The sequence below is a fragment of the Dendropsophus ebraccatus genome, chromosome 8 (assembly GCF_027789765.1).
Source record: "Dendropsophus ebraccatus isolate aDenEbr1 chromosome 8, aDenEbr1.pat, whole genome shotgun sequence".
NCBI lineage: Eukaryota > Metazoa > Chordata > Amphibia > Anura > Hylidae > Dendropsophus > Dendropsophus ebraccatus.
In genome coordinates, this window is record NC_091461.1 from 100,442,350 (window position 1) to 100,572,060 (window position 129,711).

Consider the following 129,711-nt stretch of genomic DNA (forward strand, 5'->3'; position numbering starts at 1 on the left):
CTGGTGCACGAGCCTAAGTTGAAGGTGGATCTGACCAAGTATCTGGAGAACCAGGCGTTCCGCTTCGATTACACATTTGATGAGAGCGCGTCTAATGACATGGTGTACAGGTGAGGTGGAGAAGAGAGGAGATTTTCAATGAGTTACATGTGCGATACGAGAAGTCATGTGAAGCTTTGTGTGACCTCCAGGTTTACAGCCAGACCTCTGGTCCAGTCTATATTCGAAGGAGGGAAAGCCACATGTTTTGCTTATGGACAAACTGGGAGCGGTAAGACGCATGTAAGTATTGACCGCATTGACTCTACAAAGAGATCAATTGTGAAGAGCACCATAAAATTTACACAGCTTAGGTGAGATGTAGGTATTGCTGTGATTGAATTCGCACATAGTATCTGTGATGTCATCTCCCCCTGGTTTCTCACCAGTGCAGTGATATCCTCAGGTCTCTGTAGTGCAGCCTCACACTATGGGCCTATAACAGTTTTCAGCACAGGAGGAGGAGATAAAACAGATTATATGTAGTGTTTGTAGGAGTTTGCTTTTTAAGTTTCACTCTTTTCTCCATAGACAATGGGAGGCGACTTCTTAGGGAAAAGTCAGAATGTTACTAAGGGTATCTACGCATTTGCATGTAAGTGATTCAGTCTTTTTAAACACATAGAAGCTTTACCTTTTCCAGCTTGTTTACAAATGATGGTTGCATTCTGGTTCTAGTAGAAGGTGAAGCATGCTGGGTTTTGTAGTCCTGTTTTAGTAGAGGGTGGTGCATACTGGCTACTGTAGTCCCATGTCAGGTAGATGTAAGATCTGTCACCTGATTTGTATTGTGTGCCCATCTCCACAGCACGAGATGTCTTCGTCCTTCTCTCTCAGCCGCGATACCAGGATTTGGACCTGGAGGTGTATGTGACTTTCTTTGAGATCTACAATGGAAAGGTGAGTGTCTGGAGAGTCTTGTCATTCATTGTCGTCCCTTTACTTGGCTAACCAGAGACTTCCTCTTGTTTTAGGTATTTGATCTTTTGAATAAGAAAGCGAAGCTCCGAGTCTTGGAAGATGCTAAGCAGGAGGTGCAGGTGGTGGGGCTGGTGGAAAAGGAGGTCACCTGTGCAGAAGATGTCTTTAAAATGATAGAAATTGGCAGTGCCTGCAGGTTAGTGCTGTGTGGGGATGGAGTGACCTATATTAGGGAATTACATTATGTTTCCCTGAATGTCTTGGTTTCAGAGCCTGTTCTCATATGAGTCGATGACACAGGGCTCTAGCCAGCATATTATAGACGACTGTTCGCAATGGTCACACTATGCAGGCTGATGTAAGTGATGGATTGTGGTGCTGTCAGGTGCTCACAATGCAGAGATGCCAGCAGTGATGGATCCTGATGCTTATTCTGATTTTCCCCAGAACTTCAGGTCAGACCTTTGCAAACAGCAGCTCCTCCCGCTCCCACGCCTGTCTACAGATCATCCTGCGTCGGAGGGGAAGGCTGCATGGCAAGTTCTCCCTGGTGGATCTGGCTGGGAATGAACGAGGCGTTGACACAGCCAGTGCTGACCGCACCACCCGCATGGAAGGAGCAGAGATCAACCGCAGCCTACTGGCCTTAAAGGTAATGGTGTGCAGAGGAGAAAGGAAGCAGGTGACTTTCTGATGTCTGCTATTGTGCATCACTTGTACGGAGCCTGTGCATCACTTGTACGGAGCCTGCATTACTGCTGCTTGTTCTTTACATTGATGCTTATGCAGGTCAAGTGCTTGGCTTACTTACTGACTACTTCTGTAACTCCGCACTTGTTGTGCCATAGGAATGTATCCGAGCTTTGGGACAGAATAAAGCTCACACCCCGTTCCGAGAGAGTAAACTCACCCAGATCCTGCGAGATTCCTTTATAGGGGAGAATTCTCGAACCTGCATGGTAAGACTCCGCTGTCATATGCTGTGCATCACAGATCTTGTTACAAGTTTCTAGGATGTATCTCCAGATATTAGAAAACCATATATCTGAAATTCACTACTGGATTTGTCACAGGACCTTCTCTTTTGTTTGGCGCTGTACACACACCAAGACATATTTCATAAGTTGGGAATAAAGCTGCAAAAATAGTAACCTGTAGCCTGTACTGACAGTGATGTCCCTCTCCTCTTTGGTTTGCAGATTGCAATGCTTTCCCCTGGGTTTAACTCCTGCGAGTACACCCTGAACACTCTACGATACGCAGACAGGTACGGCGGGGGGCGTAGAGCAGATATTGATACTGCATCTTTGTATTGATCCAGGATTGTCTAAGCAGCGTTCAAGTGTCACCGCTTCTGGTTGTGCAGAATTCAGTGATTTTTAATTCTTGCTCTCAGTAAGTGGAGCTCCGACTTGCCCAGCAATTGCTTTATTTATGCATAGAGTTCCCCCTAGTGCCAGCTGGAAGGAACTATGACTCTGAGGTACTGGAAGCATTGTGCAGTAGCTCGGTCACTCTTTATAGTAGGTGTAACGCTGCACTAATCACTAATAGCATTTTCTCCATCCAGAGTAAAAGAGCTGAGTCCTCACGCTGCAGAAGGTTCTGATAACCAGCGGATGGAAACAGAGAATGGGGACGAGACTCAGTCCAGTCTGGAGGAGTCAGAGTGCCAGGATGATGTGAGTGACTGTAGCCAGTGACCATGATGAGGATAGAAAATCTCAAGAAGTTGTGTATTCCTCAGCTATATGCCCAAATGCTTCTAGGGGAGCAGGGTGTCAACCAACTTCTCTGGAGTCCTGAATGGCCCCTCTAGCTGGTGGGAATGTGGGACCTCTACTCTGCTGAATTGTTTCTTTGCTGATGTCCCCTCTCCTACTCCCCTCTATTTTTAGATGATGCTGAAGGATGAAGAACTTTCTTCCCACATGAACAGTTTCCAGGCTGCAATGAGTCGTATTGGAGAACTGGAAGAGAAGGCGGTGGAGGAGCTTAGGGACCTAGTACAGGTATGTTCACCACTGCTGGTCTGAGATGGACTTCTTTGAAGAAGGAACTGGTGAATCTCTAACCAAGAAGTGTGATAATGGCAGCTACCCGTGATTAATTTCCCACAGATTCCTAGACTTCTGCAGCTTTTAAGCTGGAAGCTGACATTACGTCAGTCATCCGAATCTGTGTATTTGTCGGACGAGGGATGGGTTAAGGACCATCTTGTATATATGGTCAGCTTAAAGGGAAGCTACCAGCAAGTTCGGGTTCATAGCTGCCTACCAACCCTGACATTGCGCCTATCTTGGCATGCCGTGCCATATTTGAGATATTCTGTCCGACAAAAATTTTGGTGCACTGGGTGTGTCCTTGGCCCCCAAGTTAACTGTTCCGCTTGCTGTCTCTAAAGCTCATGCCATATTCAAGAGTGTGGGTAGTCCGGTCTTCCTTTTTAAAGTGTGCATGTGCAGAAACAGCCCATCCCCATACAGGTGCTGTTACTGCACATGTGCAAGGAAAACCAGCCTGCTTATGCATTTTAGAATATGCATATGTAGATGGGAGCATGGGAGATAGTGGGCAGAACAGTTCACTGAGGGGCAGAGGAACATGCCCAGTGCACTAAAGGAGCGAATTTACATCTTTTTTTTTTGTTGGACACAATTTTTCAAACGGCAGGGGATACCAAATAGCAGCACCGGAACGAGGAGGCTGGCAGCTACTGGAAAATATCAGCAAGTTTGTATGTACATGCCTACTGATAGCTTTCCTGATTTCTTATCGGGAAACCTGATAAATTTCCAGATCAATAGGGTTTTATTGGGCACGAATATCCTTAAGATTTTTTCTGAAGGGTGTCTCTGCCTGGAAAATATCTCTATAGGAATTCTGGCATGGATGCCACATAGAACCCTTTAAGGGCATCCAGAATTCCAGACTGCTCCAGATGCATTGCATGGCTGGCCCTGCCCCTTTAACATGCTCCTAATCGGAGAACATACAGTTAAACGTGACTCTGTGAGCCATTGGTCCCTGACTGTCCTCTACTCTTAGATGTGTTGCAGCCCACAAGTGACATAACTTGTGGGCACACAGTGCCAGAGGAGGGCACCTCTCCAGCAGATGAGTGCCCTCCATGCTAACACTTGGCTGCTGCTTTCCATTGCAGAAAGGCCTAGAGTGGTCCAACCTGCTGGAGATGACTGAGCAGCCGGATTATGACATGGAGAGTTTTGTGTCACAAGTGAAGCTTCTCGTCCAGGAAAGCTCCAAACATCTTATTGCTCTTAGTGGTAAGTGAGAAAGCTGGAGGACCAAAGATTTCTCTTGTTTATTGCAATACTAGATCCTTTTGCTGAGTGTTACATCACCTGTTGGTTAGCTTACGTTGCAGGAGAGCTCTGCATCAAAATAGTCATTTTTAAGCCACACAACTTTTGCACCAAGCCACAATCTTACCAGATGAGTCACAAACCGGGCAGAATAAGGCTGGTCAGTAAGTCTCCTGCCCTGTGTGCATAATATATTTACTGCAGCAAAACTATAAATCCCACCTTGCCCTGACAACATCCAGTGCATCTCATCAGTGTATGCTATTCCCCTTGCTGAAATATCCTCTCCCAGCATGCTGGCAGCTGCTCTTGCAATCACAGGAAAGCCCCATACTGGGGATAACTTCTCTTCTACTATAATACATGAATGTTAACATGCCTGCCCTTTGTCGTCCCCAGAGAGTGCGTCATCCCTGCACTTAGCGATGCAGATGGAGGAGCAGGCCAGCAAGCAGATCTGTAAAAAGAGGAAACCTAATAAATGAATGAAGTGACCGCCAAGATGTCCACCTCCCTATAAATAGCCTGTGTCTTATTTTAATGTTTTTGTTCTCTAATGAATGTGGGTGAATTGTCCTGCCCTGACTGCAGGTCCCTACCACAATGCACTTCCCCTGCTGTCACCTGTTGTATGAGATGATAATGTTGGGGGCTCTGATATAGGAGACAATGTGAGTCGTCTGACAGCAGGGAGCAGGATGGCCCCGGGGACCCCAGGGTTCACCATTGTTTGGACTATGTTAATGTACAGTTGTGTTTTTTAATAGTTTCTATCCTGTCCTGGACAGCAACCAGTAAATCTTATTAATGAGCAATAAAAAGCCTTGAATATTCATCAGTGGTGGTGTGTCTTATGGGGAAAATGTGTGCTGTCAGTCTGATAGGTCCTTCTTACACAATGTATTATCATTAGAGATGAGGGAACCTCGACATTTGATTAGCGGTGGCTTCTGAAGTTGGATAAAGCCCTAAGGCTATGTAGAAAACATTGAATATAGTCATTGGCTGTATTCATGTTTTTCAGACAACCTTAGAGCTTTATCCAGCTACAGCAGCCATTGCTAATCAAATGTCGAGCGATCGGGGTTCAGATGGACTCGAGCATGCGGGAGGTTCGCTCATCTCTCATTATTATCTAACCCCAGGAGCTCACAATTAGACATGAGCGAACCTCAAGCATGCTCGAGTCCATCCGAGCCAGATTGTTCGGCATTTGATTAGCGGTGTGGCTGAAGTTGGATAAAGCCCTCAGGTTGTCTGGAAAACATGGATACAGCCAATGACTATATATTCATGTTTTCTACATAGCCTTAGGGCTTTATCCAACTTCAGCAGTCACCGCTAATCAAATGCTGAACGATTGGGTTCGGATGGACTCGAGCATGCTCAAGGTTCGCTCATCTCTACTCACAATGTATAATTCCCATCATCCCTCAGGAGCTCACAAACTCTAATACACCGGAATATGTGGCGCCTGGGTCCCGGGGTGGTATTCCCCCTCCTCACCCATGAACTTGCATTGTGTGTTCATAAAGTTATGGACTGATATGTTGAACAGAACATGGAAAATAAATCATCAGCTGCTCTAACCAAAAAAAAAAAAAAAAACAGGGATTTGTTCTGCTGCTGGTTTCCCCCTCCATGTAAGGGCTCGTGACAGTGTTTCAGTGCAGGAAAACTACTAGGTTGGGTTTCTTTTAGCCATAACCATGGCTGAAAGAGTTGAAGAGCTGCAGGCTTTGGCAGCTGGGAAACCATATTCTACCTTCTCCACAGAAAAGGTCATGTTGCGCTACTTTATAACTTTTTTGGGTATGTGCACACTAAGGAATCCCGGCGGATCGTCCGTGCGCATCACCGCCCGTGCCATAGACTCCATTCTATGTACAGGTGGATTCCGCAGTCCGCCTAAAGAATTAACCTGTCTGGATTCCTTAGTGTGCACATACCGGAACATAACCTTAAACCCATCCATCTTTCTCTGGATATGAAAATGTATTAGTACGTGCTATCTCACTGCAGGCAAGCAAACTCCAGGCTTCACCAAGGCTCATTTGACCAGGGCCGCCTCGACTTCCTGGGTGGAGAGATGTAGGGATTGTCCGAACCTGCTGAGGTTCGGGTTCGTACAAACCCGGACTCTCGGCAATGATTCCAGGACCGCCTGGAAAACCGGGATACAGCCATAGGCCTCGGCAGGTTCGGATCATCCCTAGAGAGATGTTCCGATTCTTTGGAGCAGATCTGTAATGTGACTACGTGGTCTCCACTCACCTTAGACACTATAGGATTGATTCCATAATCTCTAGGCAAACAGTGTTTGCTAGAACGGTCTTAAACTGTTTTGGCAGAAGGCCCTACTTAGGGGTTTTCCTTGCTAGATACCCATAGGTTGTGCCTCTAATAGGGACAACATTTTGTATGTTAATGTGTTTTTTCCCTGAGTCCCATTAGCAGCACAAAGATCCCACCCTATTACAGTACACTTTATAACATCCTTGAGGAGACTCAAGTTGGGCTAGTTATAACAGAGGGGGTGGAGTTTTGTGTTTGAGTCATTCAAATATTCCCTTGTCCTGTGGGTGTCACAGGGGTGGAGACACCCAGAGCCATATTGACACTTACTGCTGCCCTAGGCACTAAACCTGAAGACTCCCCATCTTCACGCACCGATTGGCCATACCAGGCCTGACCAATACCACCATACCCCCCCACCCCCCTGGAAAATACACTAGATTTACTGGCAAGTTTGAACACGAGGTGAGAGACAGAAAAAAAAATTATTTTTTATTTTTTTTTTTTTATTCCCCCTGCTCCCTGGTGCTGCCCCCCTGCATGGTGCTGCCCTAGGCACCGGACCACAGGTGCCTAGTGGTAAATACGGCCCTGGAGACACCCCCATAGATTGTGCTGCTAAAGAGAAACCACATTAACATCCAAAATGATAACTTTGTTCGGTATTTTCAGCTCCCCAATTCTATTTTACAGGCAAATCTGAAACCTTAAGATTTTTTTCTGCCAATTTGAACATATTTTCCCTTTCAGACTTCTTATACAATTTCTTTCCCCTCAAATCAGAAGTGTGACTCAAATGGCAAAAAATAAATCCTTTGCACAACTTAATTTTACAATAATTGTGGACAAAACACAACTGAATGGGAACAGACATTACAGAAATTACTGTGTAGCACCTAATGTAAGAAGACTTAATCATACTAAAACCCATCCTCAACCCCTGACGCAACCCCTGTCTCACCTAAAAATGACACGTAGGCCCCAGGGCCGTTTTAATACATTGGTGGGCCCAGTGCACAGCCCTCAAGCGTGGGCCCCCCCCCCCTTCCCTTTCGGCACATTGTATAATGTACTGAATTTGCCCCTACACTGTATCAAGAGCCCCAATACATACAGTAGTTACCTTTATAACACTATTTCCACCATACAGTGATTACATAAAAACTTCACTAAACAAAACAAAGATATCACCAATGATACCATTACATAATACCGCCACATCATGACCCCTAACAGTACAACCCTATAACAGAGTGCAGTTACATCCAGTGACTCACCGGGGGCGTCTTCTCCGATCAGAGTCTGTCACCTTTTCTTTTTCTCTCCATCCAGCCTGGGCCACCTTGAAGTCTTCTCCTGGCTGTGAATCTTCTCTCCAGAATCTGCCAGACGAATATTTTAGGCTCCAACAAATACAGTAGTTAGGTCCCTTGTACCCCTATACAGTAGTTACACCCCTCTGTACCCCTACATAGTTACACCCATCTGTGCCTCCATAGTTTTAAGGTGTCCCTGTAGTATATAGACCCTCATGTGCTCCTCCAGTTATATACAGCCCTCCTGTGCGCTCCCCCATTAGTATATAGCCCCCCCCCTGCACTCTCCCCAGTAGTATATAGCCCCCCCTGTGCTCTCCCCCAATAGTATATAGCCCCCTGTGCTCTCCCCCAATAGTATATAGCCCCCCTTGTGCTCTCCCACAATAGTATATAGCCCCCCTGTGCTCTCCCCCCAATAGTATATAGCCCCCCTGTGCTTTCCCCCCCAATAGTATATAGCCCCCCTGTGCTCTCCCCCCAATAGTATATAGCCCCCCTGTGCTCTCCCCAATAGTATATAGCCCCCCTGTGCTCTCCCCCATAGTATATAGCCCCCCTGTGCTCCCCAATAGTATATAGACCCCTGTACTCCCCAATAGTATATAGCTCCCCTGTGCTCCAAAATAGTATATAGACTCCTGTGCTCCCCAATAGTATATAGCTCCCCTGTGCTCCCCAATAGTATATAGCTCCCCTGTGCTCCCCAATAGTATATAGCTCCCCTGTGCTCCCCAATAGTATATAGCCCCCTGTGCTCCCCCATAGTATATAGCCCCCTGTGCTGGCCAGTAGTATATAGCTCCCCTGTGCTTCCCCATAGTATATAGATCCCCCATAGTATATAGCCCCCTGTGCTCCCCCATAGTATATAGCCCCCTGTGCTCCCCCATAGTATATAGCCCCCTGTGCTCCCCCATAGTATATAGCCCCCTGTGCTCCCAATAGTATATGGCCACCTGTGCTCCCCAGTAGTATATAGCTCCCCTGTGCTCCCCAGTAGTATATAGCTCCCCTGTGCTCCCCCATAGTATATAGCCCCCTGTGCTCCCCCATAGTATATAGCCCCCTGTGCTCCCCCATAGTATATAGCTCCCCTGTGCTTCCCCATAGTATATAGCCCCCCTGTGCTCCCCCATAGTATATAGCCCCCCCCCTGTGCTCCCCCATAGTATATAGCCCCCTGTGCTCCCCCATAGTATATAGCCCCCCTGTGCTCCCCCATAGTATATAGCTCCCCTGTGCTCCCCCATAGTATATAGCCCCCTGTGCTCCCCAATAGTATATGCGCTCCCCCTCCCATATAACATAAAAAAAACAAAAAAAAACACTTTTACTCACCTAAGTCCACGCGTTCCTCTTCTCTTCCCTCTTGTGGCCGCACTGCTTATATTACCAACCTGCAGATACCTCTGACGTGGTGGTTACCATCCGCTTATATCACTGACCTGCAGATACCTCTGATATGGTGGTTACCATCCGCTTATATTACTGACCTGCAGATACCTCTGATGTGGTTACCATCTGCTTATAATACTGACCTGCAGCCGCCTCTAACGTGGTGGTTACCATCTGCCTATATTACTGACCTGCAGATACCTCTGATGTGGTGGTTACCATCCGCTTATATTACTGACCTGCAGATACCTCTGACATGGTGGTTACCATCTGCCTATATTACTGACCTGCAGCCGCCTATAACGTGGTGGTTACCATCCGCTTATATTACTGACCTGCAGCCGTCTCTGATATGGTGGTTACCATCCGCTTATATTACTGACCTGCAGCCGCCTATGACGTGGTGGTTACCATCCGCTTATATTACTGACCTGCAGATACTTCTGACGTGGTGGTTACCATCCGCTTATATTACTGACCTGCAGATACCTCTGACGTGGTGGTTACCATCCGCTTATTTTACTGACCTGCAGCCGCCTCTGACATGGTGGTTACCATCCACTTATATTACTGACCTGCAGATACCTCTGACGTGGTGGTTACCATCCGCTTATATAACTGACCTGCAGCCTCCTCTGACATGGTGGTTACCATCCGCTTATATTACTGACCTGCAGATACCTCTGACATGGTGGTTACCATCCGCTTATATTACGGGCCTGCAGATACCTCTGACCTGGTGGTTACCATGCGCTTTTATTACTGACCTGCAGATACCTCTGACGTGGTGGTTACCATCCGCTTATATTACTGACATGCAGCCACCTCTGACATGGTTGTTACCATCCGCTTATATTACTGACCTGCAGCCACCTCTGACATGGTGGTTACCATCTGCTTATATTACTGACCTGCAGTCGCCTCTGACATGGTGGTTACCATCCGCTTATATTACTGACCTGCAGCCGCCTCTGACATGGTGGTTACTATCTGCCTATGCAGTGTCCCAGAACAGGCCCTCTTATCCTCACACTTTTAATATAACCAGTTCAGTTCTGGAAAGCTATGGTTCACTGCAAACTGCGTGTATTGTGTCACCCTTCTCAGTGTTCAGGTCTGCTATTCCATTCATTTCTTGTATGTGTATTCAGTTATCAGTGCCTAAAGGTATTATGTCGCCCCCAGTGTTCAAGTATGGTTCTTCTCATATATATTTCTCTGTATATGCCTAATGGTGTGATGATGCGATGGCTGGATGTCACGTGACTGCCCCTGCTTCCATTGTAACTCCAATGGCCATCAAGCTTTGGCTGGGGTTACCATGTGACTTCCTGTTCTACCTCAGTCTTGACCTCCACCATCAGGAGGACAGGTTGAGCGTGGGTGTCCTCTCTCCCCTGTCAGGAGAGAGATACATGTGCTCTGCTGCTCCAGTTCCACAAGAAGTATTTCTGGCTGTGTGCTATTCTCAAGTCCTCAAGATTCTCATCTATTCTCCAGATCTGGGTGCCGTTCTTCAGTCATTCCTCTCATCATCTTCTCTAATCATCAACAGCAAGTATTTCATTCAAGTCTTATTCCACCCAGCATCTCAACTTCAGCTTCACTACTACTCCCATCATTCAACACGCTACTCTCACAGCCTGTTGCAGCATCACCCATTACTCTGCTTTATTCAAGTTTGCCTTATACCCGGTTGCATCCGGAGAGACTGTTGCTACTAGTTACCACCGTTACAATAAATATACAACTACCGCTGTTTCTGAACCTTGGAATTGGTGTGATAATTGGTGCCCTGACTAAGGACAACGAAGAATTGCATGCCCAGTATCCCCGCATGGTGAGGAGCCCAGTTTCCAGCTGTATCACCCTCGTGCATTCACCGTGACAACCTATGCCCTACAGCTGCCCCGATTCCTGCCTGTTAGCACCATTTACACTGCGGAGTGGCCCCTAGGGGCCAGGGGCATCGCATTTTTGGCGTCACGAACAGGATTGCACCACACGGTGCCAACTATCCTGTTAACCTCAAAGATAATCTACAAACCCCCCCCCCCCCCCAGAGACTTTGCATTTGCCGCGCTGCGGCCTACGGAGGGGTTAAACAAGTGGGCTGACGTATCTCTCCCGCGCGTGCGCGCCGTTCAAGCTCCGCCTCCCGGCCCTGCGGTGCTCAGGCCTGAATTGCAAGGGGGAAGAAGATTGTGACCGGGCCGCCGGAAGCTCTGGACCCGACTTCCGCCCTGTCTTGTTGGGTGATATACCTTATGTGCATTGTTATCCTAAAATTATTTTGGATAAAGAAACTGAAAAGAATTTTATGGTGTGTATCTTCTGTTTTCTTGGATTCCGCCCTATCTCCCCAACCCCGGGCGTACTGCACTGCGGTGTCTGCTGGTCCTGCTGCTCCAAGCCTGTCATCGCTGCCCGCCGCTGGCTCGCCGGCAGCCTCCTACACGCTCTGCACACTCTCCTCTTCCGGACTGTCTCCCCAGCGCCACAGCACAGCCCCTCTCTCTTAAAGGCACAGCACCCCGGATCCCACCATCATGTCTACCGGCCACGAAAGTGACTCTGATGGATTAGGCAGTCCGTCTGCATCATTTGCTGCTCTCCCTGCTCCAGCCGCAAGGGCCTTGGCTGCTGGTCCTGCCGCTATAGTTACGGCTGCAGTGCCGTTTTTCATCGGGCCCTCCAATCTCCCAAGCTATAGAGGGGAACCCCACACTCTCGCTGCTTTCAAGGAAAAAATCTCCCGCATGCTTGAACTTGTCTCACTCTCTCCCACTCAGCAGGTGCAGTTGCTGCTGGGACAACTCGAGGGCCCCGCTGCTGAGGAGGTGCGGTCATGGCCAGCCACTGAGAAAGCCGACGTCCCACAGATTCTGGCCCGGCTGAGCAAAGAATTCGAGGTACAGTCACCCACGGAGGTCCGCCTTAAGTTCTACGACCATCGTCAGAGGCCCGGTGAGACCCTAAGAGACTATGCACTAGCCCTCCAATCTGCCTACCGGGCCCTAAGACAAGTTGACACTATAGATCCCTCGGCCGTTGAAAGCATGATCACTGACCGCTTTATAGAGGGAGTGGACTCCAGGCTCATCCAGAGCCAATTAAGTATGCTAGCTGCCCAGAACCCCACCTTGCCTTTCCTGGACTTCAAGACTCTGGCTCTAAGGGTGGTTGGAATTGACACTCCCTGTGCTGGCTGCATCCCAGTTCCAGCTTCCCTAGACCAGGCGGGAGCCACATCCACACCTCCAGTCTCACCTATAGCCCCACCTGTCCCCGCTATTCAAGCCGCACAGCAGCCTACATTCGCTAACCCTCCGGTTGCCCCTGACCTCACTCAAGTGGTTGACTCTTTCTGCCAAGCCATAAGGGGGCTGCAAGGGGCCTCTTCTACATCTTCGCCCCAGGACTCTTGCCCTGAATACCCGAGCCCTGATAGGCCTCTGCCCCAAGACTCAGGACCCCTGAACGACCCTATTGCGGCCATTGTAGGCGACATGGATACTACCGGTCCCAATGCTTTCAGTTAAACGGGCTACCCCTGGGTCCGAGGGCCAACACCCAGGCGGTCGAACCCCAGGCCCGCAAGAAGCACAGTGGTTCTCCAAGTTCCTTTCGCAATGCCCGCATGTGACTCTCTGGATAGACAATGTACCCTTGGAAGCCCTTGTAGATACAGGTTCCCAGGTTACCACTATACCCCGGCACATTTTTGAGGAACATTGGAACCTGAAAGTCTTAGGCCCAGTTGAGGAGTCCCGTCTAAAACTGATTGCTAGCAATGGCCGGCCTATTGTGCAACTGGGCTACTGGGAGCCTACTATCTGTATTAGCAACCGGGAGTTACCTCGTCAGGGTGTCGTTGTTACAGAGGCTCAAGGAGATGGTGGTACTGTTGTTCTAGGCATGAATGTTATTCGCCATGTGTTTACTGAAGTATTAGATGCTCTGCATGCTTTGTTGTCTCATGCCTCTCCCCAGTACAGGCAAGCCATCCAGAAGACCATCAAGGCACTCACCGCTCAGCGGAAGTTTGTCAATCATCGAGGAGAAATCTGCCGTGTCTGCACTAGGGACGCTCGCCCAATTATCATCCCGGCTAACAGTGAGGTCCTCATCTGGTGCAGAGTTTGCCCAGGCCTCGACAATGCCGATTATTAAGCTCTCCTCGATGCCATCGGGATTGAAGGGCAACCCCTTGTGAGAGCTGCTAGGCGCCTGGTGACTGTCTCCAATGGTCAAGATCCTGTACGCCTGGTAAATCTTGGGGACTCCCCAGCTGACCTGTACAAATTCACCAAGGTAGCTATGCTGCATCAACTTGACCCTGAGGACGTTGTCTGCGAGGAGACCATTGCCTACCAGAGGTCTATCCATGGTAACCAGAGGGATTCTAACCGGGTCCCTGCCCCTTGGTGGGACGAACTCCACATTGGCGACACCAATACCCCTATTGAATACCTCCACGGCATTCTCAAAGTTGCCAAGTGGCACCACGAAGCCTTCAGTAAACACTCTCTCGATTTCAGAAAGACTAGTCTAGTCCAGCATCGAATCAACACAGGAGACCACCCGCCTATTAAGGAGAAGCATCGGCCAATCCCCCCTGCCAGCTATCAGCAGGTCAAGAAGCTCCTCAAGGAGATGAAAGACTCCAATGTCATACAGGAAAGCCAGAGTCCGTGGGCCGCCCCCAATGTCTTTGTAAAGAAAAAAGACGTCAACATCCGGTTCTGTGTGGATTATAGGAAGTTGAACACCATCACCCACAAAAATGCATATCCCTTGCCCCGAATTGAGGAGTCTATTGCTGCTCTGGGCTCGGCTGCCTACTTCTCCACCTTGGATCTCACCAGCGGGTATTGGCAGGTACCCATGGCGCCTGAAGACCAGGAGAAGACGGCCTTCACCACCCCCATGGGGCTCTTTGAGTTCACCAGTATGCCCTTCGGCCTGTGCAACGCCCCCGCTACCTTTCAGCGGTTGATGGAAAGATGTCTCGGCCATGTTAACTTCCAGAGTGTCCTGTTGTACCTTGATGATGTGATCGTATATTCCCGTACCTACGAGGACCACATCCGTCATCTGGCTGAGGTGTTCCAGGTCCTAATTGACCATGGCCTGAAGATCAAGCCTTCCAAGTGCCACCTTCTCAAACCCAAAGTGAACTACTTGGGGCACGTTGTGAGTGCCGAAGGGATACAACCTAATCCGGAGAAGATCTCGGCTGTGGAACACTGGGACACCCCTAAAACCGTGAAGGAGGTGAGAAGTTTCCTTGGATTTGCTGGCTACTACCGCCACTTCATTCCCCACTTGGCACAAGTGGCCGAGCCTCTCAATGAGTTGCTCCGGGGTTGTCCTCGAGAGAGTTACAACCGACGACTCCCCGCTGAGTGGTCCGAGCGACAGGAGACGGCCTTCCAAACCTTGAAACGCCTGTTGACCACGCCCCCCATCCTGGCCTATCCGGAATGCCAGGTTTCAAGGCCTCGGAGCCGTGTTGTCCCAGGTCCAAGATGGTCAAGAGAGAGTTGTGGCCCATGCCAGCCGAAGCCTTCGGGGTGCTGAGAAGACTGACAGCAATTATAGCTCCTTCAAGCTGGAGTTGCTAGCCCTAGTGTGGGCCGTCACCGAGAAATTTAAGGACTACCTCGCGGCCACACCTGTCACCATCTATACAGACAACAACCCCTTGGCTCATCTCAATACGGCTCGGCTAGGCGCCCTGAAACAACAGTGGGCCTCCCGATTGGCCAATTTCAGGTTTGAAATCAAGTACCGCAGCGGCAAGGCTAACGTCAACGCGGATCTCTTATCTCGACTATCTAAAGGCGAAGAGCCCCCTGAAGACAGTGACTGGGAGGACGTGGAGATGCCTCCCTTCTATCAGAGGTTCGCCACCCAAAGTTTCATAGACACTGCCAGACCAGAGGCGTCCCCTTCTCCCCCAAGGACTCATCAAGATCTGGCCAGGTGGCAGACTGTCCAAGAGGAGTCCAGGGTCCTGGGGGAGATCTTTCCACCGGTCGGGTCCCTACGCGGATAAAAAGGCCTTATCCCGATATTGAATTGAGGCGACTTTGGAGACAGCGGAAGAGGCTCTTCCTGCAGAAGGGTCTAATCCTGAGGAATTCACTAGACCCTGTCTCCGGGGAACGGTGCCACCAGATCCTAATCCCCCGCCGAGACGCTAAGATGGTGCTAGACGCCTACCATGACCGGTCCGGTCATTTCGGGGTCCATAAAACGGAGGTGACTATCCGGCAGCGGTTCTACTGGATCGGGATGAGGGCTGATATTGAAAACTGGTGTGCTGAGTGCCCTGCCTGTAATATCTCTAAGGCTGGGGGAAGAGAAGCCAGAGCTCCCTTGCATCCCATTGTGTCCCACAGGCCGAACCAACTCGTTGCCCTAGACCACGTGAACCATGGTCGATCACTACTCCAAGTGGGTAGTTGTGGTACCTGTCAGGGACCTGACCGACAAGACCACCGCCATCACCTTCTACAGGGAGTACATGAAACACTATGGCTGTCCAGAATCGCTGCTGACGGACCGGGGTCCCGCCTTCGAGTCACAACTCTTCAAAGAATTGCGCGCCTATCACGAGTGTAAGAAGCTCCGTACCACGGCTTATTACCCTCAAGGGAATGGCCTGTGTGAGAAGGTCAACCAGGTCTTTATTAATATGCTGAGGACGGCTTCAGTGACAAAAAGAGTGGAATGGCCTCATCTGTTGGACGAGCTGGTGGAGATCTATAACAATACCACCCATTGTTCCACTGGCTACTCCCCGTTTTACTTGATGTTTGGGCGCTAGGGTCAACTTCCTCAAGACCGCGCCTTCGGGGTCCAAGCTCCTGACACTCTGAACCCCCTGCCTGAGACTGACTGGGTCCAGGAGCATCAGAGAAGAATTTAAGACGCTCGAGAAATCGTGGATCAGAAAATGGGAGAAGCTCACCAGCGCCAGGAGGGTGCCTACAACCGAGGGGCAACTGCCGCACCACTACAAGTGGTGAATAAAGTCTGGCTAAAAAGGTACCACCCCTCCCACAAATTCGAAAGCCTTTGGGAACCTGAACCCTATGTTATCTCCTCGATCCCTTACCCGGAGACTGACGTGTACGAGGTCAAAAAGTCTGGCCTAGCCCCTCAAACTGTGCAGCGGAATAGGATAAAGCGTTGCACTAAGGAGGATCTCCAGGGCCTTATGGCACCGCACTCGGTACCTGCTCCGGCGCCTCTACCTACTCCGACAGCCCCGGCTAGGCCTCTCTCTCTAGAAGACATGTTCCAATCTGAACCGTTCCTCATGCCCATAGGCTACTCAGGGGTTCCTGTGAGCATCCCAGTTACCCCTCATCTTCCAATCCCGCAGCCCACAGCTCCACCTCCTGCAATCCTACCTTCTACCACTCCACCTCTGCAGTCAACTACTGAGGATGATCATCAACCTGCCCCCAAACCAATCACTGATGAAGGTGTCCTTACGCTGAGACGGTCTGAGCGCTCAACTAGAGGAATCCCACCGGTTCGCTACAGAGACCATAGTCCCTGAACTGTGTTTTTTTTCTGATTTGTTCACTGTGTGATTTAAAAAGTTTTGCAACGTTTAAGAAATGTACCTGGTCCTCCTGACCAAGCTCCTTACCTTATCCAGCTATGTGCTGATGGACACTCACTGACCAAAAAGTTCTCTAGTGCCTGTCCCAGAGCCTTTACATGGACAATGGTCTATATTGCCTAAAGAGACTCTACCTAACAGAGACACTTTCCCAGTTCTTCCTAAAGCACTTTCATGATTATATGATTGTCAGAGGTTTATTATTGCACTTCAGTATTCAAAAGTATATTTTCATGTCAGAGTCAGATATTTTTCCTCCTCCTCTGAGTAAAGAAGTCAGTCTACATATCTATATGTATAGCCTCAGAGAAAGTGTACTTTCTAAAGGAGTATTTTCTACAGAGTGTATTTTTCAGAAGGATCTTCTATTTTCTCTATGCATAGTATTATTGTGTCTATTGTATCTACAACTGGAAAGAGTAATTGAGCCAATTCTCCTCAAGACCTCGCACTTTTTGTTGTCTTTTGTATTTCCCTTCCTTTTGTCTCCAGTGTTTGTTCACCTCTGTCTTGTCCCAACATAGTAGTTGCTACACATAGTCCTACTCAACACTTACATTTGTCCATACATTCATTGGAAACCTACTGTCTAACTGGCTGGAATATTGAGGGTCGCCCGCCAGCAGTTAAGTAGTCCTGACTTCCATGTCAGATGGGTCACACACTAACTACTTGTAACCAGAGTATGTTAGGCACCTCTAGGTGAAGTCCTGCCACCAGGGTTTTCTCTCTCGTCACTTTATCACCTGTGCCTTGAGCGTGGGAAACACACATTTACCTACTCACTCACACTAACATTCCTTCCTCTTGCCTTGTTGTCCTGGTCCTCTATGTTCATTTGGCCACATCTACCTCAACTTGGGGTTCGCCGAGGTCGGCTCATTTCTAGTAGGGAGGTATGCAGTGTCCCAGAACAGGCGCTCTTATCCTCACACTATAAATATAACCAGTTCTGTTCTGGAAAGCTATGGTTCACTGCAAACTGCGTGTATTGTGTCAGTGTTCAGGTCTGCTATTCCATTCATTTCTTGTATGTGTATTCAGTTATCAGTGCCTAAAGGTATTATGTCGCCCCCAGTGTTCAAGTATGGTACTTCTCATGTATATTTCTCTGTATATGCCTAATGGTGTGATGATGCAATGGCTGGATGTCACGTGACTGCCCCTGCTTCCATGGTAACTCCAATGGCCATCAAGCTTTGGCTGGGGTTACCATGTGACTTCCTGTTCTAACTCAGTCTTGACCTCCACCATCAGGAGGACAGGTTGAGCGTGGGTGTCCTCTCTCTCCTGTCAGGAGAGAGATACATGTGCTCTGCTGCTCCAGTTCCACAAGAAGTATTTCTGGCTGTGTGCTATTCTCAAGTCCTCAAGATTCTCATCTATTCTCCAGATCTGGGTGCCGTTCTTCAGTCATTCCTCTCATCATCTTCTCTAATCATCAACAGCAAGTATTTCATTCAAGTCTTATTCCACCCAGCATCTCAACTTCAGCTTCACTACTACTCCCATCATTCAGCACGCTACTCTCACAGCCTATTGCAGCATCACCCATTACTCTGTCTTTTTCAAGTTTGTCTTATACCCGGTTGCATCCGGAGAGACTGTTGCTACTAGTTACCACTGTTACAATATACAACTACCGTTGTTTCTGGACCTTGGCATTGGTGTGATAATTGGTGCCCTGACTAAGGACAACGAAGAATCGCATGCCCAGTATTCCCGCATGGTCAGGAGCCCGGTTTCCAGCTGTATCACCCTCGTGCCTTCACTGTGACAACCCTATGCCCTACAGCTGCCCCGATTCCTGCCTCTTAGCACCATCTACACTGCGGAGTGGCCCCTAGGGGCCAGGGGCATCGCACCTATATTACTGACCTGCAGCCGCCAGTAACATGGTGGTTACCATCTGCCTACATTACTGACCTTCAGCCGCCACTAACATGGTGGTTACCATCCGCTTATATTACTGACCTGCAGATACCTCTGACGTATTGGTTACCATCCGCTTATATCACTGACCTGCAGATACCTCTGACGTGGTGGTTACCATCCGCTTATAATACTGACCTGCAGCTGCCACTAACATGGTGGTTACCATCTGCCTATATTACTGAACTGCAGATACCTCTGACATGGTGGTTACCATCCGCTTATATTACTGAACGGCAGCCGCCTCTGACCTAGTGGTTACCATGCGCTTATATTACTGACCTGCAGATACCTCTGAGGTGGTGGTTACCATCCGCTTATATTACTGACCTTTAGATACCTCTGACCTGGTGGTTACCATCCGCTTATATTAATGACCTGCAGCCGCCTCTGACATGGTGGTTACCATCCGCTTATATTACTGACCTGCAGATACCTCTGACATGGTGGTTACCATCCGCTTATATTACTGACCTGCAGATACCTCTGACATGGTGGTTACCATCCGCTTATATTACTGACCTGCAGATACCTCTGACATGGTGGTTACCATCCGCTTATATTACTGACCTGCAGATACCTCTGACATGGTGGTTACCATCCGCTTATATTACTGACCTTTAGATACCTCTGACCTGGTGGTTACCATCCGCTTATATTAATGACCTGCAGCCGCCTCTGACATGGTGGTTACCATCCGCTTATATTACTGACCTGCAGATACCTCTGACGTGGTGGTTACCATCCGCTTATATCACTGACCTGCAGATACCTCTGATGTGGTGGTTACCATCCGCTTATATCACTGACCTGCAGCTGCCACTAACATGATGGTTACCATCCGCTTATATTACTGACCTGCAGCCGCCACTAACATGGTGGTTACCATCTGCTTATATTACTGACCTGCAGCCGCCTCTGACATGGTGGTTACCATCCGCTTATATTACTGACCTGCAGCCGCCTCTGACATGGTGGTTACCATCCGCTTATATTACTGACCTGCAGCTGCCACTAACATGGTGGTTACCATCCGCTTATATTACTGACCTGCAGCTGCCACTAACATGGTGGTTACCATCCGCTTATATTACTGACCTGCAGATACTTCTGACATTGTGGTTACCATCCCCTTATATTACTGACCTGCAGCTGCCACTAACATGGTGGTTACCATCCGCTTATATTACTGACCTGCAGCCGCCACTAACATGGTGGTTACCATCCGCTTATATTACTGACCTGCAGCCGCCTCTGACATGGTGGTTACCATCCGCTTATATTACTGACCTGCAGCTGCCACTAACATGGTGGTTACCATCCGCTTATATTACTGACCTGCAGCTGCCACTAACATGGTGGTTACCATCCGCTTATATTACTGACCTGCAGATACTTCTGACATTGTGGTTACCATCCCCTTATATTACTGACCTGCAGCTGCCACTAACATGGTGGTTACCATCCGCTTATATTACTGACCTGCAGCCGCCACTAACATGGTGGTTACCATCCGCTTATATTACTGACCTGCAGCCGCCTCTGACATGGTGGTTACCATCTGCCTATATTACTGACCTGCAGCCGCCACTAACATGGTGGTTACCATCCGCTTATATTACTGACCTGCAGATACCTCTGACGTGGTGGTTACCATCCGGTTATATTACTGACCTGCAGCTGCCACTAACATGGTGGTTACCATCCACCTATATTACTGACCTGCAGCCGCCACTAACATGGTGGTTACCATCCGCTTATATTACTGACCTGCAGCCGCCACTAACATGGTGGTTACCATCCGCTTATATTACTGACCTGCAGCCGCCTCTGACATGGTGGTTACCATCCGCTTATATTACTGACCTGCAGATACCTCTGACATGGTGGTTACCATCCCCTAATATTACTGACCTGCAGCTGCCACTAACATGGTGGTTACCATCCGCTTATATTACTGACCTGCAGATACCTCTGACGTGGTGGTTACCATCCGCTTATATCACTGACCTGCAGATACCTCTGATGTGGTGGTTACCATCCGCTTATAATACTGACCTGCAGCTGCCACTAACATGGTGGTTACCATCTGCCTATATTACTGACCTGCAGCCGCCACTAACATGGTGGTTACCATCCGCTTATATTACTGACCTGCAGCCGCCTCTGACATGGTGGTTACCATCTGCCTATATTACTGACCTGCAGCTGCCACCAACATGGTGGTTACCATACACTTATATTACTGACCTGCAGATACCTCTGACGTGGTGGTTACCATCCGCTTATATTACTGACCTGCAGATACCTCTGACGTGGTGGTTACCATCCGCTTATATCACTGACCTGCAGATACCTCTGATGTGGTGGTTACCATCCGCTTATAATACTGACCTGCAGCTGCCTCTGATGTGGTGGTTACCATCTGCCTATATTACTGACCTGCAGATACCTCTGACGTGGTGGTTACCATCCGCTTATATCACTGACTTGCAGATACCTCTGATGTGGTGGTTACCATCTGCCTATATTACTGACCTGCAGCCGCCACTAACATGGTGGTTACCATCCGCTTATATTACTGACCTGAAGATACCTCTGACGTGGTGGTTACCATCCGCTTATATTACTGACCTGCAGATACCTCTGACGTGGTGTTACCATCCGCTTATATTACTGACCTGCAGCTGCCACTAACATGGTGGTTACCATCCGCTTATATTACTGACCTGCAGATACCTCTGATGTGGTGGTTACCATCCGCTTATAATAATGACCTGCAGCTGCCACTAACATGGTGGTTACCATCTGCCTATATTACTGACCTGCAGATACCTCTGATGTGGTGGTTACCATCCGCTTATATTACTGACCTGCAGATACCTCTGACGTGGTGGTTACCATCCGCTTATATTACTGACCTGCAGATACCTCTGACGTGGTGGTTACCATCCGCTTATATTACTGACCTGCAGATACCTCTGACATGGTGGTTACCATCCGCTTATATTACTGACCTTTAGATACCTCTGACCTGGTGGTTACCATCCGCTTATATTAATGACCTGCAGCCGCCTCTGACATGGTGGTTACCATCCGCTTATATTACTGACCTGCAGATACCTCTGACGTGGTGGTTACCATCCGCTTATATCACTGACCTGCAGATACCTCTGACATGGTGGTTACCATCCGCTTATATTACTGACCTGCAGCCGCCACTAACATGGTGGTTACCATCTGCTTATATTACTGACCTGCAGCCGCCTCTGACATGGTGGTTACCATCCGCTTATATTACTGACCTGCAGCTGCCACTAACATGGTGGTTACCATCCGCTTATATTACTGACCTGCAGCTGCCACTAACATGGTGGTTACCATCCGCTTATATTACTGACCTGCAGATACTTCTGACATTGTGGTTACCATCCCCTTATATTACTGACCTGCAGCTGCCACTAACATGGTGGTTACCATCCGCTTATATTACTGACCTGCAGCCGCCACTAACATGGTGGTTACCATCCGCTTATATTACTGACCTGCAGCCGCCTCTGACATGGTGGTTACCATCCGCTTATATTACTGACCTGCAGCTGCCACTAACATGGTGGTTACCATCCGCTTATATTACTGACCTGCAGCTGCCACTAACATGGTGGTTACCATCCGCTTATATTACTGACCTGCAGATACTTCTGACATTGTGGTTACCATCCGCTTATATTACTGACCTGCAGCTGCCACTAACATGGTGGTTACCATCCGCTTATATTACTGACCTGCAGCCACCACTAACATGGTGGTTACCATCCGCTTATATTACTGACCTGCAGCCGCCTCTGACATGGTGGTTACCATCTGCCTATATTACTGACCTGCAGCCGCCACTAACATGGTGGTTACCATCCGCTTATATTACTGACCTGCAGATACCTCTGACGTGGTGGTTACCATCCGGTTATATTACTGACCTGCAGCTGCCACTAACATGGTGGTTACCATCCACCTATATTACTGACCTGCAGCCGCCACTAACATGGTGGTTACCATCCGCTTATATTACTGACCTGCAGCCGCCACTAACATGGTGGTTACCATCCGCTTATATTACTGACCTGCAGCCGCCTCTGACATGGTGGTTACCATCCGCTTATATTACTGACCTGCAGATACCTCTGACATGGTGGTTACCATCCCCTAATATTACTGACCTGCAGCTGCCACTAACATGGTGGTTACCATCCGCTTATATTACTGACCTGCAGATACCTCTGACGTGGTGGTTACCATCCGCTTATATCACTGACCTGCAGATACCTCTGATGTGGTGGTTACCATCCGCTTATAATACTGACCTGCAGCTGCCACTAACATGGTGGTTACCATCTGCCTATATTACTGACCTGCAGCCGCCACTAACATGGTGGTTACCATCCGCTTATATTGCTGACCTGCAGCCGCCTCTGACATGGTGGTTACCATCTGCCTATATTACTGACCTGCAGCTGCCACCAACATGGTGGTTACCATACACTTATATTACTGACCTGCAGATACCTCTGACGTGGTGGTTACCATCCGCTTATATTACTGACCTGCAGATACCTCTGACGTGGTGGTTACCATCCGCTTATATCACTGACCTGCAGATACCTCTGATGTGGTGGTTACCATCCGCTTATATTACTGACCTGCAGCTGCCTCTGATGTGGTGGTTACCATCTGCCTATATTACTGACCTGCAGATACCTCTGACGTGGTGGTTACCATCCGCTTATATCACTGACTTGCAGATACCTCTGATGTGGTGGTTACCATCTGCCTATATTACTGACCTGCAGCCGCCACTAACATGGTGGTTACCATCCGCTTATATTACTGACCTGAAGATACCTCTGACGTGGTGGTTACCATCCGCTTATATTACTGACCTGCAGATACCTCTGACGTGGTGTTACCATCCGCTTATATTACTGACCTGCAGCTGCCACTAACATGGTGGTTACCATCTGCCTATATTACTGACCTGCAGATACCTCTGATGTGGTGGTTACCATCCGCTTATATTACTGACCTGCAGATACCTCTGACGTGGTGGTTACCATCCGCTTATATCACTGACCTACAGATACCTCTGATATGGTGGTTACCATCCACTTATATTACTGACCTGCAGCCGCCTCTGACGTGGTGGTTACCATCCGCTTATATTACTGACCTGCAGATACCTCTGATGTGGTGGTTACCATCCGCTTATATTACTGACCTGCAGATACCTCTGATGTGGTGGTTACCATCCGCTTATAATAATGACCTGCAGATACCTCTGATGTGGTGGTTACCATCTGCTTATATTACTGACCTGCAGCCGCCTCTGACGTGGTGGTTACCATTCACTGAAAGCAGGTGGAGGTCTTCAAAAAGTTTAAAAAAAAGAGTTATCAAAATTAGTGCAAAGGTATGTGGAGCGGTTGTCCATAACATGTGGAGCGGTTGTCCATAACATGTGGAGCGGTTGTCCATAACAGGTGTCAGACCACACACTATGATGTCCTCCATTCGGGTGATACAAAATGCATTAAACGTTATTGTCTAATACAACAAATGAGAAGTAAGGCAGAACTTCCCACCATGCGCTATATATATATATATATATATATATATATATATATATATATATGAAATCTGACAGGAGGGCGCTCATCATATAGGGGCAGCCTGTGGACATTTGTAGCATCACTGACTGATATACACTATGGCGCCACGAATCCATTGAACCGTGCACCATTAGATGCTGCATCCATCCTCTGCCTGTTCTGTTTTTGGGCAATTACTATTCCCAGTATGCCCCTCGCGGGCCACCGTTCGGTAGCAGAAAGCGTCCCAGTTGCTAGGCATGACGTCACGTCAGCGCTATTCTCGCGAGGTTTCGAAGCTAACAAACTTACCCGAGATCCTTCACGTTTCCTCTTTCCTGCCAGCGCCTGAGAATGGGTATGTCATGGCCGCTCCGCTGTGTGTACGGGACTGAGCCGCAATCTCACTCCATCGGCCCGCGCCGGGTCCTCTGACGCCCGGTTACCACTTGAGGAGATCGGATGGCGTCTGAGGTGTTCGGCCCGGGCTGTATGGTGGAGACATTTATGTCATAAATGTGCAATTCGAAGAGTAGATGGAGCCCGGGACTACAGGCCTTACATAGACGCCGCCATACTGCATTGTAGCTGCGCCCGGTGTCAGGTATAGTGTCGGTAACCCTCCCCGTTATCCTCCCCCGCTTCTTGTGAGAGGGTAAGAGTCGATCGTTAGTAAAGCCCGTGTGCCGTGCTCCCATCTCCGTTCTTATGGTACAGTCCTTTCCTGGTATAGCAGACAGAGCCTGACTCTACCATTGCCCTCAGTGAGGGGTGCTGCAGACCGGTTTCATGCCCTGTATTTAACCCCACTCTGCTGTTGGTACAGTCCTTGCACGTTCTAGATATTGGACCCTGACTCTACCATTTCCCTCAGTGAGGGGTGCTGCAGACCTACTGTCATGTGCTTTCCCCCCATTCTTTGCTCTTAGTACAGTCTTTGTATATAAGATATGTAAAGCTGAAGCTACCACTGACCTCATTGAGGGGTGTTGCACTACTGGTGCCATGTGCTGCTGCTGTTCTGCTTCCTGTGTCTAGAGTTGTTGTGCAGTCAGTGTACCTGTCACCTGGGTACTGCAGCCCTGTTAGCCTCCTGTTAGGATGTCCCTGTTGCCCTCCTTGTGCCATAGTCTTTATCCCTGGGGCTGGTCTATGGGCAGAGTGCATGTGATGATATTTTCATGCTGCGAAATTCTGAATTTGCATTGTGGAAAACTCCCTTGGAGAGCTGAGCACTCTGCCCCTTCCAGACCAGGGAATTGTGTGTGTGTGTTGTCACTTATTGCACTGCTTATAACTGATGTCCGTTCATCCTGCAGGTATCTCAAGGGACAACTGGCACAAGCGCCGTAAGACCGGAGGCAAAAGGAAGCCCTACCATAAGAAAAGGAAGTATGAACTGGGCCGTCCTGCTGCCAATACAAAGGTGTGGACCTGTGCTGTAGTAATGGCTGCAGCTCTATAATATGTAATAGCGCCTGCTGCATCAGGAGAGCTTTCAGGCTCTGAGAGCCTTAAGTTTAGCCCCATAGTGTATGGATTAGGGGCTCAGACCCCAGTGTCATAGGATCGCGATGTGTGTGATGAACTGTTGTCCTTAGGACGGTGGTGGTGGCTGTTTTGGCCTCCGTTTCCCTGCCGGCCAATGATAGGCTTGTCATAGTTACACTGATGCGTCGCTCTGATTATAGCAGAGGTCTTAGTTGTGCCTTTTGATCGGTTATAAAAGTTTTTCCTCTTGTTGCAGATCGGTCCACGCCGTATCCACACCGTGAGAGTCCGCGGTGGAAACAAGAAATACCGTGCTCTTAGGTTGGACGCTGGCAACTTCTCCTGGGGCTCTGAGTGTAAGTGATGCTTAAAATTACCCGGTTTGGCGCAGGTGGCTATTGTTTCTCTTCCCTGTCACTATTCTCTCACTTGCGGCTAAGCTGAGGTCAGGTGACCAGTTTACATAACTTGGTGCCAAATCTGTATGGCCGGCTGTAAGTGGTGATGGGATTGGGAAGCAAGTCTTAAGGTACATTTGGTTCTGCACGCTGTCTGTTGCCTGCCTGGTAAATGCGAACAGAGCCTTGTGACCCGTGGTGCGTATGATGATAACTCTGACCTTACGTGATGGTCGTGCTGTCATTCTGACATGTGGGCCTCACCATGCTAGGATCAGTCATAGTTACACTGACCGCGCTGCCACCATCTGCTATCTACTTGTGCTGACTGCATCTGTCTACCATTAACGTACCTATCTCCTCCCATAAGGCTGCACCCGCAAGACCAGAATCATCGATGTCGTCTACAACGCCTCCAACAATGAGCTGGTTAGAACCAAGACTCTGGTGAAGAACTGCATCGTCCTCATTGACAGCACCCCCTACAGACAGTGGTATGAAGCGCACTATGCCACACCACTTGGTCGCAAGAAGGGAGCCAAGTTGGTAAGTCATGTGAGGACGCGCCGTAATCTCCACACACCACGTCTTCCAATGATGATAACCTTGTCCAGTTCTGCTACTGAATGGAAAGCGATGATCACTAGATATCTGAGGAAGACGAGGGAGCGCTCCTGGTAAATGGGCAATTGCTCAATGCACCTTGTGTTCAGATTGGGCTAAATATGCTGCAATGGTGACTGACAAATTCCTATATGTAACATGCAGGCTGGATCAGAACCTGGGGTTAAGCCTCTATCCGCTGCTACATGCTGTATTCTAATGGCATTGGTCCTCTACGTAGCAGAGCTGATACAGCGATCTGGCAACCTGGAACAACTTCCTGATGCCTCCTAACGGGCTTATCCTGTTCTGTAGAATGAACCAATACTGCTACTTCATATTTCTCAGGGTCTTCAAAATCTCTGCTTGCAGTCAGTGATTTGAAATCACACTGACCTGATTCAACAATGTTGGCCCATTACTGCCTGCAACCCCCATTGGGCTTTTGTGCCGCCCTCTGATACTTCCATCCTTATTAAACTGGTGATGGTGCCAGTAGTCTGCCTTACAGATGTCTCCTAGTCCCCCATCCTACTGTTTTTCAGTGTTGCTCTGGTTTTCAATTTATTGCTTTGATGCAGCAACAACTAAGTATGGGGAGATGTCAAAGGTGTGAACTTGGCTTTATAGGCTGACTGAAGAGAGGGGCTTGTGGTCTGCTTATTGGAGGACTCAGGATGTTTGTTGTTAAAAAATCCTCATTATGTTTATTGGAGCAGAGTGCAAACACAAGTTACTTCACCATAGCGAAAACTGCTGCCCATTGGGTGCAATGTGCCAGGATGCTTCATGTGAGGTCTGCTGGTATCTGTATGAAGTGGAGAGTCTGTGCATCCTCTCTCTTGCTCAGGTTCTTTCTGCTGGAAGCTCTCATGATCTACTTTAGGGTCCTCTGTAGTCTATGAAGGAGCCATGAAGTAAAGCACAGGATGTTTTCCCTCCCCCCAGACTGTTGCTGTGATCTTGCATGATTGTTTCTGCGTGTGGTCCCCACCTTTTCTGTATTTTATGTGGACTTGTTTTGAGATGCTGATAAGGTACAGAAAAAGTAGAAGTGTATGACAGCTAGGCCTCCTGGATACCTCTCTATTGTGAGGCTTCGTGGTGTAACACATATAGTGAGTGAATAGAATGTCTTACTGCTGTCATTCCCAGTAAGGTTCATATGTCCCCCCTATAGATGCTCTATATGGATTTATGGGCATGATGGGAATTGTAGTTTGCAACAGCTGAAGGCTCCCCTTTCCTGATTTTATAGATTAACATGTTATGGTGTGTTTACACAGATGTATCTGACAGATTATTGAAGCCAAAGCCAGGAATGGATTTGAAAAGTGAACTGTCTTTATGACCTGTTCTATTTTTTTTTTTTTTTTTGTCTACTCCCGGCTTTGGTTTAAAAAAAACCTGTCAGATAAATCTGTCTAATTTGTGGGTGTAAATAGTGAAAATTGTAGGTTTGTGCAAACTTGTCTTGTTTGTCTTCTCTCTGTGACTTACCTTTTTTTTTCCGGTTCTTTTCCTCAGACTCCAGAAGAAGAGGAAATCCTGAATAAGAAGAGATCTAAGAAAACTCAGAAGAAATATGATGAGCGCAAAAAGACAGCAAAGATCAGTACTCTGCTGGAGGAACAGTTCCAACAGGGAAAACTGCTGGGTGAGTGAACAGTGATGAGCTGTCCTCTAGGGATTGGGGAGAAGGTTATTCTGTTAATGTAGCTTTTTAAGTAACTTTTGAAATAGATGTGAGTTCTGAACCAGACTTCTAGTTATGTTACCATGAAGTCACAGCCACAAGCAGAAAAGGCTGGTTCATCATACTGACTACTCCTTAGTGTCCAGGGATTATTGTTTCTCTGCCCACCTAATGAACATAAAACCAGCTGTACTATGAGTCTTGGCTTGTATAGAAACCCACTATGGGCAGATATTGCAGCTCTGCACTGGAGTTCCATACAGAAGACTGTACTGTAAGTTACTGTAGTGATGTGTAACCAGTGGCCTCCTCTCTTTACAGCATGTATAGCCTCCAGACCAGGTCAGTGTGGCAGAGCTGATGGATATGTCCTCGAGGGTAAGGAGTTGGAGTTCTACCTGAGGAAGATCAAGGCCAAAAAAGGCAAATAAACAACTTGTCACCAATAGTTCTCCAAATAAACAGAAATTTATTACAACGCTGTGTGGTTTATTTCCTGCCAGCTCGGTCTTTTCTTTATTGGGGAGGAATTGTGGGGGTGATCGCACTGTCAAGTGTCTCCTTAGCATTCATCCTGGCTATGGGGTCTCATTCCGGTGCCAGAACAAATCCCTTCTTGCAGAAAGGCCAGGCCCCATCGTGACCTGATCTTTCCGAGAGTTGGGTACAAGTGGTCTGAATGTTGCTGCAGTGTCTGTAATGTGGATCTGTGTGAGGTGAAGGTGTTAGATGTGCTGGGGACATATGCTGCTCAATAAACTAAAGCCAGAGGTTTGATTTATCCTACCTGTTTCCTTTTATGTTGTGGTGTGTTCCTGGTGTATGGCTCAAATTATTATGGCTTATTATTGGATAATGGTTTTACACAGGGGTTTCCAGTGAAATACTCCTATTCTGGCCCCAGGTTACAGAATGTATTATAGAGTAGATGGAGTCAAAGGCTTTTCTAAGCTTGTGAAGCTGGAACACCTCACTCCCCCCTCCCATACCAGAACCTGCTCAGCTTCCAGGTGTCAATCAAGCAGGGAGGAGAGAGGAGACATCCCAGCTTGCAGCTGTTCAGGAGCTTGGGAAAGCCACTCACTCCTTGTACCAGAGAATAAAAGCATGTCTCTACAGCCTGGAAGCACATCTGGATATAGGAAAGGTGCCCTGTGTCTCCTTGATGTAATAGCTATCTATTTGGAATATAAAATGCAGCTGCCAGATTCCCTTTAAAAGGGATTTGAGGGGAAAAAAAATTCAAGCTGTGTAGTTCATTCTTTTAAGACTGATACAACAATATAGCTTGAAGTTTCAGGGTAATTTGAAATGTGATCAGACTTTTGTAGCAAGGCTTGCTGCTGAGATCTGAAGATATAGCTGGTAGGGAGTGTGTGACTGTGCTCCTCTCCCTATCCAGACAAAGATTTAAAGGGGTAGTGTGGTGCTAAACAATTATTCACAAAATAACACACATTACCCCTTCCCTGTGTCCCACCCACGCTAAACCTGGAAGTGTGGTGCATTATGCTCACCTGATTCGTGTCGACCCTTGGCCACTATCTTGTGACAATGATGTAATCTTTGGGAGGCCACCTGAACCGCTGCAGCCATCCCTCACGCCGGCCCCCTCTGCCGCGTCATCAGCTGCTCAGCCGCGACTGGCTGAGCATAACTAAGCTCAGCCAATCATGGCTGAGCAGCTGTTAACGCGGTAGAGGGGGGGCCGGCATGAAGGAGGGCTGGTGCGGTCTGGCCGGCCTCCCGAAGACTATGTAATTGTCCCCAAGATGGTGACTGAGGTTGACACGAATCAGGTATGTATAGTGCACTACACTTCCGGGGGTGGGGGGTACACAGGGAAGGGGGCCATTCACTAACATAACATACATTATAAAGTTGTCTTTTCCCTCGGCCACCTCCTCCCCCCCCCATGGAGTACCCATTTAAGCTCCATTTACTTAAATGGAACTGAGCAGTAAAACCCTGCCCAAACGAGACAAAAATGGTGTGGTCTCTAGATAAAAGTGGTCATGTTTTTGTAGTGCTGGATAACCCCTTTAAGAGCATGTGCACACTACCAAATCCAGGCGGATTATACACCGCAGATTCCGCCACCCATGCCATAGATTCCATTCTATGCACAGTTCATTCTTTGGGTGGATGGTGGAATCATCTGTGCATAGAATGTAGTCTATGGCACAGGCGGAAAGGCGAGTGGTGGATTTTGTAGTGTGCACATATCCTAAAGTGAAACAGACAGATTTGATTGACAGCCAGGGAGACTTGTACTGGTACCTGGTATCTGCAGATGGTAGTGTGCCATCAGAACTTACATGTCAAAAGTTGTTTTAAATGACTTAACGCCTTTAAAACTTGTCAATGTTTTTCTTGTGTTGTTTGGATCAGATGTACTAATGTGTCTGAGCCAGGGTTTTTTAAAAACTAGTGAACAGACGTTAACACGTTAACAATGTATTTTAGACCCTTGAGACTTTCCCTGGGTCCTGATAAGGTGTGACGGTGCACTAAAATCTGTTACGCTGTGCACAATGTATTACCTGGCCTAAACCTAAAAGGAAGTGCTAAATAACTGGCCAGGTGTGCTGCACTGCTGTGCCATACATGTGGATGGGGTTGTTTCTGCATTATTCATTCAGAGTAACAAACCTGCTGCCTGCATCGGGGCGGCTGGAAATAAAACATGCAAGGCATGTCCTATACGAGATGTGTATTTAATGAATGCAGAAATAAGTGACATCTCACTTATGTGGAACAATGTGACGTGAAAGGAAAATTTTTTATTTTTTCACTTTCATGGCACAAATGTGCCCATCATCCAGGGGTCCATATCCTCCCTGCACCCCTTGTTAGATTCCTTGAGGGGTGTAGTTTTCAGAATGGGGTCACTTGTGGGACTTTTTCACTGTCTTGGCAGCACGAGGGCTCTGTAAATGCGACATGGCGTTCATCATCCATTCTGGCCAAATCCAGCCTCCAAAATCCAAATGGCACTTCTACCCTTCGAAGGCTTGCCCTGCGCCCACATGGCGCTTTATGTCCACATGTGGGGTATTTACGGACTCAGGAAATTGCTCTACACATTTTGGGGGAGATTTATCAAACATGGTGTAAAGTGAAACTGGCTCAGTTGCCCCTAGCAACCAATCAGATTCCACCTTTCATTTTCCAAAGAGTCTGTGAGGAATGAAAGGTGGAATCTGATTGGTTGCTAGGGGCAACTGAGCCAATTTCACTTTACACCATGTTTGATAAATCTCTCCCTTTGTGTCTTTTTTTTTTTTTTATCTTTTAACCCCTTGTGAAAATGAAAAAATCAAGACAAGATCAATGATTTAGTGTGAAAATTAAATTTTTTTTTTACACTAAATGTTGGTCTAGCCTTGATTTTTTTTTATTTCCACAAGGGGTTTAAAAAGAAAATGAACACAAAACGTGTAGGGTAATTTTCCCTGAGTACGCAAATACCCCACATGTGGACATAATATGCCATATGGGCACAGGGCAAGCGACTAAAGGGACAGAGCGCCATTTAGAGGCTGGAATGGAGGATGGAGGCCATGTCGCAATCTGATATTTTTGGATCGTGCCACAAGCTACAGTAGCTCGGGCAGTGAGGGACCAGAAGAGGGGGATGCTGGTATAAAAGTTATCCCCATACATGTGGGAAGATCAGTTCCCAAACGATCTTCCCACCAACTCCGAGGATGGGGGGGGCATTCTGGGGGCTGGATTCGGGTGTCCCTTCCTTCATACACTCTAAGGCTGGGTTCACACTACGTATATTTCAGTCAGTATTGTCCTCATATTGCAACCAAAACCAGGAGTGGATTGAAAACACAGAAAGGATCTGTTCACACAATGTTAAAATTGAGTGGATGGCCGCCATTTAATGGCAAATATTTGCGGTTATTTTAAAACAACGGCTGTTGTATTGAAATAATGGCCGTTATTTACTGTTATATGGCGGCCATCCACTCAATTTCAACATTGTGTGAACAGAGCCTTTCTGTGTTTTTAATCCACTCCTGGTTTTGGTTGCAATATGAGGACCACAATACTGACAGAAATATACGTAGTGTGAACCCGCCCTAAGGGTACGTGCACACTGCGGAATGGCGACGGATAACCCTTTGTGCATTCCGTAGCTGGCACCCACCGGCGGACTGATTACGTTCCATCGAACGTAATTTGACGAGCCAAGCGAGGGGAAAAGTTAAAGCCTTTCGCCCTAACCCACCCAACTATTCCTAGGCTATTATTCCCCTTCTCTAACAAAATCGCCGCACGTGACGCTGCCTTCGTTTCTGCCACGTGGCGCTGGCTTCGGCGGCCTACACTTCCGGTCGACCAAAAGGCCCTTTCCATCGAACATAATTTGACGAGCCAAGCGAAGGGAAAAGTTAAAGCCTTTCGCCCTAACCCACCCAACTATTCCTAGGCTATTATTCCCCTTCTCTAACAAAATCGTCGCACGTGACGCTGCCTTTGTTTTCAATCCACTCCTTGTTTTGGTTGCAATGAGGACCTGACATGAGGACCAAATACTGCCTGAAATATACTGTGTGTGAACCCAGCCTTATAATGCAGCTGTCAGCTTTGACAGCTGCATTTGAACAGTTAAAGGGGTTGTCCGGCGATAAAAAATTATTCACAGAATAACACACATTACAAAGTTATACAACTTTGTAATGTATGTTATGTCTGTGAATGGCCCCCTTCCCCGTGTCCCACCACCCCCACCCGTGTACCCGGAAGTGTGGTGCGCTATACATTACCTGTCGCGTGCCGACCACGGTCTCCGATCGTCAGCAGTGACGTCTTCTTCGGGAGGCCAGCGGATCTTCCCGAGTGCCGGACGCCCTCTGCAGCGTCATCCGAAGCTCAGCCGCGATTGGCTGAGCATAACTGTGCTCAGCCAATCGCGGCTGAGCAGCTGATGACGTGGCTGCGTCATCAGCCGCTCAGCCGCGATTGGCTGAGCACAGTTATGCTCAGCCAATCGCGGCTGAGCTTCGGATGACGCTGCAGAGGGTGGCCGGCACTCGGGAAGATCCGCCAAGCTCCCGAAGAAGACGTCACTGCTGACGATCGGAGACCGTGGACGACACGATATGCGGTGAGTATAATGCACCACACTTCCGGGTCTAGCGTGGGTGGGGGGAAACACGGGGAAGGGGGCCATTCACAGACATAACATACATTACAAAGTTGTATAACTTTGTAATGTGTGTTATTCTGTGAATAATTTTTTATCGCCGGACAACCCCTTTAATTAGTCGGCTAAGACCTGCGGTCTCTGACTGCACATAGCAACCGGAGGCCGCGGGCTGCAGAGGCTGCTCTGTTTACCCTCAACGGCCGCATGACGGGTATACCTGTCATGCGTCGTTAAGGGGTTAACGCAAACGGGTGTACATTTATTTACATAAGTGCGGCATTTATCCGCAATTCCTTTCTTGGCGTAGGTTTTTTTTTCTTACTGTTAAAAAAAACACTATATTACACATTTACATACCCCATATACCAATCCCCATATAAAAATGGCCCCTAGGTGTTTTCGGCGGCGGAGGCATACGCTATTATCCGAAACAGCCAGTGAGGATGAATGGGGGGATCCTTTTTTCCTCCATTCATCCTCATCATCATCATCCAGTGACGTGTCTGGGGGTAGCGTAGCGTACACTGTCCCCAGACATGTCTTTTCCGCCAGTACCTTCCCAATAAGAGATCACGGTATGGCGTGAAATTCTACAAACTATGTGAGAGTACCTCAGGGTACACTTACAGATTAGTAGTGTATGTGCCCCCTGTCCCTGGTGTCTAGTGGGGGATCTCTCCCCCGCGATGCGATCGCGGAGGGGAGATCTGTTGTAATGAGCCGGCCGGAGCTCAGCGTCGGAATGATCCTGATCCCGGCTCTGAATCCATTCAGATGGTCTGCAGCAGACCATTATGTTACAGCACTGATCTGATGGATCGGTGCTCTGTTATATACACAGCACTGATCTCAATGGGAGATCAGTGCTGTGTATATGGAAGTCCCCCAGGGGGCTTCTAATTACTGTTAGTGAAAATAAAATAAAGTGTTTTTATTAATAAAAAATCCCCTCCCCTAATAAAAGTTTGAATCACCCCCCTTTTCCCATTTTATAAATAAAAATAAATAAATAAACATGTTTGGTATCACCGCGTTCGTAATCGCCCGATCTATTAATTTGGCCCGTTTCTAATCTTGTACGGTAAACGGTGTAAGCGCAAAAAAATCCCAAAGTGCAAAATTGCTCATTTTTGGTCGCATCAAATCCAGAAAAATTGTAATAAAAAGCGATAAAAAAGTTGCGTATGTGCAATTAAGGTACCAATAGAAAGAACACATCATGCCGCAAAAAATGACTCCTGACACAGCCCCATAGACCAAAGGATAAAAGTGCTATAAGCCTGGGAATAGAGCGATTTTAAGGAACATATATTTGTTCACAATGGTTTGAATTTTTTACAAGCCATGACATAAAATAAAAGTTATACATGTTACATATTGTTGCAATCGTACCGACTTGAGGAACATATATAACGTCAGTTTTTCCATAGGACACACGGCATAAAAACGAAGCCCCCCCCAAAGAAAAAGAATTGCTTTTATTTTTTCAATTTTACCGCGCATATAATTTTTTTCTGGTTTTGCAGCATATTTTATGGGAAAATTCATTTTCATTGCAAAGTACAATTAGTGACGCAAAAAATAAGGGCTCATGTGGGTCTGTAGGTGTAAAAATGCAAGTGCTATGGCCTTTAAAGGGAATCATTCACCCCGTGGCCCCGGCAGAAACTGACATACAGTGACATAAAGGTCAATATACTTACCACATCGCTCCCGGTCCCGGATCCCGTTGTTGACACGGTGAATTTGCCGATTCTTCTCGCGCCCATTATGGTAAGGAGCGCCGCCGGGCATGAAGTCCAGCCTTCTCCCCGCCTCCGACACTTGATTGACGCCGGGTCTTCTTCCTCCTCGTCTTCTTTCTTCTCGCCGGATCCTGCGCAGGCGCCGTGACGGTCGTTTTCGGCGCATGCGCAGTTCACAATTGAAGCCGCTCCGCAGCTTCACTGTTTACTGTGCGTGCGCCGATTGTCTCGAGCACATATCCTGTTTACTGCGCAGGCGCAGAAGAGGTGACGAGACCATTGCAACGGCACCTGCGCGGGAATTCGTCTGAAAACTGAAGACGTCAATCAAGTTCCAGGAGGCGTGGATGGGCGGCGACGAGAAGAGGACCTCATGAATAAGTTGGATTCGTCCGTCGTTTCCTATGGACGTTGGACTCAGCTCATTACCATAATGGGCGCGAGAAGAAGAATCGGCGATTTCTCCGTGTCAACAACGGGATCCGGGACGGGTCCGGGAGCGATGTGGTAAGTATATTGACCTTTATGTCACTGTATGTCAGTTTCTGCCGGGGGCCACGGGGTGAATGGTTCCCTTTAAAGCACAAAGAGGAAAAAACAAAAATGCAAAAAGGAAAATTAGCCCGGTCCTTTAGGGGTTAAGGCACAGGCTTCGGGGGTGTACATTCATGCCCGCAATCGTTAAGGGGTTAATATGATAGTGGAGAAAACTCAACAACTACAGGAGTCTCAAGGACCGTTGACCGTTGATCTCCAGCTTTCCTACTTTACCACCCTCCAATTGACAGGCACTAACTGGACCACTCCAGCTTTCCTGCTTCTCCAAGTGCAACTGCCTGGGGGTATATTATTACTATGGAGTGCACAACCGTTGGCATTATTATGAGGCCCAGCATGGGCATTATTACTATATTGAGGGCACAGCAAGGGTGGGGGCATTATTACTATATGGAGGGCACATTAGGGGGCATTATTACTAAATGGAGGGCAAATTAGGGGACATTGTTACTATATGGAGGCACAGCATGGGGCATTATTATTGTATGGGATACACAGCATGGGGCATTATTAATATAAGGGAGCACATCAGGGGGCATTATTTGTATAAAGGGGCACAGCAGGGGGCATTATTATTGAATGAGGGGCACAGCAGGGGTTATAACTAGTATATGGGGAATCCCACATTCCGAAGGGGACAACCCACATTCCAACTCGCTTTAGTGCACATGAGAAAGGGAAGAAAGTTGCTGGAAAAGTGTGGTGCCTAAGATGTTTGTCTTGCAGGTTCTGAAAAGATGAATTGTAGCTGGAAGAAATCATCATGGAGGCCGGGGCCGGATGGAGAAAAAAAGGGAAAGTAATGTCTCGGATCAAAGAAGAAGTCACCTGTGAGTCACTAAATGGCGGTTTTTATATTGTGTAGAACATTATTTTGTAGGGGTGCCCTGAGCTAAAAAATTTTTCTAAGGGGTGCCCTGAGATGGAAAAGGTTGGTAAGCACTAATCTAGAGGCAAATGAGGATACTCTAATACCAGAAAATGGAGAAGACCCAACAACTACAGGAGTCTCAAGGACTATTGACTGCTACCTGGTCATCTCCAGCTCTGCTACTACTCCACCTTTTACTGCATAGACCAGAGTACGGCCAGGCTACTGACCCACAGTTTATTTGGGAGGTATTGGCACAGTTCATTAAGGGGTTAGTGGCACCATTAATTAGCCCTTCCTCATCCATTGTCTATAACTGGGCTTAGGACTCCTATCTCCACTAGAGAGGAGCACAATTCCTGCTTACCCAAATCAACACTTCTGGTAATTGAGAGGATCACCAGACAGAAGGGCGGATGGTGCTTGTAGCAGCACTGGGGAGCTGGCTTAGTGGCACCATCTGCGGCAGGGTTTTTTCCTGGTGGTCTTTCAGATGGTTCTGGTGGCAGCACAAAAGCGAAGACCCTCAGTAACCTTGGACTATGGAGCGCCATCACTGTCTGGATCATGACAAGACTTTCAACTACTACTCTTCATACCCTTACCATCTGCATTAGAGATGAGGAAACCTGCCAAAAGCACACATTCACACGGACAATGAGCATTTGAATCCCACTGCTTAGAGGTGGATGCAGCTCGAGGACTACCTGGAAAACATGGATACAGCCTTCGTCTGGGTTCATGCCAACCCAAGCTTTCGACAGGTCCACTCGCCTATAATCACCGGCAAGAAGTGTTTTTAGAAAGGCTCCTTCGGACGATAATCAGCCTGTGTAAAAGTGACAGTGAGCAGCTGTGGAGCTGTAAAAAAAATGCCTGATCCTTGGCTGATCGTACCTTTTGTGCCGCACTAATCCTCGGTCCAAAGCACCATTAGGAGCACTGCCCCATATATGCTCCAGACTGTGAAGTACACTGCTAACAGCACAGGAACAGCGCCAAGGGGGACATAGGACAAGTAAGAGACATACCTTCCTCCCCAGCACCCCATGCACTATAGGAAGCTATCAGCAGGGCGGTTTGGTATAACCTGCTGATAGTTCCCTTGAAGGTCTGTTATGCTTACCTGTCTGTGCTCCCCCAGTGTCCTCCTGCTGTGCTTCTGCATCTCCCACTGACTGCAGCCACAGCAGACACTCCCTCTCTGCAGGGATAGCTCGCTCAGCCAATCATTGTCCGAGACAGAACAGTACCATGGCCAGTGATTGGCTGAGCAGGCTGTCCCTGTGGGGGATGCATAGACAAGGCAGGATGACACAGGGGGAGTGTGGAGGTTAGTAGACATGTCTATTATTTTCTACATACTGATACAGAGTTACCAAAGCAATGGCTGCAAAGACATCGAGGTATATAACAGGCTATGTATGTAAGCCAGCGATTTTTCCGCCCACCAGGCCTTGTAGTACGGCCCTTACTCTACATAGGAACCTTTCAAATAAGGGACAGTGATCAGTGTGACACTTAGCAACGTGACTTGGAGGAGCCTTAACCGGAAGTGTCCCTACCTACTCTCTTGGTCTTCAGTAAGATGGCGGCGGTGTCGTTTTTTGGGCGGGGACTGCTTGGGTAATCTCGCGGGATGTAGTAGGTATATAAAGCGGCGCTCGTCGACGTGTTCTCTCTCTTTGGTGCGGGACACGTGAGCGCGTGGTGAGTGTCTCGACCGTCTCCTTTAGCTCTCTATACGGCTCTCCTCTCTGAGCGCACATATACGGGGCAGTGTAGTGTATAGAGGTGCAGATGGGTCTGAATATAAATCCCACCACCATCCCCGGAGCTTCCTGTGATGAGAACCTTGTCCAGTTCTGCTACTGATGAGCTGCGATGATAATCCTACTTCTGAGGAAGTGTCAGCTCCTGGGCCCAGTGCCTGCCGGGTGAGATACTGGCTGCACACCATGTCCCCTATGTAGAGTGTCAGCTCCTGGGCCCAGTGTCTGCAGGGTGAGATACTGGCTGCACACCATGTCTCCTATATAGTGTCAGCTCCTGGGCCCAGTGCCTGCAGGGTGAGATACTGGCTGCGTACCATGTCCCCTATATAGTGTCAGCTCCTGGGCCCAGTGCCTGCAGGGTGAGATACTGGCTGTGTACCATGTCCCCTATATAGTGTCAGCTCCTGGGCCCAGTGCCTGCAGGGTGAGATACTGGCTGCGTACCATGTCCCCTATATAGTGTCAGCTCCTGGGCCCAGTGCCTGCAGGGTGAGATACTGGCTGCGTACCATGTCCCCTATATAGTGTCAGCTCCTGGGCCCAGTGCCTGCAGGGTGAGATACTGGCTGCGTACCATGTCCCCTATGTAGAGTGTCAGCTCCTGGGCCCAGTGCCTGCAGGGTGAGATACTGGCTGTGTACCATGTCCCCTATGTAGAGTGTCAGCTCCTGGGCCCAGTGCCTGCAGGGTGAGATACTGGCTGTGTACCATGTCCCCTATATAGTGTCAGCTCCTGGGCCCAGTGCCTGCAGGGTGAGATACTGGCTGCGTACCATGTCCCCTATATAGTGTCAGCTCCTGGGCCCAGTGCCTGCAGGGTGAGATACTGGCTGCGTACCATGTCCCCTATATAGTGTCAGCTCCTGGGCCCAGTGCCTGCAGGGTGAGATACTGGCTGCGTACCATGTCCCCTATGTAGAGTGTCAGCTCCTGGGCCCAGTGCCTGCAGGGTGAGATACTGGCTGTGTACCATGTCCCCTATGTAGAGTGTCAGCTCCTGGGCCCAGTGCCTGCAGGGTGAGATACTGGCTGTGTACCATGTCCCCTATGTAGTGTCAGCTCCTGGGCACAGTGCCTGCAGGGTGAGATACTGGCTGTGTACCATGTCCCCTATGTAGTGTCAGCTCCTGGGCCCAGTGCCTGCAGGGTGAGATACTGGCTGTGTACCATGTCCCCTATGTAGTGTCAGCTCCTGGGCCCAGTGCCTGCAGGGTGAGATACTGGCTGTGTACCATGTCCCCTATATAGTGTCAGCTCCTGGGCCCAGCGCCTGCCGGGTGAGATACTGGCTGCACACCATGTCCCCTATGTAGTGTCAGCTCCTGGGCCCAGCGTCTGCAGGGTGAGATACTGGCTGTGTACCATGTCCCCTATATAGTGTCAGCTCCTGGGCCCAGTGCCTGCCGGGTGACATACTGGCTGCACACCATGTCCCCTATGTAGAGTGTCAGCTCCTGGGCCCAGTGTCTGCAGGGTGAGATACTGGCTGCGTACCATGTCCCCTATATAGTGTCAGCTCCTGGGCCCAGTGCCTGCAGGGTGAGATACTGGCTGCGTACCATGTCCCCTATGTAGTGTGTCAGCTCCTGGGCCCAGTGCCTGCAGGGTCCCCTATGTAGAGTGTCAGCTCCTGAGCCCAGTGCCTGCAGGGTGAGATACTGGCTGTGTACCATGTCCCCTATATAGTGTCAGCTCCTGGGCCCAGTGCCTGCAGGGTGGGATACTGGCTGCGTACCATGTCCCCTATAGTGTCAGCTCCTGGGCCCAGTGCCTGCAGGGTGAGATACTGGCTGCGTACCATGTCCCCTATGTAGAGTGTCAGCTCCTGGGCCCAGTGCCTGCAGGGTGAGATACTGGCTGTGTACCATGTCCCCTATGTAGAGTGTCAGCTCCTGGGCCCAGTGCCTGCAGGGTGAGATACTGGCTGTGTACCATGTCCCCTATGTAGAGTGTCAGCTCCTGGGCCCAGTGCCTGCAGGGTGAGATACTGGCTGTGTACCATGTCCCCTATGTAGTGTCAGCTCCTGGGCCCAGTGCCTGCAGGGTGAGATACTGGCTGTGTACCATGTCCCCTATGTAGTGTCAGCTCCTGGGCCCAGTGCCTGCAGGGTGAGATACTGGCTGTGTACCATGTCCCCTATGTAGTGTCAGCTCCTGGGCCCAGTGCCTGCAGGGTGAGATACTGGCTGTGTACCATGTCCCCTATATAGTGTCAGCTCCTGGGCCCAGCGCCTGCCGGGTGAGATACTGGCTGCACACCATGTCCCCTATGTAGTGTCAGCTCCTGGGCCCAGTGCCTGGAGGGTGAGATACTGGCTGCACACCATGTCCCCTATGTAGAGTGTCAGCTCCTGGGCCCAGTGCCTGCAGGGTGAGATACTGGCTGCACACCATGTCCCCTATGTAGTGTCAGCTCCTGGGCCCAGTGCCTGGAGGGTGAGATACTGGCTGCACACCATGTCCCCTATGTAGAGTGTCAGCTCCTGGGCCCAGTGCCTGCAGGGTGAGATACTGGCTGCACACCATGTCCCCTATGTAGAGTGTCAGCTCCTGGGCCCAGTGCCTGCCGGGTGAGATACTGGCTGCACACCATGTCCCCTATATAGTGTCAGCTCCTGGGCCCAGCGCCTGCAGGGTGAGATACTGGCTGTGTACCATGTCCCCTATGTAGTGTCAGCTCCTGGGCCCAGTGCCTGCAGGGTGAGATACTGGCTGTGTACCATGTCCCCTATGTAGTGTCAGCTCCTGGGCCCAGTGCCTGCAGGGTGAGATACTGGCTGTGTACCATGTCCCCTATATAGTGTCAGCTCCTGGGCCCAGCGCCTGCCGGGTGAGATACTGGCTGCACACAATGTCCCCTATGTAGTGTCAGCTCCTGGGCCCAGTGCCTGGAGGGTGAGATACTGGCTGCACACCATGTCCCCTATGTAGAGTGTCAGCTCCTGGGCCCAGTGCCTGCAGGGTGAGATACTGGCTGCACACCATGTCCCCTATGTAGTGTCAGCTCCTGGGCCCAGTGCCTGGAGGGTGAGATACTGGCTGCACACCATGTGCCCTATGTAGTGTCAGCTCCTGGTTCCTGCAGGGATTGGACACTATGCCTGCCTTCAGGGATGAGGTGCTGTATGGCCAGACACCATAACCATGGTCCCCATGTACAGGGTTAGCTCCTATGCTTCTACTGTAATTGCTTACTAGTCTGCAGAGGTTTGTCATTTATTGACCTATTTCTCCTCTTGCAGGGTTTGTGGCTGGTTGGCTTGACCGCAATGGTGGCACAGTATATGGTAAGTGGTGGCTGTTCTACCTGCTCTTGAATAGTCCTGCACTGCTGGTGTCTTCTAATGATGAGAACCTTGTCCAGTTCTGCTACTGATGAGCTGCGATGACAATCCTACTTCTGAGGAAGCGTCAGCTCCTGGGCCTGTTGTCTGCAGGGATGACACGGTGTGGCTGCACACTATGGTCCCCATGTAGAGTGTCAGCTCCTGGTGCTGGCAGGGATGAGGTGCTGTATGTCCATATACCTTAGTCCCTATTTATAGAGTCGGCTCCTGGGCTTGCACTGTAACTGCTGACTACTCTGCAGATTTTTAGTCTCCCATTGACTCTTTTGCAGGATTTGTGGCCGGGTGGTGGCACGATACAGATGCAGCTACATAAATCAGAAGATTGTGGAAGTTACGGGGAAGATGGCTGACCTAACTAGTGTTCAAAAGTTACTGCATACACATCCAGGACATGGGCCACAGCTGTTGCCTTCCCAATGTCCAGAGACGAGGGCAAAAGTGTCCTCCGTGAGCTGAGAAGGACTGGATCACCACCCACCAGCCATTTTGCCCTGATGCTTGCCCCATTCCATGAAGTGTCATGAAACTTCACATTATCCACCAGAGCCATGTGTGGGCACTCCTTCCATTAGTACAGGTATCTTTTCCTTTCCATCGCACCTCTGTTCTATATTGTCTCTACACTTGTTCATCACTGTACTATCTTTTAGCTAGCCTGTTCATGGTTGTATGTCACACTGCTTCCCTCTTTTCCTTTCTTGGCTACCTGATCACTTACACATTGAAACAGGCCTAAGGGTCCATTTACAGATTATCTACCAGATTCGGAGCCAAAGCCAGGAATGGACTAAACAGATCAGGTCATAAAGAAAATCGTGAGATTTCTCCTTTTCAAATTACTGGCTTTGGCTTCAAATCTTTGGCAGATAATCTTTCGGTGTAAATGGACCCTTACAGATGTATGTACTGTTCTGTCAACTTCAGGCCTCATTCTATACCTTTATGGAGCTGTTACATTAGATTTTATGTTGATTTTGTCATGTATGACTATAAATTGTCCATCCAATTTTCTTTTAGAGCACATGCCTGAGGTCCAGGTGGATTGAAATGTTGCATAACTAACATGTCCAATGTCATCATGGAGGAGCAGGTCTGCAGTTCCATTTCTCCAATCGTACATGGTAAGTGGCAGAAGTGTACCACCCATAGATTCCATACAGCTGGCGTCTTCTAATGATGAGAACCTTGTCCAGTTCTGCTACTGATGAGCTGCGATGAAAATCTGACTTCTGAGGAAGCGTCAGCAACTGGGCCTGGTGCCTGCACAGGTGTCAAACCTGCAGCCCTTCAGTTGTCCAGCCATGATGGGAATTGTAGTTTTGCAGAAGCTGAAGGGCCGCAGGCTTCATACCTGTGCTAAAGGATATATAGTGTGTCTTTGCTGCTTCATGCTATTTAGCCCTTTTGGTGTGTTACATCCACTCCACTGTGTTCTTTCTAGCAGCATATAAAACTTCATCTTGACTTAACTACAACACTATTTGTCAGTCTTCATTGACTAATTCTTCTCTTATAGGATTTGCCAGATGCATCAGTCTCCATGGTGGCTGCACAGTACACGAAGTGTAGCAGCTGATGTCCTGTGTATCTAGAAGCCTCTTGCATAGTTCTACTGCCATTACGTTTAAGACATAATGAGAAAATAGGTGATGTCTTGAAGATCTCATCTTGCTGTCCAAAATAAAGCATACCTGTTGACAGTCAGAGGCTAAAAGCTGGTTTTGGGAATTCTCCATGGCCTTGTGTGCAGCCCTAACCAGATCCAGGGCAATGTGGTGGGTGTCATGTGTTGTGGCAGATCTTCTCCAATCCTTGCCTGTCTCCTGCAGGGTTGAAGATGTGATGCTGCTGGATTGTTAATGTGACTTTGTATGTTAATTATAAATAAAGTCGTCTGCCTTCAGTCTGTCTCCTTCTCATTATGTCATCCGCACTGCCGAGTGCCTCCTGGCCTTTCTCATGGCCTCGGGGGCTCCTTCTCCAGTGCTAGAGTAAACCCCTTCCTGCAGAATGGCTGGACTTTTCTGTGACCCATTCATTCCGAAGGTTGGGAACAAATATCCTCTAGCTTTAAAATGACACTCTCCTCCATTTTTGCATTCTCACTTCTCTACACAGGTGTAAAAGGTAAATTTAGCAGTTTTTATATCTTATTTTATATTGTCCCTGCCCCCTTGCTGACCATTGAAACAGGATGGCCTAAAGGTTTAGGCCCCACCCACTCTAGGTTGGGTGTCAAAGGGGTGGGGCTTATGTGCTGATGGCATCATGGATGTGGGGCCAATGGTGGTGCTGTTGCTTTGAAGCCCTGCCCACTTAGCACAATCTGCAGTTGATGAAAGATAACTAGATGAGCGAATCTCGAGTATGTTTGAGTCCATCTGAACCTGAATGTTCAGCATTTGATTAGTGGTGGCTCGGCTATGTGGAAAACATGGATACTATATCCATGTTTTCCAGACAACCAGAGCTTTATCAAAGTTCAGCAGCCCCCGCTAATCAAATGCTGAATGTTGGGGTTTGGATGGATTTGAACCCGATTCGCTCATCTCTAAAGATAAATTTACCTCTCATCTGTAATAGTACTTGTTCCAGTAAAAAGTTATCTTTAGAGATGAGCGAATCGGGTTCAATTCCAGCCAAACCCCAACATTCAGCATTTGATTAGCAGGGGCTGCTGAACTTGAATAAAGCTGTAAGGTTGTCTGGAAAACATGGCTACAGCCAATGGCTATATTCATGTTTTCCACATAGCCTTAGAGCTTTATCAAAGTTCAGCAGCCCCCGCTAATCAAATGCTGAATGTTCGGATGGACTCGAGTATGCTCGAGGTTTGCTCATCTCTAGTTATCTTTCATCAACTGCAGATTGTGCTAAGTGGGCAGGGCTTCACAGCAACAGTGCCACTTAGCCTTGCCCATAGCACCACCATTGGCCCCACTTCATGATACCATCAGCACATAAGCCCCACCCCCTTGACAACCAACCTAGAGTGGGTGGGGCCTAAACCTTTAGGCCAGCCTGTTCTAATGGTTAGAGAGGGGGTAGGGACAATATAAAATAAGGTATGAAAACTGCTAAATTTACCTCATTTTAACACCTGTGTAGATAAGTTAGAATGTAAAAAGGGGGATGGGGTGGAAGCAGTGTTACTTTAAGGAGTCAGCTAGATAGCTGTAGTCTGTGCTGTATGGGCTTGTGCTGCAGTCTGGCTATCACCTATGGTGGATTGCTGTACTGCACCTTAATGGTAGGGATGAGTAAACTTACAGTAAGGTTTGTTTGATTCTGAATACTTGTCAATGTGTTCTGGGGACTATTGGAGAAGATATGGATACAGTATGGCCTACATCCATCTCATACCATTGGAAGACAAATGCCAGTAGTCTGAGTTTGTGTGACTTCCTCCCCAAAATTGCTGCTGTACATCTGCTCCTAATGCTATACTGCATTGAAAAAGATAATACAGAAGCAGGGTCTGGTCCAGTGGTTTAGAGTTGTTTATCATCCATAGTGTTCTGACTTGCAGAATCTACAAGCTGATTGTGTAATGCTCAGGTCATCCAGCAGTGGGCAGCTTCCCCCCCTCCCCATTCAACTTCTCTATACTGTATTACATCTCCACAATTCTTATACCCACAGTAGAGCTGAGTAGACAGTTTCATTAGCAATCTGCAGGCTGACTCTGATAGTTGTGCTGTTCTACCCTGGGTGTTGTAAAAAGCTGCATCCAGTCCTGGAAGAAGTTTCTCAGGACTGGATTCAACTTTTTTAGCCACCCAGTGTGGAGCAGTATGGACTTCAAAAGCAGCAGGCTAATAACCAGATTGCCAAGCTAATAAAGCTGTTTGCCCATCTCTAATTAGAGGGGTGTGTTGATGTTTCCTGAGCGCCTTCAATCTGTGTAATGAGTAAACCATACATCTATTGCAATAGGCCAGATCTGTGGGAGAGGAGGAGCAGGGAGGGTGGTGGTGGTAGTAAAAGATGGCTAGGGCGTCTCTCCTGATGCCTAGTGCTTTAGCTCAGGGATAAGGGTATTGCTGATGGAGGTTGGAGACGGCATATGTACCTGTCTTTGTGTCACAGTTCTGCACATTGAACGTGTTATTGATTTTCTTAGTGTCTGGATGGAATTAGAATGTTTTCATTCAGTCAGCAAGCAGAGATCTAAACCTACACTACACCCCCCTAGTAAACATGCCCGTTATGCAGCACATAGCTACATCATGCACGTCAGCTCTGCTACATCATCAGCTAGTATGGAATACATATTGGGATGATGTGATGTAAAGTCAATGAAGAAAACAGTCCTGTGTAATGATAGCAGTGGGCAGGAAGGAAAGCTAAGGGAGTGAATGCACAAATGGACCAATCAGTTCAAGATGGGGATCAGTATCCTATTTTATTGAACTGGTGCATATCTTTAGTATATATACAGAACCAAGAGACTTATGCCCCTATTACACGAGTCGTTTGGAGGAGCAAACGAGCGCTATTAGCGCTCGTTTGCTCCTCGTTCCCCGCTCGCTGCCGCCGCTATTCAACGCGGCGTCAGCGAGCGGGAGGGGCGGCGGGGAGCTGCTGGGGTGGCTGCCCGGGGGATCGCTGATCGTCCGGGCAGCCCATAGGATACAGCAGCGCCTGCTGCCGATGCTCCTATTCAACGGAGCGACGGCAGCAGATCGCTGCTATATCAGTCGCTTGTTTTTCAACATGTTGAAAAACAAGCGACTGCAACGATCAGCCGACATGAACGATGTCGGCTGATCGTTGCACTCTATTCCACGGGACGAATATCGTTCATATCGGCCGAATACGAACGATATTGCTCCTTCTCTACGACCCGTGGAATAGGGCCTTTAGGGCCCTATTCCACCGGACGATTATTGTTTGCATAATCGTTAACGATCTCAAACGAGCGCTATTGCGAAAGACCTGAAAACGTTCACTCATTTCCATGGAACGATAATCGTTACTTATGATCGTAATTGCGATCGTTTTTTCTTCGCTATTTATTCGCTATTGCGTTCGTATCTATTGCAAACGACCGAAAGAACGATTGCGAACGAGCAACGATAAAAATAGGTCCAGGTCTTATAAAGCGATCAACGATTTCTCGTTCGTTCGTTAATCGTTAACTGCATTTCAACTGAACGATTATCGTTTAGATTCGAATGATTTAACAATAATCTGAACGATAATCGTCCAGTGGAATAGGGCCCTTATTTAGACAGCCAGGATCTAGACATATGAATACTCAGAAGGGTTGGTTGAGGAGCTTTACAATGCTGTACCCTCTGCCAGCCATGCATTATAGTGCCTTGTGTATGTATACTTTTGTTTGTTGAGGGTTGGGTGGTGGTTGAGACTTGGGAGCCCTGAGGGGGGAATGTACCTTTTTGTAATGAAAAATCTTTAATAAAAAGAATTGAATAAAAAAAAAAAAGTGACTGATGTCATCTCTAACAGCCATAGTACCGGGGGAAAAGAAATACGCACGCTCCCTGATGCCAGGGAGTGCATAGGGCCATTGGTTTGGTATATGTATATATAGGTGAGGTTTATGAAATATGTTGTAGCTTGATAAAGATATATTGTGGAAACGCTGCTGTGTTAATGTCATCTTATTATGGAGGAATAAAGCTGAGTCTTGCCCTGGATTAGGGCTGTCATCCCCCCTTCTTTCAGCTAGGTGATCTTTAAATGGAACCTATCACCCCGGCATCTGACTTCCCGATAGAACCCCCATACTTACCTTGTCCTGCCATGGAGAAATTGCCACCTACTTGTTTGCGCACCCAATATGTAAATTAGATGAGACACGTCCAATGTCCTCTGCTCCAGTGATTCCCTATGGACATCGGACTTGTCTTCTAACTTGCATATTGGGCATGCGGGCAGCAATTCCTCCATGGTGGGACAGGCTCTATTGGGGTTGGGTGGGTTCTGGGGTGACAGGTTCCCTTTAACAGTGACATACCCTGTCTGCACTGACTGACTGAACACTCCTGTCACCCCTCAGGCTGTGCTCAATTATTTCCTCTTCCAGCTGGGTTTCTAGGTGGCGCTGAATAGCATAGCTCCAGGGGTGATTCTAGCCTCTCTGCTGCCCGAGGCGAACTATAGAATGACGCCCCCCCCCCCCCCCCCCCCCCGTCAATCCGCCCACATTATAATCCACTACTGCCCCCCCCCCCCCCCACTGCTGTCCCCAATAAACATAATGTTTGGTCCCTTGCTGCACAGAGGATGTCAGGAGAGGAGGAGGCTGACTTTATAGGAGAGGTCCCAGCAGCACAGAGGATGTCACGAGAGGAGGGGGCTAATCCTATAGGAGAGGTCCCAGCAGCACAGAGGATGTCAGGAGATGAGGGTGCTAATCCTATAGGAGAGGTCCCAGCAGCACAGAGGATGTCAGGAGAGGAGGGTGCTAATCCTATAGGAGAAGTCCCAGCAGCACAGAGGATGTCAGGAGAGGAGGGTGCTGATCTTTTAGGAGATGGTCCCCCTCTTCCCCCCTTATAGATGGTCCCCCTCTTCCCCCCTTATAGATGGTCCCCCTCTTCCCCCCCTTATAGATGGTCCCCTCTCCCTTATAGATGGTCCCCCTCTCCCCCCCCTTATAGATGGTCCCCCTCTCCCCCCTCCCTTATAGATGGTCCCCCTCTCCCCCCTCCCTTATAGATGGTCCCCCTCTTTCCCCTCCCTTATAGATGGTCCCCCTCTTCCCCCCATATAGATGGTCCCCCTCTTCCCCCCCCTTATAGTTGGTCCCCCTCTTCCCTCTCTCCCCCCCTTATAGATGGTCCCCCTCTCCCCCCCCTTATAGATGGTCCCCCTCTTTCCCCCCCCTTATAGATGGTCCCCCTCTTCCCTCTCTCCCCCTACCTTATAGATGGTCCCCTTTCCCTTATAGATGGTCCCCCTCCCCCCCCTTATACATGGTCCCCCTCTCCCCCCTCCCTTATAGATGCCCCCTTATAGATGGTCCCCCTCTTTCCCCCTCCCTTATAGATGGTCCCCCTCTCCCCCTTATACATGGTCCCCCTCTTCCCCCCCCTTATAGACGGTCCCCCTCCCGCCCCTCCCTTATAGATGGTCCCCCCCTTATAGATGGTCCCCCTCTTTCCCCCCTCCCTTATAGATGGCCCCCCCCTTATAGATGGTCCCCCTCTTTCCCCCCTCCCTTATAGATGGCCCCCCCCTATAGATGGTCCCCCTCTTCCCTCTCCCCCTCCCTTATAGATGGTCCCCCCCCTTATAGATCGTCCCCCTCTTTCCCCCCTCCCTTATAGATCGTCCCCCTCTTTCCCCCCTCCCTTATAGATGGCCCCCTTCCCCCCCCCTACCTTATAGATGGTCCCCCTCTCCCCCCCCCCCCTGCACAGCAGATAAAATTAAAACAAAAAACAGCACACAACTCACCTGCCCTCCGTTCCCCCGTCGAGCCTCTCTGGTCTGGTCCCGGCTGATGTGCGGCTGCCCGGGGTGTCCCGTCCTGTCCCCGGCAGCGCGCGCATCACAGAGCTCCCCGTGCGCCTGTGCCTGTGACTTCCGGCGCACGGGGAGCTCTCTGATGCGCGCGCTGCCGGGGACAGGACGGGACACCCCGGGCAGCCGCACATCAGCCAGGGGACTAAGGCTGCATTCCCACGTTCCGTGATCCTGACGGATCACGGACGTGGAATGCATGTACTGGAGCCCCCCCGCCCCCGGCCAGTATCTGTAATGAGATGCTGTGAGCGGGGGAGACTGTATTCATAAGCGCCGCGCTGTAGTATCAGCACCGCGCGGCTGATTTAGTACAGCGCGGCGCTTATGAATACAGTCTCCCCCGCTCACAGCATCTCATTACAGATACTGCCCGGGGGCGGGGGGGCTCCAGTACATGGTACAGTCAGGGCCGTTTTAATACATTGGTGGGCCCAGTGCACAGCCCTCAAGAGTGGGCCCCCCCTTACCTTTCTGCACATTGTATAATGTACTGAATTTGCCCCCACACTGTATCAAGAGCCCCAGTACATACAGTAGTTACCTTATAACACTATTTCCACCATTCAGTGATTACATATTACATAAAAACTGCACTAAACAAAACAGAAAGATATCACCATTGATACCATTACATAATACCGCCATACCATGACCCCTATCAGTACAAGCCTATAACAGAGTGAAGTTACATCCAGTGACTCACCGGAGGCGTCTTCTCCGATCAGAGTCTGTCACCTTTTCTTTTTCTCTCCATCCAGCCTGGGCCACCTTGAAGTCTTCTCCTGGCTGTGAATCTTCTCTCCAGAATCTGCCAGACAAATATTTTAGGCTCCAACACATCCAGTAGTTAGGTCCCTTGTACCCCTATACAGTAGTTACACCCCTCTGTACTCCTACATAGTTACACCCCTCTGTGCCTCCATAGTTTTAAGGTGTCCCTGTAGTATATAGACCCTCATATGCTCCTCCAGTTATATACAGCCCTCCTGTGCGCTCCCCCATTAGTATATAGCCCCCCTGTGCACTCTCCCCAGTAGTATATAGCCCCCTGTGCTCACCCACAATAGTATATAGCCCCCCTGTGCTCTCCCCCAATAGTATATAGCCCCCCTATGCTCTCCCACAATAGTATATAGCCCCTCTGTGCTCTCCCACAATAGTATATAGCCCCCCTGTGCTCTCCCACAATAGTATATAGCCCCCTGTGCTCTCCCCCAATAGTATATAGCCCCCCTGTGCTCTCCCACAATAGTATATAGCCCCCCTGTGCTCTCCCCCAATAGTATATAGCCCCCCTGTGCTCCCCCTCAATAGTATATAGCCCCCCTGTGCTCTCCATAATATATAGCCCCCTGTGCTCTCCCCCATAGTATATAGACCCCTGTGCTCCCCAATAGTATATAGCTCCCCTGTGCTCCCCAATAGTATATAGCCCCTGTGCTCCCCAATAGTATATAGCTAACCTGTGCTCCCCAATAGTATATAACCCCCTGTGCTCCCCCATAGTATATAGCCCCCTGTGCTCCCCCATAGTATATAGCCCCCTGTGCTCCCCAGTAGTATATAGCCCCCTGTGCTCCCCATAGTATATAGCTCCCCTGTGCTCCCCCATAGTATATAGCCCCCTGTGCTCCCCCAAAGTATATAGCTCCCCTGTGCTCCCCCATAGTATATAGCTCCCCTGTGCTCCCCAATAGTATATAGCCCCCTGTGCTTCCCAATAGTATATAGCTCCCCTGTGCTCCCCAATAGTATATAGCTCCCCTGTGCTCCCCCATAGTGTATAGCCCCCTGTGCTCCCCCATAGTATATAGCTCCCCTGTGCTCCCCCATAGTATATAGCCCCCTGTGCTCCCCCATAGTATATAGCCCCCTGTGCTCCCCAATAGTATATAGCCCCCGTTCTCCCCCATAGTGTATAGCCCCCTGTGCTCCCCCATAGTATATAGCTCCCCTGTGCTCCCCCATAGTATATAGCCCCCTGTGCTCCCCCATAGTATATAGCCCCCTGTGCTCCCCCATAGTATATAGCCCCCTGTGCTCCCCCAAAGTATGTAGCTCCCCTGTGCTCCCCCATAGTATATAGCTCCCCTGTGCTCCCCAATAGTATATAGCCCCCTGTGCTTCCCAATAGTATATAGCTCCCCTGTGCTCCCCAATAGTATATAGCTCCCCTGTGCTCCCCCATAGTGTATAGCCCCCTGTGCTCCCCCATAGTATATAGCTCCCCTGTGCTCCCCATAGTATATAGCCCCCTGTGCTCCCCCATAGTATATAGCCCCCTGTGCTCCCCAATAGTATATAGCCCCCGTTCTCCCCCATAGTATATAGCCCCCTGTGCTCCCCAATAGTATATAGCCCCCGTTCTCCCCCATAGTATATAGCCCCCCTGTGCTCCCTGATAGTATATAGCTCCCCCATAGTATATAGCTCCCCTGTGCTCCCCCATAGTATATAGCCCCCCTGTGCTCCCCAATAGTATATAGCCCCCGTTCTCCCCCATAGTATATAGCCCCCCTGTGCTCCCCAATAGTATATAGCCCCCGTTCTCCCCCATAGTATATAGCCCCCTGTTCTCCCCCATAGTATATAGCCCCCTGTGCCCCCCCATAGTATATAGCTCCCCCTGCTATATAACATTGAAAAAAACTAACACTTTTACTCACCTAGGTCCTCGCGTTCCTCTTCTCTTCCCTCCTGTGGCCGCACTTCCTGCGGTCACAAGAGGCTGCACTCCCCTCACCCTCGCGCCGACGCTCTAGTGACGTCGGGCGCTAGAGGGAGAGCGCGGCCTCTTGTGACCGCAGGAAGTGCGGCCACAAGAGTGAGTGACTGACAGGGAGGGAGCCAATGGCTCTCTCTCTGTCAGTGTCGCTGCTGCTGCAGCGCTGAAGCGCCGCAGCAGCAGCGGACGGGGGCAGCGGCGGACGGGGGGGCCCTGCAGGGGGCGCCATGGAGGGGTAAGTAGATTACCCATCCATGGCGCTCCCCCCTGACAGGCTGGTGGCCGGAGCCCTGTGCGACCGCATTGGTCGCACATAGCAACGGCCGGCCTGCTCGGGGGGGGCCCCTTTAACCAGTGGGCCCGGTGCACGTGCACCATGTGCCCTCTGGTTAAAGCGGCCCTGGGTACAGTCAGTGGCGGATTATAATGTGGGCGGCCGCCCGAACCGCTCATATTATAATCTGCCACTGAATGCCGCCCCCATGAAGATAGCTGGTGGCGCCGCCTGAGGCAGACGATTCAGGTCGCCTCATCATTGCGGCGCCCCTGCATAGCTCTGCCCGCTTGCTGGAACCTTCCCTCACTAACAGTTCACATAGGAAACTGCTGGTGACGCTGCTGCCTAACAGCTCGATGTAAGGGAGGGTGACTAACCGATCCTCTGCCGCCACTAACACTGGTATAACAGAATACCTAGAACAACATACAATAATAAATAACCAGCCACATAGACTTCTGGGACACTGCACTACATCTAATAACTGAGACCACAACAATCTGCACCCCTCCCCATAGAGTTAGACTAATAACTGCACAACATGTCCGGCCATGCACCAACATGTACACAGTGGGGGACATTTACGAAGGCTGCGCCACTGGTGTAGGCCAGGGAGAAGGAACAAATTTGCCCCTTCTCCCTGGTGTATGCCAGCCGTATCACCTGATGGGCGGGCAGAAGGCCAAGGTGTGGAGGAGGCGTGGCCTCCTCCCACACCTGATTTACAGTGATTTTTGCTTGCTCACAGGTGCTCAGGAGCAGTTGTAGATTCCTGCGCCCGCTGTAAGACAGGCGCATGTCAGGCCAGATTCACTAAGAGGTCTGTGCCTCTTAATGAATCGGGGTGGGCAATTGGGGGCTCATTCAGCAGAATAGGGAGTGCAGCTCTGAAGGATGTAACTCAGGATAAGTAATGTCTTGTATGTACACAGTGACCCCACCAGCAGGATAGTCAGTGCAGCTCTGGAGTATAATACGGGATATAACTCACGTTCAGTACAGGATAAGTAATGTATGTACACAGTAACCCTACCAGCAGAATAGTGAGTGCAGCTCTGTAGTATGACGATGTGACTCTGGATCAGTAATATATGAATTTTCTGTGGGAACAGAACTCTGATACATATACAGAAAGAGGAAGTATCAGAGATGGCAGTGTGCTGTACAGTGAGATTTACTGCCCTTGCAGGGTAACAGAAGATTTACTGCCAGCTAAATATAGAGATTACTGCTGGGAACCTGGGGAAGGAACGTGTTAGTGTCACATGATGACTTTATATACACTGCCCAGCATATAGTATCATACATAGGCTTAGTTACTGCTCAGTGTACAGTATCATAGGTTTCGATACAATTCCCAGAGTAAAGGATCATAAGTAGGCTTAGATACACACACGTATACTGGTTTACACTTTATGTTCTCTAATCAATCTCATACCTGTATTGCCCTGATGTTTCTGTGGAGACCTGTACACAGTTACACAGCACCAAAGAGAAAAGGTGTCCGCCTTTTCTAGTTAAAAAGACATCCTTTATTGCCGCAATGTAATTTATGTCAATGCAATGTATTGAAGACAATGGAATGACGGACGTTGTCTGTGCGGACGTCAAAATAATGATCATATGAATTATTTTTGGAAGTTTTTTGCAAATGGCAGACGTTATGTTCTAGTTGTTCGCACAGTTTTTCTTTTTCACCGTCCTTTCACTGTTTTTACTATTAAATTCAATGGAAATTTCAATTAAGACACATCCAAAGGGCAATTAGTCTCACTGCTGCTATAATGTGCCTGCACTCACACTCAGCTATACACACTGCTGCTATAATGTGCCTGCACTCACACTCAGCTATACACACTGCTGTTTAGAAGCTTTTGTCTGTCCTCCAGCACAGCTTTGTGATTCTCTATCATCTAGCATCCCCCCCCAACTGCTAAAAAAAATTTCCACAAAAATAATGAGGCTCTTGGTTACCATTTGCAAACAGTGTAAACCATCCCACCATGATAAGGTGGCCTCATGCTCGGGGCAGACCCTACACTGCACTATGGCCTCTCCATGTATGTAATATGCAAGTCTATACTTACCAGCCACGCTGCTTGTGATCCTGTTCTCTGACTCTCTCATTCTCACGCAAGCTGTATCTTCAGGCCTCGCCTCCTCTGGCTGTCAGTCATTCCAGAGGAGGCAGCAGCCTGAGGACCAGGTGCTGCCAGATCACAAGCAGCGTGGCTGGTAAGTATAGACTGTGTTTGTGATCTGGAAACTGTATATGTACATATCTGCACTGTTTATGTTTCTTGGCCACACAAACCCCTGTATACACAGGACGATGTGCGGCTGATAAATTTTTGAACATGGTCAAAAGATGGGATCAGCCAATAATTGGGAATTTGCCCGGCCCTCGGCTGAGCGCTACCCTTTTCACACAGCTGATTATCAGTTGCAGGAGCGTCTCTAGTGATGCTCCTGACCGATAATCGGCTGTGTAAAAGGTCCCCAAAAACACTGCAGGTTTATTCTGGTGTGCACCACACTGGGCCCCCTTTCCACTAGCAGGTGAGTAGATATACGACACCGCCTGTAAATTCAGAAACGAACGTTAAATAAAGATATTTGGATGATGAGAAAACTACGTAGTCACCTGACGCATTGTGCCGCACACGGTCACAGCCCTTTGTGTGAGAATCCAGCAGATACCAGGAGGTTGTGTGTACTCCGATTAAATTGTACTTAACATTATGGACCAATAAATCAGGAGGTGACCAGAGCTCGAGCATCACTCCCTATATAAGGATGCCAGGGAGTGGCAGCGCTCCTCATCCGTGTAGCCTTTCGTGTGCACAGGTAAGTCGCTCACCTATGGGAATATCTGGGGGCAGTAAGATAGGGGTACTTACAGGTTTGGATTTTCATCTCCAACACTTTCTGGCAGGCACCACAATGACCGTGTCCTATACCCTGGAGGTGGCCAATGCCAGATTTGGTGGCTTCTCCAAACTTCTCTTCCGCTGGAAAGGAAGCATCTACAAGTTACTGTACAAGGAGCTGCTGGTATTTAGTGTCTGCTACACCATACTAAGTGTCGTCTACAGGTGAGACCACCGGGGCCAGCAGTGTACCCCATATCTATTTTACATGCAGAGCATGCAGGACAGGAGTGGCACTGTACAGTGTATATATGTACAGAATAAGAGCAGATACTGAGGATTACATCTAGTATACAGGACAGGAGAAGTGGTACTGTGCAGCATCCATATGGATTACACCCAGCATACAGGACAGGAGAAGTAGCACTGTGCAGTGTATATATATATATATATATATATATATATATATATATATACAGAATAAGAGCAGATACTGAGGATTACACCCAGTATACAGGACAGGAGAAGTGGTACTGTGCAGTGTATATATGTACAGAATAAGAGCAGATACTGAGGATTACACCCAGTATACAGGACAGGAGAAGTGGTGCTGTGCAGTGTCCATATATACAGAATAAGAGCAGATACTGAGGATTACACTCAGCATACAGGACAGGAGAAGTGGTACTGTGCAGTGTCCATATATACAGAATAAGAGCAGATACTGAGAATTATACCCAGCATACAGGACAGGAGAAGTGGTACTGTGCAGTGTCCATATATATATAGAATAAGAGGAGATACTGTGGATTTCACCCAGCATACAGGACAGGAAAGATGTGGTACTGTGCAGTATCTATATATATAGAATAAGAGGAGATACTGAGGATTACACCCAGTATACAGGACAGGAGAAGTAGTACTGTGCAGTGTCCATATATACAGAATAAGGGCAGATACTGAGGATTACACCCAGTATACAGGACAGGAGAAGTGGTACTGTGCAATGTCCATATATACAGAATAAGAGGAGATACTGAGGATTACACCCAGTATACAGGACAGGAGAAGTGGTACTGTGCAGTGTATATATGTACAGAATAAGAGCAGATACTGAGGATTACACCCAGCATACAGGACAGGAGAAGTGGTACTGTGCAGTGTCTATATATACAGAATAAGAGCAGATACTGAGGATTACACTCAGCATACAGGACAGGAGAAGTAGTACTGTGCAGTGTCCATATATACAGAATAAGGGCAGATACTGAGGATTACACCCAGTATACAGGACAGGAGAAGTGGTACTGTGCAGTGTCTATATATACAGAATAAGAGGAGATACTGAGGATTACACCCAGTATACAGGACAGGAGAAGTGGTACTGTGCAATGTACATATAAACAAGATAAAAGGTCTTGCTTTTGTCACGGGGGTGAGCTGGGTGATCCGCTGGGATTCCGTAGTGTGCACATATCCTAAGGCAGCGTTTCCTAACCGGGGTGCCGCGGGATCCCGTTGGGAAATGTGCGCTGTCTCTCTAAGCAGCCGCGCAGCTTCTCGGGATGCACAGAACACTTTGATGTTCCGCCCGCACTATGAGTGGGCGGAACATTAAAGTAAGCAGAATATAGGAGCAGGAAGTGTCAGCGTCCTCCTCCTGTATTCTCTCCCATAGGCTGCCGGCACTTCATACCAGCAGCCTATGGGAGGCCGGGACGTGACCTCTCCGGCAGGCGTGATGATGTGACGTCATCACGCCTGCCGGAAGTCCCGTCCCCGCGGCTCGCAAGATGGAGCCCGAAGAGGAGGAGGAGAGCTGCTGCCTGCAGCCACAGCGCGGATTAGGTGAGTAGGATGTTTGTTTTTTTAAGGGCAGAGAAGGGGGCATTATTAGTTCATGGGGGGCACCTCTGGGGGCATTATTAGCTCATGGGGGGCACCTCTGGGGGCATTATTAGCTCATGGGGGGCACCTCGGGGGCATTATTAGTATATGGGGGCACCTCTGGGGGCATTATTAGTATATGGGGGCACCTCTGGGGCATTATTAGTTCATGGGGAAACCTCTGGGGGCATTATTAGTATATGGGGGCACCTCTGGGGGCATTATTAGTATATGGGGGCACCTCTGGGGGCATTATTAGTATATGGGGGCACCTCTGGGGGCATTATTAGTTCATGGGGGGCACCTCTGGGGGCATTATTAGTTCATGGGGGGCACCTCTGGGGGCATTATTAGCTCATGGGGGCACAGCAGGGGATCCTACATACAGGGGGCATCCCACATTCCTACTCGCTTTACTGCACATAACACCAAACAGCGCAGTTACTTTGGGAGCCTACAGGAGGGAGGAAGGGAAGGAAGTTGCTAGAAATGTGCGGAGCCTAAATTGTTTGTCTTGCAAGTTCTGAAGAGATGAAAAGTAGCTGGAAGAAATCATCATGGAGGATGGAGAGGAAAAGGGAAAGTGACTCCTCAGATCAAAGAAGACGTCACCTGTGAGTCACTGTATGATGGTTTTCTTATTTTGTAGAACATTATTTAGTAGGGGTGCCCCAAGGAAAAAAAATTTTTCCAAGGTGTGCCCTGAGGTGGAAAAGGTTGGGAAGCACTGCCCTAAGGGGTATAATCAGCTTTTATGGCTGTAGTGACAGATATATATGAGAGAGGGGGAAAGATCGCTGATATCAATTACAGTGGCGTAGCTACCATAGAGGCAGGGAAGGCAGTTGCTATGGGGCCCGTGGAGAGAGGGGGCCCAGAGAAGATAAGAGCCTCCTGTGTCCTTTTGCTTAACCACTTATTTACTGCAGAGTGTAAGTGACCCAGTGTTCTCTAACATTCTGCAAAACAAAAAAGGGTTAATAGAGCAGACAATTAGCTTTCTGCCTGACTACTCTGATAACCTCTGACCTCTGTTCTCTGAGTTCCTGCAGAGGTCAGGGGTTATCAGAGCTAATTGTCTTCTGTATTAACCCTTTTTTGTGTTGCAGCATGTAAGAGACCACTGGGTAACTTACACACTGCAGTAAATAAAGGGTTAAGCAAAAGGTAGTCTGCTCCTGCACCTATGTATATAACTATAGGATTCTGCCTCTGGCCACATAAGAATATATATATATATATATATATATATATATATATATAAATTTATTAGTGTGTAGGGGAGCGGGGGCCCCATACAGTTCTTTTGCTATGGGGCCCCATGAATCCTAGCTACACCCCTGGTTATTCATTATGTAGAGCAATAAACCAGTAAATACCTGACAGCGGAGCTGAACTGCCATCCTCCACCTGCAGGATCAGAGCTTTGTAGCAGAAGCACAGTTTTGATAAATGGTACCCATGGGGATGATGAACATACTGCAGGCTGTCTAGGAGTAGTAGTTACTGAAGAAGACTTAAGGGGGTACTCCAGAAAAAAATAAAAAATTTTTCAAATTATCTGGTGATGATTTGTAAATTACTTCTATTTAAAAATCTGTAGTCTTCCAGTACTCATCAGCTACAGTCCTGCAGGAAGTGGTCTATTCTTTTTTGTCTGACATGGAGCTCTCTGCCATTACATCTGTCTGTGACAGGAACTGTCCCCATAGCAGACCTCTCGTTCTCTGGACAGTTCCTGTCACAGACAGAGGTGGCAGCAGAGAGCACCATGTCAGACAGGAAAGCAAGAAGGAATACTTCCTGCAGGACATACATCAGCTGATAAGTAGTGGAAGACTTCCGATTTTTAAATAGATGTAATTTACAAATCTCCATAACTTTCTGTCACCAGACAATTTAAAAACATTATTTTTCCTCTGGAGTACCCGTTCAACTCACAGTTATGTTGTTGTGTAACACCCAAAGGGGCACATGCAGGAAGACATTATTGCTGAACCTTCTCCAGCTGTAAGGGATAAGCTCCGGCAGATTCCATGCGCTCTCTCGCCACCACCCCTTCCCCCCAGTGCTACTGCTTGAAGATGTGCCCGTCCCATAAGCTCAATTCTATTCAGGCAGATTCCGCTGTCCACCCAAAAAAGAATTGACACGTCAATACTTTGGACGGACGGCGGAATCTGCCAGACCATAGAATGGAGCCTATGGGACGGCCAGATGTTCAAGCAGGAGCTTATTCACACGATTTTCGTAGTGTGCAAGGGCCCTAAGCCTGTAAAGAGCTTAGTGTAGCAGGAGAGTCCTTGTACAGCTTTTTCTCCTGTCTTGCCAATTTTTCCTTTCTGGAGGACGAATAGGTCAATCCTGAGACCTCTGGGACTCACAATTTAAGACACTTTGCAAGAGATTCCTCAGCCACGCGACAATGTTAGAAATATGGTGGCTGAGAAACAGGTACTGGGATACTTCAGTGACACAAGGGTTAATGTGAGGAAGTCTTCTGTGTAGAGTTCACCTTTAACTTGCATTCTCCTTTCTTGACAACAGAAAGGCCCTGACAGATAATCAGAAGAAGCAGTTCGAGAAGGTTGTGAACTACTGTAATGACTACAGCGACCTCATCCCTCTCAGCTTCGTCCTGGGGTTCTATGTGAACCTGGTCATCCAACGTTGGTGGGCTCAGTACACCAGCATCCCCCTGCCAGACCAGCTCATGTGTGTGGTGTCCAGCAACGTTCATGGAGGAGATGAGAGGGGTCGTCTGCTCAGACGAACCCTGATCCGCTATGCCAACCTGTCGTCAGTGCTGATCCTGCGCTCAGTCAGCGTCCGAGTGCTTAAGAGATTCCCGACGATGGAGCATATAGTGGAAGCAGGTGGGGCCAGCCAGATGTTATTGGGGGTAAAATCCTAGATGGGATCTACAGAGGGTCATGACCAGGCCAGAGGTCAAGGGTAAAAAAGAGAGACACACACAGGTGAACTGTCTCTATAGGCCTGAAAGGTTTGCCTTCCCCTGGATGGGTGATAAGTAGCTGATCAGTGGCGTTTGTCACCAGTGGGACCACCATCAGTCATGAAAATGGGAGGGGGGGGGACAGTATGGCTAGCATTCCCAAGGTTCAACTCCTGACCCAATCAGCTGCTGTTGGCGACCAGCTCAAAGTTTGAAATAAGTGAAAGGTTCTGACCCAATCAGCTAAGTCTTTTGAGCACTTTTGTCAGAAAAATTCCCACCAGAAAAAAAGGAAGGATTTTAATCCCATGTGGATCTCTTTGTTATATATAGGATCCCTCCCTATAGTCCTGCAGTGTGTGTGTGTGTCTGAGTGGGTGTGGGGGGGTTGCAGTGATGGGGGGATCCATGTCTTCCTCATCTTCTAGGCTTCATGACTCACGAGGAGCTGAAGAAATATGAGAGTTTATCATCAGACTTCAATAAATACTGGATCCCATGTGTGTGGTTCACCAACCTGGCGGCTCAGGCCCGGAGAGATGGCCGAGTAAGGGACGACATCGCCCTGAAGCTCCTAATAAGCGTGAGTTCTGAGTGACACCATTGTGTCCCCTCAGCGATTGTTTATTCTGTATGGCTGTAGGGGGCACTGTAGCTGGCGGTGTCAGGGGAGCACTGCGGCTATTATGGGGGGGGGGGGGGGTAAGGGATGTGGCTTAAAGTGGAAGAGACAGATTAGTGGTTAAATCTCAATGTTTGTTTATATTGTACTAGCTATATGTTATGATTGTTGTCACTTCCGTCTCTCCAGGAGCTCAATAACTACCGCGCCAAGTGCAGCCTGCTCTTCCACTATGACTGGATCAGTGTCCCGCTTGTGTACACTCAGGTCTGTCCGGCTATAGGATTTCCATCGTAAGAGTAGAAAGAGACAATGAAAATAAAAATGTGGATGTGGCTCCAGTCACCTCCAGAGCTGCACTCACTATTCTGTTGTTATATCATGTCTTATACTGCAGTCACCTCCAGAGCTGCATTCACTATTCTGCTGTTATATCATGTCTTATATTGCAGTCACCTCCAGAGCTTCACTCACTATACTGTTGTTATATCATGTCTTATGCTGCAGTCACCTTCAGAGCTGCACTCGCTTTTCTGCTGTTATATCATGTCTTATACTGCAGTCACCTCCAGAGCTGCACTTACTATTCTGCTGTTATATCATGTCTTATACTGCAGTCACCTCCACATGACTAGTCTCCAGCACTGATATATTTCATCCTGATAACTGCAGAGTCTTCCTCCCAGGTGGTCACCATCGCCGTTTACTCATTCTTTGCCTCCTGCCTCATTGGGCGTCAGTTCAAGAGAGGGGATCCCATGGACATATATGTTCCCATATTCACGCTGCTGCAGTTCTTCTTCTATTTTGGATGGCTGAAGGTTCGTGCCATTGACATCTGTTTCCCATCCTAAGTGAGATCATGTGACCTGGTTACTGACCTAGGGGTTTATATTCAGCTGTGAGATCACATGACCTGTACTGACCTGGGGGTCCGTAATCACCAAAGAGAGCACATGACTTTGTGACTAACCTGTGTGTTGGGGGCATAATTTGCTGTAAGATCACATGACCTTGTGACTGACCTGGGGGATAGGAGTCCAGAATCAGCTGTAAGATCACATGACCTGGACTGACCTGACTCAAGGTAAGATACCATACCTGTTGTCGTCATGGTGACTTGTGTCCCCTCTGTCTATTTCAGGTGGCCGAGCAGATCATCAATCCCTTCGGAGAAGACGATGACGACTTCGAAACCAACAGGCTGATAGACAGAAACTTGCAGGTGAGAGGCGAACAGACTACTCCATTAGAGGGAAATATTGGCGACTACTACCCCTATACCTGTCCCTCTGGCTCATCCCACTCCCATCCTCCTGCCCCATAGGTTTCCCTCCTGTCTGTGGATGACATGTACCAAAACCTGCCACCCATGGGAAAAGACAAGTACTGGGATGAGCAGAGTGCGCAGCCGCCATATACCATCGCCACCGCCGCCGAGACCCTTAAACCATCCTTCATGGGCTCCACCTTTGATATGAGGTTAGGAAGAAGCAGCAGAGTCACAAACCCTCAGCTGTAAGATGTGTCAGGTCCAAGAGGGTTTTTACAATAGTAGTTTATTCTGATGATATGATGTAATAAAGGACATACAGTAATTCTTTGTACCGCTGTCAGGACATGCTGGGAGTTGTAGTATCAGAACAGTGGATCACTTCTGCAGAGTAACTAGCATTTATTTATTTTTTTCAGGATGGACATGGACTCGGAGCAGAGTCAGCAGGTGGCTGCCACCCCCAACCTTCCACGGGCCCGCACCCCCATGCTCAGCCGCTTCCTATCTTCTGCTGCGTCTCCTGCGGTCGGCATGAAAAATCTAAAGGGCCTTGGAGTGAGGAGCCATCTTGTTCGCTTCAGAGGAGATGGATTCCCCTCTCCCAACCCCAACACTCGCTATACAGATCTGGATCCTGATGGGCGCATCGATGAGGAGGAGACCACCGAGGACGAGAGGGAAAGTCGGGCTAGTGAGCCGCCTACCCCTAAAGTCGTATCTAGATTCCCCCGACGTCTGGAGGCCTCCGAAAAGCAGAAGAAGATGGAACAGCCGAGGACCGCCAACATCCTGATCACTGTGGATGAACCATCTGAGGAGAACATGGAGGACGACCAGGCTGAGTGCTGAGGACTCCGATAGTATGGAAACCGGCCTCATATAGGGACCATTCCTGAAGATGTAGACTATTGCTCCCTGTTATCAGTAAGGGACTGTAAGACTTGTAAATACAATCTATTGCTCCTTTTTATTAGCCATTACAGACAGACTGTAGTGTTCATCAATGGGATGGATGACAGAAACCTACTGCTCCCCATGATCCCTACTGTATGTCCCCAATCTTTAGTGCAGATACCCTCAGCCAATCACAGGCCCAGCAGTGACCCACTTCAGACTGTGATTGGCTGCGCAGTCATTTCCTGAAGGTGGAGATGTCACCAGGAAGTAGTGAGCAGCAGGGACCCGGCAGCAGTGGGGATTAGGTGAGTGGGTGACTGTTGCTTATGTTTTATTTTTAAAGCACCCTAACCCATTTTAATATGTAATACTGAAAATACAATAAATGTTGAGACAAAGGAGGCGGATATTACAGCATAAGCTGTGCAAAGCCACAGAGGTTGCACATCTGACCTGATGGATCTGATTACAGTGTGAACAGTGCAGAGCTGCAGAGGAGGTAGGATCACCAGAATACATCTAGCATGGCCTGACAGATATGATTACAGTGCAGAGCTGCAGAGGAGGTCGGATCACCAGAATACATCGAGCATGGCCTGACAGATATTATTACAGTGCAGAGCCACAGAGGAGGTCGGATTACCGGAATACATTGTGCATGGCCTGACAGATGTGGTTACAGTGCAGAGCCACAGAGGAGGTCGGATCACCAGAATACATTGTGCATGGCCTGACAGATATGATTACAGTGCAGAGCTGCAGAGGAGGTCAGATCACCAGAATGCATTGTGCATGGCCTGACAGATATGATTACAGTGCAGAGCCCCAGAGGAGGTCAGATCACCAGAATACATTGTGCATGGCCTGACAGATATGATTACAGTGCAGAGCCACAGAGGAGGTCAGATCACCAGAATACATTGTGCATGGCCTGACAGATATGATTACAGTGCAGAGCTGCAGAGGAGGTCAGATCACCAGAATACATTGTGCATGGCCTGACAGATATGATTACAGTGCAGAGCCACAGAGGAGGTCGGATCACCAGAATACATTGTGCATGGCTTGACAGGTATGATTACAGTGCAGAGCCACAGAGGAGGTCGGATCACCAGAATACATTGTGCATGGCCTGACAGATGTGGTTACAGTGCAGAGCCACAGAGGAGGTCGGATCACCAGAATACATTGTGCATGGCCTGACAGATATGATTACAATGCAGAGCTGCAGAGGAGGACAGATCACCAGAATACATTGTGCATGGCCTGACAGATCTGATTACAGTGCAGAGCCACAGAGGAGGACAGATCACCAGAATACATTGTGCATGGCCTTACAGATCTGATTACAGTGCAGAGCTGTGTAGGAGGTTGAATCACCAGGATACTTTGTGCATTGCCTAAAGGATCTTATTCCAGTGTGGACATTGCGCAGCCGCAGAGGAGGTCAGATCACCAGAATACATTGCGCATCACCTGACGGATCTGGTTACAGTGAGGTCGAATCACTATTCTAGTGATCACCAGAATACATTGCGGATCGCCTGACGGATGACAATACCATGTGGAGTCGTGGAGGAGGTCAGATCACCAGAATACATTGCACATAGCCTGACGGATCTGATTACAGTAAGATTAGTGCGGAGCCACGGAGGAAGTCAGATTACCAGAATACATTGCACATAGCCTGATGGATCTAATTACAGTAAGATTAGTGCGGAGCCACGGTGGAGGACAGATCACCGGAATACATTGTGCATCACCTGGCGAATCTCATTGCTGTTCATAAACTAAATAAACTTTAAAAGTTCTAAATATTTAGAATTCTTTCTTTTCTTCTAACAAATAAAAAACAGATTCTGCAGATCTGATATTGGCCACCAGGTGTCAGCATCATCCACTACATCAGCAGAGGGTATCACGCCATAGGATTAGATACAGGAGGCAGGATTACATATGAAAGGGTTAGATATGGCAAACAGAATCATACATGATAGGTTGAGATACAAAGCTCAGCAGACAGGATCAAATATCACTGGATTGGACAGTATTAGATATGACAAGATTAGACACAACAGACTGATATGATAGGATTGGATACAGCAGGCAGTATAACACATGATAAGATTAGATACAACAGAAAGCATCACAAATGATAAAATGACATACAGCAGACGGTATCACATTGCTCATTTCTATTTGACAATTCCTGGAATCCTTCTCTTCAGTCATGTGATCTCATAGTGACCCCCCTGGAAATTACATGTGTCTCTGTTCTTTCAATAGTGTCACCATCTCACCTAGCAGGACCTCTTGAATGTTTTTGAAACAGCATGGACTGTTCCACACCAAACTCTTTACAAGGGGGGGGGGGGGAAGAAACTCTTAATAGTTAATAATGATGATTATATATTTCCTGTCACACAATTATAATCAATAATTTGATGACAGTTCAGCCTCTGTGTACAAACTAAATTTATTAAGAGATGTTTAGGGATGGGGATTATTAGGCTGTTCTCCCAGCAGGCAGAGATGGTACTGCCCCCAGCTGCCCATGTGATGCTGTGCTGATGCATCATGGGATTGATAGCAGATTTATAAGGGAAAGAATGCTGTTGGCTGATCAGAAGTCACATAACCCAGATTTAGTAATGTAGTGTACAGATGTACCAGAGCTGGGATGAAACAGATGACACAGCAGGAATAATGGTGGTGAGTGTATATTAGATGGGCCATAAAGTAGTCATGCTTCTTTAAATACACAGGCTGATCAGACAGTATCATACATGAGAAGCATGGCAGACTTAGATACAGCAGCTGTTTAAAATATCACACATGATAGACTTAGATACAGCAGCTCAGCTCTTTAAAGGAGAAGTCCAAAGATAATTTTGTATTGTAATTGCCCCCCAAAAGTATTAAGTGTATATTGGTGATTTGTATAACTTTTGGGGGGCAATACAATACTTATTACAGGAAATGCTTATAAAGTGCTTTTTTCCCTGCACTTACTACTGCATCAAGGCTTCACTTCTTGGATAACATGGTGATGTCACTTCCTGGATAACATGGTGATGTCACTTCCTGGTTAACATGGTGATGTCACTTCCTGGATAACATGGTGATTTCACGACCCGACTCCCAGAGGTGTGCGGGCTGTGGCTGCTGGAGAGGATGATGGCAGAGGGAAGCTCAGTGTCCCCCCAGTGCCCTGTGTCCCTCAGTGTCCCCCTGCCATCATCCTCTCCAGCAGCCACAGCCTGCACAGCTCTGGGAGTCGGGTCGTGACATCACCATTTTATCCAGGAAGTGAAGCCTTGATGCAGTAGTAAGTGCAGGGAAAAAAAGCACTTTATAAGCATTCCCCGTAATAAGTGTATATTGGTAATTTGAGTTACTTTTGGGGGCCAATACAATACTTAAAATTTTTCAATCGACTTCTCCTTTAAGTAGACAGTATCACACATGATAAGCTTAGATACAAAGGATTAACAGGCAGTATCACACATAACAGCATCCATTACACAGCTCACCAGACAATATGACACATGGCAGGCTTGGATACATTGCCCAGCAGCGAGTATCACTCAATACAAGCTTAGATGTATGAGCTTTGGTCTGGCGTTTTGTGCCCGGTGTTGTGTCTGGGTGTCTGGACTGCTGGCCCAGGATTTGGGGCAGTTTTGCACCACCTGTGCAGTTCTGCTGGAGCCATCACTTAGCACTTTTTTGTTTGGGCTAATGTCACAAGGAACAAGGATGCCTTGTGTGCGACCCCCCCGGCTCTCCGGCCCCTCTGCCATGAATGTCGCCCATTGAGAGCCTGAAATGTGATCTATTCGCTGCTGCAGCCACAGATGCCCAAACACCTGCAGCCTCCCTGGCTTGCAGTAGCTGGAGACCCCCAAGGACAGAAGCTTCCTACAATGTCAGGGATGGGGGTCTCCACTCCACTATCTTCACATTCGCCAACCACAAGCTGCCATTTCCTGCATAGATCTATTCCTGGGAAAGCTGGGTGAAAGGCAGGAAGTAAGCAGAAGCAAGCAAGTGAAATAGCATCCAGATATTAACCCTGAGTGTTCTGCAGAGGATTCAGGAAAGGGATGGGCTCGGCATTGTCCACAGGAGGAGACGCCCAGGGAAACTATTTCCTCTTCTCATTCTTGTTCAAAGATGAAAACAAATTCTCCGCCTGGGATAAAATGACTTATCAGGCACTAGGCCCAATACTATCATCACGTATGAGTGCAGCCTCAGCTGATACTGTAGGTTCATCCTAAACCTCCTGGTGCATGAACAGAACTGAGAGCTGCAGTGACGACTGACAACTACATTTAGGAGGCATCTGTCTGGCACTTTGCTTCTGAACACAATATGGGCACAACATGAAGAACAACACAGACTATATAACAGCAATGATCTGAGCACACGATGGAGCAACATCTATATACAGGGGCCCCCACTGAGCAACGTCTGTATATAGGGGCCCCCACTGCAGCAATATCTGTTTGCAACAGTTGTAAAAGCTACAGGTTGTTGACCACTGATGTATAGGGAGGAGCTGGACAGTGGGTGGGCTCCTGGCGCTGTGCCTCACACCTTTCTTATACTGTATATCCAGAAGTGTGGATGAGGCGTAAGGTTTGTTTGAGGAAATGACATAATATTCAGGAAGAATGACTTCCCGGGAGGAAGACGTCACTCACAATGACCGACACCAGCCTGACATTCCTTATTAATTATATATTCCTTATTAATGATAATGTGACATCAGGGACAAGCAGCTGGGCCCCCATGCATGGTAATTTTTACCAGGCTCCCATGCACAGTGTGTACATGGCCCCCATGCACGGTCTGTACCAGGCCCCTATGCACGGTCTGTATCAGGCCCCCATGCACAGTCTGTACCGGGCCCCCATGCACGGTGTGTACTGGGCCCCTATGCATGGTCTATACCAGGCCCCCAAGCATGGTCTATACCAGGCCCTCATGCACGGTCTGTACCAGGCCCCCATGCACGGTCTGTACCGGGTCCCCATGCACGGTCTGTACCGGGTCCCCATGCACGGTGTGTACTGGGCCCCTTGGCATGGTCTGCATCAAGCCCTGATGGATAGTCTTTACCAAATTCCCATGCATGCAGCTTTTACTCAATGTAAAGATAGTTAAATGAAGAAGAGTTAAAAGAAATAAAGTGTAACCATTCTGATTCCGTTTCATGTTTGCTGTCAGTGAATGAAAACATTCTTGATTATATCAAGAATGAATACAGACATAACACTTACAGTACATACAAACCTAATACTTCTGAGAGTTTGTTACAGTTGTGTAGACAATCCTTTGTGAGTTACACATGTCGGGGGCAAAAATATCTCTCCTGTCCTATATCAGGCTTTATGTTCTGTACAATGTAAGCGGTCAGCGCAGCCCCTGGTTCATATCTATCTTGTGGCTGATGATGAATGCGCCAAACAACACAGATGCACAGACCACACAATACAGGAGTCATCATAACTGTATTATCAGCCCTGGTCAGTATATTAAAAGCTCTGGTCGGTGTATTACCAGCCGTGGTGGGTGTATTATAGGCTCTGGTCAGTATAGTATAAATTCTCCAGTCAGTGTATTATAGGCTCTGGTCAGTACATTATAAGCTCTGGTCGGTGTAACAGCAGCCCTGGTCAGTGTATTATGAGCCCTAGTTAGTGTATTATAGGTTCGGGACGGTGTATTATAAGCTCTGGTCTGTGTATTATAGGTCTGCTCAGTGTATTATAAGCTCTGGTCTGTGTATTATAGGTCTGGTCACTGTATTATTGGCTCTGGTCAGAGTATTATAAGCTCTGGTCAGTGTATTATAACCTCTGGTCAGTGTATTATGAGCCCTGGTCAGTGTATTATCAGCCCTGGTCAGTGTATTATCAGCCCTGGTCAGTGTATTATAAGCTCTGGTCAGTGTATTATAAACTCTGATCCAGGGGCGTAACTAGAAATGGCTGGGCCCCATAGCAAACTTTTCAATGCCCCCCCCCCCCCCCCCCGACTGACCACTAAACGGTCAAGTGAAGTCATAACTACATAACTGCTAGCTCTGGTCAGGAGTGCTTGCAGTTAAAGGGACATTTGCAAAACCCAGGAGACCAGCAGGGCCACCTGGTGCTGCAAATGATGACGGCTCAGGGGGCCCAGTGTATTGCAGGAGCAGGCCATGGGGCCCCCTGATGCGGAGGGCCCCATAGCAGCCGCTATGGCTGCTATAGTGGTAGTTACGCCCCTGCTCTGATCAGAGTATTATCAGCTTTGGTCAGTGTATTAACAGCCCTGGTAGAGTTGGCTCTAAGTTATTGCAGGCCCTCGGGCAACAGAGCCTAAGTGCCCCATTGCACGGGACGATTATCGTTCGCATATTCGTTAACAATAAACGATCCAAACGACTGCTATTACGAAAGACCTGAAATCGTTCACCCATTTACATGGAAAGATAATCGTTACTTATGATCGTTCTTGCGCTCGTCTTGTCATCGCTATTGCGTTCGTCACTAATGCGAACGACAGAACGACTTTTAATTCAATGCGAACACTTTGCGAATGAGCAACGATAAAAATAGGTCCAGGTCTTGTTAAACGATCAACGATTTCTCATTCGGTCGTTAGTCGTTAACGATTTAACGTTAATCTGAATGATAATCGGACGGTGGAATAGGGCCCTAAGTGGGCTCCTCATCACAGCGGGCACTGTGGGCCTGGAACTTGCCCAGGTAAGGCCTGTGCTGACGCCGGCCCTAAACCCTGTAAGCTCTGGTCAGTGTATTATAGCACTAGTCAGTGTATTATCAGTTCTGGTCAGTGTATTATAGCTCTAGTCAGTGTATTATCAGTTCTGGTAAGTGCATTATAAGTTCTGGTAAGTGTATTATCAGTTCTGGTCAGTGTATTATAAGCTCTGGTCAGTGTATTATAGCACTAGTCAGTGTATTATCAGTTCTGGTAAGTGTATTATAGCACTAGTCAGTGTATTATAAGCTCTGGTCAGTGTATTATAAGTTCTGGTCAGTGTATTATCAGTTCTGGTCAGTGTACTATCAGAAAGTATCAACAATGCCTAGTCCATAAAGCAGTAATGTTTACTGTCTATAATCTTGTATGGTAATCAATAGGTTTAATATCTAGGAAAGGCTTCACCCAAGTGGCTATAATTGTTGGCACCATTAGCTTGTTATCCTGTTCAGACCTCTTTTCAAATCACCTGATGAGCTGAATATATAGCTGAATATATAGGCCCTTGAAGAGAACTCTTGTTACATTCTATTCTGATTGTTGCTGTTCCTCACTGCTACATTGATACTAAATATATACTGCACTGTACAATTATATTGATACTAACAGCATCCTTCTATCCACAAGGGCCCTGTGGAACAGTACATTGATTTTTATGATTTTTATATCTTTTATTTTATTGTTCAGAGGTAGTGTTTTTATTTATTGAATTTTAGAATAAAGAATAATATACATGTCTTACATAGCTATTAAACCTATTGATTCCCATACATGATTATAGACAGAAAACATTCCTGCTTTTCTTTATACTGGCTAGCCACTTTTCTAATACCACTGAGGGTTTAGTCGTTTTGTTTATTCTCATTTTATAATTCAAAAACTTAAATAAAACTAAATTTGAAAGAAAACATTATTGCTTTAGGGCTAGGCATTTTTGGTACTTTTTAGTAATTGAACTTTATCAGTGACTAGGTGTGATCAAAGCCAAGTTAAACTTGGCACATACAGGTAGTAGTGAGCAACACCGAATCCTTTTGTTGTTGTTTTCAGTGTATGTATTATAAGCAGTGGTCAGTGTATTATAAGCGCTAGTCAGTGTATTATCAGCCCTAGTCAGTGTATTATCAGCCCTGGTCAGTGTATTATCAGCCCTAGTCAGTGTATTATCAGCCCTGGTCAGTGTATTATCAGCCCTAGTCAGTGTATTATCAGCCCTAGTCAGTGTATTATCAGCCCTGGTCAGTGTATTATCAGCCCTGGTCAGTGTATTATAAGCGCTAGTCAGTGTATTATCAGCCCTGGTCAGTGTATTATAAGCGCTAGTCAGTGTATTATCAGCCCTAGTCAGTGTATTATCAGCCCTGGTCAGTGTATTATCAGCCCTGGTCAGTGTATTATCAGCCCTGGTCAGTGTATTATCAGCCCTAGTCAGTGTATTATCAGCCCTGGTCAGTGTATTATCAGCCCTGGTCAGTGTATTATCAGCCCTAGTCAGTGTATTATCAGCCCTAGTCAGTGTATTATCAGCTATGATCAGTGTATTATCGGCTTTGGTCAGTGTATTATAAGCTCTGGTCAGTGTATTATAAGCTCTGGTTAGTGTATTATCAGCCCTAGTCAGTGTATTATCAGCCCTGGTCAGTATATTATCAGCCCTGGTCAGTGTATTATCAGCCCTGGTCAGTGTATTATCAGCCCTGGTCAGTGTATTATCAGCTATGATCAGTGTATTTTGGGCTTTGGTCAGTGTATTATAAGCTCTGGACAGCGTATTATAAACTCTGGTCAGTGTATTATAATCTCTGGCCAGTGTATTATAAGCCCTGGTTAGTGTATTATCAGCCCTGGTCAGTGTATTATCGGCTTTGATCAGTGTATTATCGGCTTTGGTCAGTGTATTATAAGCTCTGGTCAGTGTATTATTGGCTTTGATCAGTGTATTATCGGCTTTGGTCAGTGTATTATAAACTCTGGTCAGTGTATTATAAACTCTGGTCAGTGTATTATAAGCTCTGGTCAGTGTATTATAGGTCTGGTCAGTGTATTATCGGCTTTGATCAGTGTATTATCGGCTTTGGTCAGTGTATTATAAGCTCTGGTCAGTGTATTATTGGCTTTGATCAGTGTATTATCGGCTTTGGTCAGTGTATTATAAACTCTGGTCAGTGTATTATAAGCTCTGGTCAGTGTATTATAGGTCTGGTCAGTGTATTATCGGCTTTGGTCAGTGTATTATCGGCTTTGGTCAGTGTATTATTGTCTCTGGTCAGTGTATTATCAGCCCTGGTCAGTGTATTATCATCTTTGTTCAGAGTATTATAAGCCCTCATCAGTGTATCATCAGCCTTGTATTATAAGTCAGTGTGTTATAAGCTCTGGTCAGTTTAATATAATAAATAGATAGACTCCAGGTTAAGTACTTTTTTGCTCATTGTTGGTCCCAGTGTATTTGGACAATACAATCATTAGTCCTTATATCACAATATATAGTCCATTTGTCAATCTTGGAGGTCACTCAAGAGAGATCACTCACGCTCACTCAGGAAAGGTCTGCACTCACACTCACTCAAGAAAGGTCCAAGCTCTCACACTCATTCAGGAGAGGTTAACACCTTCATAATCACTCGTGAGGGGTCTCTGCTCTCACACTCTAGAGAGGTCCTCACTTTCACACTCAGGAGTCGCCACTCACACACTCAGAAGCAGTCGGTGCTCTCACACTCAGAGGTCATTACTCTGATACTCAGGAAAGGTCAACATTCTCATACTCGCAGTGGTCAGAGTCTTCCAGCTCAATCTCTGGCACCAGACTGTAATAGTCCGTGGTCTGGTTCAGGTAAAGCTTCTCTCGGTCACTTGAGTCCTTCATGACCTCTGTCACACTGACTGTTTCCACTTCTGCTTCATCTGATTTCATCTCCACCTCTTCTTCTTCCTCTTCTTCTTCTTCCTCTGCTACGGCCAACATCAGACCGGTCGCCTCCCGTCCTTCTCGTCCATTGCCTTCCACCAGGGAATCTGATGAGGTCCCTAGTTTGATCTCCACCTCTTCGTAGAGGTCTCGGTTGCTCCCTAGAAGGGCAGCCGATGGTCTCAGGAGAATGGGGTCCTTGAACTGGTGGACTTCTTGTTCCCGTCGATCTTTTTGGAAGTGGTGACGGGGCTCATAGTGATGATATTCACCCATGTTCCCGGCTCCATTTCGATCAACGGTGACCAGGCTGCACTCTCGTCTTGTGTTAGGGTACGCTCCTTTTTGCCTTCGGCAGCAGACATACCAGCAAAGGAGTAGAACCAGGACCACCAGTGGGATGCAAATCAAGGCTACAGTCAGGCTGTGGGACCGGCAAACGGCACCTCTTGGGACGTCCAAGATTACCTGCCCATTGGCATCTTTCGGAGAAGCGCAGATGACTTCCTCCAGTAACTGCCTAGTGTTATTGGAGTGAAATTTGGGCTCCAATTGGTCGTAGAAGGCACATGAGCAATCCAGAGAGTTGTTCAAAAAGCCAAAAACAGTGAGAGAAGGTCTAAGGAGACTTGTGGGAAAGGAGTTCAGGTTGTTGTTGTTTAGGCGAAGCTCCTTAAGGAGGTCGGACACTTGTAAGAAGTTCGGAGGAAGTTGATGCAGCTTGTTGTACTGGAGGTGAAGGACCTTCAAGTTGGGCGCATTGCTCAAGAAACCAGCAGGAAGTTCCGTCAGGTGATTGTGGTTCATGTACAGAATCTCAATCAGCGTCCGGTTCTTTCCTCCCTCTGAGTCTGTGATCTGCATAACTCCAGAGTTGGAGAGATTCAGGATTCGGAGGTTGCGGAGGGAGGTGAATAGGTTCCACTCCAAGGTGTCTACGGAAAGGTTGAGGCTGACACAGCAGGGATCAGACATCAGCAGTGACCAGTCCGCTTCTTGCTCCAGGACGATGCATGTACAGGGGTCCTCTGCTGAAATCCCTGCCAGGAGCCCCAGAATAATAAGCCAGAATAACTGGCGCCCCCGGTGGTGAGAACCTGTAAAGACACAATCAGCCATTTAAAACTCATAATATCCAAAAAGTTTTTACACTATAGGTATTTTAGTTTAACTGATTGCAATTCCTACAACATCATAACTGTCACTGTTCATACATAAAAGAGTAGAAATAAAGCGGCACTCACCACTGTATACGTGCAAAAAACGGTGTTATTTATTCATTCGTCCATGAATAACAGACAGATTTTCTTAGCAGGTAAGACGCCAACACTTCGTTACACCTGTTACCATCACGAAGTGTTGGCGTCTTACCTGCTAAGAAAATCTGTCTGTTATTCATGGACGAATGAATAAATAACACCGTTTTTTGCACGTATACAGTGGTGAGTGCCGCTTTATTTCTACTCTTTTATGTATGAACTGTGTCTACTGATTCAAAACTACCTAAGAGCTGAGCACCCCACTCGTGAATGATTAATTGGTCTGCACATGAAGTCCAGCTAAGCACATAGTGCTCCCCAGAAGCGTGGTTCATAACTTGCTGTGCCGGTCTTTCTCTACCCTAAATACTATGCATCATAACTGTCACTGTGACTATGACACCTGTGGCCCCTCAGCTATCCGGGCCCCAGGCTGCAGGCTAACAATAGTAGTTATAATGCATAGTTTAGGTATGTTCACATATTTTTACAACAGATACCTCGGAGGTGCAAAGCATGAAGACAGATTTATCAACCAGCTGGAGACAGTGTGGCACCTTTGAAGACTATAGTACTGGTGAAGTATTACATAGTAAATATATTCTAGTGGCTAAACTGTATAATGGCAAAGCAAACGACTAAGAGTATTATACTGTACACACCCACGTGTAGTTAAAGGGCTATTCCGCTCAAACACATTTTCATATAATGCTGCCTATGGTGAGACTAAGAACTTCTTATACAGTGGTACCTTGGATTACGAACATAATTCGTTCTGGGGCCGTGCTTGTAATCCTAATCACCCTTAAACCAAAGCAAATTTTCCCATAATAAATCATTGAAATGCACACAATTGGTTCCACACCCTAAAATAATGATTGTATATTCTGAATAACATGTAGAACAGATGGAACAAACATTCAGAAATAGCTTAATATGTGATATTATAAGTTACTGTACAGCATAGCAATCAGCATGTGGAGTATAATGTATAGTAACTGCATAAGAATGAAAAACAGCAGCAGTTTGTAGATACAGGATGGAGCTGCAGATCCCCATAATGCAGTAGCATAGTACAACAGGCTAGAATAGAGAAGCAGGTCTGTATGGTCACATGACAGCAATGGGGAAGGGGTGTGCTCAGCATGGACCAATCAGGAAGTGAGAATCACAGAGCTGTGCAGGAGGACAGTGACAGAAAATTTTCTATACAACAGTGTGAATGGTTGAGTGTAAGTGCAGGCAGATTACGGCAGCAGTCCATATAACTGAGTGTGAGTGCAGCTATGAAAATATAACTTCTACAGTCCTGTCCGCTTATGTAAGCCCCAGCCTGGAGGGGATCTACTATGATTTGGAAGGTGAGGGAGACTTCCTGGGTCAAAGTACAGAGCTGTAGACCCCGCTGTGCAGACTATGCCCTTCTCCCGCTCCCCTCCCACTCAGTACAGCAATGCTCTTAAATCAAGTCACAATTTGGAAAAACTGTGAGCTCTTCTTGCAAAACTCTCTCAATCTAAGTTACTCTTAAACCAAGGGAAAACTGTATACCTGTTATTATCTATTCAGTCTCATTTCCCCAGTTCTTTCTTCCAAGATGGCAGGCTTTATCTGCAAATTTGTAGCTTCTTTCTAATGCTGAGAGGGTTATTCTGAGGTCAAGTTGCTGATGAACTCACTAACAATACATCAATTTTGTTATGCTGTCATTTGTGTCTGTTTTTTTTTAACTCCATATTCATTAATGTGGGGCATAGTCAAAAAATGATGGTTTGCTTGGTACATTTTTGGACAAAAATCACGGGTTTGTCTGTCTGTTTGTTTGTTTGTTTGTTTTTAGAAAAATGGTGTCACACACACCATTTGGACAATTTCCTGCTGGGAACATGTGAGTAAATAAGCTCCACTGTGATTAACCCTCCCAGCTTTTCCAAGTTGCAGATACAGCCTGACGGGGACTTGTTTACATCATCTGTCTCAGAAGGGAGGGGGAAGGAGGGGAAGAAAGAGAGGAAAGCTCACACAGATTTTTGTGTCTTCATGTTTGAGTGGAATACCCCTTTAAGCATATTCTAGGGGATGTTCCTGCTGAGCCACCAATCCCCTCTCTAGCTGGGACGAAGGTGTCCTGCTAACGGTCTAGTGAGAGTTCTTGAATACAGTTCAGTGTAGAACAAGACAATGTAAAGTGCACAGTCTGCAGAGTCCTTGGCCACATGGGCTTTCATCCTGGATTGAAGATAACTAAAACCCCGGACTAACCGATCCTATTCTAAAGGTTTTCAGGGTCTTTTGGGCTTCTGGCCAGGCCTGGTAACCTAAGAATGGCTGAAAAAAAGCTACAATTGTCAGTCTGCACCCCACAGTTGGGAATTGTACAATAGATGATGGACTAAAAGTAGCAGGAGTATTCTTCTAAGAGCTAATCCATGAAGCAGCCTGTACCCCTTGGAGAAGATAACCTGCAAAACTGCAAGTCTTAAGGCTATGAGAGCATGCTGGGAGTTGTAGATTAGCAGGTTAACAGCTGGAGAGCGAGCTGGAGACACTGCTGTATAATAACCCTGGTTGTGGAGAAGCATAAATACAATTATAAGTAAAGAGACAAACAGCATTTTTCAGCCTGTACATTTGGGGAAAGTTCCACAGAGTATGGGCAGGCAACCATGGGAGTGATACAGGAATGCACACTCACCAGACATGATGGCGGGAGGAGAGATCTGCTAAACCGTCACATAGTAGAGCCGCTCCCCGATCACCTGGAGATTCATCAATGTGAGCTGGAGAAGAAACAAACACAAGATCATCTCTATATACAGATAACTAAGTGATGGAGGGGAAACCATATCCAACTGCTTTGACCGGCTGATAACAGAGAGCTGTGACAGTGACCCAAAACTCTACAATGTATTGTCCCCTGATATCAGCCATGTCAGGCTGGGGAGAGGTGACTGTAGGACAGGTATATACAATCTATTACTCTCTGTTATCAGCCATGTCAGGCTGGGGAGAGGTGACTGTAGGACAGGTATATACAATTACTCTCTGTTATCAGCCATGTTGGGCTGGGGAGAGGTGACTGTAGGACAGGTATATACAATCTATTGCTCTCTGTTATCAGCCATGTCAGGCTGTGAGAGGTGACTGTAGGACAGGTATATACAATCTATTACTCTCTGTTATCAGCCATGTCAGGCTGAGGAGAGGTGACTGTAGGACAGGTATATACAATCTATTACTCTCTGTAATCAGCCACGTCAGGCTGTGGAGAGGATGCAGGATGTACCAGTTGATATCAGAGCATTCTAGTGCAGAAATGTGGTGAATTGTCACTGTGGATTTAACTCCTTGTAGTGCATGTATTACAGCAAATCAGGTAACAAAATCCATTATCTGCTGGTTGTGGGGGCTTCTTATTTACAGCTGATAATCCCACCTATAGTGTCTGGTTGTTGCCCCCGGTGCTGCATACTGATATATCATGTATCCTCCACATTTGCCGCTCTATAACCTGCCGCAGCCACCAGGAGTCACCTGTTAGTAAACAATGCCGGTTGCTAGGAGAGAACGTTATTAACCCCTTATTAACTTCTCCTGATAATATACTGTACACAGACAGCAGATTTTCATTGCATACGTGTTAACTTTTACGCCCTAAGGACCTTTATATAAGTGATCTAAGGGCTGCAGTATGATATTAAGCCCCCCAAAATATAATATCATATAATGGGGTCTATGGGGAGCAGCTGCACTGACCTGCACCATGGGGATCTTCACCGGCTCTGGTGCAGAAAGAGTTAAGTGCTGGGTGAGTATCTCCATAGCAAGGAGAAAAACAGTGACAACCTCTGGAGGAGTCCTGGGCACCACAGGGGTTGGGTTACCTGTCAGGACTGTAATTCTGCAGCCGCAGTAACCGTCAGATCACCGCTCATCATCAATGTGATAAACCGGACAATTATTGCCATTCTGGATTGAGGTAGTAGATCTGCATTCAATGTTATGTACCTGAAAGTCCTCAGTGTTTCCATTCACTGACAGCAAACTGAGATCTTGAAACACAGATTACAAAGTTTTGCTTCTGTCTGTTCAGAACTGGTCTCAGGGAGCGTCAAAATGGTGAGACTAAGGGAGTCAGGAGGATGATAGGGGCTATTCCAGCCTCTGCCAGTGTCCCCATGACAACCCTTCCTGCTGCTGAGCTCCTCCTGGACAGTGTTACCGTAGGGAAATCCCACAGCGGCTGAAATTAATCTGACTAATTGTTCAATATTATGACAGCAGAGATCAGACTGCGCACCACAAAGCCCAGCGCTCCTATGACAACTCTACACTAAGGCTGAGATGTTACTGCAACCTCTGACAACTATGCAAGGCTTTTCTGACACATTTTTCATGCCATTCTTGTTAGCAGAAAATCACCACGGTTACTGGGAGGTCTCCTGCACTATAGCTTCATCTGATGGATACTACATCTGCATTCAGCACGAAAAGAAAGGACTATCCAGTCACAGTAAAAGTCGGCCATTCAGTGATATTATTAACGCAAAATTCCTTCTTCCATATTAGGACCTCAGGGACATCTGATCCCAGCGGAGTCATCAGGAAAAATATCTCCTCTGTTTATAAAGGAACATCCATATGTGAGGCCCAGAAGCCAGAGCAATTCTCTACAATGGTGGATGTGAGAAGCCGCACGATTATTGTCTTATAAGTCTCAACTTTTTCCAGATCAGCAAGTGTAGATCTACTATAATACTGCCCCTATGTACAAGAATATAACTACTATAATACTGCCCCTATGTACAAGAATATAACTACTATAATACTGCCCCTATATAAAAGAATATAACTACTATAATACTGCTCCTATGTACAAGAATATAACTACTATAATACTGCTCCTATATACAAGAATATAACTACTATAATACTGCTCCTATATACAAGAATATAACTTCTATAATACTGCCCCCTATATACAAGAATATAACTACTATAATACTGCTCCTATATACAAGAATATAACTTCTATAATACTGCCCCCTATATACAAGAATATACCTACTATAATACTGTTTCTATATACAAGAATATAACTACTATAATACTGCCTCCTATGTACAAGAATATAACTACTATAATACTGCCCCTATGTACAAGAATATAACTACTATAATACTGCCCCTATGTACAAGAATATAACTACTATAATACTGCCCCTATATACAAGAATATAACTACTATAATACTGCCCCTATATACAGGAATATAACTTCTATAATACTGCCCCCTATATACAAGAATTTAACTACTATAATACTGCTTCTATATACAAGAATATAACTACTATAATACTGCTCCTATATACAAGAATATAACTACTATAATACTGCCTCCTATATACAAGAATATAATTACTATAATACTGCTCCTATATACAAGAATATAACTACTATAATACTGCTCCTATATACAAGAATATAACTACTATAATACTATAACTGAGAAGCAAAGTAGATGGCACTACCTAGGCTCCACTTGCACCGAACACCCTTGGGGTAACTTGGACCATATGCCGGCGGTGCTCCTGCCAGAATTCACACGTAAGTAACAAATAATGAAGAAAGAGGACGCAGGGCACTCACCGTTAGTTGCTGTTCAGACCATCCAATTTATTTTGGTATGCAGGGTTCGTCAAAGCGGCACACGCCGCGAAACTGCGGTCACCCATTCCTGTCTCCCCCACTACCCCTGCATACCAAAATAAATTGGATGGTCTGAACAGCAACTAACGGTGAGTGCCCTGCGTCCTCTTTCTTCATTATTATTTACTACTATAATACTACCTCCTATATACAAGAATATGACTACTATAATACTGCTCCTATGTACAAGAATATAACTACTATAATACTGCTCCTATATACAAGAATATAACTACTATAACATTCCACAACGCTGCACATCTGTCAGTATCTGACAGTAAGCTCCTGGGATCAGTGATGATAGGAGTGATATACAGTGTAGTACGGCAGGATATGTTGGTGCTATATGAATACTGGTGAAGCCTCCAATGTTAGGTTGTTATAGTGAGTGCAGAGCTTCTCAATGTAGTTTCTGGGATTTGGCAGCGGTTGAATCCCTGGCACAGGGCGGCGGTGATCAGGGACGTTACCCCTGAACTGCCCAGTAACATTCAGCATCCAGGGCTGTTCTCGGAGCTGGCTCAGTGGTTACATGTCCTGAGAAGAGCCGATAACAAAAAAAAAAGTCACTTTCACCTACCTTGTCCCATAGATCCTGGGATACGATTAGATCTGGGTGAGTGCAGTGGGAGCTGCCCAATTCCTGCCCTCGCTTCTTCACTTTCCCTGTGCTGTTTTCAGCCTCCACCCCCTGCAGTTTCAGCCTCTGCTCTGTCTCTTCCTCTTTCCACCTCCCTCATCCAAATCCTTTCATTCCTCTCTAAAAAATCCTATTATTTGCACACTCCCTCCTCCCCGGCAGAGAACAGGTTAAGCTGCACGCCTTACAGAGAGGACAGGGTTAAAGAGGAAGGACCCTTGTGACAGTTAGGGAGGTGACAACCTCTTGGTTACCCAGCAGCAAGTTCATTATTAACTTGATAAATGGCCACAGCCCAGGTCAGCAAGACGCGTATACGAAGGCGTTCACACAGTGCGTTTGTCTGTGCTGTTACAGAATGACTTCTCATTGCAAAACATGACATGGCTGATAACAGAGAGTAATAGATTGTAGTCACCTGTCCTACAGTCACCTCCCCCCAGTTTGCACTGGTCATTGACTAATAAGGGATTTTATAGATTCCACTCCAGATTTGTCTCCTTCCTGTCTTTTCTGCAGAAAGGCAATGTCATTTGGGCGGAGCTGATGGTAAAGTGGGAGGAGACGCTGATTTCAGAAATACTGACCCTGTAGATGACAGGTGAGGTGACGTGACATATGGGGCAGCACCTCGCCCACTCCCTTACATTCTGCTGCGGCCCAGTGCATGTTTTATCTTTGTTTTCACTACTCCTTGCCCTGGGGTGTGTAGCGATATCACCAGAGGTTGGCGGTGGAATGCCGACATGCAGGTTGTGTGTCAATAAGTGGACAAGAGGAACCAGCTCACCCTGTACCTGCTGGGAATCCATTCACAGCCTGGGGACGCGGTATCTGAAGAGAAGACTGCCGTAAAACACTCTTCATATCCTTCTCTGATTATACTCCAGAGCTGCACTCACTATTCTGCTGGTGGGGTCACTGTGTACATACATTACATTACTTATCCTGTACTGATCCTGATTTACATCTGTATTATTCTCCAGAGCTGCACTCACTATTCTGCTGGTGGGGTCACTGTGTACATACATTACATTACTTATCCTGTACTGATCCTGAGTTACATCCTATCTTATACTCCAGAGCTGCACTCACTATTCTGCTGGTGGGGTCACTGTGTACAAACATTACTTTACTTATCCTGTACTGATCCGGAGTTACATCCTATATTATACTCCAGAGCTGCACTCACTATTCTGCTGGTGGGGTCACTGTGTACATACATTACATTACTTATCCTGTACTCATCCTGAGTTACATACTGTATTATACTCCAGAGCTGCACTCACTATTCTGCTGGTGGGGTCACTGTGTACATACATTACATTACTTATCCTGTACTCATCCTGAGTTACATACTGTATTATACTCCAGAGCTGCACTCACTATTCTGCTGGTGGGGTCCCTGTGTACATACATTACATTACTTATCATGTACTCATCCTGAGTTACATACTGTATTATACTCCAGAGCTGCACTCACTATTCTGCTAGTGGGGTCCCTGTGTACATACATTACATTACTTATCCTGTACTCATCCTGAGTTACATACTGTATTATACTCCAGAGCTGCACTCACTATTCTGCTGGTGGGGTCACTGTGTACATACATTACATTACTTATCCTGTACTCATCCTGAGTTACATACTGTATTATACTCCAGAGCTGTAATCTCTACATAGTCTACATAGTTTTTAGATTCAGTGAAAACTTTCTGCCCCCCAGATATAGGTATTCAAATAATCTGTTTAGTGCTCACATGCTTGCTGACTGTTTCCAATAAGAAGTATAGTTATGTAGGATAAAATCTCTCAGATAATTCACCTGGAAGACACATCCTGAGAGTTATGGTGGGAGTGCAGCCTCCACCTGGTACTAAGCTGTGCTGCCATCTCCCTCCTACTCACATTCCTTGTAAGATAAGAGTCTTCTATGTTCTAATCATTGATCCATTCTGTGCACAGTTCATGCTCACTGCCATATTGCTGCTACCTGTTATCTTCAGCCCCTGCTCCCTTAGAACATGAGACTATATGACCAGTGACCCCTCCTGTGCTGCACTTTCTACTCCTCCACAGCTCTGCAGCCTCCCTAATGCTTTACACTGCGGCTTTGCTTGTTCAGATTGGCTGGAGAGGAAATCTGAAGAACATTACTCTACCCCCCTATCCTGCAGATGATTACACCACAATCACTCTAGAGATCTGAAGAACATTGCCCTGTCCGTTCCTATAGCCTTCCTATAGATGCATAAGGATACACTATATTAGGGGTCTGATGACTCAAATCTTGGAGTTTGCCTCCCTCTGGTGGCGAAATAGAAGAATGCATTGCAATATAACTGGCATTGTTGTACTGGCCAGCATAATTATTTATTTATGTAAAAAAAGTTAACACCATCATAACTGCATCAAAACAACTGCAGCAAAACTGCAGTGCTTTTCCAGCTTACCAAATACATCCTTCTGCTCCCTTAAATCTCTATAGCACATCCTCAGAAGAGGAGATCCTGCCCCCCTATATCTCTATAGCACACCCTCAGAAGAGAGGATCCTGCTCCCCTATATCTCTATAGCACACCCTCAGAAGAGGAGATCCTGCCCCCCTATATCTCTATAGCACACCCTCAGAAGAGGAGATCCTGCTCCCCTATATCTCTATAGCACACCCTCAGAAGAGAGGATCCTGCTCCCCTATATCTCTATAGCACACCCTCAAAAGAGGAGATCCTGCTCCCCTATATCTCTATAGCAAACACTCAGAAGAGGAGATTCTGTCCCCTATATCTCTATACTACACCCTCAGAAGAGAGGATCCTGCTCCCCTATATCTCTATAGCACACCCTCAAAAGAGGAGATCCTGCACCCCTATATCTCTATAGCACACCCTCAGAAGAGGAGATCCTGCTCCCCCGTATCTCTATAGCAAAACCTAAGAAAAGAGGGTCCTGCTTCTCTATATCCTGCTCACTGCCTCCATCCTGTCCGCTGCTTTCAACACTAGTCTCGGTCCAACTTTGGTCCTCCACCACCTGTAGACCTGCCAATATATGCTTCCTCCTTCTGACCACTGCTGTAATGCCACCTTCATCCACCTGGGTGCACACACAGCCGATTGCTGTGGATTTATAGGGACAGCCTGCCTCCACCTGTTTCTGCCTTCTGCCAACCCAGTTCCACCTATGCCTGTTTAAAATTGCTCCACCTGTTCCTCCTTGCCTGAGTATTGTTGGATCCTTGTGTGGTGGGTTTTTTACTCGGCCAGAGACTGTAGTAGCACACAGGTGTGATGTTGGTACTCGTTTTGGCTGGTTTATATCCCCAAATGGTCGGTAACCTCCAGAAGTATTGCGGGTCCCTTGAGCGCTTGTCACGGCAATCTGGAGTGGTAGTAGACACATCCGGAATGTCGGTACTGCCACCCACAGAGAAGGGGAAAAATAACCCAAGGTAGACAGTAGTGTGTGTGGGTGCAGGAACACTGTGTTGTGTCCTGTGCATTTAGTACAAAATATAGAACACTTTACTGAACGATGTTGCAGATGAACAGCACTCTCAATACAGGTAGTGCAAATCTTGAGAAATGTGGTTGCTGACAGTAGAATAAGACCTGTAGACTTGTAGAACTAAGTGCTTTGTGAAGAGAAAGAAGAGGAGATGAGTTGCCAGAGGAGCCCAGCCCAATATAGAATCTGTACTCTTCGGGAACTGAAGTGTAGATACTGTAGTCTGACCACCTTTTGCCCCCTAGTTGCGTAGAACTCATCCTAGGTGGGTAGCACGAGCTCCAGTCATCAGTTATTTGGGTGTAGCAGACTTCCGAGATTACCCAGTCGTCTTGCGCTGCACAGTAGGATACGTAGACCTATTCTAGTACCTTTGTCCTACTGCCTTGCTGTTTTGATGGTGTGGGTGTTCCTGGTGTGGGCTATCCTGTAGTAGTTACTTGTATAAGGAAAGTTTCTTGTCTGTGCTCTTTAGTGCTCTTTAGTTCCTGTCAGGGGTCCTGGCCAAAGGCAGGCCCTGGCTTAACTTCTGCAGGAACTACATCTCTTTCTGTCCCCTCACTCTGAAAACTAGTTCTAGACTGACTCACTTCCTCCACCAGGTTAACACCTCCTACAGGGGTTATATCTAAACCCTCCTGTGAGTGGTGGGGCTAAGTGTGTGTGAGAGAGAAGAAGGGTAGGATAGGATAAGAAGATGGAGCACCTGTAACTGGTAAGCATACAGCACATGATATAAACAGTTAACCCTTTGGCTCTACAGCTGTGCACACAAGGTAAAAAACAGTAGTGACATCTAGTGGGGAAAATAGGGTACTTCATCTCCCACTTGTTAACCTGAAAGAAAGACTTACTAAGGTGCGTAGGACTGCATCTGTGGTGGGACACCACCCTTGTATTCCTTTTGAAAGTTTGAAAGCTTATATCCTTTGCATCCTGACCTGTACCTTTTCCGCTTCCTTATTGACTCCCATCTGTACAGTTTGAAACTTCTGTTCCCAACTGGGATTGCCTGACCTCCCTATGAAGCCACCTACCTGTCAGAAGTTGGGCTACGTCCCTGCCCCCAATACTGCCTGAGTTGACATCCCACTATGTGCTTTTAGCAGGTGTCTTTAGCAAAAAAGGAGGTTGAGATGGTGCCACGACACCGCCCATACAACTGCCCCATAGACTTTTTGCCGGGAACCAAGCCTCCACATGGACAGATATGTCCTCTCTCCCTACCTGAGACCCAGACAATGTCGGAATAAGATCACAGCCAAGAATAAGTACTTCTTACCACTGATTCCCAAGCTTATTGACCGGATCTGGGGAGCTAAGATCTTTACCGAACTGGATCTGCAGGGTGCGTAGAACTTGATCCGCATTTGTAAGTCCCATGATGTAAGTTCCATGACGAGTGGAAGACCACATTCAGCACCCTTGATGGTCACTAGGAGTACCTCATCATGCCTTTTGGCCTATGCAATGTTCCAGCACTCTTTCAGTAATTTGTTTACTGTGTCTTCCAGAATCTGCTCTACATCTGCAAGGTGATATACCTATTAGAGATCTGCCATTAAAGGGGTTATCCAGCGCTACAAAAACATGGCCACTTTCCCCCTACTGTTGTCTCCAGTTTGGGTGGGGTTTTGAAACTCAGTTCCATTGAAGTAAATGGAGCTTAATTGCAAACCACACCTGAACTGGAGACAAGAGAGGGGGAAAAGTGGCCATGTTTTTGTAGCATTGGATAACCCCTTTAAGCTTACCCTGGCAGAATGGCGTTATCTGTTCATCTGGGGGTCATTTACACCGACCACAAGAACCTTACATATCTAGAGATGGCCCCATGCTTAAACCCTTTGCCAGTCCAGATGGGCGCTCTACTTTGCCTAATGCAACTTTAAGTTACATTTCCAGTCTGCGGATAAAAATGTCAGAGCTGATGCGCTCCCATGGTCTTTTTTTCGTCATGGAAGAGGAAGAGGAGCCACAATTTATTATTGACCCTGGCTGGCTGGTTACCGTAGCTCCAGTTCTAAAAAAAAAAAGGACATCCTGTCCGGGAAGACATTTGTGCCATCCGCCAAGTAAAATTATATATATATCTCAATTCTACCACTCTCTATACAGCTGTCAGTGATACAAAAAAGTATACAACATAACTGATTATAGGGCCACAAAATATTAAAGGAGAACTCCTGCCGAAGCGTAAAAATCCAGTGGTGGCAGTGAGGTTGGGAACAGAATAAAGATCTTACACATTACGCAATATAATGACAACCTCCAGTCTCTGTTTTCCCCCAGTCCCTGTGTTGTCACCCAAAAAAAAGAGAAATGCAACATCTCCGCTAATGGCAAGATACAGACCCAATATAATTATGAAAATCACTAAAAGCAGACCCCCAATTTCTAAAAAAATCTCCATAAAAATAATGAAGCTCTTAGTTACCATTTGCAAATAGTGTAAACCATCCCACTACAATAAGGTGGCCTCATGCCAGGATGGACCTACACTATACTAGCCTCTCCATGGCATATAATAAGCCTATGCTCTGGGTATGCAGGATTGGCAAAAGTAATGACACCACCTGGGTGGGATGGGTGGAAAGCATGACAAAGTATAGGCAGCAACTCCCCCATCTGGAACACAGGCAAAAATTGGACAAATTCACACTAGTCAGGAGTGCATTGCTATGGCATGAGGCCACCTTATCGTGGTGGGATGGTTTACACTATTTGCAAGTGGTAACCAAGAGCCTCATTATTTTTATGGAGATTTTTTTAGTAGTTGGGGGGGGCTGCTTTTAGTGATTTTCATGTCTGTATTAGATCTGTATCTTGTCATTGTGGTGAGCTGTTGCATTTCTTTGTGTTTTTGTGTGTTTGCAATTTCAGCAATAGAAACACGCTCCTGCCTAGTGTGAATGGTGTTCTAGGAGAGCTGACTAAATTTGTCCTTTTTTTTCTGTGTCGTCACAACCCGCAACCTACGTTCGGGATTTTTTTTTTTATTCTTTACTTCGAAATTCAAAAAAAGGAGTGGCAACAATCCCTGATAAGCATACATACAGGAACATATAATAGAGGCAGTACATGCATGGAAATAGCTACCAAGCCAACAGTAATAAAACCAGTGTACAATTGTTCCGTAATAGAGGAACCCGTGTTCAGGATTTACCCATTCAGCCAGTCTGCAGCCAGTGACTGCAGCAGTGTCCCACCTTGGTCACCGATTGGCTGAGCAGGTATTTCTCAGCCAAATTGTGGCATCACCACACTGGGACTTAAAGGAACTGGCAGGGTGGCTATAAGTGGTGCCGCTGTACCGCAGGGGCATAGGGAAGGGTAAGTATGACTGTTTTATTAGTTTTTCACCCTGCAAGCACAGGATTTTTATGTTTTGTCCAGAGCTCTATTTCATAATGTAAATACAATGATGTAGGAAGATCTTAGGAACATGGACAGAGTATTTATGCCCTGATTCTCCTCAAGAAATTTCTTGCCTGTCCCAGAACCAAGAAACAGGGGGGCCCCAGTCCTCCGCTGTCTGCACACCTGCTGTGGACTTAAAGGGCCACCTGTTTCTGCCATTAGTCAATCTAGTTCCACTTGTCCCTGTTTAAACTCTTCCCGTCTGTCCCTTTTTACCTGAGCATTGTTGGATCCTGACATGTACCCTGACTTGTGCCTGTTCTTCAGTTTATGCTTCTTGCCTGACCTCCATCTGTACCGTTTACTACTCCTGTTGCTGACTTGTGTGACCTGCATCTGAAGCCGCCTGCCCTGATTCTTCACCTTTCTAATTATGATTGCCTTCTTATCCCTGGTACTGTGCTGACTCTCTCAATGACGACCCGACTTGCTGACTGTGTTTATGCCATGGTCTGGGGTTGCTAGGTGGTAACAGCAGTGGGTTAGGTGGTGTTTTTGGATGGACACTTGTTTGGTGGCCAAGAGTGGTAATACGCACCCCCAGACACGCTGGCACTGGGCAGCACAATGGGTGGGTGCAGGTGCGGCAGGTAGTAATGAGCACATTACTACCTGTCCAGCACTTAACCAGAATAACTCTTACTTAAGATCTTCAGTACAATATAGTTAATACATTTGAAAGTTGAAAAGGGCAGCAAAAACAATCACAAAGATACAATGTCCTTTCCCTTGATGGACAACACAGAACTTTAAGCTTTGGGTGTGTCAGGACAGGGAGGTGAAGACTAGACGAGACAGTGGGCCCTGATTCTGAACCAACCCACTGTCCCTACCTATTGGCCTTAGGTAGACAACCACAAAGACATTCCCTGTACTAGATACATGGGACACAGAACGAGACAGACAAACAAATACAATACAGGAGAATCAACAAGCCAAAGTCAAAACTAAATGGGCAACGCAGTACAAAATGAGGGAACAATCAGATAGTCAAAGGTCAGGCGAGAGGTCAGGTAAAAGGTCGAGCAAGCAGGGGAATTAGGAACGGGGATCGCAGGAATAGACAGGGGGAGCTTGGATCAGGGTATGAACCTTAATAGCCAGCAGGGAAGACTAGCTCAGCTTTCCTTTATGAGGATCAAGGGCCCGGTCTAGATCCCCATTGGACAGCTGCAGTAATCGAGTCTGGCAGAGCTCAGTGTAACTCCTGCATTGCCAAAAGCTGAGAAGCAAGCGGGTGTGTCACACATGAGTAAAAACAGGCCCAGTTCACACCAGGATACTGCACATTACTGACAGGGTGCTTGAAGTGCATATAGTAGGTTAAGCAGTATAGTTGAGTTGAGTAGGTTAGATAGGTGTAACTGAGTTCAGTTGAGTAGGTTAGAGAGCTGTCTAGGGGACATTGCCTAAATAGTGTAGTACTCTGCCGGGAAGGTTGGTAGTGACTTTGTGTAGAAAGAAGACTTGCAAACTTATGGTTATAATCAGAAGATAGGAGAAAAAGACCACCTTATGCCAAACAAGTCCAGTGAGTATCAGGTTTAGTAGTACGAGTCCCATGCTTGAACAACTGGGCAAAGCTAACCTCTTAAGATTACCTGAGCAGGCCGAGCAAAATACAATGGGGTACTTCAGCTTATGCTATTTGCTCCACTGCAGACAAATCCAGTCTTTGGATTGTCCTGACTAGTTTTGATCGCTGGCGTAGGCAAGGTTGAACTCAGTTGACAGGTACCCCTCCTTTGGGTTTAGCACTGTATCTCTCTCTCTCTCCAACAACTGACAAAAGGCCTGGCTGTAGACTGCAGCAGCAGCAACTCTCTCTCTCTGTCTCCTTCGCTGCATACAACTGGACAAAACCCTCCAACCAAGAACTAACTTTCCTATATAGGGGTGACTGGGACTAAGCTCCTATTGGTGGGGAAAGTGCTAAAAGGGGTGAGTTGTAAGAGTGTAATAGGGCAGAAAAGTGTGTGGCACCCAAGCTAGTAATTGGTGAACCGAAAACAGTAAAATGTAAAAAGTTAACCGTTCAATTGTGCAGGGGAGAGTGAGACAAAAAGTAGTGACGGTGCAGAAAGGCACCCATCATCCCAGAGTATGACACCTGACAGAGTTACCTTTGGACACACCTGTACTAGGATAGTACATTTACTCAGCCTGTCCTCCAGTGTCTGGACCTTGGGGTCCAGCGACTGGTTCAGCGACCTGGTATCCTCTAGCAGCAGAAGTCCAGCTTATGCATACTGGAGCAGGATAAAGGGTAAAGACCTGGAGGGCACTTAGACATTCGGCTTGTGTAAGAGTCACAACGATCAGCTAAGGAGTGGGTAAAGCGTCCATTCATCAGCTGATCGCATCTTTTGCGCGGCTGCACATCTCTCTGTTTAAACAGTAGATGTGAGGCCAATAGCAAAATATTTAAATGGCCTCATGAACAATGCAGTGATCGTATGTGCAGCCCAGCAGCATGATTAATCATGCCTTCTAAAGGCACTGCAAACGAGCGCCAATCTGCCGAAGACTGTTTAATGTAAAAGGACCCTTACATAAATGTCATCATACTGTAACTGACTTACACCTTCAGGCTAGGTTCAGACTATGTAACTGTGCGGCTGTATTTGCGACTGTAATTGTGCGGCGGTATTTTTGGTGGTTCATGCATACGCTGGAAAGTATAGGATATACGGTTGCACAGTGCACACTATGTATGAATCTACGGCCCGATAGTAAACGGACCCGTAAAAAATGAACAAGACCATTGTTTGCGGCTGGAAATGCGGCCGTGGATCGACAGGCGGTCCGTACGGAGTACTTCAAAAATAGCCAGCAATGATGCCGAATGCCGATGCCTCTAATAGTTAATATATTAAATTAATAAAACACATTTTCGTTGTGATAAAGTCCCTTTCGTTGTTCAATAATTAAATTCTAACGAATCCATCATTGTGCAATTAAATATACTGTTAAAATAAATATATATATAAATAAATGTATATTTATATATATATATTTATTTTTTGACAGTATATTTAATTGCACAATAATGGATTCGTTAGAATTAAATTATTGACCAACGAAACTGATTTTATTTCACCGAAAAAGTGTTTTATTAATTAAATATTAATTAGTACAGGAAGCTCCAGTAAGCCATTAATTCATATTGCCGGCAATAGAGCTTTCTGTACTAATCCACTTTACTTTAATTAAAACATCAAATGTTTCTTCTAATTATGTTATCACAATAGCATTATTAGAAGAAACATTTAGAATTATATGTGCGCTCAGCTGATTGGCTGATCGGCTGAGCGCACATATAAAGAGCCGGTCCGCAGTACAGTGACTTCATTGTGCTGCGGACCAGCGAAGAGACAACATCGGGGTGAGTATAGAGCTCTCCCCACCCCCTCCCCAGCACTGCACCCCTCCCAGCAAGGAAGGGGGGTCACTTAACCCCTTACTTGCTGGGATGGGTGCAGTCTGACATCAGTTTGGCCCCCAAGGGATTAAGGGGGATGCAATACAGCCTCCCTTAACCCCTTGGGGGCCAGACTGTAAGCAGCGATCTGTAAAGATGCTGCATACTGTAAGGAGCACAACACCGCTCACAATGATGGGTGTTGTGCTCCTGTTTGTGTGTTTTTTGTGTGTTTCTCCCTTTTTGTTTTTCAGATATCGGTATCCTGGGGATTACGTCGGATTCCGTGGACTACGTCGATGACCAGCGGTTGTTTTTTTTTTTTAATAAAATGGTCAATGAGGGGGTGTGGGGGTGTTTTTATTTGAATAAAAAAAATTTTTAACTTGTGTCTTGTCTTTATTTCTTTACTTTATAGACTTAGTAGTGGAAGCAGTCTAATAGACGGAATCCATTACTAAGTTGGGGCCTAGTGTTAGCCGGTATAAAATGGCTAACACTAACCCCCTATTATTACCCCAGTACCCAATGCCACCAGGGGTACTGGGAAGAGCCGGGTGCCAGTGGTCCCGGAGCGTCAAAATTGGCGCTCCTGGACCGGGCGGCAGCAGGCTGGTAAGATTTAGGCTGGGGAGGGCCTAAACCAATGGCTCTTCCCACCCTGGTGTTACCAGGCTGCTGTCGTTTGGTTTTTAACCCGGCTGGTTATAAAAATAGGGGGGACCCTATGCGTTTTTTTATTTTATTATTTATTTATTTATTTATTTAAAAAAAACGCATAGGGTCCCCCCTATTTTTATAACCAGCCGGGTTAAAAACCAAACAACAGCAGCCTGGTAACACCAGGGTGGGAAGAGCCATTGGTTTAGGCCCTCCCCAGCCTAAATCTTACCAGCCTGCTGCCGCCCAGTCCAGGAGCGCCAATTTTGACGCTCCGGGACCACTGGCACCCGGCTCTTCCCAGTACCCCTGGTGGCATTGGGTACTGGGGTAATAATAGGGGGTTAGTGTTAACCATTTTATACCGGCTAACACTAGGCCCCAACTTAGTAATGGATTCCGTCTATTAGACGGCTTCCACTACTAAGTCTATAAAGTAAAGAAATAAAGACAAGACACAAGTTAAAAAATTTTTTTATTCAAATAAAAACACCCCCACACCCCTCATTGACCATTTTGTTTAAAAAAAACAACAAACAACCGCTGGTCATCGACGTAGTCCGCGGAATCCGACGTAATCCCCAGGATACCGATATCTGAAAAACAAAAAGGGAGAAACACACAAAAAACACACAAATAGGAGCACAACACCCATCATTGTGAGCGGTGTTGTGCTCCTTACAGTATGCAGCATCTTTACAGATCGCTGCTTACAGTCTGGCCCCCAAGGGGTTAAGGGAGGCTGTATTGCATCCCCCTTAACCCCTTGGGGGCCAGACTGATGTCAGACTGCACTCATCCCAGCAAGGAAGGGGTTAAGTGACCCCCCTTCCTTGCTGGGAGGGGTGCAGTGCTGGGGAGGGGGTGGGGAGAGCTCTATACTCACCCCGATGTTGTCTCTTCGCTGGTCCGCAGCACAATGAAGTCACTGTACTGCGGACCGGCTCATTATATGTGCGCTCAGCCGATCAGCCAATCAGCTGAGCGCACATATAATTCTAAATGTTTCTTCTAATAATGCTATTGTGATAACATAATTAGAAGAAACATTTGATGTTTTAACCCCTTAAGGTCAAAGCCTATTTTCGTTTTTGCGCTTTTGCTTATTCCATTTTAAGTTTAAAAGTCCATAGCGCTTGCATTTTTTCACTTAGAGACGTATATGAGCGCTTATTTTTTGCGAAACCAATTGTACTTTGCAATGACAGGCATTATTTTTCCATAACATATGCTGCGAAACCAGAAAAAAATCATTTGCGCTGTCAAATTGAAAAAAAAAAAACGAATTTGTTTTGATTTCGGGGAGTTTTGCATTTACGCCGTCCGTCCTATGGTAAAACTGACTTGTTATGCATGTTCCTCAAGTCGTTACGATTACTATGATATATAACATGTATAACTTATATTGTATCGGATGGCCTGTAAAAAATTGAAACCATTGTTAACAAATATACGTTCCTTAAAATCGCTCCATTCCCAGGCTTATAGCGCTTTTATCCTTTGGTCTATGGGGCTGTGTGACATGTCAGTTTTTGCGCCATGATGTATTCTTTCTATCGGTACCTTGATTGCGCATATACGACTTTTTGGATTTGACTTGACTTGACTTTTTTATTACATTTTTTCTGGATTTGATGCGACCAAAAATGCGCAATTTTGCACTTTGGAATTTTTTTGCGCTGACGCCGTTTACCGTGCGAGATCAGGAATGTGATTAATTAATAGTTCGGGCGATTACGCGCGCGGCGATACTAAATATGTTTATTTATTTATTAATTTATATTTATAAAATGGGAAAAGGGGGGTGATTTGGACTTTTATTAGGGGAGGGGATTTTTTATTAATAAAAACACTTTTTTCCTTTTTTTTTACTGTAACTAGAAGCCCCCCTGGGGGACTTGTATATAGACAGCACTGATCTCTCATAGAGATCAATGCTGTGTATATACACAGCAAAGATCGATTAGATCGGTCATAGATTACTATGGCCTGCTGCAGGCCATAGCAATCTATTGCCGAGCCGGGATCAGCGTCAGGTTTGACAGCTGCACTTAGAGGCTTAATTAGCCGGCGCGGCAACGGGACCCGCGCCGGCTAGTAGAGGCACTGCTCGGCTGCACGTGTCAGCCGGGATCAGCGCCGTTCAGAGCGGGATCCCGGCGGGACCCCGCTCTGAACACCCCGAGCGGCACCATGACGTATCAGATACGTCATGGGTCGCTAAGGGGTTAATTAAAGTAAAGTGATGATTAGTACAGAATGCTCTATTGCCGGCAATATGAATTAACGGCTTACTGGAGCTTCCTGTACTAATTAATATTTAATTAATAAAACACATTTTCGTTGAAATAAAATCAGTTTCGCTATTCAATAATTTAATTTAAATGAATCCATCATTGTGTAATTAAATATACTGTCAAAAAATAAATATATATATATATATATATATATAAATATACATTTATTTATATATATATTTATTTTAACAGTATATTTAATTGCAAAATGATGGAATCGTTTAAATGTAATTATTGAACAATGAAAGGCACTTTATTACAACGAAAATGTGTTTTATTAATTCAATATATTAAACATGAGAGACATCGGCATACTGCAGAGGATCGCAAACCCTGGTAATAGCAATTCATGTAAACTGTTTCCCTGCTTTCCCAGATGCACCCAGAGGTGTTTGCATCACTTTCTAAAGATTTTATTTGTTATTTTTAGTTGAACCAGATTTCCAAGTAAATGACCGTGTGTTTTCAGCCGCATGTCAGTTTTTTCCCACGGCCGTAGTTTCATCCGCACATTTACAGCTGCATAAAAAATACAGCCGCACACATACATAGTGTGAACATAGACTCATACAGTGACTGGATAGTACCACCATACCATGTCTTCATAACAGCAAGATTCTGAGACATGATGACACCCCCATACAGTGACATGTTGATACCCCCATACTGGGACTGGATAATGCCACCATCTAAAACCATATAAAATATCGATCAGATGCAGCCAAAGACCAGTATACACAGTTACATTCCAGGATTCACAGGTGACGTACTCTGACTGGAGATGTTCACGTTCCTTTCATCTTCTCCAATGGGCCAAGATTGGCATTATGGCTTATTTTTTTGGCTGTATAAAACATTGTGGCTCAGGTTTTGGTGTAGACTGGTGGGACATTGTATTGTGGCTGGTAAATATGGGAAAAATATAGTAAACGGTAAGGAGTATTTGAGATGGAAAACACTAGGTATTGTAGCTGGCATTGTGGAGACACTGAGCTGACAGTGGGGAATATTTGGCAATACAGGAGTTATGTGTTTGTTACTGGAGGGGTATGGTGTATTGCAATACGTGGGCAATGTGTAAACAGTAGACTTTTTTTTTAAGAAGAGGAGATCCTGCTCCCCTATATCTCTATAGCACACCCTCAGAAGAGAGGATCCTGCTCCCCTATATCTCTATAGCACACCCTCAGAAGAGAGGATCCTGCTCCCCTATATCTCTATAGCATACCCTCAGAAGAGAGGATCCTGCTCCCCTATACCTCTATAGCACACCCTCAGAAGAGGAGATCCTGCTCCCCTATATCTCTATAGCACACCCTCAGAAGAGGAGATCCTGCCCCCTATATCTCTATACTACACCCTCAGAAGAGGAGATCCTGCTCCCCTATATCTCTATAGCACACCCTCAGAAGAGAGGATCCTGCTCCCCTATATCTCTATAGCACACCCTCAGAAGCAGCAGGATGGAGGACCGAGCAGAACTGAGCATAAGTTGTCTGTAGCTTTTCTATGGATTTCTTATGGATTGTTTACCTACTATTAATTACTTTCTACATAAAAAGTATCTTTAGTATATTGGAGATCACTGGAGCTGATAATAGGTTTTGCTGTGTTGACTGGGACACCATCAGCCACATCATCATTACAGAATGGGGGTAAGGTTTAGTTCTACAGCTAGAAGCTTTGATACAGCAGGATAGAACACTGTACACACAAGTAGTAAGAATTCTGACATTTCTCTATTGACTGACATTCATTTCAGCTGCCATAAAGCACACCCATCCTGCTGTACTCTGTGTACGCAGCCTTTGACCTAACACTATAGCTAGTCGCCTTTGTGATACATCAGCATTGTGGCCTTTATAAAAAAAATTCTTGAGTTTTAGTTCCCCTCCAAGGCAAATAAAGAAATTTTCAGGAAGTTCCAAACGATGAATGAGAACGGGACATCTAAGAAAAACCACAGAACATGAGAAAGTTTCAGCTCACGAAACTTGCTGTTTACTTCAAGCGCTGTCTGGTCATCGCAGCATGACCATGAATAAACTCAATCTCCGGGGTCACAGTGTCAGCCGCATGACAGTCCACACACTGCAATCACAATGAAGGATTTGTCTGTGTCCACTGAAGATTGGCCCGGAAGACTCCATGTCTCTGCTTAATTCATTCTCTGCCCTGGAATTTATAATCATTACGTAATTAAATCACCGCCACACTATGAATGGAGGAAAAAATATAGCTCCCGGAATATTTTTCAGCCCCCTGAAGGTGAATATATATATTATTCTACCAGAGCAGTCACTGTGTATCCTGTATTATACTCCAGAGCTGCAATCATTATTCTGCAGGAGGGGTCCCCGTGTACCTACATTACATTACTTATCCTGTACTGATCCTGAGTTAGATCTTGTATTATACTCCAGAGCTGTACTCACTATTCTGCTGGTGGGGTCACTGTGTCCATACATTACATTACTTATCCTGTACTGATCCTGAGTTACATTCTATATTGTGCTCCAGAGCTGCACTCACTACTTTGTTGGCTTGTTAATGAAAACAGTCAGCAAGCTTGTCGTCAGACGTTCTGGAGAATAGCTGAGCTGTATAGATTCCTCAAATGAAATACAGTCGTAGGCCATGTTCACATGGTGTAAGAGACCGGCCGTTCCTGTGACCCGGCCGGCTCACAAAGCGGCCAGTCTCTGAAAAGATCATCCCGGCTGGTACTGCAGTACCGGCCGGATGATCTTTTGGCCCGCAGAGGTCACGGAACGGCCGGTCACTGCCCGGATCATCCTGGCCGGGTGATCTTTCCGGCCGCAGAGTTCTGATGCGGGCGCATCAGCGCGCCTGCATCAGAACCTCCCGCAGCTCACAATGAAGCAAGCGGCTGGAGCCGCTTCATTGAATTGCGGCCGCAGAAAACTGACATGTCAGTTCTTTGCGGCGCCGCACGGGATCCCGGACGGAGCATATACGATGTGTATATGCTCCGGCCAGGATCCCATTGAAGTAGAGGCAGTGTCCCCCTGCGCATAGAGTATGGCAATACTTTACGGGGTGTGAACATAGCCTAAGTATGTAAAGTGAGAGGGAATTACTGTCCTGCAGGGGGAGCTTCTACCTAACAGGTGGAAATTACCTACACCCTGGAGGCATCTACCTAATGGGGAAGGGGGTAGGGATTACCTACTTAGTAGAGGCATCTATATAATGGGGGGGGGGGGGGGTTAACTACAAACTGGAGGCATCAACTTAATGGGGAATAACCTACCTACTGTAGGCATCTACATAATAGGAGGTAATTGCCTATCTACTGGAGGCAACCAACCCAGTACAGGTGGACACCATCAAACAAAGTAATCATTAGAAACCAAGAAAAAGCACATGCAACTGTCTGCTGCACCTCAAAAACATTCTTTTATTCCAGAGCTATATACAGAATCATGAATAATGTAGGGGCAGGCTTAGCATATAACAAGCCTCCAGACGGCAGTGCAAACAATTCTAAAAATGTAAATACTGGAGACCCTATCCTGCTTCTGATACAAGCATGGATACCCCAAGACCCTGACCCCAGCCAACAGTAGATGACACTGGAGTTAATATAACAAGGCATTTATTGTTACAATTGTTATATTGACCATTGTGATTTACTGTTGTCTGAGGTCAGGGTCTTGGGGTATTTACATGTGTTTTATCTTCATTTATAGTATCTTCTGGAGGCAGCTACCTAATAGGGGCATTACCTACCTAATGGAGGCATCTAATGGGGGGTATTACCTACATACTGGAGGCATATACCTAATGGGGGCATTACCCACCTACTGTAGGGATCTAATGGGGGTATTACCTACATACTGGAGGCATTTAATGGGGGCATTACCCACCTACTGGAGGCATCTAATGGGGGGTATTACCTACCTACCTACTGGAGGCATCTAATGGGGGTATTACCTACCTACCTATTGGAGGCATCTAATGGGGGGTATTACCTACCTACCTACCTACTGGAGGCATCTAATGGGGGGTATTACCTACCTACCTACTGGAGGCATCTAATGGGGGAGGGTATTACCTACCTACTGAATGCATCTAATGGGGGCATTACCTACCTGCTGGAGGCATCTAAAGGGGGGTATTACCTACCTACTGGAGGCATCTAATGGGGGGTATTACCTAATTACCTACTGGAGGCATCTAATGGGGGGGGTATTACCTACCTACTGGAGGCATCTAATGGGGGCATTACCTACCTGCTGGAGGCATCTAATGGGGGGGTATTACCTACCTACTGGAGGCATCTAATGGGGGCATTACCTACCTGCTGGAGGCATCTAATGGAGGGGCATTACCTACCTACTGGAGGCATCTAATGGGGGTATTACCTACCTACTGGAGGCATCTGCCTAATAGGGGCATTACCTACCTACTGGAGGCATCTAATGGCGGGTATTACCTAATTACCTACTGGAGGCATCTGCCTAATAGGGGCATTACCTACCTACTGGAGGCATCTAATGGGGGGTATTCCCTAATTACCTACTGGAGGCATCTAATGAGGGGGTATTACCTACCTACTGGAGGCATCTAATGAGGGGGTATTACCTACCTACTGGAGGCATCTAATGGGGGCATTACCTACCTGCTGGAGGCATCTAATGGGGGGGGTATTACCTACCTACTGGAGGCATCTAATGGGGGCATTACCTACCTGCTGGAGGCATCTAATGGAGGGGCATTACCTACCTACTGGAGGCATCTAATGGGGGTATTACCTACCTACTGGAGGCATCTGCCTAATAGGGGCATTACCTACCTACTGGAGGCATCTAATGGCGGGTATTACCTAATTACCTACTGGAGGCATCTGCCTAATAGGGGCATTACCTACCTACTGGAGGCATCTAATGGGGGGTATTCCCTAATTACCTACTGGAGGCATCTAATGAGGGGGTATTACCTACCTACTGGAGGCATCTAATGGGGGCATTACCTACCTGCTGAAGGGATCTAATGGGGGGGTATTACCTACCTACTGGAGGCATCTGCCTAATAAGGGCATTACCTACCTACTGGAGGCATCTAATAGGGGGGGGGTAATTACCTACCTACTGGAGGCATCTACCTAACAGCGGCATTACCTTCCTACTGGAGGCATCTACCTAATGGGGGGCATTGTCTACCTAGTAAAGGCATCCAATGCGGGGTATTACCTATCTACTGGGGCATCTAGGTAACAGGGGCATTACCTACCTACTGGAGGCATCTGTCTAAGGGAGCATTACCTACCTGCTGGAGGCATCTAATGGGGGGTATTACCTACCTACTGGAGACATCTACCTAATGGGGCATTACCTACCTACTGGAGGCATCTACCTAATGGGGGCATTACCTACCTACTGGAGACATCTAATGGGAGGTATTACCTCCCTACTGGAGGCATCTGCTTAACAGGGGTATCTAATGGGGGTATTACCTACTTACTGGAGGCATCTACCTAACAAGCAGGGATGTGGAGTCAGAGTCGTGGAGTCGGAGTCAGAACTAGTTTTGGCTGGAGTCGGAGTTGTAGTCAGATAAAAATGTACTGACTCTGACTCCAGCTTTAAAAAAAATCTTAGAACAATTTAAAATTGAGTTTTGATATGAATTTTATAAGTTTTGCTCATTAATATATATTATGAGCAACATTCTAATAGGACACTGGCCCTATTAGATAAGGGGGGGTCGAGGAAAAGTTGTCAGTCACTATTTGGGGGTTTGTTTCTGAGCTGGAAGAGTCCATTGTGTGGGGGGAGATCTGTGCTGTTCTCTCCCTGGATGCTGGATGACTGTATATGAGCAGCAGTGTAATATGAAGATATCCTGTGTAATATAGAGGAGGAGGAGGAGAAGACACAAGTAGTGTAGCAGTACCCTCTGTCCTCAATGTGGTGTTTTTCTTCAGTGTTCTATGGTTGCAGGAGGCTGTGTGTGTGTGCGCTATGGCTGCAGCTCTGTGTGTGTGTGTGTGTGTGTGTGCACTATGGCTGCAGCAGGCTGTGTGTGTGTGTGCGCGCACTATGGCTGCAGCTGTGTGTGTGTGCGCACTATGGCTGCAGCAGGCTGTGTGTGTGCGCTATGGCTGCAGCTGTGTGTTTGTGTGCTATGGCTGCAGCAGGCTGTGTGTGTGTGTGCGCGTGCTATGGCTGCAGCTGTGTGTGTGCTATGGCTGCAGCAGGCTGTGTGTGTGTGTGTGTGTGTGTGTGTGCGCTATGGCTGCAGCTGTGTGTGTGTGCTATGGCTGCAGCAGGCTGTGTGTGTGTGTGTGTGCGCTATGGCTGCAGCTGTGTGTGTGTGTGTGTGTGTGCTATCGCTGCAGAAGGCTGTGTGTGTGTGTGTGTGTGTGCTATGGCTGCAGCAGGCTGTTTGTGTGCTATGGCATGCTCCCACACCCACAGTGACCCCGCTATATCACTGTGTGACCCCTTTATATCACTATGTGTGACCCCCTCTATATCACTATGGTTGACATCTATATTACAGGTACAGTATCTGCCATTGTTAGCAGTGTTTCTGTGTGTATGGTGATTGTCAGCAGGTACAGTACAGGTACAGTATCTGCCATTGTTAGCAGTGTTTCTGTGTGTATGGTGATTGTCAGCAGGAAAAGACCACCTGCTCCATCTAGTCTAGTTGTGAGTAGTTCAGGACATGGAGGCTGGAGACTGGCTGCATCCACTGCACACACAGGAGAATCTGCTTTATATCTTTCCTTATTCCCTCAGAAGTCGCCCCAGGATCATGTAGGACATTAGGGAGAAGCTGCTGAGCCAGTGTGATAAATAACTCCCCTGGTATATGATTGGCCATTTATGAAGGAGCAGGAGTCGGAGTCGGACCTGATAAAATTCAGAAATCGGAGTTGGAGCTGCGGCTTACCGACTCCACAGCCCTGCTAACAAGGGCATTACCCACTGTAGGCATCTACTTAATGGGGGCATTAGCTACCTACTGGAGGTATCTTTTGGGAAGTATTACCTACCTACTGGAGGCATCTACCTAATGGGGGCATTACCCACTGTAGGCATCTACTTAATGGGGGCATTACCAACCTACTGGAGGCATCTAATGGGGGGTATTTACCTACCCACTGGAGACATATCTGCCTGTCCTCACCTATTCATCTCCCCCAAACCCACTTACCCACTCATACATGCAATGCTGTGAACAAGGGGGGCATTATTTGGGACACTGAGGGTAGAGAAAAGGTAGTGCAAAACCTAAGCTGTTTGTCTGGTCATGGTTGGATGCAGTTTCCATGGTGGACTGTGTAGTACTTGCCCTTTGCCCTTAGAGCTGATGCACTCCGCCACTGTTAGCGTAAAACTGACCAAAAATAGTGACAAGTACAGCGACAAGTGGGCGCCATATATCTGAGAGTATAAAGGTCGTGTGAATAGGGCCTATAGGAGAGAGCTGCAATGTTTAGTATTATTTTATCCGATTTAATCTGTGTCTTCATGTGGCCACAATATGCACTTTACAGACATGTCGGTCGCGGCCAGGCGCCTATGTTTACACTGGGAGATTGAGGTAACAAGGAAGTGATTATTGATATGAGGTAGGCATGTCCACCTCTCCTGGATGTGGATGTCATGTGGTTGGGATGAATGGTCGCCATTGTCATGCGGGCCATCGGCCTTTGTCACACAAATTCCCATGAGCTGTCAGATCCCTGAATGGAGCACGGCGCAGGATGTTATTACTCTTCTCCCATTTACATACGAATCCTCTGTGGGGACTTATCGCAGGTGACACCTTAGACGACCTCCTCGGCATTCAGAAAAGTCTCTTCTGTCACATTGTTGTAACATTCAGCAGCTTCAGAGTGATATCGGTTTCTGGGATAGCTGGATGACAATCAAAAACCAATATGACCACCAACTCTGCACTACATAACTTGCAGATCTGGAGTCAGAGAAAGTTAGGTGACCACCAATATGGCTGTTCCCCAACCTGCAAAACCACAACTCCCAACATGCTACAACCACTGATAAAGAGCAACATTTCCCAACTTTCGACAATCCAGCTATTGCAAAACTTCAACTCCCAGATTGCCTTCGGCTGTCAGGGCATGCTGGAAGTTGTAGTTTTGCAACATCTACTGATCCATCGACTGCCGTGAACTAAATTCAGAACAACAATTTATATGGTTCCCTTAAGAGCTTACCCAGCTTTCCTAGAATACTGAACTACAAATTCTGCAGCCTCTCGTTACAGAGACGAACGTATGGTATTAATGTCTCAACTGACATGTGACCTCATGTAGGACCCAACTACAGACCCCTACTCCCTCCTCATCCTAAGAGATCATTTACATAGGAACAAAGCGGCCATTGTGCGGTGACAAACATCGTGTGGTTTTCACTTACAAGCGCAAACGAGATTATCCCTCCTAAACCGCTTCCCTACTGGGGGGGGGGGTCAAGATACCTCTTTGTGTCATCCTCATTTACACGCCTGACGCCTCCATGAGTGTGTAATAAATACCCCAGATCCATTATAACGGCCGCCACTCCCCTCCACCTGATAATCCACCTGAACGATGTGTATCTGATAAATCCACATCAATCTCCCCTGATCCGAGATCCGTCTGATGCCAACAATGAGAACAAACATGACCCTGACAAGCGGCTCCTCCTCATATGCTGGGCCTGGATCACATTTACCTTGTCCATTGCGGTTTTTCATGTTTAGTATTATCTACAGCTGAGGTCTTATCTATGGCCGGGTTGACCTCACTTTTTGTGCCTTCAAGGCACAGATACGGTGACCAGATCTGAAAATGAGCTGCTGATGGATCTCTGCTTGGATTGGCATAGGCCCCAATCTAGTTCTTTCAGTGGCCAAAACTGAGCTAGTGACTATGATCAGGTCATTTTCCATGCGCACACTAGTTTTGGCATGGAGTGAAAAGTGTAGAAGACCACGCATTTCAGTCTGAGCCAAAACTCAGAAAATGATCCAAACTAGCCGCTCAGTACTGATGTGAACCTGGCCTAAAAACCCAAATTGTCTTCCAAATAATGTTCAGCTGCTTATATCTGTTTCTGAGAAAGCAACAAGGCTGCAAATCCTTACATGTAACATCTGCTGCTACAATGTTTTAAATGCAATATCTGTTGCTGTTTTACATGTAGCATCTTCTGCTGCTATTGTGGTGTTTTAAATGTGGCATCTGCTGCAATGTTATATATGTTATGCATATATGAGAGAAAAAAGATTTTCCAGCACTCACCGGTCTATGAAGCAAGGACGAGCTTTATTTATTTTTCTTGAGAAGCGGGGAGAGGTATAGAGAGGGTGCAGCCTGCGCTGTGGAGTTATATATGTTATACCTGCTGCTGCAGTGTTTTACATGTAAAATCTGCTGCTGCAGTACTTTATGTATAACAACTGCTGCTGCGGTGATGTACATGTAGAATCTGATGCTTGCTTTCTATGTAACATCTGCTGCTGCGGTGCTTTCTATGTAACATCTGCTGCTGCGGTGCTCTCTATGTAACATCTGCTGCTGCGGTGCTTTCTATGTAACATCTGCTGCTGCTGTGCTTTACATGAAACATCTGCTGCTGCGGTGCTCTCTATGTAACATCTGCTGCTGCGGTGCTCTCTATGTAACATCTGCTGCTGCGGTGCTTTACATGTAACATCTGCTGCTGCGGTGCTTTACATAAAACATCTGCTGCGGTGCTCTCTATGTAACATCTGCTGCTGCGGTGCTTTACATGAAACATCTGCTGCGGTGCTCTCTATGTAACATCTGCTGCTGCGGTGCTTTACATGTAACATCTGCTGCTGAGGTGCTTCTATGTAACATCTGCTGCTGCGGTGCTCTCTATGTAACATCTGCTGCTGCAGTGCTCTCTATGTAACATCTGCTGCTGCGGTGCTCTCTATGTAACATCTGCTGCTGCGGTGCTTTACATGTAACATCTGCTACTGAGGTGCTCTCTATGTAACATCTGCTGCATTGCTTTACATGTAACATTTGCTGCGGTGCTTTCCACATAACACCCGTTCCCTATAAGACTTTCCCAGCTCTATGTGTCCCACACTTAAATCACAGTCAAGCAACAAAACTTTCCAGGTCTGGGTGCATGCTGGGGGAAGATCTGCCGCCGCCACTCTCATTTCTCTCTTTCACTTCCCCTCCTGACAGATCCGAAATCTCCTGCATCAATATTTCCAAAGGTTAAGAAAAACTGGAGATTTATCTGGAAGTAGAGATTCTGTAACAACAAAGAAGTTACTAAAAAATAAGAATTACAGAGAGGGTGAAGTATTGTTGCCATTGTTTGTACAATGGTTTTTGAGAATGAGATGGATCCTGGAGATCTGAGATATTCACAGAGATCACAAGCTATAATAACTGGGTGCAGCAGGGGGCGCTAAAGAGACAAGGATCAGAGTAATGTTTCTGCCTAAACTCCTGACTCCTCAGCAACAATCTAGTATAGAAGGGTCCATACATAGAGAGCTGGCAGATGAAGGCTCGTTGGCTGGAAGCTATTCCTTCTGATACCTCCTAATAAGCATGTTCTCCTCCAGACTCCTCTGCCCCATCAGACTCTTCTATCCTTTTCAGACTCCTCTGCCCCATTAGACTCTTCTATCCTTTTCAGATTCCTCTCCCCCCACCAGACTCTTCTGTCCTTTTCAGACTCCTCTGTCCCCTCCAAGCTCCTTTGTTGCCTCCATACACCACTGGTAATTTAATTCTTCAACAAATTCAACATCTCTGATCCTTGTTTCCCTCAACATCCGCCATTGGGGTACAACTAGGTTGCCCTCATACACATTAGATTAATCTGCAGGTTTGGTTATTGATCATCTATTCTGTGCGGGCGCCTTCATACAAGAACATTGTGTTAGAATAAAGGGGCTTCCCCCCCTAGAATAAAGGGGCTTCCCCCCCCCCCCCCAGACACCTGTATGAGGAGATCTGCAGGTTTTATTCTCTGTGGAGTTGTCTGAAAACAGCTGCAAAAGCTGAAAAGAGTCATTGATGGAGCTGATGTGGCCTCCGACACTCATGTATGTTCTGCAGCTTGTGGTTGGGTTCTGCCTCTAATCTGCAGCTAATCTGCTGTTGTTTGAACATAGTTTAAGGCTGTGTTCACACACGTTGGAGTTTCATCGCAGTACTGTTGCGGTATTGCATGCAGTGTCTTCACAGAAATAGTGCAGTTCTGCAATGAAACTGCAATGTGTGAACACAGCCTTTAACGTCTTGAGCCCTAAGGAGACTGCGGTCTATAATATGATAAGGGGAATTCAAGATTCCGCTATAATCAGGTCAATTTTGCCCTTTCTCTGCAGATTTGGTATTTCAGTCTCGGCCAGTCCTCATCTGATCAGATTTCCCCTGCAATCCCCATCCCTGTCTCACCACAGACCACACTCTACTCTATCTTCCCCTATTTGCAGACTGACACACACTACAGAGCATTCCCTCCAATATACGTTCCTTGGGTCGCCTCCAGTGTCATCTGCTTCTAAACACTCCATAGGGAACATCACCCAACTCTCCTAGGGTCCAGATTAGCCATCTTCCCATTTATGCAGCAATGTTCAGATCCTAACACACCCACAATATGAATGTAATGGAAATAGAAGTGATGACCAATTTGGAATATTTGTAACTGGGCACCACTGCAACTCCCATCATGACTAGACTGCCAATGCTGAAGCTCTGGCTGTTCATGCATGATGGGAATTGTAGTTTTGCAACAGCTGGAGGGCTGCAGAGACCCCATCCCTGGTCTCGAGGTTCCCCACTCCCTCACTACACCCTTGGGGCCAGTCTAGGTGTGACATCTTGTCTAGAGACCCATCATATAACGAGACACACAGGGTCTCCCCACACTCTTGAGTGGCCCCTGAGGATTTCCACATACACATAACATCACCCTAGGATACAATGTTGCACCAGAATGTTAGACTGGATCTGGATGTGAAGGCAGATTTACACCATAAACACAACGTGCCCTTCAAAAGAAAAGAGGGGAAAAAAATTCTAAAAAGTTCCAGAAAAAAATTGTCTGTTACTGAAATAACAGGTTTAGAAACCAGATCTGTGAGCAGTGACCGAAAATTGGGAAAAAATCTGCAGAGGGCAAAAGAAGGTGACAAGGTGACAAATAATCGTAATGTCACCGCTGCAGGGGCAATGTCCCAGAGACCCACCCAACGACCCCCTCCCCTCACCAGACCTGTCTTTGCCTCTCAGTATGCCTGAATGTGCACTGAAACCTATGATAGCTTATGGGCTGCTTATTATGGATGAGGTCTGATTACAACACGGGGGGCAGACAAATCTAAGAGCATTGAATGGGCATGGAGTTAGCCCTCATGACAGTATATATATATATATATATATATATATATATATATATATATATATATATACATATATATATATATATATATATATATATATATATATATATATATCAGACATTGGATATGGTATATATTGTTAACACCCAAGATAAACCACAAATTACATTGTACTGTATTTGCATTCACTCTGCACCTGGTGGTCATACAGGGTACTGCAAGAGGTTCCAATAGAATGTTCTCTAACTATATGCATTCATTTTAGAAAATATAAAAAAATATGTTTTGACCTTTTAATAATTCATCATAAACATTAAAGAGGGAGGAGAATTACTTATAAGTGCACCCCTTATCTATTATATCATCATGATGAAAGGATTTAGTCCCCTTCACCTGTAGCTGTGAACACTTTTCCACTAAGACAAGGCCTTTCATCCAAGAGTAAAGTCCTTATATCTCAGCTGGAGAGTGGACGGGGCGCAGCGGTGGAGAGATATACAGTGAGGAGTCCACTGAGACATCACAGGATGTTGGCAGGATGACGTTATGGGATCATCGTCTCTGAAGAGATTTATCAGTCACATTCTTCTGCTGCTTCCTTATGTCTCCTCAGACTAATGACAACCAGAAGGCATAATATGAAAGCAAAATCGCCATAGGAATCGGTGTTTGCTCCAATAAAGTGTTCCCACCCACTTCCCACCGTTATGAGTAGACAGCTCCTGTGCAGACCTCTATGTGTCCATGGTTACAGACTATAAAAAATCCCTGTGTAGTCAGACTCTGCCCTCTGCTCTTCTTTATAATTTACTAGTCTAAATATCTGATAATTGTTGGCTAGCCAATTGTTTTTATAATGTTTTGTGCAACAAAAAAAAAATAATTTATTCCCTCAAATTTGTGTTTTAGTTCTTCACCTTTTTTAACATGTCTGCTTTCTGTCAGTGAAAGGTTTAATACAATCGTATTACAATCCAATGTTGATAATTCTTTGTGGCAGCAGAACAAATCTCTCTCTCTTCCTGATTTTGTTCCAATGTAACAGCACAGGTGACATGAATCAGTCTGGAGTCTCAAAGAGGATTCTGGTCCGGATACAATTCTAGCAGATTTTAGTAACTAGATTACAGCGTTGGATGTTTCTCTATTTCAGTAGAATTTGACAGTCACTGTATAATATGGTGCAGGGGCAAACACAGACTGCATAGGGCCCCTGTCCAAAGAATTTGCCTGGGCCCCCCATAAGCAAACACTGCCACCACATTCCTCCTCCACCCAGGCGCAAATAAAACTATGCATATCTATATTACACATTTTTTAATAGTTTACAATACAAGTAATACAGGGCAGAAGAGGAGGTACTGTGCACTATCCATATATACTGAGGATTACACCCAGCATACAATCCACTGAAACATATATACAGAATAAGAACAGATACTGCGGATTACCCCCAGCATACAATACACTGAAACATTCTTTACATTAAATTATGATAAACCGACAACCTATGATAACCTCTGCCCTACAGAGCAGAACTCTATAGACTCACATTTGGTGTCTTCTGCCACTGTTCTCTCCATGCATATTTTTTTAGGTCCAAATATCATGCAGTAGTGTCCTATATATAAGCATAATAAAAAATAAAATTAAGTAAACAAAGAAATATTTTGAAGCGTGACTGTCATTAAAAAATTGTCATAAAGTGTCAGGGTCCATATATAGAATAGAGGATTACATCCAGCATACATGACAGGAGACGTGGTACTGTGCGCTGTCCATATATACTGAGGATTACACCAATAGGGTAATCCATAGTGTGAACATACCCTTACCCCCTATCCAGATGACCCCTCTACCCGCAACTCCCTCCCCCACATACTAACCCTCCTGCCCCCCATCCCCACACACTAACCCCCCCTGCCCCCATTTCCACACACTATCCCCCTGCCCCCCACACACACTACCCCACCTAACCCCCATCCACACACACACACACACACACACACACACACTACCCCACCTGACACCCCCTCCCATCCCCACACACTACATTTCCTGGCTGCCCCCCCCCCATCCCCACACACAATACCCCACCTGACCCCTTCAGTGGTCTTCCAGGTCATCAGTATGCCCAATGCCGCATTTGCCATCCGCCAAGTGACGTCACTAATGCGTTTATACAGTCACTTTGTTCTCTGGCGCTGTATAAAGTCACTGTGTAATATGGAACTACAGTATATATACAATCCCTGTGTAATCTGACAGTATATACAGTCACTGTGTAATCTGGCACTGTATACAGTCACTCTGTAATCTGGCACTATATATACAACCCCTGTGTAATCTGGCAGTATATACAGTCACTGTGTAATCTGGCACTATGTATACAATCGCTATGTATACAATCACTATGTAAACTGGCACTATATACAGTCATTGTGTAATCTGACACTATATATACAATGACTGTGTAATCTGGCTCCATACACAGTCACTTTTTCCGCTGTGTTACAGGCCTGTAACATTTCTGTATAAACTTGTGTTGTATTTTTCCCCTGTTATTCCTCCTGTAAATTTCTGAATAAATTAACATTTACGTGTAGATACAGGCCCATAACAGGTAACAACTTTTTACTGATCAATTTCCTTTAGGAACAACAGAGGAATGGCACAAGGCCGGGTTGTAAGAAAAGATGCCGCAGAATGATTTTGTGAAGTGTCAGGATTGCTGACAGCGCCTCTTCAATGGTGAATCATTCAGCTTCCAGGTGTAAATTCTCATTGTCTGCTCCACCTCATCTCCGGCCCTGCCCGCAGTATATAATGGCATACGTAGAATTTGTGAAGGAAAGTGAAACTCGCAATTATAATTGAGCAGCCCTGGGATCATTGTAATAATTGAAGGTAATGCATGAACAAGCCAGGACCACCGTAGGTATAGGGTGGTCTCTGTGCTGGCAACTAGAGGGGTCCAGAGCAGAATGGTCCCTGTTTCATTTATAGGGCCCAATAGAGTAAAGGGCTGCTATGGGCCCAGGTCACAGCTGATTCAGACCTGGATAGAGGAATGGTATACTATACACACTGTTACAAAGCAAGGTAAGTGATGGCTATATACACTGGTCTATACACTGGCATGAGGTGTATATTGGTATGAGTCCAAGATCAGTTATATATACTAGTGTACTGGTATAAGGTGGGTATCATACTGGCATGATGAGGTTGGTATCATGTATATACTGACTGGTATGAGGCTGGTCTGTACACTGGTATGAGTTAGGTATATACAGCTATACTGGTCTATACACTGGTATGAGGCTGGTATATTGTATACACTGGGATGAGGTGGATATGACGTATACACTGGTATGAGGCAGGTATATAGACTGGTATGAGGCTGGTATGATGTATACTCTGGCACAAGGTGGGTATATAAAAAGGTATGAGGCTGTTATACTATATACAGTACACTGGTATGAGGCTGTTATACTATATACTCTGGTATGAGGTGGGTATATACACAGATATGAGGCTGTTACAGTATTACCTCTGGTATAAGGTGGGTATATACAAAGGTATGAGGCTGTTATAGTATATACTCTGGTATGAGGTGGGTAGATACAAAGGTATGAGGCTGTTATAGTATATACTCTGGTATGAGGAGGGTATATACACAGGTATGAGACTGTTATAGTATATACTCTGGTATGAGGTGGGTATATACACAGGTATGAGACTGTTATAGTATATACTCTGGTATGAGGTGGGTATATACACAGGTATGAGACTGTTATAGTATATACTCTGGTATGAGGAGGGTATATACACAGGTATGAGGCTGTTATAGTATATACTCTGGTATGAGGTGGGTAGATACACAGGTATGAGACTGTTATAGTATATACTCTGGTATGAGGTGGGTATATACACAGGTATGAGACTGTTATAGTATATACTCTGGTATGAGGTGGGTATATACACAGGTATGAGGCTGTTATAGTATATACTCTGGTATGAGGTGGGTAGATACACTGGTCTACATACCGGTATAAAGTTGTAAGGGGCGTGCACATGGGCGGGGCCTGGAGAGGGGCAGGAGGAGGGAGGAGACACGTGGCTCTGGGTCGCATCCGCTCTTCCAGACACCGCGCATGCGCCTGACGTCACGTCGCTCTCATTCATAAAAGCTGCTGGCGGCCGGGTGGGGGTAGATGAGTTGCGGGCGGCGGAGAGGACAGCAGCATGGAGGCAGCGTGTTACCTCCAATCTCAGCCGCACCCCGGGGCCCTGCTATTAGGGGTCCCCAAGCCAGAGTCACCCCGGCCTGGACAGCCGGCACCCTGCAAGCTCATCACCGACCCCCTGACCGGACGGAGCTACGCGAGGGGTCGTACACTGGGCAAGGTGAGAGCCCCCCGCTATGTGTGTGGGGGCAGGAGACCCCAATATATGCCTGAGGGGTCACTATGTGTATTAGATAAAAGACCCCCCCCCCATATGTGTTATTGGGGGCTGGGCAAGTAAGGAAGCTCCCCAAATAGGTGTGAGAACCCCCATATGTGTGAGGGGGGCCCCAATATAAGGGGTGGGGGGCTCTGTTTATAGCCAGAAGGGGAGAATGTATGCATGTGTGACTGGGGGGCATCATCATTATGGCTCTGAATGGCTGGACCCCCAGATCTCAGTGACTGGGGTGCACCCTGTATGGGGTCCCCAGTGTCTGTGGCAGTGACTGCCCCCACTGTATATTAGGGGTCCTGTGCTGCCCACAGTCACCTGGTGGGGAGAGGCTTGGGGGCTTTGATATAATTTTATGTCTCTGTTAATATTGCTGCCCCCCCCCCCCCCCCCGTCCTTGCAGTGGTATCTCCCAGCTCTTCTCCCATCACTATAAGTGACCCCTATATTCTGATAGAGGTCAGTGCTGATGGTCTGGACCCCCAATCCGACATGTCACTCTTAAACTGTTGTGGTACAGGTCCCAGCATGATTTCATCTAATTACTGGCGGCTGTTAATAGTGCCCCAGACCCTGATGTTGCCCTTATTGGGGGGATTTTCTTCTGTATATTTGTATTTCTTTATGCTGGATTGATCACACATTTGGTGCCCCCCCCCCCATGCAGCTGTGGACCCTCACACCCACTGGCATGTGTATATTCTCCCCGTGCTGATGTCATGGTGTTGGCAGTGTCCTCATCCAGCAGCGGCGACAGTTCTGGAATATCAATGTGTCCCTGCAGATCATTCGGCTGTTCTCTGCGGCGGAGCGGCTTCTGTGCATTATAAGGTTAATAGATACGGCATAGACTGATGGGTTATATTTACCTGGTGGTGTGGTGCCCAGTGTGGATACGGCATAGTCTGGTGGAGTATATATACTTGGTATTACAGATGTTACAGTGGCCTATGTGGCTATGGTGGAGCATGTATTGTAGTGCCCTGTGCGGATACGGCATAGACTGGTGGATTATGTATTGTAGTGCCCTGTGTGAATACAGCATAGTCTGGAGTATATATACTTGGTATTACAGATGGCATGGTGTCCTGTGTAGCTATGGCTTGGTATGGTGGATAATGTATTGTAGTGCCCTGTGTGGACACGACATAGTCTGGTGGAGTATATATACTTGGTATTACAGATGTTACAGTGCCTTGTGTGGCTATGGCACAGTACAGTGGATTATGTATTTTAGTGCCCTGTGTGGATACGGCATAGTCTGGTGGATTACATCTGCATGGTGCCCCCAGCCTGGCATTGTTCTGCATCCGGGACGTTTGGCTCCTGCAGTGAGTTAGAGCTCGGTGACTGGTGCAGATGGCATGCAGGCGGCAGGTTCTGACACCTATGCAGACTGTGATGTTCTGAGTCATGGCCTTTCCCTGAATGATAGGTGTGGACGAGGATGATGAGGATCCTGGCAGCTGCTTTATAGAGTAGTTTCCCTTCTTGCTTTGCATAGTTTGTGACTGATGCACAAGGCCTGTGCTGGGTGCAGTGTTGCAGTCACTGATCACATTGTATCTGTGATCAGAGAAAGTTGTGGTTATGTAATGGTGAAAGGAAAGGTCACACTGAAGGTTCAGTAATAATGGCCACGCTGCACCCCTCAATTCAACCAACATGGCTCCAACAGGACAGGGTTTTCACTCCCCTATTAGAAGTTGTTTGCAGAAAATACGCAACAAACCAGCTGAATTCTTGTGTGAACATGCTCTTATGTCTACCATCAGCTGCGGTTAAAGATATATTGACGCTTGTCGATGGAGGCTGCGGATTATCCTACATCCCATCTGCTGCGCTCTGCAGCTATTCTCGGTCAGGGCGCGCTGTCTGCAGCAGACTTCCATTATTGCGGCTGCAGGATCTCAGGAGACACGTGATCATTTATAGAAGAAAGCGGTGTGATGAGGCGGTCATCTATAGACGTTTTGTGCAGAGGAAGCTGAGATCACAAGTTATTTTAAGCTCTGTCATTGATTATCAGTCAGAGCAGGATGGATGGATCGGGCTGGACGCAGAAGCTTCCTGAAAGGGGTACGGTCCATCCTGACTTCACATCCTTCCTGGGCTGATAAGGCCACCATGTAAGGGCCCTAAAATAATGCTCACATCTTGACATTTGTAAGGACCTGAATGGACACCAGATGAATGGGAAGGTTATTCAGAGGCCTTCCCTGTTCTAGTCCTGCTCACACAGCTGCTGGGATTGTTGCACTGCAGGACCTTGTTCCCTGACCCGATGCTGTCCAGCAGTTCCGATACTACAACTCCCATTGTGCACTACAACAGTTGAGTTGTAGTTTTGCAGCAGTCAGGAACACTGTTGCAGACTATCCTTTTGAGCTATTTACAAGCTCGGATCACTTCTGTCCCGGGGTCCAGGCTGATGGCTCATACCTGCACTGATACATTGTAACAAACATCCAGATGTGTGAGCGGGACTAGGTCAGGGAGACTTCTAGCCTAAAATGTGAACACTCGACACACTGTTTTTCCTTGCTCGGCAAGTTTGATCTACCCTTTGGAGTCCATTGCATCACCCCCTATTTTCTGGATTCACTAAATTAACTAAACTTATGTACATTTCCTCTTTCATTCCAGGGAGGATTCGCTCGATGCTATGAAATGACCGAGGTTTCCACCAATAAAACCTATGCTGTGAAAGTCATTCCACACAGTCGTGTGGCCAAACCTCATCAGCGTGAAAAGGTGAGTGACTTGCGTCTGTAACTACTATTCCTAGCAGGTGGCGTGGGCATGCTGGAAGTTGTAGTTTTAAAATGGAAGAGTTACTTTAGAAAACACTAAGTCAGCAGTTGCATGATGGGAGTTGTAGTTGTAAAACAGCTAGAGAGCCATAGGTTGGGGAACCTACTGTGTATGGGGCATTGTGAGAGTTTACAGGTTAGGGAACACCGCTCTACAATACAATGGATAGTAAGTAGAGATGAGCGCTATTCAAGCATGCTTAAGACCAGTCATTCGACATTTGAATACTAGTGGCTAAGTTGGCTGCAGACCATCCTATAGCTGTATCTATGTTTTCCAGGACTCCCTGGTGCTGCATCCATCTTTGACCCCCACTGGTGTTCAAATGCTGAACCATCAGTAGTGCTCATCTCTAGTAATAAGTCTGTGTGGTGCAGTCAGCCAGAGGTTAATAGGCAGATGACTCTGATGCTGGCCCGGCCCTAGTTTCATAGGCTTGTAAGGAGCCGACATTCCCTGTTCTCTGTGACACAAATTACAAGACAGAAACCTTTTTGTTTTCTTGGGATGTTCAAAGGAATCTTCGACTTTAAACATCATAATTAATTTATTGCGGCCGTACACTCCTGGAAATATGAGGAAACGATGGGTTGGCTTTATTACGCCAAAAAGGTGTTAAAAGTACAACTTAAACCGTGAGAAAAATCAACCTGTAAACCTACAGTGACCATAAAATGATTAGACGCTAGGAGGATACTGTCTGCGGCGTCTAAGCTTCTGTGCTGGTTTATGAGATACCAGATAAAAGGAATTTTCCATACTTGTACCAAATATTAAACTTTCTTGTTTCCATATTCAGATTGTGAATGAAATCGATCTTCACCGGCAGCTTCATCACAAACATGTTGTCAAGTTCTCCCACCACTTTGAAGACTCTGAGAACATCTACATCTTCCTTGAGATCTGCAGCCGCAAGGTGAGTCCAAGCCTCATGGAGAGAAAGTAGTCGCCAGGAGTGGCGTCCTGTCTGTATGGCTTTGCATCCTGTGGTGTACACTGCACTATGTCGGTTGTTGCCACCTTTAGTAAACGCTTGGCCACAGCTTTGTGCTCCTGTCACGGAAGGCTTACCCAGCGCTGTTGTCCCATTCACATGCAGCGAGGCAGCTGTCAGCTTTCTATAGAGGAGTCTAACGGCTGGGAGGGACGGGGCCTAGAATTGGCCCTTTGTGCAGGTTACATTGACACAACCCCCACTCCTGTAGAAATATGTAACCTAACCCCAGGCTCCAGCCAGCTGTACATCCCCCGCCATACTACAAAGAGCCCTCAGAGCAGCTGCAGTCAGGCTCCAAAAATAAATCCCAGCTCTTCTGTGGCCCCCCGAGTCTCCCCAGACACCATACAGATGTTCCTGCAAGTGCAACGCCGCCGGCTGTAAGCGCTGATTCATGGCGCTTGGCTGCTGTCTAAAGTCTATAGATAAGAGGTGTGTGATCTATAGTGACTGGATCTATGCGGGTGTGTGGGGGGATAGAGCCATTTGTGATCAGTGGACCTGAACCAGTTCTAGTAATTCTTAATGTCAGGTGATTATTGAAACTCCAGGTCAGATACAAAGCAGTGGCAGCGTTACTGTGTAACAGGATATAAACAGTCATGTGTATGAAAGTTTCCAGGTACTTTGTTTCACAACAGACATTGTTCCTTTCTGGTTATTTGCACAGGCCGCGGGGATTGTCTGCCTTTTTGAGATTTTGTGCTTTAGTTACTGCCATACAATCAATGTGTTTCCTCTATTGTCTTGTAGTCTCTTGCACATATCTGGAAGGCACGTCACACTCTGCTGGAGCCAGAGGTCAGGTATTACCTTAAGCAGATCATCTCTGGCCTCAAGTATCTGCACATGCGAGGAATCATTCACCGGGACCTTAAGCTGGGTAAGAAGGACATCCTAACGTCTCTCGGGCTGCTCTGGTTTAATGCATAGCGTGAACTATACTGATCTGGTGCTTCTATTGGTACAGGAAACTTCTTCATCAATGAAAACATGGAGCTGAAAGTTGGCGATTTTGGGCTGGCAGCAAGGCTAGAGCCTCCAGAGCTCAGGAAGAAGTGAGTAGAGGTGTCTGGTTGTAGATTGGAGAGAGACATAGGATGCAGATTCACAATGTATAGAGGGGAGGGGGTTAGGAGTTAGACATAGGGTGTGAGTTAGGACACAGGATGTAGACTCCTAACAGATGGAGGGGGGATGGGGGGGATGGTGTGCAGGGGGTGGGGGTTACTGGATCTGGTTACCTTGGGTTTATTGTTATGGTAACACTTGTCTGAAATCTTCTTCCTAGAACAATCTGTGGGACCCCAAACTACTTAGCCCCTGAAGTTCTCCACAGACACGGTCATGGCCCAGAGTCTGATGTCTGGTCGCTGGGATGCGTCATGTAAGTTTAGTTCTCTCAATGTTTTTTGCTTGTAAAAGGGAAAGGAAAATGTCAGCTTGTGACTGCCCTAGAGCCGCTGCGGTGGAACATATATTGTTTTTCCCCAACTGCATCTCTTGTTTAATGTGTCACACAGGAAACTTGTGGTATTGCCTCATAACTGATGTGACGCTGCTCTGTTTCCTCATGTCGTGTCACATAAGTAGTGTTAAAGCTTCATAGCCTATACTGTACCTGGCTTCACCCTGGCAGGAGGATGAGGCTGCCCCCAGGAGTGCCGATTATCAGCGTCACCTGACATTATGCACTGTCCTCCAGGGAGTAGACTTTCCTAATGTCAACTTCCCCTGTGGTTTATTGACCCATTTATCTTGTGTTGGCGTCAGTAGAGATGGTAGGAAAGTCTCTACTATCAGCCTAACAACCCTTCCTGTGGCAGTGTCTGTAAATGTCTCCTGGGGTGATGCATTTTACATCTGATATATGTAGGGTATGGATACTTTTATTAAGTGCAGCTTGTCCCCTCCAGGTACACACTTCTCTGTGGCACTCCACCCTTTGAAACGTCAGATTTAAAGGAGACATACCGCTGTATCAAGCAGGTGAAGTACACCTTACCGGCCTGCCTCTCCTCCTCCGCAAAGCAGCTGATCATGGGAATCTTGAAACGCACTCCCAGCGAGCGGCTGACCCTTGACCAAATCATTGAACACGAATTCTTCACCAAGGTGCGTTCTTTCTCCCAGCATATTGCAGTGTCCTTACTGTTGTCAGCCTGAGATTAACCCCTTGTGTTCTCATTCAGGGTTACACCCCAGAAAAGTTACCCCCGAGCAGCTGTGTGATGGTCCCTGATTTGCACCCACCCAACCCTGCCAAGAGCCTCTTCACCAAAGTTGCCAAGAGTTTGTTTGGAAAAGGAAAGTCAAAAGGTAATGAAGGTGAAATGTGATCTGATTGTGAACTTGAAGGCACGGTCCTTTGTGGTATCTCCCCCCCCCTAGTTGGCATCTTAAGCTGCTGTGTCTGACACTTGGTGCTCCTGCTCCGCAACACCAGGCACTGCATTGAGCCATGAGATTGCTTCCAAAATTTTGTGTGGTTTTACATGCCAACTGCAGTTTAACAAGGGCTGTAGCCATGAAACATCAATAACACTGCGGTCACGCAACCTTTTACCTTTGGTTCATTTGGGGGCCCTTCTTTAACTTAAAGGGATTGATTACAAGTTGAGAACTGCTGAATTAAGCCCATGCTTCTCTCCTGCAGCAAAGAAATGCTCCTCCGAGGAAAAGGACGACATATCTAAGCTGGTGACTGGTCTAGTGAAGACTTCAATCTGCCGACAGCTCAGCTATAAAACTGTGGAGGGCAATGAGGTAAGAGTCATGGTGATGTGTATTGTGATTTGACATGTGTAAGGGATCCTGCCTGTATTAATGGCAGGTGGTCGTTTATATATGTGGAAACTGAATATATAGTTCAGCTTTTAAGGGTCTCTTCATTCCTCTGGCCTTTGTCTCATTTACTTACATAGGCCTCTAGTTCCTCTTATAGTGACACTAGGCGTCCCATGGTATATGGCATCTTTATTGCCCTGTTAACCTTGTGCCCTGTCTTCTCCCAGCAGGCTGCCCCTGTCACCGGTCATGCCCTCAGTGGCAGCTGCAGCCCAGTGGAAACCTTGACAGAAGAGGCGTCTGGAAAGTCTGTGTCCAGGTCTGTCCGTGGAAGCCTGGTCAGCAGTGATGGTAAGAGACCTGGTGCTGTCTGTCTAATTTACAATGTCGTTTTACACTCCCCTCCTGTCAATATCTCATCAGTCCTGACTTGTTTCTTCCTGACAGGTTTTGAGGATTGTATCACTGCATCTGGTGTCATGGAGACTGCTCTGGAAGTGCTTAAGGACTGTCTGTCTTCCATGCCAATAGGTAAATACCAACTTTCATGTATGCCAGACCCTGAAACACTGTCCTATGGGCTTTTATAAAACCTGTTATGTCCCCCTCAGGTGAAGGCAAGCCCACCCCCCTCTCTAGACATGAAGACTTTGTGTGGGTGTCCAAGTGGGTTGACTATTCCAACAAGTACGGATTTGGGTACCAGTTGTCTAATCGCAGCATCGGGGTGCTCTTCAACAATGGCACCCACATGGTTCTACCAGCCAGTCGCAGGTGAGGGTCTCTTCTATATAATACCGAATGATGGCTCAGTCCTAGGCCTTGGCCTTGTGTGTGTGTGTGTGTATATAGCCCTTGGCTTCTATGGTAATGGCTACAGGGTCCCTGCAGAGGCTCCTACCATGAGGTGGTGGGAATTTGCTTTGTTAGACCCCCTATTAAACGCTGGATAACTTCTCTCATTACAGAAACGTCCATTACAACCTTACAAACAGCCGCCATTTTGTGTTCGGGGTCTCAGCCGTGCCGGAGCAGCTCCAGGGCCAGATGAGCGTATTGCAGTATTTTGCCACCTACATGGAGAAAAACCTCATGAAGGTGAGTGGGTTGTGACATGTTCTGACGCTCACTATACAAATACATGCCATATTTGCATGCCCGTCGTTTGCATATTGACTAGAAGATTTGCATTGCAGGTGGCAGGATGAATGTAAAACTGCTCTCCTGAACCTTCCTCTGCGTCACTCAGTCTATAAAGTTCCTTGTTGGGCACATTTTTGTTTTCTTGGGCTTTGTCCCAACTGTTATGGTGTGTTACAAGGGACACCATGATGGCTGCGCCAGGCCCATCTAATGTTATACATTACCCGGTGGACCCTATTACAGTCTGTCAGGTTTTGTTATGTCAATAAGGGAGAGTAGCCATTCATGCTGAACACTTCCATTGTATTTGATAGAATTGGTGACCCCAAACTGAGCGCAGCCATAATCCCCGCTCGGTCTGTGATGTTCATTGCTGACAGAGCAGTTCTGATAATTCCCTGGTGTTAATCCTCAGTGTAAGTTCTTTCCCTGTGACTTGCCCTATGGCCTCTTTTCCCACTATGCTCCAGTGAATCTCTGGGTGTAGTCAGCAGTTGCACAGTCGCTGTTTCGTGCCTCCGGTTAGCAGTTTCTGGTGGTCATGGGTCAGGAATGTGACACAACTGGTTGTCAGAATCCAGCGGAATTGGTGGCAAATGCGGGTTGTGTAGGAAGCTCCTCTCGCCTCTTTCCACAGTTTGATGGCTGCCATTCACTTCCTCAGTCTGCTGGCTGTAACACAACTCCTTACTCCAACTTGACATGTGACTAATACATTCCTGTGTCTGCAGGGAGGGGATCTGCCGTGTCAGGATGAGGGCAGCCGGCCTCCGCTGCTGCTACTACTGCAGTGGGTGAAGACTGAACATGCCCTACTGATGCTATTCAACAACTGCACCCTGCAGGTTAGGAGCGACTCCTACTGAATGTGTTTTGTACTGTATACCTGACATCTGGCCCTTTAACCTGCATGTGGGGTAAACTTTGTCCTCCTTGCTTCACTTTCTGGTTCTGACACCTTTTCTTGTTCTCAGGTGAACTTCTACAATGATCACACAAAGCTGATCCTCAGCAAACCTCAGGACGTCTACCTGCTGACCTACATCAACCGAGACCGCAGCTCCCAGACCTTTCTGCTCAGCTCCCTGGTGGAGAGCGGCTGCAGCTCCGACATGTACCACCGCTTGAAGTACACCTTGAAGCTGCTAGAGCAGAAGGCTGAATCGTAGGCTTCCCATCCCATCAGACCTCCATCCTTCAAGCCATTCCCTGCTCCTAATGTTAGTGGCACTCCAGGGTGGTGGCTGGACTCATCTGCCAGGGGTATGGGGCAGTCTTGCCTAGGGGGGACAGGACCCTGTTAAATCTGAGGCTCCCTAGAGCTTATTGGTGCTTGAAATGCAAAACCTGTCTGTAGCAGAATTCTTGAATTTGCCTTCATTTGACTCTTGCACAGTGGAAGGTTACGGGAAGTGCACTGTTAACCCAACTTCATACCAGCGTTTAGGTGGTCATGTGACCAGTGGATTATATTGTGGATCTGAATCACTCCTGCGGCATTCTAGGCACAAGTCGTCGTCCTATCAATGTCTCATTTACTGTACTCTGCCCCTCACAAGAGGATTAATCTGATCTGCACTGCGGTGGGTTAAGCCACCGACTTGCTGCTGCCAGTTTCTGTGAAGTTTTATTGCAGTTAAAAAAAATGGTTTCCCCCCCCCCCCCCACTCCCATTCACCAGGGAGTCGCTGACACAATAGAACCAGCTGCTGGATCCTTCCCTCAGGTTTACAGATGGGGTGGGAGTCAACCAGCTGCCCCTGGTGTAGATGGGTTATAGTCTGTTCAGTCACTACAGTGTCTTGCTTGTGATCTGATTTCGTTCAGGATCCTATAGACTTATAAAGTGTTCATTGCATTGAGCAGAACCTTCTGGAATTGTCTCCTGCTGGGACCTGCAGGACATCCGCCTTATGCCAAGTGACTATTGCTACGTCTCTTCTCATTGATTTGCGATCACGTGCTGGGGTGCACAACTCCTGAACACCCGCATCTGCCAACTTGCAGCTTTGCTCTGTTCTACTGTGCAAAATGGGCAACTGTGTAAATGGAAAACATATCTGGACATATCTCCACATATCTGGAGACCGTCCGCACTGCAGGGTGGCGCTTCACTTTTATGTTCACTGGGTCCCCACCCCCACTTTCTGCACTACGTTACTACCAAAGGCTTTTATTTTTGTTGACTTTGCTGTTGTAAGCAAAAAAGCAGAGACTCTATTTTTTTTTTTTTCTCACTAAATTGTAACACGACCGTCATCATGTGACTTCTACCAAAGACCCTTCAGAGACATAGGGTTAAATCTGTGAATTCTGAGCCCCTTGTTTAGGAGCTCAATATAATCACAGCACTTTAAAGCCCCCCACCCTGCACCTGCCCCCCACGTTTCCTGTACGCTACATAGGAGTCTGGCTCCGCCTCCTGCGGCAAACTACTCCTAAACTCCTGCTGAGAAGAGGACGGCAGAGATCAGGCTGCTACTTGAAATTTTGTCTGTTTCATGGTACGGGCCCCACGAGAGCAGTGAGGGCCCCATATATAGCTGTTATTTGTTCTTCCATTGCATAATATTTATGTTTTATTTATATATGTATGTATTTATTTTTAATTTTTTTTTTTCTTAGATTCACCTTTATCTGAGGGAAGGTAAAATAAAGTTTTATACAAAACAACAAATAAAAACTTTGATCTGAAAACAATCAGTGTTGTGGTTCGTTCAATTGACAGTGACCCCACCAACATAGTAGTGAGTGCAGCTCTGGAGTGTGATACAGGATTAGAATAAAGTTAAGGTGGGCATACTCCTTCAGCAAAGGCCCTATTACACAGCGTAAATATCTGTTGTATCAGTCAGATATTGCCCTATGTATTCAATACATTGGGGAGCGACCAGTCATTAGATCATCAGCTGATCATTGCCCTTCAACTGGCTGCGCATTGCTCTATGCATTAGCTAATACGCATTCAACTGCTGATTAATGGGGTATTCTGGCGCCAGTATATAGAATATAGTGTTTTGAGAACCCTTCTTTTGCCAGTATATAGAAAATAAAGGAAAAAGGGTAGAATGGCACTGTGTAGGCTTCCAGCCTGAGATCGTCCAGCTCGTGGGTGCATGACTCCCAGGTAACCGACCTCTGGTACCAGCAGTACGTCAGAGATGGATGAGATGGCACTCCAAAATAAGGTAAAGGTGTGTTTTATTCACCCAAAACGTGTGGCGACGTTTCGACTCTAGAGTCTTGAGACTAGAGTCAAAACGTCGCCACACGTGTTGGGTGAATAAACTCACACCTTTAGAAAATTAACAAAGATGTTCTACGGTGTCCTGTCTCTTCCCCCACCCCCGTTGACCACTGACATTGCCACCACCGTCAAACCTGCAGTGACAGACAATCATAGGCTGTGGTGCTGTTTGTCTCGGTGATTGGCTGAGCGGGCTGTCGCTACCAACACTTATTGAGCCATATAATAGGCTTGATAAGTGAGCGACAATCTGTCTGGTCGGCGCATGCTTATGCCATGTGTCGGACTGTCTAAAAGGGCCTTAATACACAAGTGTTAGGCATGGAGGGGTAAGGGGCAGCAAATGGTATGCCAAGAGCCTCATTGTTTTTATGAAAAAAATACATATTTTATAGAAGTCTTGCAACATCCTCTGTCGGAGTCTCGGCAGCACCCCATACATACTTCTGTGAGCAGAACCTGCTGCTTTGTATTAAGTTTATGGGAACTTTTTTTTTTTTTTTAGAACGTGACTTCAAGCTGTTTCTGCTGTATGCATTATATAGCTGTGGTGTTTGTCTAGTTTTCTGGCTTGTCCTGATATGAAGCAATGGAGTCTCCAGACATTGTGTTTGGGTCTGGCTCCATCCGCGGTCTTGCCTTATTAGTCAATAGGGTAAAGGATTTGTGTAATCCTAGAAGAGCAGTCAGACAATAGTGGCGCTGAGCTGGGACTCGGCTCATTGTCTATGGGATAATCTAATTCTCTGTTCTGCAGTTTATGATTGCAGGAGGAGTTCTTTCTGTTACAATCTCAGACCTTCATAAGATTTGGAGCTGCCTTTGCATCTCAATGCAGAACTGCCCTACACTATGTCAATTGTACAGTGACCATCCCATACTACCTGAATAACATCCATAATCTAGTCAATGTGCTTCTGCATAAACAACACAGGCCGAATTTCGTCTTCAGGGATGACAAAAGTATAAAGACTGGTTGTGGGAACATAATGAAGTTATACTTGCCTGTTGCAGTGACCCTGCTTAGTTACCCACTGGTCTCCTGTATCTCTCAGGTTTCTGTCTTGTCACAATACCATAGTGACTGCAGTGGTGCTTCACCACAATCACTGATTGGCTGAGCAGGGCCGTGACATCAGAGATATAGGCACTGGGACAGGTAAGTATAACTTCAATATTATATTCCCATGACCCTCTGCCATCCCTGTTTTTTTTTTTTTTTAAACATTTGTCCAGAGTTCTCCTTTAATTTCCCTATTTTCATGATATGCCACTGTTAAGGTTAAATTTATATGTTGACCTCTCTCTATGGAGAGAAGCCAAAAACCCAGGTAAAGGATGGTTTTTTTAATTATATCTAGAGTTGGAATCCTGCAGTATTACCAGCTCGTTACTTATACGTCATGGACACAGATAAGACAATGTATCATGATTATAAGCCTGGAGAAAATGGCCCAAGTTTTATTATGGTAATCACATTTTATAGACAGATAAAATATAGGGTGGTAACAAATGCTAATAAGACATAGATGAGGCGGTGCTAGTGATTTAGATATTCAGTCATGCGCAATGGCATCTATATTAGTATTCATTATTATTATTCAAAAAGGTTAGAACAATACATTCTGTGCAATGATACTTTCACATTATTCCCACTGTAACAGACAGGCAGCTTTCCTCTGAGAATGGCCTTGAACGCTGATAAACATGTCTCTGAGGGAAATAGTTCTTGAGACAAAACATTCTTTCTAGTGTCATATCAGAAGTTTTCCAAGGTAAGAAATGGTCCAACTATAAGTTAACCCTATCAGGGACTCTCTAATGTGCTGGAGCTTCTGAGCAAGAGGCGTATATATATGTAGTCATACAGGTACGGTGCAGGTAGGTAAAATCGTATCGTTGGCCTTATCATTCCCCCATTTGACATCCGTGGAGCATGGATATGGTTCATCACTGGTGGTTGGGTCGTAGCCGGAGGTTTTAAGGACTCTACCCTCAGCCGCAGGTTGATCAAGGGACCACAGGTGAAAACATCCTCCAAGTACTAGTACAGCATCCAACCTCCAGAAATGTCCAGGCGGCACAGATTCAAGAGAACCGATAAGAGAAAGAAAGCATAGTAACGTTAGTCTCTTATATGAGGGTGAAGCTTCTTCCTGTTTGTCGAGGTTTTACACGAGAGAAAATACACATGAACACTTTTACTGAAAAACAGATCAGTATTATGCATAAGACCACTTGGAAGAGACCCTGAAGGACTCCCATTAGTTTATGGGCATCACCATAGGATAGACAAAAATAGTACCATACGTTTTATTGAAAGTTAAAGATAGTGGAACAAACTTACAGCGGATGTGATAGGAAGATCTGCAATAACCGAAAGAAAATACTAAACAATGGGTGAGTCTGTACAGTATACATCAATATACAGCTTAGTTACAACAAAACAAATAAAAGCTTATTATCAATACCCAAACAATCATATATATATGACAAATACCTCTCCGGATTTTATCAAAATAACCAAACCTTATTGTCTCATCACTCCTGTCCCTAAGATTTGTCCCTAATCTTGACTACAGATGTAGCCCCCTTCTCTAGGTCCCTTTACCGTAGGACTGCTTTAAGGGTATAAACCCACACACCGTATACACGGCGTATTTACTGCTGCGATACGCAGCGAATACGCAGCAAAAACGCAACAAATACGCAACAAAAACGCAGCAGATTAGATCTAAATAACTGAACTCAGCATTAAATCTTCACCATCAAACTGCTGCGTATTTGCTGCGTATTTGCTGCGTATTTGTTGCGTATTTGCTGCGTATACGGTGTGTGGGTTTGTACCCTTAAGGTAAGACAATCCTCCGTCCCGAACCTAACTAGTCTCCTGTCACTCCTACGTCTCCCTGTGACACTGAGTGATCAGACAATAAGTTCTTCACTGTATATAACAGACGTGACTCTATCACAAGGACTCTACCACTTTGGTATCATGTGGGTATTGGAAAGTCACAAAAACTAACTTTAAAAAGTTTCTGAAAATAAAAAGTTTTGATGTGAGCAAATCTTATCTCATGGCAAAAGCAAAATGAAAAGTTGATTGATACATAAACCAAAAACAGCATAACAGGTAAATGCAATAAAATCTCCACAATGTGACCTACTATGTAACCACTAGATTCACTTATAATAACCAATTAGTGAATTCACAATCTTCAGTACCGGATTCTCAAAATTTCCACTTCTTTTTAGTCTTTTTACTTCATTTTGTACCTAGAAAACATCTTTATGATTAGATCACACAGGACTAATGACTGGTCGCATGGTCACATCTCTTCCTGTACATAATCATATAGTATAATACATACACCAATAATATGAAGTAACTGGGCGCTTAATACCGATATAATATTTGGATCCTACTGAATTGTCTCTTGTCTGACTGAGATCATCACATATTACACATAAGATAACCACCATAGAAATAACAGCAAAGTGTAAACGATACATCACCTAAGGTTTCAAAGCCTTTTTATGAGAATAATATATATCATATGATCCTTTTTGTAATAGTAGCATTGGTATGGATCCTTTATCCTTAAACCCATCTTTTGACTGACAGGCCTCTTTACAGACACTTGGACTCTTGGCCTCAGTTATATTGCTTCTTTTAAGGCCACTAGTATTACCTCAGACATTGGCTTTGTCGTCTCCCATAGTTTTGGCTTGACCTGTAAAGAAGACACCAATACAGACAAGGACATACCTATATGGACCACCTGTGGCAGCTGGATGACGTCCACTTACATTCCCTGAAACAGGCAGGAAGATGACAGACTATGCAGACAGGCACTTTACGGTGTTACTTACAGTAGGTTATGACAGGTGTAGATAATACAGCCCTACACAACCCTCTTTGCTATATTTGTTGTCCCCTGGGCCGCCCAATGTGAGGATACTACACCACATTACACATGGCTTCCTTCTGCTGGTTTTGTCAGATAACTTACAGTGGGATACAAGGCAGGCGGCAAACACAGTTACTTACTTACTGTCTGCATGCCATCTTTACCCAGTACCTCATCTCTATCCGCTGGTCTCTCAGCTTGTTGCTGATTGTCTCTGGAAAAGACTTAAAAACAAACAGATCCACATCTCCCCTCCACCTGTACACTATGTATGGTTACCTCAGGAAGAGACTGGAAACATCTCCCCATTCCCTTGTACGCTTTGTACGGTTACCTCAGGAAGAGCACAGAAACCACCGCATCACCAGCTTCATCCATCATCCATCACCCTTTTTGGCATCAGGGTTTGTCTGCGTGAACGTTGCGTCAGCCGCTCTATGGCAGCTTTTTGGTAAGCCCAGGGACCAAACAAATCTCTAATTTGCCAATTAACCCATAATGGTGGGCTTCATATAGACATCTGCACAGTTACCTTCAACCATCCTACATGTCTCAGTGATTGTCCTCACCTCCAGCTTATAGCAGGAGCGGTTTCTGCAGTGGAACGTCACGCTGCATGGCGGTCACCATATATCCTTGCGTCTTGTGTCATCCATCTTTGAAAAGTCTGGGATAATCTACAATGAAAACTTTTAAACTTTCATTAATATTTGGGCTTTCAATTACATTTTCATCTTTCACAATTTAAAATATCAAACACAATAAGTAATAAAAACATCCTTATTCAAAAATAAAAATTTGTACGGTGTTTAAAATGTTTTTTTTTTTTTTTTTTAAACATCAAAATGGGCTACTCCCATTTCCATTCACCTCTATCCCCTCCCCCATTTGAATCTACATCAAGAGGCAACAGAGATGCTAGATTCAATGCACTTAACACAAAATATATATATATTGGGGGGGCATAAGGAGTGCAGACTGGAGCCATGGACATGGGTTTGGTTTTTACTAGGGATAAAAGTACATATATATTCATGAGCTAAGTTTGCTATAATCATCACAAAACTGTTAACCCTAAAAATAAAAACATTAAAAAAATAATTAAACATTGTACACTCGTCCCATATTAACCTTCTTTTGATAAAAAAAAATTAAATAAATCCACTGAAATGAATATTCCTTCAATACGCTGCTCTTATCAGTAAGCAGAACGCTCTGGGCTTCACTTCTAACCTTGAGCAGTGAGCAGTAAAATCATAGATACAAGAGTTAAAACTTCTTGGAAGTTTTTATTTTATTTTTTTTCTAACATCCTTGAAGTTACAGAAGATATCAGCGCTGTGCTCTTATGCACCAGACTGTAACCTTGGACAGTGGCACACATACTTATAACTTAGTAAGAAAAAAAAAACAATTTGCGTAGAACTTATTAGGATAGATGTGTACACATATATACACATATATATATAAAGACTTGTTAAATAAAGTTACATAGAAATATATATTACAGTAGTAAGTTACTACTCCTTAGAAGTATATATATTTTACTATAGTAAACTACTTCTTCTTTGAAATATCATACGTTGGGGACACACACTTAAAGAAAATCTGCTTACAATATATATTGGGATACATATATATACCTACAACATACTTTTTAAATACAAATGTGTAAGTTACAGTAATAAGTTACTACAGGCTCCTTATACCATTTGGTTCTTAATAAGTGCACAAAATTCTGCGTTTGATCTTTACCAATTATCACTTTTCTCTTGACATTCCTAATAAAACGTACTTTTTCTCTCTGACTCCTCCTACTGACACTTCCGTATAACAATCTTATACAATAATAGGTCTACTAGACCTGATTCCTTCAAACAGTCTTATTGCTTTTCCCTCCAACAAACCTTTGTCTAACTTTCTTCACCATCAGGTAATAATATTCATTAATAAATGTGCAAAACAGTTGTTAGACTCTATCGGAAAGTCCTGTGCCCGCCCCCTCAGTGACACTAAGCAGTATGGGCGGAGGACAGAAATGCCAGGAGTTAAAATGGCCACCGGACTAGATAACCGGATATAAGGGTGTTGGCTTAGGGCATGGTTTTGAGACGTCACAATTATAATACAGACGTGGATGATATGTGGGAGTGGTTGGCTTTCAGTCGCCATCTTTGAGGGCTGATTACAGAAAAGTGGCGTACACAAATAAGCAAATGTTCCACGGTCGGGACAACAGAAAATGATCAACATTTTGTAACACGTAACATACTTCTAGAGGGGAACACCAGCTTAGTAAGACTGGCTGAAATACAACAGTATATAATGTAGGAGCGTACATTACATTACACAACAGCTCTGATTCTTTTTTTTTTTTTCTAATGCTGCTTGCATGTGATCTGCAGCCCTCAGAGCTGGTTGATGGCCTTGTACAAAACATAACAAATAACACACAAAAAAAACTTTGTATGCTGCTTCACTACGCAGCATTAATTAACCTCTTTTCAGCTCTCTCAGTACTGTATCTAGCAATGAGCTGGACTGTTCTCCTTGTCTGAGTACGTGGCTTTGTACTTAGACACTTACATGGCACTATACACTATTTGAGGTTAGGCTGCCCACCTCCACAAAGGCATTGGTCTTACTATCAGGTCAGGGGCACTTTAAATCAAAGTAACTACTTCAACAGCCGACCAAGGGGAAGATTCCTGCAGAACATAGGGTCTATACGCCACCATTGGACGTAGGTTGGCTTTTCGCAGGATCTGGGGTTTGTATACAGATATAAACTGGGTACAATGGTGTAACATAATGATGTGGCTTGGGTCTGCCACACACACTACAATATTCTGTCTTATCTAGATATTGTTGGTCACCGGCACATGACATGTCCACCCAGCTGGACCTGTGCTTCCCACCCATTATCCTGAATGTTTTCCTTCTGTCTGACCCTCTGGCTCTCATCTATCTACTCCACACCCTCCCCTCTTAGAACTCTAATCCTTGATTCCCCCTTAGGGATAGTACTTCGATTAACCCCTAAGATTCCTGGAAATTCCAAGGACCCATTTGCCCTGCATGTTACATGTAGGTCTGGTTACCTACCCACAAGGCAAAAATAAGTGTGCACAGGAGTGTAAGGGGTTTCCCAAGTGTTGGTCAGAGAGCCAGAGGTTGGTGGGGCTAAGGCATGTATCTGCCTTCATATCAAACCTCCTACAGATCTGTTCTAGATCTTGCACTGCATCTTCTCATGCCCATCGCTAACTATATCTTCCTTAGCTTCACATCAGCTTCACATAAACTTCTTGTGGAGACTGGGGATCCCTTCTTTTAGAGAATAACTGTCTCATCCTTGCTCAGCTAATCCCTAGGTAGCGTATTGGGGAACGAAACCTAAACCTTAGGTTTTAACAAGCACAGCCGCTATAGGCCCAGCCGTCACAGTGACACACTATGGCGACGCACTACAGCAACCTACTGTCCCTCGTTGCTAATTCCTCCTAGGGGGCAAGGGGGTAAGTCACAGATCTTCTGACCTGCTCTCTACCACAGTACAAGCACAAATAATGGGATCAATACAAGTATTGTTCCCGCTGCTCGAGACAGATATCACTTATCAGGAACCCGTTCACTCCAAAAGTTATATGCCTACTGTCTGTGACCTCGCAGCTGTTCTCGATGCCATGCTGTATTACAAGGGTTAAGCATTAATCACAGCCTCCCCGTAAGGACGCAGAAGTGATCATGTTCGGCAATCCCTTTCCTTAATTCAGCATAAATACAGCAACAGCTTATCTCAATCACACAACAGTTTGCGATGGCAATGCAGCACTTTAACCTTGTCCTATCCTGGGTTACAGAGTTCTTTGTCTAACAATTAGACTCAGCTTTACAAACATATAGAGAACACAGGTGACGGGAATCTCATTAGATCCGTTCCCCTGAGGCACAGATAGTACGTAAGAAAGGGAAAGTCTTTCTTACCTGGCCAGTTATATCTGCGCGTCCGATGACGGATAAATCACCACATCCCGTCTACCTGCGTTCTGGTTTGCAAGCGGCTGAGTCCCTGTTCAGGCGCCAAATGTTAAGGTTAAATTTATATGTTGACCTCTCTCTATGGAGAGAAGCCAAAAACCCAGGTAAAGGATGGTTTTTTTAATTATATCTAGAGTTGGAATCCTGCAG

At 46.5% G+C, this 129,711-nt stretch overlaps 5 protein-coding genes, 2 long non-coding RNA genes and 8 other non-coding genes across 22 annotated transcripts in view; 13 read left to right on the forward strand and 2 right to left on the reverse strand.

Annotated features, from left to right (window-relative positions):
- KIF2C (kinesin family member 2C) overlaps positions 1-4,821 on the forward strand; it is a 14,589-nt gene extending 9,768 nt beyond the window's left edge. For all 4 annotated transcript variants that reach the window (XM_069981209.1, XM_069981208.1, XM_069981207.1 and 1 more), the window contains 12 exons: positions 1-110; positions 192-282; positions 571-634; positions 848-939; positions 1,014-1,156; positions 1,408-1,612; positions 1,809-1,919; positions 2,160-2,227; positions 2,531-2,642; positions 2,859-2,972; positions 4,124-4,247; positions 4,686-4,821. The exon at positions 1-110 is cut by the window's left edge and continues 53 nt beyond it. In XM_069981209.1, coding sequence (XP_069837310.1) covers positions 1-110; positions 192-282; positions 571-634; positions 848-939; positions 1,014-1,156; positions 1,408-1,612; positions 1,809-1,919; positions 2,160-2,227; positions 2,531-2,642; positions 2,859-2,972; positions 4,124-4,247; positions 4,686-4,771 — 1,320 coding nt within the window. In that variant the 3' untranslated portion in view covers positions 4,772-4,821. The remainder of the gene's footprint in view (positions 111-191; positions 283-570; positions 635-847; positions 940-1,013; positions 1,157-1,407; positions 1,613-1,808; positions 1,920-2,159; positions 2,228-2,530; positions 2,643-2,858; positions 2,973-4,123; positions 4,248-4,685) is intronic.
- Positions 4,822-24,781: 19,960 nt separating this feature from the next.
- Positions 24,782-29,177, forward strand: RPS8 (ribosomal protein S8). Its single transcript, XM_069981206.1, has 6 exons — positions 24,782-24,869; positions 25,831-25,937; positions 26,259-26,358; positions 26,771-26,946; positions 28,531-28,660; positions 29,021-29,177. The coding sequence occupies exons 1-6, from the start codon at positions 24,866-24,868 to the stop codon at positions 29,128-29,130; spliced, it is 627 nt and encodes a 208-aa protein (XP_069837307.1). The 5' UTR covers positions 24,782-24,865; the 3' UTR covers positions 29,131-29,177.
- Positions 25,672-25,750, forward strand: LOC138800180 (small nucleolar RNA SNORD55/SNORD39). The gene has a single exon (XR_011364383.1). It is a non-coding gene; the product is annotated as a small nucleolar RNA SNORD55/SNORD39 (small nucleolar RNA).
- Positions 26,085-26,189, forward strand: LOC138800186 (small nucleolar RNA SNORD46). The gene has a single exon (XR_011364389.1). It is a non-coding gene; the product is annotated as a small nucleolar RNA SNORD46 (small nucleolar RNA).
- LOC138800182 (small nucleolar RNA SNORD38) lies at positions 26,989-27,060 on the forward strand. Its single transcript, XR_011364385.1, has one exon. It is a non-coding gene; the product is annotated as a small nucleolar RNA SNORD38 (small nucleolar RNA).
- A 64-nt stretch (positions 29,178-29,241) lies between the features above and the next one.
- Positions 29,242-29,371, forward strand: LOC138800210 (small nucleolar RNA SNORA35). Its single transcript, XR_011364411.1, has one exon. It is a non-coding gene; the product is annotated as a small nucleolar RNA SNORA35 (small nucleolar RNA).
- Positions 29,372-38,694: 9,323 nt separating this feature from the next.
- Positions 38,695-44,065, forward strand: LOC138799703 (uncharacterized). Its single transcript, XR_011364298.1, has 5 exons — positions 38,695-38,747; positions 42,055-42,099; positions 42,432-42,739; positions 43,180-43,283; positions 43,679-44,065. It is a non-coding gene; the product is annotated as an uncharacterized lncRNA (long non-coding RNA).
- Positions 38,876-38,944, forward strand: LOC138800183 (small nucleolar RNA SNORD38). The gene has a single exon (XR_011364386.1). It is a non-coding gene; the product is annotated as a small nucleolar RNA SNORD38 (small nucleolar RNA).
- On the forward strand, positions 42,151-42,221 carry LOC138800185 (small nucleolar RNA SNORD38). The gene has a single exon (XR_011364388.1). It is a non-coding gene; the product is annotated as a small nucleolar RNA SNORD38 (small nucleolar RNA).
- On the forward strand, positions 43,330-43,400 carry LOC138800184 (small nucleolar RNA SNORD38). The gene has a single exon (XR_011364387.1). It is a non-coding gene; the product is annotated as a small nucleolar RNA SNORD38 (small nucleolar RNA).
- Positions 44,066-44,090: 25 nt separating the features above from the next.
- On the forward strand, positions 44,091-44,221 carry LOC138800209 (small nucleolar RNA SNORA35). The gene has a single exon (XR_011364410.1). It is a non-coding gene; the product is annotated as a small nucleolar RNA SNORA35 (small nucleolar RNA).
- A 10,629-nt stretch (positions 44,222-54,850) lies between these two features.
- On the forward strand, positions 54,851-64,986 carry BEST4 (bestrophin 4). Its single transcript, XM_069981221.1, has 9 exons — positions 54,851-55,508; positions 55,597-55,756; positions 59,966-60,294; positions 60,803-60,957; positions 61,186-61,263; positions 61,683-61,817; positions 62,141-62,221; positions 62,324-62,478; positions 62,689-64,986. The coding sequence occupies exons 2-9, from the start codon at positions 55,605-55,607 to the stop codon at positions 63,119-63,121; spliced, it is 1,518 nt and encodes a 505-aa protein (XP_069837322.1). The 5' UTR covers positions 54,851-55,508; positions 55,597-55,604; the 3' UTR covers positions 63,122-64,986.
- Positions 64,987-72,361: 7,375 nt separating this feature from the next.
- On the reverse strand, positions 72,362-80,953 carry LOC138798777 (uncharacterized). 2 transcript variants are annotated; one of them, XM_069979370.1, is made up of 3 exons: positions 80,886-80,953; positions 76,815-76,899; positions 72,362-73,957 (listed from the first exon to the last, which is right to left on the reverse strand). In XM_069979370.1, the coding sequence occupies exons 2-3, from the start codon at positions 76,819-76,821 to the stop codon at positions 72,693-72,695; spliced, it is 1,272 nt and encodes a 423-aa protein (XP_069835471.1). In that variant the 5' UTR covers positions 76,822-76,899; positions 80,886-80,953; the 3' UTR covers positions 72,362-72,692. The 2 variants fall into 2 exon arrangements, with proteins under 2 accessions (XP_069835471.1, XP_069835470.1); XM_069979369.1 differs by lacking the exon at positions 80,886-80,953 and adding an exon at positions 80,408-80,675.
- Positions 80,954-103,723: 22,770 nt separating this feature from the next.
- Positions 103,724-110,281, reverse strand: LOC138798778 (uncharacterized). The gene is made up of 4 exons (XR_011364158.1): positions 110,208-110,281; positions 107,713-107,781; positions 106,554-106,774; positions 103,724-104,050 (listed from the first exon to the last, which is right to left on the reverse strand). It is a non-coding gene; the product is annotated as an uncharacterized lncRNA (long non-coding RNA).
- A 106-nt stretch (positions 110,282-110,387) lies between these two features.
- Positions 110,388-120,421, forward strand: PLK3 (polo like kinase 3). 4 transcript variants are annotated; one of them, XM_069979375.1, is made up of 16 exons: positions 110,503-110,567; positions 112,397-112,700; positions 113,268-113,375; positions 114,235-114,351; positions 115,186-115,315; positions 115,403-115,490; positions 115,724-115,819; positions 116,349-116,547; positions 116,625-116,751; positions 117,089-117,198; positions 117,447-117,570; positions 117,667-117,750; positions 117,831-117,993; positions 118,188-118,317; positions 119,094-119,207; positions 119,337-120,421. In XM_069979375.1, the coding sequence occupies exons 2-16, from the start codon at positions 112,665-112,667 to the stop codon at positions 119,529-119,531; spliced, it is 1,821 nt and encodes a 606-aa protein (XP_069835476.1). In that variant the 5' UTR covers positions 110,503-110,567; positions 112,397-112,664; the 3' UTR covers positions 119,532-120,421. The 4 variants fall into 4 exon arrangements, with proteins under 4 accessions (XP_069835472.1, XP_069835473.1, XP_069835474.1 ...); XM_069979371.1 differs by lacking the exon at positions 112,397-112,700 and having other exon boundaries at positions 110,388-110,567; XM_069979372.1 differs by lacking the exon at positions 112,397-112,700 and having other exon boundaries at positions 110,388-110,567; positions 117,450-117,570.
- Positions 120,422-129,711: the final 9,290 nt, after the last annotated feature.

What these genes read in the sequence shown, in the direction of transcription:
- RPS8 (XM_069981206.1), top strand. An exon ending in GTCCTGCTGCCAATACAAAG is followed by an intron (nt 25,938 to 26,258) that starts GTGTGGACCTGT and finishes CTCTTGTTGCAG; the next exon opens with ATCGGTCCACGCCGTATCCA. An exon ending in GCAAGAAGGGAGCCAAGTTG is followed by an intron (nt 26,947 to 28,530) that starts GTAAGTCATGTG and finishes TCTTTTCCTCAG; the next exon opens with ACTCCAGAAGAAGAGGAAAT.
- BEST4 (XM_069981221.1), top strand. Translation starts at nt 55,605, where the DNA reads ATGACCGTGTCCTATACCCTGGAGGTGGCCAATGCCAGATTTGGTGGC. An exon ending in ATACTAAGTGTCGTCTACAG is followed by an intron (nt 55,757 to 59,965) that starts GTGAGACCACCG and finishes TCTTGACAACAG; the next exon opens with AAAGGCCCTGACAGATAATC. An exon ending in GGAGCATATAGTGGAAGCAG is followed by an intron (nt 60,295 to 60,802) that starts GTGGGGCCAGCC and finishes CTCATCTTCTAG; the next exon opens with GCTTCATGACTCACGAGGAG.
- PLK3 (XM_069979371.1), top strand. Translation starts at nt 110,406, where the DNA reads ATGGAGGCAGCGTGTTACCTCCAATCTCAGCCGCACCCCGGGGCCCTG. An exon ending in GGGGTCGTACACTGGGCAAG is followed by an intron (nt 110,568 to 113,267) that starts GTGAGAGCCCCC and finishes CTTTCATTCCAG; the next exon opens with GGAGGATTCGCTCGATGCTA. An exon ending in TGGAAAAGGAAAGTCAAAAG is followed by an intron (nt 116,752 to 117,088) that starts GTAATGAAGGTG and finishes TCTCTCCTGCAG; the next exon opens with CAAAGAAATGCTCCTCCGAG.